Source organism: Choristoneura fumiferana, chromosome 18 (genome assembly GCF_025370935.1).
Source record: "Choristoneura fumiferana chromosome 18, NRCan_CFum_1, whole genome shotgun sequence".
NCBI lineage: Eukaryota > Metazoa > Arthropoda > Insecta > Lepidoptera > Tortricidae > Choristoneura > Choristoneura fumiferana.
The window spans coordinates 18,160,572-18,304,750 of NC_133489.1; the positions used below are offsets into that span (position 1 = coordinate 18,160,572).

Below are 144,179 nucleotides of genomic sequence, written 5' to 3' on the forward strand. Positions count from 1 at the left end.
GTACCTAACTATAATTACAGTTCATTTCATCCTATTAAGTGAAATACTTGTAATTGGAAAGTCAGCGGCAGAAGTGGATAAGCGATCGCAGCGCGTAACGTCACTGGCTGTCTTAATAATTTTTTGTTAAGTAATTGTCAGAAAAAATACTTGTTCAATATTTTCTGATAATTGACCCGACGGACTATATAGTTTTTTTTTTGGTCACGTAACCTAATTGTGAAGCTCCTTCAATGAAACTTGCTTCTTTTCTTACCAGAAAAGCAGATATCTACGCGTACGTTACGGACCTGGAGCTGCAACGCATCAGATTGGCGAACTGGAAGCTGCTGCATGGTGGGAACGCGAAGGCGGCGCAGCTCGTCAGGAAAATGGGAGAGGAGTTTGAAAGGGTTAGAACTTTACATTAAAATAACTTCGTCTTAGTCCACCTCTCTGTTTATCATCAGGTATAATTGTGGTCAATTTCATTACAAAAAAAAATATTAAAAACCTCCAGACATTTTGGTAAAATTTATAACATTTTTTACAGCGCTTACGGAATCTAATGTCAAAATGTTTGTCTATTTTTCTGTCTGTCTGTCATAGTTGTATCTTTTGAACCGATTACGATTCAATAGGAAGATGCTTTAAATTTTCAGTTTGTGTATTAAGTAGATAAAAATAAATAAATACTAAAAAAAATACAGGGGCAACAGGAAAAAAAGGTTTTTTCTTGGGTGCAGAGTGATACAAAAACCTTCGAGTCCTGGTCCGACTCGCTTTTGACAGATTTGCGCCACAGCGGAGCGTGCAAAAATATCTGGCACGTCCTACCAGCCCTGGAAATAGAGTCGCATCAGATATTTATACACGCTTCGTTGTGTCAGATTTGATTTAATGTGCTGGTGACAACGTTAAAACTGACTCTTATATTGTTTTCAGTCTAAACGAGGAGCTAAAGGTATGAGTCTCGAGTTCGCCTTGAGTCTGGCCCATGAGGCGATGAATAACGCGTGGTCGACGGAGGGCGACACGCTCATGACCCTAGGCCAGGCCCGTGCGAGGATGGACGTGGAAACTGTCCTGCCGTCTGCACCTGTGAGGCTGCTGGAAGAGGTATGTATTATATCGAAAGAAGGTTAAAACATAGCGGTTATGCACTGTGGTACGATTATGTGGTTATGTGGATGATTATGTGGATGACTATACTATACAAATACATAGGTACAATGAATAAATAGTAAGTAGGTACAATCAGCTAAAAAGGTAATAAGTAATAAATAACCTATTATCCTATTACCTAATATTATTCGATATGACGACTGGGTGGCTAAGTGGTTAGAGCACCTGACTACGAAGCTTGAGGTCCTGAGTTCGAATCCCGGCCGGGGCAGATATTTGTGTGAATAACACGAATCTTGGATGTTAGTATGTATTTAAGTATGTATTTATCTATATAAGTATGTTTATCGTTGCCTAGTATCCATAGTACAAGCTTTGCTTAGTTTGGGACTATCAAAGTGTCCCTATTATGGCCTTTGCCCAGCAGTGGGACACCTCTACAGGCTTCTAAATAATAATAATATTTATATTATTCGTACAAATGCGAAAGTTTGTAAGTATGTTGGGTATGTGTTTATATATGTTTGTTGCTCACTCACGCTAAAATAGCAGGACGAATTTGCATGAAATCGTCGATATTCCGACGGGATATAGATAAAATCTTGAAATCTTTACCATTGGGCTTAGAGTCAGGAAGTTTTGCACAGTTGCTCTTACTGCAACGTCAATGAAGATCATGATAATGATATGAATATTGGGAAGTCCCATGGGAATTTTGTAAAATCTCGGAATTTCGATTCAAACTATCGGATCAAGTGGTTTACGCATGCGAGACCGCGGGTAAACTTTAGTAAAAAAAAAGAAGATATTTATAGCAATTTTTGAGATTTTGGGAGGAGGTTTGTGAGGTTTGTGGGTGGGCTACGGCACATGCTGAGCTGAGTCCTTTTGGCATCACACTACAGCGCAACGTCTCTAATTTTTCTCTCGTCTTCTATTTATGTTTTTACTGTGTTTTTGTTGTGATGTAGTGTGTTTTTTTTATGTCAATAAATGTTGTGAGTTTGTGAAGAAACGAGTGTAAATTTAAACTGGTTAATAGATACTGGAGACGACCGTGATGGAGTTTGCGCGCCAGCGGACGCATTTGCTCATGCGCGACGTCGAGCGCGTGGTACGCGGGCGGGCCGCCACTGTGTTCTTCCAGAACTTCCGGCCGGCGCCCAAGAAACGGTTAGTACCTAGCATCCAATAAAAATCGTAGAAGTTGGGGACTTGGTGGGTGCAAGCGAGTCTAATGCTGGTATAGCCGTAGTTTGATTGCTATAAGGCTTGTGCTTGAGAAAATTGACAGGAGGAAGAAAGCTGTGACCAAAAAGTTTTCCCCCCTTCCTTAAGTACTTCCTGGGTAAGAATCTTACTAATATTATAAATGTAAAAGCTTGCCAGCGTGTGTGTTTGTTACTCTTTCACGCTAAAATGAATGAAATGAACTTTGGTTTTAGATTGGTTTTGCTTTGCTTTGATTTGGTTGGTTTGGGATTAATGGCGGTGAAATCTCAAACTCTTAAACGTTCAGAGATTATTATTATGACATTTTACACGGGTACTTTTCATGCTACATTAATGAGTGATGTACCTACCTACCTACCATGGTGTTAATTTTTTAGAAAAATGGGACACCGCGTAGAAATATTTGGAAGCTCATCAGGTAATCACAGTCTAAGTATGTCACGTAGCAAACATGTCTAATGTGATTACTGATTAATCATGTTAAACATTGTTAGGCATTCAATGCTGTATCTCTTGTAGCTCCCAAAAGCCGCCCCGGTGGTCGGCTCAGGTGGCGACGGAGATGGCGCGTCAAAACGTGAACGTGCGTCGAGGCGCGGGAATCGCTTTTGGCGACGTCCGCGACATCCCGAACGAGGAGGAGGCTGAACATGAGATGAAGCGCGCTCGTGATCGGCCCCCGACGCCTGTGGTATGGTTTTTTAGATTGAAGTCACCTAAAGGCAACAGCTCATTACAGCCACCCAGCACCGCCTCGCCTCAAGCGGTTAGTATTCTTCATTTGGATTTGTATGGGCATGCGCTCACTACATCAACTTCGTAGCGTCACCGGATCGCCTCACTCGCGAGTTTGCCACGTGCGGACGGCGAGTGGACCACTCCGTGACAGCCCGCTACTCTGCGCAATAGTGAATACCTACTCGTACTAGGAAATTCGTGTACCTACCACGCGAGGTCAACGACGCCGAAAGTCGAGGCGGTGCTGGTCGGGTGCCGGGTGGCTCTAATGAGCTGTAACCTTTAAAGGCCAAATACACTAGGTGCTTTTGTTTACTTGATTTTTAGTTTTTAAAACTATATGAGATGCCTACTTTATAGAAGATGGCGGCGTGCAATCGAGAAAATGCATAATGGACGACTGGAAAGAGACGGCCCATATAGTACCGGACTCTCACCGGCTCAAAAACCGGGCTGCACGTTCCCAACTCCCTGAAGCTTAGGTATTACGAGGAGGAAAGGGTTGGAGGGAGTTTCTTATGAACCCAGTCTTGCTTCAGCCATTTCCTGGGAAGCCGGGAGATGAGCATGCGTTCTCCCGTTAGACTCTGCGGGGTGCTTGGGGCAGTCTTTTTTGTTGATCCTCATTGCTTTCTTGCTTGACCAACTCTGTGGTATGGTTGACATTATAGTGTTCAACGAAAGTTTACAGGCTTACATGATTACAATGGCGGCTGGGCCCTTTTATCGTCGCCAGTATTTAAGGAACGCTTATCTTAAGCTGTACAATTCATCAAACTTTAAGATACGGCAAATTCAAGAGTTGCCAAATACCGTATTCGCTTCATCTTGTCTGCAGCCTTCCAGGACGAAGCTGGCTGAGGTGACGTTTAGTGACCGCTGCGAAGATCTCCCTGATCCTGTGGCCCTTGGAACCTTCCTGCCTGAACGCAGAAAAATGCTAGAGGTTGTTTTTGTTCATATGATTATCTTAAATTACATTAATTGGCATGAACAACATAATATTAACTTACGAACAATGTTAAGTGAATCCTTGTGACTTTGTCGTTAGGATTGACTTTTTGAATAGTAAAATTGAATCGATCCCAAAAAAACTGCGAAAACCTAACTAAAATAACATGCCTGTTGATTAAAAAGTATTTAATGCGCTACCATAGGAATAAATCAGAATACTCAGATGTTTACTTCTGTCGGTGCTTCCAACTGATCTGTTTGAAGTCGGACTCAGCTTAGAACCGACAAGAGTGAACCCAGTCTAGTATGCAAATAATGAAGATAACTTACACCTACTAATTATTGGGCTTAACAAATTCACATACATCAGTAGGAATAGCACACAGACACATTATTTTTAACTATTTATTTCCGTGACAGCGCATTAAGTCTTTTTTAAACCTTTCTTACTAAGTCTCGTACTAATTACTTCTCAGATGATAAACGTAGCAGCGAGGCTGATGTCTCGCTCTGTGAGCGAAAAAGTTCTTAAAGGTCTGGACATCATCGTTGGAACGGTCACCTTGCCGAATATGCGGCATCCCAGTAAGTATAGCCACAGATAATTTAACATTTTACTAGTAAGGTCAAGGTTAAAGATAAGTTTACACTATCTATCTTGGCCCTGTTACGACGTTTATGAACTTTAGTTTAACTAGCTGTTGCCCGCGACGTATTTGTTTATCGCTATCACGCGGGAACTATGCAATTTTATAAATATATAAACTACCCTATATCCTGTCCCGGTACTAAAACTATCTGTACACCGAATTTCATCTAAATCGGTTCAGCGGTTTAGACTTACGTGATTGAGTAACTAACATCCAAACCTCCAAACATCTTCCCAATTTTCACATTTATATAATATTAGCAGGATTGTCGCGAGGCGTAAGCGACAAGGTACTAAAACGTAAAGATTTCTTTCAAAGTCAAAGTCATAATATCTTTATCCAATTTAGGCCATAACAAGCACTTATGAATGTCAAAAAAAAACTACCACCGGTTCGGAAAAACCTCCGTTGAGAAGAATCCGGCAAGAAACTCAACGAGGTATATTTTTGGCTTTGACTTACCTGTCTACAGCATTATAAGTCTGTCACGAAAGCGCTGCTTTGACATTTAATCGTAAGACTAGGTTATTCAGAAATATTCCATTTAGTAAATAGAAAACTTTAGACTCGTTTTAAGTTATTTTATGGTGAACTCTTATGAATCGCAAAAACATCTCATCTACCTGCGTCTATGTTCCCTGATCGCTAAAATCTGTCCGTCTTCCAATCTACCAGGTTGAATAGGCATTTCATTAAGCAAGCGTGCTCCATCTTAGTTCACGTTTTCCCTCATCATCAGGCGTGATTGGGGTCAAACGGAAGCCTACTTATTTCATTATAAAAAATATATATGTAAGCAAGTACATTCCTTACCCTGGTGAAGAGACGTGAAAAGCTGTCGCATCACAAGCGTACTGTGGATTTTAAAGTCTGGTTTTACTAAGTATTAATTAAAAGCCCTTTCATAGTGGAATGGGGTGAAGCAGTGGAGGGCTTGGCGTCCGCGGTAGTGGACAATCGGGTCAATGTGGAGAACGCGGACGTCCGACGCACCAGCGAGTTCCTGGCACACCGCATCCTGCGCTCGCTGCTTCTGGAAATGAAGGAGGAGAAGAGAAAACGGGTGATTACCATTTTACAGTAACATATAGAACATTGACCGCATTTACAAATTGTGGTAAAAATAATTTTGACGTATTGTGGGTCTTTTTTGAGCGTTTATTTTGTTTGAATTACGTGGGCACATTTTTGTTGACATTTCTGTTACAGTTTTCTAGTTATCTATTAGAATTACAGTTCATCTAAAAAAAACATCGAAAATTTCATCAAATTCTTCCGCACATTCATAAAAAAAATTACCGAAAATTGATGCGGTTGAAAACCCTAGTATCGTCGTTGCGTATCTCCAAGTATCATGATCAGGGAGCAAAATTTTGGTCGGTCAACTTGGCTATACAGACATGTTACTAATCGTGACCTTACCTTACGAATAGAGGCTTTTCTAAAGTTTTTTTCCCCAGAAGGTACCTAAGTACTTAAAGCTTTCAATGTAGTAAGGTACGAAAGATATATTTTCTTTGAACCAAAGCATAGGCGTGTTGAACTTCCATCAGAACACCGACAGATACATTAAGCAAACTTATTCACTTATCTAAAAATACTGAGCCGTTTCCCGAACAGAGCTCCCGCCTGCATAAATTACAAAGCCTCGCGAGCTTGCTTTTGTTACCGGAGTTCTAATAAACCCACTGGGTTTACTTAACGGAATACAGATTAATTTTATTAACCCTTTAAAAGGCCCCATTTATTGGAGCATACTACCACAGAATCAAAAGCATACCTCGCCTCTGCCTTACTAAGGGTTAAATTATGGAATGCGCGCGTGCATTAATCGTAGTGCGAAATTATTCACTAAAAAACCATGCATAACCTAAACCATACTTGTTAAACAGTTTACTTGATAAATAACATCCGCCTGGATTCAAAAAGAAATTTAAAAATCACCTTATTTAATGTTCCTTTAGAGACTACCTATACTTAATTATTAGTGACCAGTAGGAGACTTTTGGAGGGAAATTTCGTATTTTGACAATGAACTCGAGGGTCCCGATAGTTCTAAAAGAATATATTGGTTATACTTATTGTTCATTGAATTCCATTGGTTTTCCAGAAGGAAAGCATTGCTTCTTCAGAAGGCGGAGAGGCAAAAAAGGATTTCTACGATCCGAACACAGCAACTGAAAGCGGCAAAGAGTCACCGAATAAGTGATTTTGAAGCCTGTTGGAGCAAGCAAAATCTAATGTTTGTTATAGTGAATCTAATGTTTTATATGTTAAATTGTTAACGTTTTGTATGGTCTTAACTATTCTGAAATGTAACGAGCTTTATTATTTGCAGTTGTTTTAATACGCTTACGACCTATTGCTTACTAATTGTTAGTTCAATCCATTCGAGTTTTTGTTTTATTTTAAGGTATTTACTTTAATTCTTAAAATACATAAATGTTAAAATTTTATGAAATTTTCTTCTCGAAGTGTGAAGAAAAAGGGTGTAAAATGATGCGCGCTGGGAGCGGTGATCTTGTCCGATTGTATGCACAAGGTCACTGGAAGCTATCTCCACCTTGACCGAGTGCTTATTACTAATTTATTAATATAGACCAGCGCTGATTATGTAACATGGTTATGTACATACGAAGAACGAATGACCTCGGCACATAAGATATTATGAGACCCGATAATATGCGATCCAACTAACATTAGAAATTTGCTGAAACTTCACTCGTTATAATGACAATTTTCCAGTTGCCAGCTCTGTAAATGTCCACTTCCCTGAAATTAATATATATAAAAAGGCAAGATACAAAAATGTAACTGGCTATATTATATTATAAATAACCGGCCAAGTGCGAGTCGGGCTCCCACATGAAGGCTTCCGTACCTATACAACATTAGATATTAGCAAAAAAAAAACGAGTTTGCTGGATGGGAGCCCCCTTAAATATTTGTTTTAATTTAATCATTTATTTTCAAAGTGAATGAATATACAAATAAATATTCTGTGAATATTTCAAGCAACTCCCTGTTGCTGTTATTAATATATGTACCTACTCTGTGTTAATATCGAGAAAAAATCACGTTTGTTGTATGGGCCCTTAAATATTTATTTTATTCTGTTTCTTGTATATGTTGTTTTATAACGGCAACAGAAATACATCATCTGTGAAAATTTAAACTATCTAGCTATCACGGTTCATGAGATATAACTTAGCCTAGTGACAGACAGATAGGCGGACATTGGAGTCTTAGTAATAGAGCTCCATTTTTATTACCCGTTGGGCACAAAACTCTAAAAAGGTCTCTAATTAAGGGCACTTCACACACATTTTTCAGCTACATTTCCCAAAAACTACACCCAACCCGCGCGAAGCCGGGGCGCGTCACCGTAGAATAAATGCATTTTTTTGCTTAGATTGATATTTTTAAATTTGTTATACTTTTCAATGGAATGTCCGATTTGAATAATTCAAAAATAAATTGACAGGTATTGAAACTGTCTTGAATATGGAATATTTATTTGGATAAGGATTAATACAAAGGTATGGATAACGCGGTCTGATTTTAGTAAGCATTTCTGTCAACTTATAAATTTAAAAAAGTAGTTATTGTGACATAAATACAATAGTTTGGACATATGGTATCGCAAAGTTTTTTGTAGATACTGACACATTATTTAATATCGTAGAATATTTATTTGTTCTATTATCATGAATAGTTTCCACAGCGCATTCCACGAAAGATGTTTTATGGCAACTTTTTTTACACTTTCGAGTTAAATTATTCAAGTTTTAGTACGGAACCCAAATTTTTTCTGGTAATAAATGTAGCCTATGGCACTTTGGAATAATTTAGCATTCTAATCTAATAGTGAAAGAATTATTAAAATCGCGGTCTTGTAGTTTTTGAGTTAATTCGTAATAAGCATCCTAAAAACCAAAAATCCAAATCTTTCCTCTTATAATTAGTAGGTATAGATGTCGGCGGCCGATCGGAAAATCCGCCAAATCGCGAAATTCCTAGGCATATCATGCATGAAATGGCGACATTTCATGAATTGGCTAAGGGACATCCGCCATATCGTTCAAAACTCACCGTTTAACGATTTGCCTAGTGACGTTTAGGCAGATCATGAAATTCCTAGGCATATCATGGAACGCCGCCATATCGGTTCTGGCACTTTTTATGTTTTTAGGTCAAAATTTTTATTTTTTCGGCATATCACGATGTGCCCGGTATAGAGCTAGGAATATCGACGAATGCGTTGCTCTAATCGATCGGACGTATTGTTTCTCAGGAAAATCGTGATATGCCTGGCCAACTTTTAGGCATACCATGAAATGGCGCCATTTCACGATGTGCCTAGAAATTTCGTGATCTGGCGAATTTTACGATCGGCCGCCGACATAGATAGATACCCAGAAAGCGAGTAAGCCAATACCAAATCCTAGCCTATTGTAGTGCTAGATGAATGGCATAGTGAGTCAAGACCAAAATATGAATACTTGGTGACTACTACAAATGATTCACGAATCACTTCAGGGTACCTACACAGGGTTATCTTGCAAAATTTTGCCGCAAGTACTTTTTGTGTTTACGTACACATAGGGATGGCTGTATCTGAGGGCAGGGCTGAATCTGAATAACCGTAATGGAAGAACACTGCCAGACATATTGGTTTACAAGAACGAAACCACGGTTAAAGGTTAGTATTAGCAGAAAAAAGAAAGGGTTAAATCGCCAACGCAAACACGCTATAACTTTCCGCCATAAACTTCTTTGCCGTCCTAAAAAACCGCTCCCAAAGATGAGATTTGGCGGTACACGTAAGTAAACAAAAAATCTCATCACAATATCGATGCAAAAAGACCAGCCCTTCATTTAGGCTACTCGACCGATGCTTCAAGTTTTCCGGGGAGGCCTTGAGTGTCCCTACGTGATCGGTGTGCGTTATCGAACATAAATGAACTACTTGATATTAACAGCCTTCCAAGGGTCGGAACAGCTTAAGCCGTCCGTTGACCGTTGATGCGTTTGATCTCGCAAAATAAGTTGAGATGTTAAAATAAAAATCGACCAAGTGCGAGTAGAATATGGTAGAATCCACATGGAGAGAGTTCCGTACGATGTTTTTCTTGATTTTCGTCAACTTCGATTGATGGCTCAGTTCTTTGATCATAAGTTGAGATGTTCTTAAAATAAAAATCGACCAAGTGCGAGTACAATATGGTAGTATCCACATGGAGAGAGTTCCGTACGGTGTTTTTCTCGGGTAATAAACTTTTTGGTTACATAATAAAAAAAGTTATAACACATATTTAATACATATATAGGTAGAGTCATTCACGATGACGCGTGCCGTGGTTCTTATTACAACGTCATTAATGGCTAATTTTGACAAAATCACGCGTCTTCGTGGATGGCGCTTGCCGATCCGCGGTCTCTATTCGAGAACTTTTCGGCCCCAACGGTCATCTGTTCTTCGTGCTATATGGCCTGCCCATTACCACTTCAACGAGCTAATTCGCTTGGCTATGTCGGTGACCCTTGTTCTTCTACGTATCTTCTCATTTCTGATTCGATCCCGTATAGAAACCCCAATATTCAACGTAAATATTCAACGTAACCTTATAGTCAACGGAAATAAAAAATAAGACGTTATACTTAGCACGAAGTAACCGAAACTAAATATATTGACGTAAGTAATTAATTACTTCCTATTTAGGTACATATGTCATAATATCAGAGAAATATGTAAAAAGGAATCTTTCACCTGAATTCGGTGCTGTTACTCGTATTCTGATAACTCCTGTAAATATGTATTAATAGGTCCTGTAAATAGATTCATTCAGTCACACTCCGTGAACTTTTTCCAAAACTATTTCAACAACAACAGACGAAGGCACCGCAACGCAACAAACCAGCGAAACTAATCTAACTTTCTGATTCTGACCCTAACTTTAGACAAAAACCTTTTTCACGCAGTAACAAAAAATACCAGCCCAATACAAACTTGTGTATCTGTACGAAAAAGGGAAAAAATCGAAAATCGAATCAAACAAGTCAGTGTCAAATTTTCAGTTAAAATGTGAATACTGAAAAAAAATACAAACACTCGTACCATCATATTTTTCCAACAAAATCCAGCAAAAACATAGTAAAGTTACAATGCAGTTAATACATGACCACCAAGCAATAATGACGTCGGTGAAGGAAGTAAACCACACTATTTTCGCAAAAGACCCATCTTCAGATCAGCTGGATGTGAAGGAGAGACGGTCTTCTAATGCATCGCTGCTCCTTATGAACCCAGTGGCCAGTGGAGACAATATGGCAACTGGGCTGAACTCAACCCATAAACTGAAAGAGGAACTGCCACCTCTGGTACCGTGCTGTGAAGGCAGGGAGCTGCAGGTAATTTGAAAATGAATCCTTATGCGGTCGTGCTAGTGTTTGTTACGGTTCACTCTAAAACAGTTGGATGGATTTGGATTAAATTGACTATTTAGTTAGCGAGACGTTTAACAATACACAGGCTATTTTTTATCCCAGTTGTTCAAACTTTTTAAGCATTAATAACTGCTATTTAGACGTACTTCGCCCTTCTGAATAAATACTTTTCAGTTCAAAAAATAGTCTAAAAATAGCCTTTTGTGAAAAGAGCAGTTATTAAAGCGTCATACAGTCTGCTGTGACAAACATACAGCTTGGAAAATTATACAAATTAAACGGTTCAACTCAAGATTATAAATAAGGAAAGGGCCAACTAGTTCCGATGTATTCGGATCATCTTTATTGTTTGTAATTTTCCAAATAATGTTTCATGGGAGCTTAATTAGGCAATATCAGGTACATCACAACTCTCAAAATCCTTTTTCCTGACAAATCCTGACGTCTGGTAAGCCTAGTCCAAACTGTCCTGCTTGATTGATGGCCTCCGATATGCGGGTGAGGTTTTTGTCCCTCCGCAAAACGTTTATATTGAAAACGGGCACTGATTAAATTCGGACCCCTCTTCATTCAATAAGCTTCCAAATTTTGTAGGGTGACTTGTCGAACATAATAAAGTAAAGGTCATGAGTAAGTAGGTTTTATTTAGATTGACAGTTAATTGGTATGTGTACCTATATAGAAACAAAAATATTAGCGCACTGAATAGAGACAGGTGGCCACACGTGTAAGTAGGTACCTAAATTAACTTGGCTATGTCAATTTCATCCTCCGTCCCGCCCCTATACATGTTATTGGTGCGGTGCGTTATGTTTGCCGATTAGTTGGAGTTCAAAAGCTGCTAAAAATTCTATCTACAGGAAATTTTCAAGTTAAAGTACAACGAAACTTTGGAAAGTCAGTAACAAAAATGTATGACCTGTTACGGTGCTCGAGATGAACTACACACGAGTACTGCCAATGCGTGTAAATCATTTTGAAAGTGAAAACAGCTCATAAGTACACATCTGCTGCTGTCCGCACCAGTGAAACCCACGAGGCACAGGTGACTCATCGGACTGACAAACTGATAAATAAAAGTTTGAAAATTTCAGATAAACGAAGATCTCGTGCGCAGCGGGCTATCTGCTATCTCAGTGAAACACGGCAACGTGATCCAAAGCCTCAGTCTCTCACATGCTTGCGAGAAGCTGCAGGTCGCGCCTGGACTTGTCAAGGTTATTTTTAATTATTACGACCGTTATGGGCAAGCCGTATAGCACGATGAACTGATGGCTGTTGGGGCCAAAGAGTTCTCGAATAGAGACCACGGATCAGCAAGCGCAGCGTAGGACGTCCACCAACGACATGGACGGATGACCTGTTTAAGGCCGCGGGTTCACGGTGGATGCAGGCCACTTCCAACCGAAGCAACTGAAGTGAAGGGATATGGGGGAGTCATAAGTATAGCCAACTGTGGACGTCCTACAGCTAATATAATGATGATGAGGGATGGTATATCCTTACATTTCGAAGATTTTTGTTTTTTTGGCTAAAGCATTGTTGCTTTGTGTTGCCAAGTTTTATGTTTTTTCATGTTAAAAATACCTATAAAACTTGGCAACACAAAGCAACAATGAAATACAAAGAACCTTTCCCGGGCTATTGTTGCTGACTCTTACACGTAGCTTAAATACGGATCTTTTGTACTCCCGTAAAAATAAGGAGCGGTTTTATTTCCGATGCATAAATTATTTGTGATAAGTAAATACCGCGGATCAATTTCGAAATGAAATTCCTAAGAGTTCCCATGATAATTAGACCATAGAAAATTAACGGGCTTCACAAAACTCTAGGCAACTCCCAACGCCGCCGCAAGTTTTTTAAGACTATTTGCTTACCTATTAACTTGCAGCACCGGAATTCGTTCCGTTGCCTCCACCGACCGGACCTGAAGCGTGTGCCGTACTTGCGTCGTCTGACGCCGGACGAGCTGGAGCTGCTGTTCCGGGGCTCTTCTGACGTCCCCTCGTTTGTGGCTTCTAGGAGCGGTAAGTGTCTCCCCAGAGAGCTAAAAAGGCATGGTTCGGCTTGGATCGGCTCGGCCGACGTGTTTTTCGCTCTTATTGCGTAGACACAAGGACCAGTAGGACAGATGGACTGCAATCTAGCTTCAACGGAAAAATGTATGGGCAGTCGGCAGTTGCGGTTACGTTGCAGTTGGGATGCAGTCCGTCTGTACTGGCCCTAAAGCGTTTTTCTAAATCGGCTTTTGCCGATTTCGCGTCGATAAATATGCAAGGAGACCCTAAATGTCTATTTCAGCACTGCCATTCATTCCGTTGCCTCCAGCAGCCGGAGCGGAAAAGAGTGCCTTGTGCTATAACTAAATCCACTGCCTTTCTAGAGTCTTCACCTACCTTATTCACGTAAGCTGACATGACGGCGATATTCGTCTGTCGAGCGAACGAATGCAATATCATGCATAATTCTCACACAGTTAATCCTGCTTAATTTATACTTCAGTTCTTTGACCAGCCTACCGGAATTTATATATTTTTTACAGAAAATCAAGACGAAATCACGAAAATCATGATGCCTCCTGAGGAAAATCTTCGGAACAGAGATCTGCGAACAAAAGAAAACTGTTGTGCAGATGATGGTACATATCTAACTAACCTACACTACTTACTTACCAAAAAAAAAACTGCATCAACTTTAAATTTATATGTAACACCATGTGAAAAAAATTTCGTAACAGGCATTAATTCTTAAAACTAACTGACATCTTAATCTTACCTCCGCCATTCTTTTGAAAAACCAAATAAGTATACTTAATAAGAACACTTAAAAATTACTTATCGTCGTTTTAACTTTAGTCTCAGAACTACCAACAAAATATTTGAGACAACTTGGAAATGGGGCAATTAATCATTCGCTCCTTATTGACCTGTCAGCTATTCATTAACTTTGACCGATGGGCGGCTGGAGATGCGAAAATTGGCCTAATTAGATTTTTCCTTCAAAATATCTGAAGTTTAACCGGCCTCAGCCACAATTTTCGGTTTCGAAAAATTAAGTTAAGTTTTTCTAAAATCGCAATCGAGATGAATCTCAACGTCAAAGACAGATAGGTAGGTACACTCGAACCAACTGAATCGTGTCCCGCTGTGAAACCATTTCGTGGAGAAAATCATAGTGACATGGCATTGCTTGACAATGGAATTTATTAGTACTGTGAGAACGTTCTACGGTTCGACTGTTCCTACATTCGAGGAAACTGAATCACCTATCAGGGTAGAACCTTTGTGCTGTTAACGTCGACATCCCACACATCTGCCAAAGAAATCATAATGAAATCGATGGTACTGGATTCAGTTTCCTAGAACAGTAACAGATAACTAGAATTAAAGCTAAGATTGTCGGATAGTGGAGAAACTCATTCAGTTTTCACTCTGCACTTTTAAATTTTCGCACAATTGTCGTTCCAAATCGATATTCTACACGACTTCTGGGTTCCATCACTATATTAATTCTACTTACTTTTCCCCTTGTCCATTGTTTAGCGAACGCTGCAGGCCTCCACCCGATTCCAGAGACACGTTCCGGTGCAGAAGACGTGCCGATCGGCATGCGGCTCCACGGCGCCAGGGCTCGCCTCTACACCTCCGTGCTGGCTGGGACAAAAGCCGGAGACCATCTCGAGTAAGTTCAGCCTGGAACATGCTGTAGGTTATACAAAGTATCTCAAACTGAACCCGCCAAAGATATTTCACTGAGATATCATTCATGATGACGTCGTCTTTGCCCCATTATACCTTGAACATAGGCTATATCTAAAGCCGCGAGGTCATTTGAGCAACCTCAGACCGAGAAGTCTCGACTTGGCTAAATGAAACTACTCCCTCTCGATGCTTAAAGTTCAAATTAAAACACAAAACAGATAGGTACAGAAGTCAATCACATGTACCTATGTACATACCTACTTCACTTTCATACCTACGAGTAATATGCTCGGCGGTCTCTCTAGGGTTGTCAACAATGTCTTATGCACAAAAAACTATCGTGATAGTGGCACTCGTATCTAGTTGTTTGATTTATTGTTGAGAATGAAACGGGAAGAACGGAATTATTAATTAATAATAACTAAAGTATTTTCATTTTAATGTCATTGTTACCACTACTGGTAGCTTAAAAAACGACAATTCACCGTTTAATGTTGAAACTACCTTCCACTGAACAGTTATAATAACTTTTTTTTGTTGCTCTGGGCTCTGTCGCACTGGGCCCAACCGGTCCGAGATATCGTGTCTGTGAGCAGTGTCATGTATATTTACGTTGCTCGAGCGCACTTTGTATGTAGATTGATTTCTGTACCTATCTGTTTTGTGTCAAAAACGCGACGCCACCAGACGTGGGTGAAGCAGCTAATGTGTTAATAGTCACTATAGTATAGACAGACTATTAAAAAAGAGAATAGATAAGTACAACGTACCTACACAAAAAACTTAGAGGAAGTTTTTAGCTGCTGTGCGCATACATTCCGATTTGAGGCGAAGCGCCCGTCTCCACTGAATGAACGGCTCGGTCTGAGGCGTCTTTTGAGCGCACCAAAAAACAGACAAAATGTGATTCGGCCCGCAGCGAGGAATTCGCCTTGTGAATGGTGCGGCGGGCCTCAGATTTAGGCAGCATCTCCACTTGCGTTGCCTCGGATCGGGACTGGCACTCACCCGAGGTTGCCTCTGCTGGATAATACAAGATTGGAGAAAAGCGCACTCGCTTTAATTTGGCACTTGCACGAATTCGACTCTACATCTCGCCGTAATTTAAGTTTGTTTTATGTCGTTTCAGTGGCGAATCCTTAAACGAAGAATACGACGCCCGAGTACCAGTCGACATAGTACCAGAAGACGAAGTCCAGCTAAACGAAGAACTACAAATCATTCTCCCTCCACGATGCGATGACACCGCAGCAGACTCTTCTACCTCCTCCACTTTAACAGATAACAGTACTAGTTGAAACTGAACTTTACTAATGCATTTACTAGTCCATTGTAAGCTAAGCTACCTTTAAATGATTGCTCATCACAAATTCACGTATCGCAGTCGCATTGGCTTGAAAGCGCGTCAAAAAATAATGAGGCTGATGCAAACTTCTAAGGAAACTCTTGGGAAACTTGTCATGTATATTGGTTGGATGCTCAATGAGATAATAAATACGTATTGAAACTTATATTATTTGTACTTTACTTGTATCAGTATTAACTGAGATTTTAATAGGGAATATTACTGCTATTTTCTGCCGTCAGAGTGCAGCACTAGCACAAAACAGTCAGTTTTTGAGTACCTATGCCATAATATCATATCTGGGTGACCGAGCTCCGCTCGGGCTAAAACTCAGTACCAAGCGTTTTCCCAGAGATAAAACCAAGCTAGATCGATTTTTCACACCCGAAAACCAAATTACATCGAAATCCTTGGAGCCGTTTCCGAGATCCCTGAAATATATATACATATACAAGGTGTTAATTCAATAAGTAACTGAAACCTCCGACACCCCAAAAATATTTTTTCACTTCTCATGCTCGTAAAGTTCGTGTTTATGCTGTATCTAGGCGATATAAAATGACTTTTTATGCTCTAGTGCATAAAATAAAATCTTCGTCTAATACCAACTTAAGACCAAGGTAATCAGGAGTCAACAGCCACAAACAAAAAAGTTTCTATAGTTATATTTTTTAATTTATATAAAACTAAAAATCAATCGAATCAGTCATAATAAATCAGTAAAATTAAAATAATGGAATTATTATAATAATGCATAAAAAATAAAAGTGAATAATTGGTTCCACTGTTGCTATTTCATTGCCTCGCCATCGAAGTGAAAAGCAGAGTGTAAAACTCTAGCATTAAACCCATTTTCCCCTCGACGTGTATATCCACCCTCGCCTATACGTATAAAAATGGCTCTGTTGTTGTACAATCTACTATTTTCATTTTAAGTTAATATATAGCATTTATTTTTGAATACCTTATTATTTTAAAAGATATTCGTGTGTTTTGCTAAGTCAGTAATTCTACTTCATTTCTAACTCTACACTCATGATTTGTATGTGTCAGTTGCGCTTTGAAGTTTTAAAAGAAAAACACACAGTGACAGCAAACCGGCCAGTATTAAATTATTAAAATAGTATGGAACCTGGCTAAAACATTTAATTAGCGCCTGTTGCAGTCGTAACTTTTAGACCGGGCACAATAAAAAAGGGATTTAAAAACAGAAACACAACCTAATTTAAAACATAGTGTAATCGACTCTAGTCTCGATTCTGAGCCAACTACTTTCTGGTTTTCAGTTATTTAATTACCACCTTGTATATCTACAAGAATTACTCGTTTAAACTTTTCGACGCAAACGACTCATATAGGTACTAATACTCTTTGGTCATGATCTGTCATGGCGACAAAATATAAAGAGACCTGACGGTTTGCGCTAGTGTCGCACTATTGAGGACCAGTTTGGGACCAGTTATAATGTAGTGGTTATATTCTCTTTGCTCAGAAGTTTATGAACTCGACTGTACACAATTCGGGTACATGGGCGCGATGTTGTTAACAAGGAGAAAAGATAATATTTTTGTTAGACCGTATTTTGCTAGTTTAATAAAACAAAATTTAAGTGTGAATTTATATTGAATAACTTTCTACAATATTATACAGCAGACTGTAATTCGTACCCACACTTTCGCTTCCCGATAATATAATATAACGCACCAATACTATTAGGTTCAAAATTTAAACTAAATACAATTTATATTTAACTCAATTTATACATCACAAGTGCATTACAATTACTAATTTAATTGCACCTTTTTTAAAGCGAAACTTTTGTGTACATTTTCTGCAAAGACCTTATGAGTTATGAGACTGGTAACCTATTTAAAATTGGACAGTGATTAGAGTGCGGCACGTAACATACCTGAGCTTTAGCTTGTCGCAGTTTGATATTGGAACGTTCTAGACGCGAACGCTTGCCGAACGTTAGCTAAGGGCGGTTACAGACTAACGTTTTTTCTGCACGCATACGGTCGCTTTGGCATGCGTAAGGCATACGTACTTCCACGCGCGCTAGATTAACCTAACGCGCGTTCTCATTCTTGTGTGTTCAACCACATCTGTACGCGGATAAACCCGCTTCCAAAAACGAGCTTATACGCATAAATAAAACGCTAGTCTGAAACCGTCCAATGACACAGGGTTTACGTAATTACTATCACCATAAAACATTATTCGTTGAGTGAGTCCTGACAATCGCGTCTAACATAGGAGCTATATAGGTACTATCAAACTGTTACAGATAATCGCATTAGGTATTATTATGTATACCTACACTGTGATAATTACCAGAATAACAAATAGCCTGCGATTTGAATCACAATAATCATCTAGGAACGTGCAAGATAATTTTATACCAAATTTGGCTGCAGTAATCTAACAAAAGCGAAGATAAATATTGTCATGTCATTATTACTAGTTCAGAGTATTAACCAATAGTACAGGAAACTGGTAAACATAAAATAATCATATCACAAAGGAACAGAAGTAACAGAATAACAGTTTGATTGACATTTTGATTAAATGATTTAAGGTAAGACATGTCAATACCTACAAATATGGAAGAACTTGCATCTTCTAATCGGATGGTCCCGATACACAACTCCGTGGTACATCAAAAGCTGTAAGCTGAAAAACATCCTAGCATACAACTAAACAAGATCTCGTGAAGTATATAATACTCCTAATCCTTTACTTTGAAAGCAAACTGGTTAGGCGAAGATGAACAACACTTTCTTGAGTTCAAACTTGAAAAAAACCTTATTATAATTTATCAAATAATGTTGAAAGTAGTTTTTGGTCAGGTTACTGGTTAAGAAGGTAATATAAAACACATTCATAATTGATAATGTACATTTGTAGGTACCGAAAAAAATAGAAATTATGCAACTATGAAAACTTTTATTCACACTAGTCGTTCCCTAGTCTAGGAAGTGTTTTTCTCCTTGCCCAAATGAATTTGGCTTCAAAGTAACCAGGGATAAAAAAAAACAAAACTGAAGCAGACAGACACAATATGATTATTTACGCCAATTCGGTGGCTTTAAGATATTTGTACCTATTACTTTTGGAGTTTGTTAATGAGAATGCCTCAAATTAGGACAAGAGCTAATCAATCAATGCCAAACATAACTTTTTACCTTGAACTCACACCTTGTTCCCCGTATTATAACTATCTATTACCAGCACTGGAAGGGAATAAATATTTCACACTTCAAAAAGATTTTGGTCACTTTAACTGTCAATTTAGGTTCCGGAAATTAGGTATGACGAGCGAAGCAACGATGAGTGTCCAGTAAAAGTACCACAACTCGCGAGCCGAGCGAGCGAAGCGAACGCGCCACGGCAGCGGCTGCAAAGCGCCAGGACCTATTAATTTAGGTAATATGTAACTTGCCCCCTACCAGTGCTGATTATGTAAATTGGTAACGTACGGGCAACACAAGTTTTCGATGTTCTTGAAAATTTTCGCGTACTTAACCCTATAGTAACAAAAAAAGTTATTTTTCTTTGACACTGACTTTGCAAATATCAAGCTACTTAGAACACAATACGAAGTAGAAAGAAGTGGGTCAGTCGATCACTTTCAGTGTGTAAAAATAAAAACGGGAGATAACCAGACTCTATTTCGTTCACACTTATGAAAGACCAAAGCTATTCGAAGTATATATCGCGTATCGTGGCAATTTAACCAAGACTTACTTAATACTTACGTGACTCGTGTTGCAATCTGTATGATTTAATGCATAATTCTTGATCTATGAATTCTGGACTATTACAGCTTTGCACACAAAATATAGCAACATCAAATCAAAGATAGATTATAAGATACTCTTCGTTATGTACATACATTGTGAAAAACATCAATATGTACACTGATTTACAACATTTTTGTATTTATAGCTTGACTGTTTAGGTTAACATAATGGACGACTATACTTTCGTTATTACTTTAAATATTTTACACATACAAATATGAACGGCTTATGCTACTGCTTTCTTGGAGTCAAAGTCTTCAAAAATTACTTTTGTCTAAAAGTTAATAAAGACAACTATATTATATTACATATAATATATTGTATAGTTGGTAATCTAGAAACAGTCAAGATACAAAAACAAATATCTAGAAAGTTACTGCGCAGGCGTGCATTAGCTCTTACTTGAGAAATATACATATTGCGTTCATCCTCCAACACTCATTTCATTCACTTGATTACTATTAATGCATTAAAAACTTTGAATTTCTACCATACTAACTATCATACAAAATTGGAGGTACACATTAAATTAATATAATAAAAAAAATCTTTACTCTAAGTAATCATCTTTTAAATAACATAAAAAAATAATAAATCAATCGATACAACAAACTTCTAATTTTTTTTAATTAAATAATGGAATAATTGATTTTTTCAATTGCGTGACGAGTCTTGTTCACGAATGTAGCTAACTAACTAGTAATTGAATAGTCCTTGGTGCGGTCTCTCGGACACTGGAGACAGTCTTGCTTTGTTTGCACCTTCACTAAGTGTTATTTCGTTCAGTACATCGACACTGGTTCACATGGAAATACAAGATTCGACGGCACGGGCGCAGCTTACTTAAATTAAATGGCATCGAAATCTTCACCTGAAACGAACAACGATTACAATTAGTAATTAAGCATTTAATTATGGCTGCTTTTCTACCAGAGATGTGCGGGGATGTGTTGCGATTGCGAGGAATGTGTTCTTTTCTTTGGTACATACCAATAGAAACGATTATTTGAGTGGATCAACTATTTCTTGTTACTATTCTGTCCCGTCAGCGAGGGGACAAAAGTAGTACAGTTTACTGTTGTGTTTCGGCGTGGAGAGTAAGACAGCCGGTGAAATTACTGGCACTTGAGGTATTACAGTATCCGAGGCGTCTAGGTTGGCAACGCATCTGCAATAACCCTGGTATTGCAGAAGTTTATCGGTGGTATATCTCTTACCATCAGGAGACCCTATGTTGCTCTTTATTGCCATAAAATCAAATAAAAAAAGGTTTAATAAAAGAAATGTTATAGTTACATTATACTAACATTCTTATTAGATGACCAATTATAGAAGGGGCTTAGAACTACACATAAGTGTGCTTGTTATAGCCTAAATTGAATAAAGATATCCTGAGTTGCCTCGATTTCCTTAGGATCCAATCGTCAGATACTGATTTGGTGCTAATGGGACCTAATTGAAAGCAAAAATTTTCAAAGGTTCATAAATGACCGTAAAAAATACTGACCATAAGAGCGAGCGATTTGTGGGCAAGTTTGAAAGCGAAGCGAGCGCGCAACGAGTTTACTGCGAGCGCACAGCGAGCTGCGTATAACACTCAAGCATCATAAAACCTATTGTACACTCGCGGCGAAAATGTTGCTTGCTTTCAACTCGGCCAAAAATCTACAGTGTGATAACGCTCTAATTTTAAAATTTTCAGACAACAGAGAGGTCCTCAATTATGCTAGTTATCCATAACCTACATAAGTAACAACAAATTAAAATAATTGTGATTTTGTACTTTAAGCAAGTTTCCACATTATAGGACAGTTAAACTTATTAGCTATCATCCTTAGAATGCTGTTACTGCTGCCTCTCACTTATAACGCATTATAACGCACACTTATAACGCATTATATAACGCACACTGCTATGTAAAGGTATCCTCACCGTGGCGTGGCGTGGCGTGGCGTGGCGTGGCGGCGCGCCGGCCCCGCCTACTCCGCAGCTCATAACTTGTGGTTGCTGGTGAGCCAGGTGAGCCCTTCGTAGAGTCCGTCGCCGGAGGTCGCGCACGACGGCTGCACGTACCAGTTGCGGTCGCGGATGCGCGTCAGGCCGAGCTTCTCTTGAATTTCGTGCGGCTTCATCGCTGGAATGGAAAAGAGGCGAAATGAGTAAGCTAAGTTAAGTTTCGGGTCCGTAGCAGACTGTAGTGCTGCTGCATCATAGATTCTAATGTATCGTATTATGCAGCATACGATGTGACACCACCGACGCCGATCGTCTCCTATTGCTGTTTGCAATCGGCTACAGAATTGGAACCACCTGAGGCTACGTTTCACCCATAGATGTGCGTGCGAGGATGGGATGCGAGGTTTGTCATGAACCAATAGAAACGCTTCATTTTCCTATCCTCGCTCCGCTCAACTGTTTCCACTAGAGCTGCGCTGAGCGAGGATGGGTAAATGAAGCGTTTCTATTGGTTCACGATAAACATTCCTCGCACATCTCTGGTGGAAACGCAGCTTCAACGTATAGGGTTAACAATCAACAAAGGTGACTTCTCTACGCTCTCCATTTCTAATAATGTCTATCCGGCTGGCTAACCTCCTCTACAGGTCGCATTACAAACACTCGTGAAATTTGTCGTCGTCGATTCAGTTTTTGGAAAAAAATAAAATGGTAGAGCCATACAGGTTTAACCCCACGTATGTTGGAACTAAAAAAGTACTGAATTCTAGTCTCTTCTGTTTTAATAAGCACATATTCTGCTGATTTAAAAAGAAATACAAAAATATAGCCTTAAATTTGGCACATATCTGTGTCAGGACATATGAGGGGTTAAAACTTAAAAAATAGATTTGTGAGGTTAACAGATCATAGAGCCACTAACATCTAATAATGAAACTGGTCGCTTACCATCTGGCAAGTCCTGCTTGTTGGCGAAAATGAGTATGATAGCGTCGCGCATCTCGCGATCGTTTATGATCCGGTGCAACTCCTGGCGCGCCTCGTCGATGCGGTCCCGGTCCGCGCAGTCGACCACGAATATTAGACCTTGAGTGCCTGTAAATGTATAGACAAACATATTTTACAGTAATACAAGAAGCAGGAATATATTGAAGCTCTTTGGCAGATTGCAGCATGCTCATATCTCTGGACAGCATCAGTTCTGATCAGCCGGTCTGTGCGACCGCTATTTCGGTGTCACCGTTATAATGATTTAGGGAGCGTATCACAGATATCGTCCGGTACATGTTGGAGCAGTAACTTACAAAGTTCTTAAGCTTTAGACTACGCAGAATGAGTATCTGTAGGTACATGCATGTAAGACTACAGGCCCTATACTACGCAGTGCAAAACTCGAACTTCGTATGTTGCCGTCCCGCTGACGCTTATGTCATTTAGTAGATAGGCGAGTGAAAGGGACGGTGCAATACGAACTTCGATTTGCGAGTTTCGTAGTAGCCCCTCAGCACTCGCTTGCCAACTATATTCGGTACGTAAAAGCCCATTATTGGCATAGATTACGTTATTAAAGTCGTTAGGAAGTTGCACCAGAATATCGGTTTCTTTTTTCTGTCTCATATGAATCTTTAAGAAAACGAAGAAAACCGACGAGTTCCAAGCTACTTTAACATTCTAGTGTTAGATTGGGCACTCGCGTTTGACAGCCTCTCTATATTTTACTTCAGCCGCATTATGTAGGGCACGGTAAGAGGTAAGTTCCCTTGACTTACTAATTTTAAGCTCAGTATAACAATCTTCAATATCAAACTATGAACAAACAAGGTTGAGAAAGGTGGCGCCTAGGGACTTTCAACACAAGCAAAACTCTTTAGCACAACACGGCTTAGAACATTGTATTGACCGCTTGTGCCGATTCACTAGTTGTCACGGCATGGAAACGAGTACAAATTAATAAATGATAACAAGTCAAAGTTTTACGACTTACACTGGGAAATACGTAAATTGTAAAGTGGAGTAGGATAGTGGAGTGGAATTATTTAAGAACCTCTCGTCGGAAAACTTTCACAGTTAAGAAAATGAAGGACAGAAGTTTGAGATCTTAGAAGTACTCAGTAAAATTGAAGATTAAGTGGGCGGTTCTTGAAGTTATTAAGTTCCTTTCTCTAAAATTGTTGTATGGCGAGAAGATTCATTTATTATTAGATAGCGTCAAAATATTTAAATATTTAGTAATTCTAACTTAGTTATGTACCTGAGCTAACAATATCTATAGCTAAACATGATAGAGCAGGGGTTCCCAAACTGTGCGCCGCGGCGGTGGTGTCTACCTGCGTGGGGCTCCTGTTACTGGAAACTTAGGCAATCTAGCAAAAATCATCATTGCTTATTTCAACTAGCCTGTGTCTGTAGCTGCAAGGACGCCGTGACAAAGTACTTAGCCTATAATTGCGCCGCAAACTGAAAAAGTTTGGGAAGCCCTGTGACAGAGTATACTTAGTGGCAGTTCGAGTATTTATCCACATATAAAAATAAGGAGTTTAGTGTTCGCCAACAAACTTTTTTGCGGTTTGGCGTCACGCCATAACGGCTGGACGGATTTTGATGAAATTTTGATTGAGAATAACGCAATACTTCTTTTTATGGGATCGGGATGCAAGTACGTAAAATCCCGAAATCTCATCCTCTAAGTTTAGAGTCATAAAAATTATGAACGGGTGTTCTGTATACAACGGTGCAATTTTTGGAAGAATTCCATGGCCATTTATTAATGGAAGTGGAGCAGCGGGTAAATGTAAGTGTAAATAATGAAACGCTCACCTGTGTAGTAATGCCTCCATAACGGTCGTATTTTGTCTTGCCCCCCGACGTCCCAAACGTTGAATTTGACGTTCTTATACGTGACAGTTTCCACGTTGAAACCGACCGTGGGTATCGTTGTGACTGACTGACCTAATTTTAATTTATACAAAATAGCTGAAGGTAATGTTAAGGATAATGTATTACGACATTAAAACAATCAATTAAACGATTAAAATTTTATTCAGTAATAAATTGTTGGCTTCGGCAAAATGTTGCCAGTGCTGCTGGAATCGCAACTAATCGAAACAAATGGAAGGAGAAAGGGGAGGCCTTTGCCCAGAAATGAGACACATCGTATAGGTTATTTAAAAAAGTTGAATGCCGGTTTTGCAAACATATTGAATCAGAGCCAATAACCTTTTGATTTATTTGTATTGCAAAATTGGTTTTTCCTGTTTTTGTTCTGAATTGTATTATTAGTAATACTATGTGATTTATCTCCTCTACGTCTCGCGTGACACATATACAATAATACCTACTTCACTGCATGTTGTGATTTCAAGTCGTCAACATACAAGGAAGGAAGCCATAACATGCGTGACGTAGCGTGGGCGTCAGCCCGGACGAAAGATAATTTTGCCGCCCTCTTATTCAAGTATTTTAATCTCAAATACTATAGTAATATTATAAAACATAAAACAACACGTGAACACCCTACCGTCACACTCAAGCCCATTCCAGAACGAAATAGCAAGCAATACGGCCGCCACGTCCGCTAACTCGACGGGCGCACGTTTGATAAGAACTGAATGCATGGTACAAACGAGTGTAAAACTACTAACATATGCAAGGCTCCAAAAATATGTACCACGTACTCCTTTGCTGACGTATTAAGGCTGTGGTAACATTTTTTGAACTGTATGAATCATATTTTTACACTTGGCTGTACCACGAAACTCGGTTAGCGCGATGTATGGGACGCCTGTAATTAAGCTACAGTCGCTATTTCTAGACGTCGTCATAATAGTTATCAACTCTCGGCGACTTAAAGCATCTGATACTTGGTTTGAACAATGTCAATTGGCATTGGACTCATAAAAAACAATGTTTATTCTTATAAGTTTTTTTTTCTTCATAAAATAGGCGAATTTAAGACACCTATTTGAAGGATTTTGGTTTTAGTTGCGTTTTAAATTTTTTACCCTATTTAGAAGTTACCGGAATTATAGCTACTTAACCATAGTGGCCATGGCGTTAAAAACTACGTTTTTCGTTCCCCATCACAATTATTTCAAAAAACGTAGTGTTTTCTGTCACCTGGCAGTGTTAGAATTAGGCGGTTTAGTTATATAACGTTTATTTACGATGAAAGTCAAACAAAGGTCAAACGTTATTTTGCAAATATACACACGATCAATTAGTATTTTTTTCCAAAAATGTTATAAAATGATTTAATAAACCTATTCCTCGAAATGGTTTTGGAATTAGACCACATTGTAAAAAAGTGATCAATGCCAATTGGCGTCTCAAATATTGAAATTCCCCATCAAACTATCTAAACATTTACATTTCTGAATTGAAATACACTAATATATTACAATGATAGATAAGTAAAATGTTTAAAATCCTTGACTGTACCAAATCCAAACCAAGTATAGGTGCTGTCGAGTTCCATCTCGATTCCATAATTACTTACTAAAATATTTGTTGCATAGACATACATAGCTATCACAAGGTCGCGGGTGAGCAAAGTAATTGTTTATAGTTTATTATTAAAATATAGCTGTAAATTTTATTAAAATTAACTAGATACGTTGGAGGTTCATTTCAAATTTCTCATTTTAAATCCACCTCGCACAAATAAACCACGCAGCGGAAACTTCGAAACTGTGCTGTGCAGTTGGCTCCCCAACGAAGCGTTAAATTATCGTACCGTGCATTTGTGCAGCGACTGCATCGCTAGTAGGTATATTAATTACGCCCGATTGTGTATGGCAATTATTTATCACTGAGCCATTAAACAGGTCACTTAAACGAGCATACATTGGTCCTGTCACATTCCTTCATGGGACATCCATGAGGAATAGTAACAAGTAGGTACATTTCTTTACGATTTCATTTGAAATAGTCTTCGCCAACAAAAAAACCATCTCGGATTTGCGTGTCTCGTAAGAAAAACTGTTTCACAAACAACGCTTAAGTTTTATGGAATCGTTAAAATTACCCGAAGCACGTACGTTATAAGTTATAATTCACCTAGGCTATCTCAAACGTATTTAATACAGAACTCAATATATCAACCTCCTCGAGTGGCCGGCAAAAAGGTGAACCAAGGGCAGACATCCAAATTAAACCTAAAGTATCCGGCACGAAGTAACTTTATATCTATCTGCGCCTTTAACTCCTTTAGTCTCTGCGGTGTTTACGCTGCTAAAATAGCCGAGGAACGTAGAAAAGCCCACCCGTCCACAATTTACGGCATTGTGTTTAATTTTATTGAATCCGCAGCTCAAGATGTAGCGAAATATAAGTGGCTCCGGCTATAAGCCTTTCTCTGCGATTAACGATTCGAGCACCACTTAACTACTTATCTTGAAGTAGCAGTCTTGAATATTGAATTTATCGCTGAGAATAAGTTTTAAGATTGTTTGGCTGTTAACGTGGGTTGGGATTTAATTATTTATTATTAATAATAGTACCTGGCCGACCGAGCTAAGCTCAGGCTAGAACTCGTCAATAAGCGTTTTTCCAAAGATAAGACTAATCTAGATCGATTTGTCATCCCCGAAAACCCCTACACACCAAATTGCATCGAAATCGTTGGAGACGTTTCCGAGATCCCCGAAATATTATAATGCTACTTACTATGTGTTGGGTGTGCAATAAATAGTTATTGTATTGTATTGTATAATATACAAGAATTGTTCGTTTAAAGGTATAAGATAGATAGTCAATTAGTCCATCTCCAGGTGAAATACCTAATAACACACTCCCACATGAAAGATTAGAAATTAAATGAGGGCGCCACTTTCTCCGTAACTGACACATTTTTGACGTTAAATACTTGAGTATAGCAACAGTTTTACAAGGATATGCTTAGTTTCTCTTTCATTCATAACAACATGTTCATGTTCCACTAACACTATACCACAGACTATACCATGATAGTGTTTGCAACTATGTTTCGTTGTTGCAGTGGAGCAGATCATGATAAGTGGTTAACGTTAACAGACAAGTCTGTTTTCATTTCACACACAAATTTGGTCAGACTAAACATGATTTAGTAAAGGATACTAGTCTTTCCAGCAGCATCGAGGCCCAGCATCAATATCCTCATCTCCTTGTTGCCAAAGATTTTTGATAGTAGCTTCCCCATTATGACCGGATCGCCTCAGCCGCACAACTGGAATTAAAAACAAACAAAACGTTATATGAAAATTAAAATATTTTATAGTGGATAAGTAAGACCTTATTATTACTAGTGGAGCTTCGATTTAAAATGTACCATCAGCCTAATATGTGGTCTACCACCCTAAATTTGATAATCGTTTGCATGTCATAAAACAATAATGCCAATAGACGTGTCTCTGTCAACTTGAAAGTTCGACTTTAGCGACGTAATCATTTGATAGGAACTTGTTTAAAAATTGATAGACCACTTATTTGGCTAATGGTACAATGGAACATTGCTGTGTTGACTTTGAGAAAACGATAGCTTTCATCTGGCCATATCCTACAAGAGATTTAGATATAAAAGCGAGCGACCAACAATAATGTTTTTATTTTCCTACAATGTCTTGAAAAACTACCGATAATTAAAGATATTAAAAGCGCTATCTAATCCCAACTTATCTCATTAAAGTTGGTCCCTACAACGCACAGGTTTCTATCGATTTGCCTGCCACTTTCGACAAATTATTTTCTCGATGATCGCAACTTTCTAATTTGCCATCGAAGGCTATTAGAAAAAATACCTTTTGAAGTCCACTGTGGCACAAATAAACTTGTTTATTTCAATTGAAGTGAGTGTTACGGCTTTAATTTTAGGAAGGAAGAAAATATGACGTTAGTTGATAAGGAGAGGACATCGCTGTGAGTGAATGATTTTGAAACTAAGTATAATACAGCATCCTCTTCCTAGGCTTGGCTGTTTATAAGATCATGGTATGTCAACCAAGACATGGCATTTTTGCTGGGATTACTTTTTATTGAAAAAAATTACACAGTAAATAGGTAGTCTTATAGTTATTTCTACAGAGCTATCTCTCCCACGCACCTTCGCACAATTGAAAGAAAAAGGGAACGGATTTCTGTTTGTACGGACTAATTTATCTTATCAGACATTTTAAAATTATCTCCAGTGGTTTCAACATTTTGTTAATGAACGAATGTAACCTTAATCTAACGGTTAATCGTTAATATCATCAACCAAAGCATTGGAACATTCCTAAAGTACATTAGAACAAATGGCGAAAGATAAAAGAAAATTAAACGGTAAATTACAATCAATTTCCAAAAAGCGAAGAATCAATTGGTTCATATCGTATTGGTTCGAAATAAATATCGGATGCACACGAGGCTGAAGTAGAAAATGCTATAGAAGAAAAAAAAGAACAACATTTTCATAACGTGCCAGGACGTAATGAGTTTGCTGCATTATTACCTATTCTCTAAAGGCTGATGGGAAGAAAGCAATTTGTCGAGTTTATGAAGGCTTCAGGTTGTAGACACGCTTATCTTTAATGATAGTCAGTAGGAAAAATACAAGACGTTTGACGGCTCTATTAACACGCAAGAGTCGAGAGAAGATATTTTTGTTATTTTTGTTAAACATTTTATATCAGCGTGGAGTTCAAAAAGCTACAAGTTCAAGGTTTTTATACTATTTTTAACTACAGGGGATAAGTTGTTCCACTGTTTAAATTCCACCTTATCACTTGAGGCCAACCTTAACAAAAATTTGGCAAAATAAGAGTAACACCTAGCTTTGGTCTCCTAAACTAGCCTTCGGGTTATTGATTTTTGGGAGCCGGGTAAATCTTCAAAATACTATTGCTTCATTCGGAACAACTAAGTTTGTGCTACCAACCATGCTTCGATGAATATAGAAAACCTACTGAGGGTTTCTATATTCATCGAAGCATGGTTACTAGAGCAAATAGGTATTTAGTATACACATCTGTTAGCATACTTCAGTAAATTATGAACAACAGACTCTTAACCTTGGCCCAGTAAAACGATACCCGATTTATTGATACAAGCCAATTGACACAGCTGGCTTTGATACAGTAGCAATATCTTTTTCAAATTGATCAAACAGTTTCATATGATACCTTTGGATGTTTTATTAAAGAAATGAGAATTCCTTCTCCGTTAGACAGGTTAATTTTCTTCCTTGAAACAAGATATATTTTTAAATGTATCTATCGTAACATTGTGTGGTAATAATGAAATATCGTTACGTTAGTAGAAATAAACTCATAAGATTATTTCATTTCACAATTCAATAAAAACCAAGGAAAATCCAACCTCAATTTCACTCAACCGGAAAGATAACTGGCTGTTAAATAATCCGACACACCTAGTAATAATTACCAATAAGGAAATCCTCCATTGTCTGAGCATCCCACAGTCACGCCTACCTTGTCAGCCGACGCCCTAGATACTGCACTGCATTATAGTACCTAAGTCAAGTAAGTAAATAGTAAGTCATGAAGACTGTAAAGTGGGGAAACTTACGTATACATTCTGAAGTCAGGGATCTAGATTACTTTTTCAGCGACATGATTAATTTCGTCGTTTAAAAAGGGATTTGGCAACGAATTCCATCTGACCTGATGTCGATTAATGTTTTCGAAAATTTGAATTGAGCTGTCGTCGTAACTCAAACGAGCGGTTAAGTATCTTTTGTGTACATAAATGTAATATATTTTTTATTTATCTTCGGTTTTTTGTAACATTCAAGATTTTCTAAATGAATAGAAGTTCCTTAGAAGCAGTCACCGGATTCTCGTTCTCTGTAATGTTTCTCATTATTTCGTAACTATACATTGATTGGCATAATAGGCAGACAGGACTCTCAAATAGATACAGGTCAATCTAGAACTGTCACTCTAAATCAAACCTAGATCACGTCTCTGCGTCGTGCAGGGTAAGAAGAACTCTGAACTTATGAATGATACTCGTATCGTAGGTACATTTAATTTTTTGAGGCAAGAGTAAACAATAAGAAATTTACTAATTTGAAGAATTGTCATCATCTCAACCTATTTGTCCCTTGACTTCCCCGGGACTCAAACTATCTGTATACCGAATTTCATCTTAATCGGTTCAGCGGTTTTGACGTGATGAGGTAACAAACAAACAGACTTACAAACTTTCGCATTTATAATATTGCTGGGATAAGCGCAAATCGGCGAGGGTAAGGAAAACAGTGCTGGCATAATCACAAACATTTCAGATGGCTATTCGTAAAACCAATCAATGATAACAAGAAACAATCGTCATTCCTTACTAAAATCAATAAACGAAGTTATTTTTGGGCCTCGTTACGCGCCAGCCGTGATACAAGATTACTCACATGAAATTAACTAACTGATGAAAGGCATGAAAGCCACAAGATGTAAATAGGCTTTCAATATATTAACCAGTACAACTTAATTAAACCCAGTAAGATCTAGCATAAACATTTTTCAAGTATGAAATTAATGTATCAGAATATGTAGAGAGAAAATTGTGCATACTATAAAGTAGAGAAAATAACAGACCCTAAAACGGGTCTATTGTCCATAAAAGTAAAAGATCGATGTCAAATATCTGATACATTTGCGGTGATAAAAATAAAGCTTTAACGGCGTGCCACGGAGCTATAAAAGGTATAACGAGAATGTGGGTATGTCAGCTGTGCGAACACGGAACCCTCAATTGGGTCGAGTCGGCCAACCTAACGTCTCACTAGGCGCCACGCTTCGGATAGACATGACACAAAACGGTGGCAATATACATTTAGTAGGTACCTACTATCGAAGAAACGATGTTATTCGATTTAATATTTTTGTTACTAAGCCAAATCGTTTTGTTTGCTGATGCTGAATCAGTTTAGCAAGATAACTAACATATAAAAAAAAACAACCTCTTTTCTATCATAAGACCTAATGGTTGGATCCCCGGTCTTGTATGAAAAATACAAATGTTTGTTCTCGACTCTTAAATGTTTAATTACGTATTTAAGCATGCCTGGTACCAATAGTCCAAGCTTTGCTTAGTTTAGGAACAGGTCAATTGGTGTCAATTGTCCCATGATATTTATTTCCTCGGATAAAATAGAAACAGCCATACGCAAGGTCGTTTGTATCCATTCAGACAATAAGTCAGCATCATCCATATGCTCTGAGTTCCGTTCCATAGCAACCGCTTGCAAAGACGATGAGCTAACGAGAGGAGTGACGCAACCTCATTAAACTCCAGTATGATTCGACATCGAGGAAACTGCCCTCAGACAATTAGCGAACTATAGTTAAGGACTACAAACTGGCGAAGTTAGCTAAACATGGGTTACAAGATTTACTGGAGATAAACTAAGTGTTTGTAATACATATAGTTACCCTAAATAAAACAGGAATTAATTGATTTTAATCGAATACTAACTTCGAACCAAAGAGGTGAAAGGAATGTCTTCTACATTTTACAATTTTATTTCTGTTTGAGTCTCTAACTCATTAGGTTATTGTCTTACAAAAACACAAAGGTGGTATGTGTACGTTTAGCCTTAATACGGTATTTGACAACTCCTAAATTTGCCATGTCTATACTTGAAAGGTTTAGGTAATTAAATGTAAACAAAACAACGTCAATTGCTGTCTTTAATATTGAAATTCCCCCATTAAACTATCTAAACATACATTAAATGTACATTTTACATTTCTGTGTTGAAATACATTAGTCTAGTTTCTGTTACAATGATAGATAAGTAAAATGTTTAAAATCCTTGAATATGCCACACCTGGCAGCTGAAGTTTGTTTACATTTAGTTAATTATCTAAGCTTTTCAAGTATAATATATTATCATGAAAATGTAGATATACAGACACTGTTTAGCGAAGAGAAAACTTAAGTCAGTTGAAAACTGGATTTATTGTTTTTTAAAAAAATCTATAAACCTCTCTTTCTCAAACGATTTTCTCTATGCAGCAAGTATGGCGCTACTTGCGTGTGAAGTCACATGTCACATGCAAGTATGTCGTTCATTGTCTAATTTTGAATTTCAAACCTTTATAGCTTTGTTATTTGTAAAGGTGGCTTAAAAATTAATTCTCTAATCGATAACAGGCATTGTGAAGTTTTAATTTATAAAACATAAAAAAATTACAAATACCGTATAGCCAAATCCATATTAATCTCAGACACCAATAATTAAAATTCTATTACAATACAGTACACCAACCAGCTTGGCAAAACTAAAATTCACGTGCCCCAGAGAAAATTATTATTAAACAGATTCATAAAACAAAGTAAGCATACTCAAGTTTAAGTAAATATGTGTAGGCAATAAACGAATTTACCGCTACTCCCTAACTATCGAAAGGCCACCATCGATTTTTGCCCGTCCGTACTTGTTATCTGCCCAAAGGCGGAATCAGATCCATCCATCATTGCAAGATTTGAGCTCTAGACTAAGAGGGATCCTCCTTCTATTTCCGTGAAGTCACTACTCAGGGCGTCAACCATTTCCATGCCATTTCCTTTATTCAAATTATTAACTAATAGCAACAAAACCAAAATAGCGGAAAAATGTGGCTCATTTATTCACAAAGAAAGGCTTCGATTTAATTACAGAATTTAACAAAATCTCTGCCTTAGTGAATAAATCAAATGACTTTTCCATTATCAGGTTTGTTAGCAAATTTCCTTCGCAGAAGTTCTATAGATGTGCCTTTTCATCGCGTAGGTAGATACCACACCCTCCTGTACCGCCCACGGGTATTGGATCGACGCCAATTACGACAGCGATGTTCCCACAAATTCATTCGACTTGGTTAGACCAGAACAGCATCCAAGCCATTTACTGATTGGAACTTTGTAAGGCTTATCCTATTATACTACAATGACAAGGCAGTAACTTTTAATTACGTAGATTTAGAATTTCTGATAGAACTATATAGGTCATACGTAAAGACCGCTTTTGGTTTAAAAATGCAATTGTTTACAAGCAAACAAAATCTAATATTAGTACCTTTAATAACAGGAACATCAAGATCAATCACGCTAAATTAAAAAACTATGAAGCAATTAACACACCGTCATGCATGACGAACCAGCGCTTAGTCCATGGTGACGAATCGAATGACGAGTAATACTGGAATATCCATTCACATTTAGAGGAAACTAGACTAGTATCAGGAGTAAAGTTTAATCTACAAATAGCAGTTTTATATCCACTTCGCAGAATGAAAACAGCAAAGTTGCGGCGCCACAATGGCTACGGACGCAACGCACAATCCTCGAGAATATTTTCATGCTTTCCCAGGTATGCTTTCACTGTGGCGAAAAAATGCAGTGTTGAGTCAAATGTGTCTTTTTTACTGGCCATGGTGATGATTGTCGTTTCCTCTTCCTGGATACAATAGAAAATCAGAATAGACAGATGATGTCCAAAGTACCTACAAAATAAATGATTTTTAAGTAGATTCTGAGCGTGTTTCAAACATTTAAAAGCTTAATGCAAACAGCAATTTATAGCAATTTCTAAGCCACAGATGAGTGAAATCGAGCCGCAAGCCCAACTAACACCAATCGCGACACTTCGTGCTTGATAGAACGTGTCTTCGACTAATTCCTTAGTAGGTTAGTGAGAGAAAAAAGTTGCATTTGCAGGCCGTGACCGAGGTTCGCGGACGCTAACGGTAATCCGGGCTTGTTAGACGAGATAGCAGGCATGAAGGTATTAAATTTCAACAAGGAATATTAACATCATAAATCAATTTAGAAAATTACGACCCTTTTTGCTTATTAATCGGGGCTATTTTTAATCCACCCTTTGCTCTTTCGGAAGCAAATTATTCATTTTCATAATTCACTAGAGTTGTCCGATACCGGTAGGTATTTGATTTGTTATGGCTGGTAACTAAAAATACCACAACGCGAAATTGGTTCGTCGAAAAAGATGGAAATTTCAAATTCAATATTCATAAAACGAAAACAAAAACTGCAACGCAGATTCAGTTCTACAGTTCACGAGGCGAACATACGCCATCGAACAGGCGAACAATAATTCAGTGAAGCACGAAACGAGGTCTGATAAAACAATAGATTTAGTCAAAGCCGATCCAATTGGATGGCCGTTCAGGTTATCCCATCAATGAGATATTTCATAAAATACTACCTGGTAACTGAGAGATCGCTAATTGCAATGACAGGATGCCTAGCGCGCAGTCCAGACAAATGAAGTCCACAGAACAATTGAACAGATAAAGTAAAGAGCGAAAATGTAAATCTTTATCATTAAAGTGGCATTAATAAGCTGCTAAATCATTACAAGTACATCATAATAAACAGAAGAAAAGTTGTAATTACAATCCTGAATTTCACACACCATACGCATAACAATAAACAATTCGTCCCACTCAACATTGTTACGAGTACTAATAGTAAAGTTCACCTGTAAACAATTCAGTGCGCCACGGAAAACTTTCCCTACCAACAACCAACATGTTGGTTTGATATTGATGGCAAAGCTTGTTCATTAATTAAACTTAACGAACGCAAGATAAGCCCATCAAAATTTAAAGCAGAGCTAACATAAATTAAAATAAGTACTGACAAAACCTAAGTTGATCGTGGTCATGTCATGTCTGTAACGTGTGAATAGGTTTAATATCTAACTACTTAAATTCATCATCATCATCATCATCATGTCAGCCGAAAGACGTCCACTGCTGGACATAGGCCTCCCCCAAGGCTCTCCACTCAGACCGGTCTTGTGCTTTTCGCATCCAACGCGATCTTAGCCAGGTCGTCGCTCCATCTTGTTGGAGGCCTACCGACAGCTCGTCTCCCGGTCCGCGGACGCCATTCGAGAACCTTTTGACCCCATCGGCCATCAGTCCTGCGAGCAATGTGCCCCGCCCATTGCCACTTCAGTTTCGCAATTCTTCGGACTATGTCGGTAACCTTAGTTCTACTGCGGATATCACTACTTAAATTTAAAGCATGCAATGCAACGGAAACAAGACACGCGCCTTCAATTCGTTACAGGATGTTCATTAGCATCCAGGCAACGTGTTGTATTATTAAAATATGCAGGATAATTCAATATCTAATTATAATAACCGCAAATGCCGCACCAAACTTCGCAACATAACCCAAGTTACATTGTTTGTGTAGTGATTATTAATTATATGATTGTTTTTTTCTACAGCCTACACATAAAGAAGATACCTCAAGTTTTATTCATTATACCTATGGATTTCTTACGGCAATGCAGAAATTGCAGAATACGTCTGTAAAGTTGTCTAACTAGTATGTCAGGGTAACTGAGGAAGCGACAATATTTTATGACACATGCAGTCTCATAACTACAGAGATTACGAGCCAGACTAGACGAGTATCATAGCTAAGTTTACACTCAATGACGTTGGTATGGCAGCTAGCGTAGCAATAAGCTTTTCCGACCATATCAGATTTATGGACAGATTTATAATAATTATAATTTCAGTGAAACAGAGAAATGTGTAAAATCATCCACATAAGTCCGAACTTCCAACTTACTTCAAAGCAGAAATTCAACTATAGGTATATTGGCCGGTGACTTCCATCCTCACAAGGGCGAGGAGCGTATTAGTGTGTACGCAGTATAATCCCTCATGGCACCCTTCAACAAATCAGATATGGTTTACGCTACGTAAGCACTAGGGCCATCATTGGTCGACTTGTCTTTTATGGTTTCCTCGTCCCCTCAAATGTCATCTCCGCTAGCGCGAAGAGATTTATTAAAGCTGAGGAAATGCGTTCTAGGAGTTGTAGATACAAAAACTGTGTAATAATTTATCAAGATAACCGCCATGTAAATAAAAATTAAATAACGTATGTCAACGCAATCGTCCTTTCTAAGCTATATATTCTTTGACAATGTGCATTCATTTCTATGTTTACAATATTAACAATACCTACTAATAAAAGGAGAATAAACCTCTTTATAGACTTTCTTTAGTTCGAATGGTAATTTATACATTGTTTAAAGGAAAATGAAAATTGTCATTTTTAAAACATTGCCGTAATTGACCATTACATTAATTAATAGTGTCGGTGTAATTAAAATAATTTACGCAAATATTAGTTGTGTACCTAACTAAATGTCTGTTGAAAATGACTTGAGTAGGTAATTTTATATCTCGTTTCGGATTTTTAACTCGAGCATTGCATCTAGAGGTCAGTAACCTTGAACCTTAATTTATATTCGACTCCAAATTATTTACCGTATTCTCATAAAGCGTTTCAAGCAAACGGAAGATATAAACTTAACTTCCATGCACTACTGCAGCTCAATGATAAGATTCACGAAGTCTCAGGTTACGTAACTGTTAAAAGGCAAAAAATTAACGAAGTCTAGCTTGCCGCTTTTTATACGACTAGACGCAAACGGCCAATCTTCAATGCTTTTTCTATTGCGGTTTATACAGTAGATTACATAGACATGTACATTATCCACTTTTTATCTTTTTGTATTGTAATAAGATGAAAAAAATTATATCTAAGTCTCTTTGCAGTCAACGAAACGAAATACAAAATTAAAAACAGGATAACAATAACAAATTGTAAATCTTGATAAAAATAAAGAGACCCGACCCGAGGAGAATCAAGTTTCAAAGAAATTATTTTAAAATTAATTCACGGTTCACTACAAACGAAAATAGAACGTCTTGCATTTCAAGACGATGGTTAAAACAATAAAATATAAGAACAGAATTGTCTTGCAACAGTGGACCCACAAGGGAACCGTAAACATTTCAAGACAATATCGTTCGGATGTGTTAACAACGATATACGTAGGAATGAATTGCATGCATGTCCCTATCGGGAGGGTTCCACCACTGCACGATTAGGGCAAACATTTCTGGAAACGTAATCCAAGTTTTTGCTCCAATAACTTAGGGGGAAGGCGATATCGGTTGTTTATGCGTCCTGACAGGCAAGTAGGGTGGCGCGTGGATTGCATAGATTTAATACGTGTAGTCATAACTTGTACTTATTGTTTTTATGAGGAACGTGATCTTATGTACACGCAAGTCTTCAAATCTGATTGGATAATTCTAATTCGGGTGTTTTACTCTCACTCTAACAGGATGTTAAAAAATCTCCAGTTCCTACAATACCATATCACCATAATGTTGGTTTATTAATTAGGCACCTAAATCATTTATTTTAGTACGGTATAGTATTCTGAAACTGAACAATTTTAAGTTCTTGGATCATTTCACTGCAGTTGCATACCAATTTTGTGTATTGGTGCTAGAGTTCAGAAAGTGCACCGCACGCCCACTCACAGCACTTCGCCGTAATGGGAAGCCCAGATGTACGCCGGTTATGTAATCAGATTAAAGGAATTTGTGTCACGATGCTTGTAGATGTTTTCATTGTAAGCCTTGAATCGTTTGGATTAGAAGCAGGCTGTCTGGTTATAATTGATGTAACTTGGTAGTTCGACATCAAAAGCAAGTTTATTAATCTGCAAAGTGATGTTTAACGCTTTTGGTTGCGTCAACGTCGTACTCTTTTACTGGCGACCTCTTTTAGGGTCGTAAAATGGGCCTAAATCCATTTATTGGGACATGGGTACACAGACTTCGTATTTGATTAGATTAGCGTATCACTTCGTTTTATTTGGTTTTGACAACTCTTTTAAATTAATTAACAAAAGTAACATAACAAGAAGCAAACATCACATCAAATTGTATATTTAGGTATTGTAAAAACATAGCAAGGTCGAGTGGACCAGCCAGTGGGGAATAATTAATCATTTTGGCTTATTTTATGAATGTCATTGGTATTCACACACAACCCGACACGCAAGCCTTATCTAAACATTCGTATTCGCATATAATAATAAAATATCCGCTTCAGATAACCCCTTCCTCATTATTAAAAAGTACCTACATCATTTTTAAAGAAGCATTCCTGTGAGTTAATAATGTAAAATTGTATTTTACGATAATTTATTAATTCAGACGTTACTTTCGGTAGGTCCATGTCAAACAACTATAGCCATTGAAGGTAGGTTAGTAGTGTAGTTGACAGAGATCCAAACAAAGACTTGCAGTCCTAATAAGGTCCCCTGTTAAACACATGTGAGACAAACTGGGATCTATAAATCGATAAGATAGAAATGATAGTCCAAGCTAAGTAGATAAATATCGGCCTATCTATACCCTAAAAATTCGAAGTGGCTTTAGTGTACTGTTCATATATGTATGGATTTAGTGCAATCTTCTGGCAAGGCAAGCATTACATTTTTATTGGTAACGAAAAGTTAATGGAGACCAGAACCAGTGCGTTAAGTACATCACTCTCCCCAGAGAGCAATAAAAAGGAATTTCGATTACTTCGGTTTACCAATTTATTGATTACACACTTTAAAATAACTTTCATTTTGATGACATGTTAGTTACACACAATATGGAAAATATCTATACATATAGGTACAATTCAGCGCGTTTTGATCGACTAATAATATAATATTGACATGCAAAAATACAGTTTTCTAATACTAACAGTCTCTAAGTTAAACTGCTAACCATATAATTAGGTAGATATATAAATTGTATGCTGTTACTACACAACTTCAGATACTGCACTACATGGTAATATCACAGTGAGTAAGAGATATACCTAATATAAAATTCAACTTAGCGACAAGAAAGAACCGATGACTAAGCAAGCGCAAAGGTCAAGAAGGCAACCATGAACGGTAGTCACATAGTATGAAAAAAATCGAGTCAGGTAAATTTCACATACAATTGAGGCAAGTAAGTTTTAAATATTAGATAACAATATGTATCATTTCCAATACATATACACTCGTAGAAGCTATTTCGAATGTTAATAAAGCCCAACCAAGGGTGCTCTGCTCGTTGACCTTCTTTTCTTTTGATGTTAAAAATATTTTCCGTATTATAAAAGGGTTCTCGCAAAGGTATTAAAATTCTGTAATAACGTTGTACCGTTTTTAAGTCACGGTACATTGGCTGCTGGGAACATTTTGATCCACGCAGATCCCATCCCCGATATTCTGATTCCATCTGTTTTGAATAAAAAGATCAAATTCCTTATTATAAAATTGAAGCCCTCCCTTGAATAATGTTTGAAAGATCGCTAAAGCTTTCAGTTTCCAATTTAACAATTCAAAGATCGAAATGTATATCAGTCAGCTTCCGCGTGGGTGGCGTATTAAATTCGTCTTGATAACTAAAATCTGCAAATTGTACGTACCTTAAACCACAAAAACCATTCACCTATGGTTCTGAGCGAAATTTATTACGAGTAGCCGCAAAGCAAACCGTGTCAGCCGACCGGAAAAAATCATTCCAATAGCAGCCCTCGGACTGAGATCTGAATTCTTAACAATATCCAGGGAGTCGCTCTGATTACTAAGGAAGTTTAAATTCAATCTTCATCTAATTACTGTTTTCTCTTGCCTTAATCATGGTTTTTATCTTCGTGGCAATTAGCGATGTCTGTATTAACCTTGCTCCAGTTTCCAGCCTATGCTGAACATCATTGTTTTACTGAGTAAATTCAGTATATTCACCTCATAAAACCTGTTTCTCAACCAATAGCAGTTTCGAAATAAGTGTTGCCAGGTAAGCATTAAAGATGAGTCGTTAGATAAATTAACTGTGTTGCGGAAAAAAAAATTGAAGGAATCATTGTCATTTCATTGTTCATTTCATTGTCAGTTGTGTAGTAGTCGGTGTGGCTGGCTAACTTTCATTTAGCGCAGTGTGAAAACGTTCTTTGATTGTTGAATTCTGTGAACTAGGTGGAACTGTTCTCAAACTAGAGTCATTGTTATGTAAATAAATTTCAAGTGCTGTAAATAGAATTTTATAAACAAAAATAGTCGCAAAATTTAACGCGTGAGGTCAATAAACTTTAATGTTAGCCGTCCCCAGAAGCTCATTCAGCTGATGTAAACACCACTTGTGCAAGCTCGTACGAGCTAGGGTTGACGATTTCTGGAGCTAAAAATAAATGCCCTGATAATTGTAGCGTATTTGCCCAGCGGCTGTAACATCTAAGGGGCGTCCAAAAATCACGTGACGTTTTCTGACCACTTTCTCCACCCCACCGTGTATAATTTTTCGCTACCAGATATTTTGATTTTTTTAGCTTTAGCATTCAAACCGTGTCAGAGATGGGGTTCAATTTCTGTATTTCTCATTCTGCTCAACTTACCAGATTCAGTTTTATACGGAATCGTTTATGACCAAATTATTAATTTCAAACATTTGTTTTTTTCCAAATCCGATCTTTGTCATATTCTGAATTTTTCGCTTTATTGAATTTCCATAATATTATTTTGTACATATGCGTATATTCCATAATACCTATTTTGTATACAAATGAAGTAATGGCGGTACACCATCACGATCAAAACACTTATAATGACAAAGACACATGACATGATTATATACTAAAGAAAAAAAATCCAATAAACACAAGTGATTTATTGCAATTTTAAATTTTCTAGAGATCACGTGTTTAATGCCGCCGTGCCTTGAAGGCAATTCGTTCTATCTATTTTAATTAATAAAGTTATTCAAGCGAAATAGCAAGGAACTGGTGAATTAAAAATGATGTAGGTATTTAATTCTACAACCCTACTGATTCACGACGAAAGCTTGTCAACAGAATCCGATCTCTAGAGACCAAATGGCGCGCAGGCTGGCGCCAGTGCGTTTGCATTTGCCTCTTCATGATACACAATATGTATGAGCATTGGAAGCTAATAAAACATTCTCTTATTCATTCTCAGCTGAAAGAAAATGCAAATATTTCGTATGCTACGCTACGGAACTGAACCCTCTAGGGAGGTAGGACTGTGGAGGTAATGTACCTAAAGGAAAATCGATTGATAATTCATACTACGCGTACGCATCAATTGTGTGATTATTTTGGTACTTAGGTGTTTTTGATCCCATGTCATTTAATAACCTTCAGACACTAATGAAATGAGATACATTTTTTTTCTTTACATCTGATTCTACTGTTCAGCAATTTATGTTTTCGTCGGATGTTAACATTATTTTTGCCTTAACCGGAATACCAGAATACCTGGCAGTCACATTTTTATTCTAACTTATTTAATGTTCATAGTAATAAGATGGACGCTTACAGAGTATTTCTGGAGTTTAAATTATGGCTAGGAAGTTATTTATTTTTATTTTAAAACTGATAAACTGGTGGCAATAATCTAGTCTCTCATTTATCGTCCAATCCAGCTCAAGAAACGTAATTTATTTCAGTAACGAAACTTAGCAATTGCTTTCATAGAAATGTTAATAGGTGCTAAATCTAGTACAAATGTGAACACACCCCCCGAAGAACAACCTACCACAGCATAATTAAGTAAAGGCCTTGTATTCATTACAATACATAATATTTGCACTAACGTTGTTAACCTTGAAGTACATTGTAACACTTAAGTAGTTTTTAGAAGAGGTACAGATTATATTTTATTTTATTCGATATTCTTAGTACTAAAGAGCGAGGAACGATAGCTTTTAGGGTTCCGTAGCCAACTCCTAGTTGATACCCCTATAGTTTGGCCATGTCTCTCCGTCTGTCTGTCTTGTCTGTCTGTGGCTAAGCTCAGAGACCGTTAGTACTAGAAAGCTGTAATTTGGCATGAATATACATATCAGTCACGACGACAGTGGTAAAATATTAAAATTATAAAAAAAATGTTTTGGGGTACCTCCCATAGACTATAGTGTGGGCTATCGTTGGATAGGTCTTTTAAAACCATTGGGGGATTGCCGACAGAAGATTTTTCGATTCAGTCATCTGTTTGCGAAATATTCAACCTTAAATATTAAACCTAATATTATGCTTACCTATTGTGAAGTATTGAAGTTTCTATGGCTAAGACTAGTTTGAGTTAGGAGTGAAGGTCTGTAACCGAATGGGGGCATGGCTCAGTGCCTTAGTCGATGTACATTATTCGGGTGATAGGTCGACCTCGCGTAACAACTTGCTACTTCATTAACTCAGAATGACCTGTGAGAATAGCATCTGATCTCGTCAGCCCTCATTCAATTGGCCTTTTTTCTCTTACAACAGAGACGTGGTGTCAGTCAACGAAGATACAAGTGCAATTTAAGGGTATTCAATTTCAGCGTGTTACTGAACGAGTAAGCTAAATCTTCCGCCTCATCTGCACTTACCATCGGGTAGGTCATAGAGGTCAATCACAGGCAAGTTTTAAAAAACTGGCCAAGTGCGAGTCAGACTCGCACACTGAGGATTCTGTACAAAGTTGGTATCTACGAAGATCCAGTGTTAGGAGAACCCTGCTTCTAATCAAAATGGACGCAACGTGGGATCACCGTATGTTTTGGTTGCGTTGACTTAGACAAGTTGATTTTTTCAGCGCTCCAAGGGGTATAGGTAGTGCCACGAGAGTTGAAGTGAATGATTACATACACATTTAAAAAAAGAACTGACTGCATAAAAGGAGGATTAATGAAATGAATGACTAAATGTCAAAATCCGGCTGTCAAAATCTGCTGTTTTATGGTATAGGGGGCCAACGAGCAAACGGATTCATGGACACCTGCAACACCAGAAGAGGCAAAAGTGCGTTGCCGGCCTTCATGTGTGCATGACTTCAACTCTGGTGGCACTATGTATAGCAGACTTGTATATTCGTGTCAGCTTGATACCTCCACATGTTACCGAGAAAAAGGGTCTTAAGACGGAGGGACACATAGACCGACAACAAAATGGACCGTAAAAAAAAAGAAGCAAACAAGAAAACTCATTTATTGATAGATAGTTTCGAATCGCATTGACGGTGAATGAATTTACTAGTGTGATCCTCAAAGATAAATCAACGTTTTACCCCCACCGTCTATTCTGATCGTATCATACTCTCTTCACTTGAACTTGTTGTTTTCCAAGGGCTCTCCTACCAGTATTCTCTTAGAAGTGCTCTTCGTTATCTTTGTATAGTAAAAAAATACTTTGGCAATTCAATATCATGATTCCCGCCTCCAAGCCTCCAACGTTCTACTTGGTAGCTCCGAAATTCAAGACAATTGTAATCGGAACGTAATTTAGGCTCAGAGTTTGAAGAAATATAATGGCTATTGATAGTAGAAGTAGTTATCGTGGTCGTGATCATGATAGTTAGAGCACTTCCATAAATTATCAACTTTCAATACCTTTAACTTACATTTTATATTCAGATTTATATCGTTTGATTCCTTTTAAAACATCCTTTTTGTTGACGGTTTCATGTCAATCGTATCCCAAGAAAAAAAAACTGTAAAAAGTGCCAAGTCGCGACAGCGACAATTTGCCTATAAAAAGTGATATAATCTCATAAACAGCCAAGCCTAGGACGTGGATGTAAGAAAACGAGTAATTTTAGCTGAAATTTGGCCTTTGTGGACTTTATAGTCATCATCGTTACTATTACTTACTTACTATCTATTATCTTAAGTTTGAATTAGCAGTAATAAGGGCAAAGTCACATAGAAGCCCGTAAAAACCAGGTTTTAGCTAAAATTACTTGAAAGAAAATACGCCGAAATGGTTCGAACGAACTTGGCACGGCAATTTGCCTTGCGCTCGTCTTGGCTGCAATTTATTGCTCACATCATTGATTACTTATGAAGAGAAATATATTCAATAGTAGACTGTAAATGTAACTAAATGTCGATAAGTACGTGAGTTACCAAAACAAATAGTAACAATAGTTTGAATATTGATCGAAACAAAAGACGATAAACGTATTACACTTACATGTATCAATGATATTTGATATTAATATACTTAATTTTATTGCAATATTTGCGAGTAAATACCAAAAACATTTTTATGTGAAGGTGACATTGTAATAATTAATTAATTAATGGAGCTCAGCGCTCAAACGTACATTATCAGAAACCCGCACGCATGACATCAAATAATTTATTTACTAGGCAAAATCCTATTATCTGGAAAATCAGAATTTGCCAGGCCACGCAAATCTTGGAATGCTTCCATGAGAGCTGATCAATATAAATTCTAGGACATCTCTAATAGCCTGCGTTTCTAGATCCTGTTTCGCAGAATCGAGTCGTACTTGGCCATTTTTTCCGGCACGTTAAGTTGATGGATGACGCACACTAATGACTCCTGTAATAAATGTCGTTCAACTGAGCGGATTGCTGAAGAACAAAAGGCACTTTTATAATTAACGCCACATAGCGACGTATAAAAGCATGACGTAACTTGGAACATAAAATACCAAATATTCCTTGCAAAAGTTAAGTTTACGATTCTTACAGAAGTAAAATATTTATAAATTATACACATAAACGAACAGTTATCGTCCCACTAGTCCTAGAGAGTAACAAAAAAGTCACAAATCTAGAATGCATCATAAAATCACCAAAAAAGAAACTTTAAATCATACCACAAATCACAAACGGTAATCAGAACACATTTCTAATCATGAAACCAAAAGGAAACTAATCAAAGTGATATCATATTAGAATGTTCTCATAACACGCAGAGGTAACTTGAGGTGTTATGCAAAACAACAGTTACCTAGGGACAAGATGTGAATATAAATAGATAGATATTGTACCTACTTCTGTTAGGACAATTGCTTTCCATATCCGGGAAGGGACGGCGGTGCCCTTTTGTTGGCCATACTTAAACAAGGTTTGAGAATTTTGAGATGGATTAAATTGATAATACGGCACTGCATCCAAGGGATACTTTACAAGATAACTTCAGACTTTATAATTCAGAAGGAAAAACCACTAACGCTATAATGATATTGGAAGCATTCAAGTGGAGACGCAAACGTGAAAGCGTGATTATAAAATAAATGTTACTCTGGTTTAATAGCCAAGATTAGAATCTAGAATATTACCAGCAACAATTGGCACGCCAACATTAAATAAATCCCAAGCAAACTCGTTACAAGTTGAACAGCTGTCTCTGAATGTACACGACGAATACTAATTGGTTTACCTCACGATTCAAGTACCGACGCCTACAAATAGCATAAGTTGTTCTAAGTATTCAAGCATTTCAAATATCTTCCAGTATGCTGTTGCAGCTATCTTAGTTTTATTCGTCAGAAGCGTTTGAAGCTGTAAACTGCAATGAGTGCGAGCTAGAGATATTTGGCGCACTACTAACGAACGAGGTTTCGAGCAATATAGTCACAACATCTATAAACATAACACGTAGAACTATACCTAGTGCCATCCACGAAGACGCGTGATTTTGTCAAAATTAGCCATTAATGACATTGTAATAAGAATCACGGCACGCGTCATCGTGAATGACTCTACCTATAATCATATGTATAAAGGAGCTGCCACACCGCTGCTTAAAAAACGGTGACGGTACGGAATCGCAGTGACGCATCGTATGCGCACCGTTTTTATCGCATGCCCTCCACACCGCTTCTTAAAATACGCAGACGGTGCGGAATCGCAGTGACATGCCGTAAACGTTAGTACTTTACCGCATACTCTCTACCAAAAATCGTGACGTTTACGGCACGTCACTGCGATTCCGCACCGTCTGCGTATTTTAAGCAGCGATGTGGCCGCGCCTTTATAGAGTAAGACCTAAAACGTACAACTCGTGCTTTCATTTGAATTTCAAGAACGCTGCCGTCATGCCGGCAGATGAAGTTTCAAAGCTAACTGAAGAAGTATCGTTCGTTTAAAACATTCCAGTCCTCGCACGCACCGCTCGAAGTCAGGGCATTTAAGAATTCATGCAAGCGAGCAGGTTCGATACACGCCCCATTAAACCCTGAGGCAAACTGGGAAAACCGGTTCCATATTGACAGCTAAATATTTTGGTAAATAAACTGGCGTGTCGCCGGGCGTTTTACTGCGAAATGTGGGTGGCTAAATACAGCTTCCATATCATGAGCTTTATGAAGACGTGTTACTATGTACAAGCAAATAAACATATTGCTCGTTACGTATGACCCAATTTTATACAAGATGTCTTGTTTACTTTTGTAGATTACTTATCTCATGCTCTGTCGTTATTTCGGCAAACTGCCATTGAAATCGAGCAAGGTCTCAATGAGGTCAGTGAGAGTGACGCATAAAGTCGAGATCATCGCCACATTTTCATTTACAATGTCAAAGTCATGATCGTTTAGTGTTGCTAAGCGGTCAATAAAACTTGCCGCGAAATCACAGCGGGGCAAAACACCATCTAAATTGATTAAGTGGCCCTTGATAAGTCCATAAATTGATGCGCCGTCAAAATCTGCTAGACAGCTGGTTGTTTCACCGTGGAAATATTAAAAACAATACTTACATTAAAAAGACGCCGCCGATACACCGGAATCATTCCACAGTGTTAAACCGTTGCAGTAGTCCTATCACAGTACCGCTTGGTTGCTTATCTCACGTTACACACCCGTATCCTGAAACAATAGAAACAGTGCTCATAATTTTGTAACAAAGTTGAAAAACGCATCTTAATATTTTCCCGAGAACATCATATCACATCACGCAATGGAGTTGACCGAGCGAGTACTTACTGTAGGCACAGTTGAACTAGGTATCAAACTGTTTGGAAATTATTTTAAAGTATCTTATATAAAAATAATCGATTTAGTTTACATTGCATCTCAAAACTTATTTGCAGTATAAGAACTGCGTTACGAGACTTGCCTCTTTTTAAGTAATAGCTCCGGTGGTCAAATGTTGTCTTGATCATCAGTTCCACTTCATCAAATGATGATTTTCAAGAGCTTATGCACAAGTTACTATACTACTAAAGATATCCAAACTACTATAGGTGTCCCTTCCCTACAATATTTGAAGAGTTCCCTCGATTTCCCTAGGATCTAATTGAAGGCATTCCGACAACCGAAAAAAAATTTTTTCATATTCGTTCATAGATGACCGAGTTCTGAGGTAACAAAAAAAAATACAACTGAATTGATAACCTCCATTTTACCCGACTGCGACGATGGAGGGTTATGATGTATTTGCCTCGTATGTATGTATGTCTATTCCTATGTCCTCTCGTAACTATTCAACGGATGAACCAATTTTGATAAGTGATACGTCATTGGATTTGTCTTGATGACGCGAGTGACACTACTGGGTCCATTAAATTCTTGAAAAATCAAAATGGCGGATTTTTGGCGCCAAATTGTGAGCTTTCAAAAAAGTTTTTTTATTCAAACCTATCAAGTAGGGTATCAAATGAAAGCTAATAATTAGCCCATTCTAAATATATTTTAATCTACCATTATCACAAAAATATCAAAAAAGTGTAAAATAAATTTAAAAAATAAAAAAACGATAATTTATTGTTTTCGAAGTCGGTTAAAAATACTAGGCTGTTAGCTACAACTTCGTCTGCGTCCTGCTCCCATCGGGTCCAAAAGTATCCTCACTTTCAAGCTGGAACCAAACAAACATTTTACCAAATGTAATGGGAAGTGTTGATTTCGAATAAAACATTTTTACGATAAGCATAACGGTAAACCCAAAATAACTAAGTGCAAGTGCATAAAGCGCATTTAATCTTATGCCGAAAATGTTGAAACAGTTTCAAACTGCCTGAATTAATGATTTCGACATCTTAAAAGCGATGAAACAATCTTAAGATTTAACGATGAAATTGCATTAAGCTTATTTTATAAAATGCATTAGCAGCATGAAAATTATTTTACAACGTGTTGAAAAACCTAACTTAAAGCTCAGCTCATATAAAACACACGGGTGTTAGTTTAGAAATAAGGAAGTGCACAAATTGTGCACGCATTGAACAAATATAATTAAATTAAATATTTTTTCATAATACATACTTAAGTATAATAAGTTTCGTTAAGGTTAAGTGCATAAAGCCGTGTATACATATTTTTGTAACTTTGGCCGTGTCCATATCATTGCACTAGACTGTACCGGGATTCTTTACGAAACTTATTATACTTAAGTGAATAATCCAAGCTGTAAATCTCCGATGAATAATAACAATGAACGATCATTATTCTGACAACAACTTACCGTCAAAACCAAGCGTGTTTTCACAAAACTAATTAAATAAAATAGATTAACAGTTCAACCAGTCATGCTCTAATAGACGATAAAACGTCAAGAGCCGCTGATAACTTGGAACTGTTTCGAAGTTCGTTTAAAAATATCATCTAAGAAAGACTTGTGGAAATCGAAATGGTCATGTCTAACACAAACTAGGTTATATCGTTGAAGTGGAACGTTACTAAATATATCTAACCTTTAGAAACAATACTGAGAGACAAAGCTTATCTGAGGCAATAAGGTCAAGATACAAACTATACTGCTTTCGTGTTATTTGAAGAAACTTTGGCTGCTGCTAATAGTGCTTAAGTACCCAGAGTTGTACTAGCAACCCAATGGGCCCGCTTTTCTAACTGCTTATAGTATCTGTATAAATAAAAATGAATCTTAAAATGTGTTGCTAAGCGCAAAACTCGGGAACGGCTGGACCGATTTCGCTAATTATTTTTTAGTTGTGTTCGTTATTGTCAGGAGAAGGTTTTTATGGAAGAAAATTTAGAAAAATTCCAACGGGCGCGAAGCCGCGGGCAACAGCTAGTATTAGTATAATATCGTCAATGGTTAACTATCATTTGACAAACAAAAACAAAAATAGTAATTTAACAAATAACGTTTCGCAAACTATTCATTTTACAATCACTTCATATCACAAACTGATCATTTGATAGACATACTTTTAACAAACTTGTCACTATACAAACACATCATAATGATTAATCATCATTTAAAAAGTATCCATTACCCACACAACTAATTTTTCAAACTAGTTATTTTACAAAACATCAATTTATAAATGATTAATTAACAAAACATTTACATAACATGTTTAAATTGGTACTTTGGTTCTCGTGGCTTGTTCTCGTTTCGCATTTCTTAAGGTCGTAGTTCTAACCTAACCAGTAACCAACTACATCTAGTTTTTCTATGGGTCGCAGTTCTAACCTAACCTACTGTACTGGCAGAAGTTAATTTTACTTAGGGTCTCAGTTCTAACCCACCTACTTGTATTTCTTGACCAAGTTAACCTGAGCCAGACGCACCTCTAACTATTCTTAATAAAGTGTTTGCCAAATAATGCATTTTATTAAACGTTTTTTTTGTTAAACGCTGATTTGACAAACGTGGTTTTGCCAAATGACGAAAATAATAAATGAATAGTTTGCCAAGTAATGATTTGTTATATGATGGTTTGTCAAATAAAGAGATTGTGAAATGAATGATCAATTCGTGAAATGTATTTTTACAAAACATTTAATTTGTGAAACAAAAGTTTGCGAAACGTTGTTTGTTAAATGAATATTTAATTTTGTTAAAACGTTTGTCGCCAAATGATTGGATACCATCGTAAATACGTTGAAAACAACAAAGATTTCAAAAAGTAGGAATGAGTAAGTTAATAAAGTACCCTCTTCGTTATGAAGTCGAATATTTCTAAGCCGAAAATTTGGAATAAAAGAATAACAAGGAAACTTTAGGATTGATACGGGCACGGGAGCGGTAAATATACTTATACTCTACTTATAAGGGAATTTGTAAGCTGAAAATTGTTTATCATGCGGAAAAAATGAAGAAGAAGGAAGGGAAATATTTTTAAACGTATTTTACTAGCAGATAATTACGTTAAATTTACATACATACGTATCCTATACAAGGTGTTATTAATTAAATAACTGAAAACCAGAAAGTAGTTCGCTCAGAATCGAGAGTAGAATCGATTACACTATGTTTTAAATTAGGTTGTGTTTTTGTTTCTAAATCCCTTTTTTATTGTGCCCAGTCTAAAAGTTGCGACTGCATCAGGCGCCAATTAGATACCTATTTTAGCGAGGTTGCATACTATTTCGACAATTTAATACTGGCGGCCGGTTTGCTATCAATATGTGATTTTCTTGTAAAAACGTCAAAGCGCAACTGACAAATACAAATCATGAGTGTAGACATAGAAATGAAGTAGAATTACTGACTTAGCAAAAACACTAATATCTTTTAAAATAATGAAGGTATTCAAAAATAAATGCAATCATTTAACGAAAAGATTTTTTTTTGGGTGTCCGAGGTTTTCAGTTAAGTATTTAATTAACACCTTGTTTAAACAATACAAACGGATGCCGTCAGCATTAAAATGGAATAAAATACTGAAAACCATGTCGATAGCTCAAACCTTGTTTTGAGTTTTGAGGCAGACTTTGCCGGTACTTAAACGCTAAGCGACGGCGATAGCAAAAATTGCTTACAATCTAAAACCGATTCCCAGTTTTACTCGAATCAGCGAACAGCAAAATTGAATTCCTAGCTTTATATCTTGCTCTCACTTTTCGCGGTAATGAAATTGTGGTGATATTATTGGATCATTGTTACTGTACAAAATCTGAGACAATACAATAAGATATCATTGTTCAGATTCCCGTGTTACTATTTTTGTGTAAAAAAATGTCCTAGGACCTTTTTATTCAAATCTGGACATAAATCACTCCCGTGATAGCTAATGTCAGTAACATTGCTACTTTACAATATGTTAATATGAACCCCCTAAACGTGTCATGAATATGAAATTGTTTTACGCTGATCGACGATGGTGATTGGACAGGTTAACAAAGACTATAAATAAAATATAGACTGACATCAACTCAAATAACTTTTTCATTTATTATTAGATGATCATTGAAAGTAATAACATTGTCTTCGTGAGTTACAAGCAAAGTCGAAGAAATGGATCAAAATTTCACTGGCAAGTTTGCGAAGTTACAAAATTAAAAGTTACTAAAAAATAACATTATCGTAATCATTGAACAGATAACAATTAGGAATATTGCCAGATATAGATTGAGCAGATCAGATAGTCAAAATTAAAGACACGTGGGCAATAATATATTCATCCGTATTTTTAGACGAATTATAAACGCCATTTATTTAAACGTTAGTTATAGTAATGAAAAGTTATTGGTGCGAGATATGGCATTCCTATATTAAATCTCAATGACAAATGCTCATCTCATGAGGCTGGACTCGAGCAGTCTTTTTTACGATGATTTTCTCGCATCGACATTTCAATTCAACTTTCTAATTACATCTCACTTCTGATTTTCGCTAATCTATGATGCACACCATAATCTATTTGCGCAGGAGCACACGGGGCTTCCGTTGACATCGTACCGTACCTACAGTAGGGTCCCTAGAATCGCCGCCGGTTGACAAGTACAAGTACTTCAAACTAATAATAGTTTGACAGGTAGTAGCAGAATAATCAAGGCGTGTCTAAAACTTTCTAAAATCCTGGCTGAGTTGTATTTGGTGCTTGCTTTGCAACTTGAAGTAAGCCCGGTAGTAGAAGGCTTATCTTAATTGCCAGTAGCCCGTCTGCAACATTTCCGTCTAACTGGCAAGAGTGGCAAGTCTGAGTCAAGAATAATTCCCGTGAAGTGAAAGAGGAAAGCGTAATGTCAGTTGTCGTATCCAACCACTAAATACATACCTTTGAAAAGAGAGTATCATGAATTAAACGCTTGAAAAGTTTTAAACAAGTAAAAGTACGATCCGTGTTAAATTGACCGGAACGCTGAAATTTAGGTAGGTAAGTGAAAAAACTTTTGGTAACTAGATATCCCTATCCCTTGTTTTATCAATCTCACCATTCTTTTTTTCTATTTTTTTTCTTAAGTGCATATGTGTGATTATGCCAGCCTTATTGGAAGACTCGATAGCCACATTCATCAAACACTTCTCCTGCGATGTCAAGATTCTCTGGCTGCAAAGAACTACTTGATGAACCTGCACATCCGTACTGCATCTTCCGATACCGGACAACTCAAAATAATAATTCACTGTTCCAATCGAACAGGTCCAAATCACTCTAATATCTCTCACGGCTATCCTTAGTCAATAAAAATATTTTGATTTTGTATTATTGCCACAACTTTAATTAATTCTAAGATACCAATTTATTGTTTTGAAAACTCTCTCTGTCTTAAAAATGCTGCGCCCTTCCGGGTTTCATAATGTTAGTGCTATATTGTACTTTTGACATGTGAATTGCATTTAATAAATAAATAAATAAACTCCACCAAAAAATGTCCTCAATCCTATTACAATCCGTGCATATTGGTAATTGAACAACTTTTATCATATTTATTCAATGGAACATGACCTGACCGCACTCGATCACCATTCTTTACTTCGAAAATGGTAACTGACAGACAACGTAACAGACATTAAATTTGTTCAACCTATTAGACTATGATCATTGTTCATTTGTAGCCAACGCAGCTCCCATTTCCTGAAGTTAACGAACTCAAGTAGGTATATGTTTTGATCGAACGAGTCATGCCATTTTTCAGTGATCGGAGCCAATTGACGTATACTACTTAGTGGCCACTGGCCAGGCGAATTGCGATGAATAAGGAAGGTTGTTCTCGAATTTAGACAATGGATAAAAAAATTGAACCGCCGAAAAACTGAAAAGCAAAAAATAATACCTTTTTTGTTTGACCTTAACCTAGGTACCAGTTTGAAGTCGGTGCCTCAGCGCGAGCCAGGAGGAGTTGACCTATAGTCGTCTACCTGATGGGCTTCTATCACTCCTCCTGGGTCGTGCTGAGGCACCGACTTCAAACTGGTACCTAGATTAAGGTCAAACAAAAAAGGTATTATTTTTTGCTTTTCAGTTTTTCGCTGGTTCAATTTTTTTGTTAAAAAGTTTTTATTTTATACTTTTTTCCCACCCTTGGGGTGCTTTTTCCCAAATGTATATAATACCAACTTCAAGGTATACCCTATCTAATAAAAAAAGAATTATGAAAATCAGACTACTCTGTAAAAAGTTATGCCTGGTCATACAGTACAATCAGCTACTGAACAATCAATCATCCCCTGTTTTCCTGCCCTTAGGGTAGGAATATTTTTTCCAAATTTAAATGGGACCTCTCTCGGGGTATACGCTTTCCAATAAAAAATGAAACATCAAAATCGGACTACTCTGTAAAAAGTTATGCGTGGTCATACATTAAAAAAATAAATGAAAAATATTGGCGTCAACTTGAGAACCTCCTCCGTTTTTTTCGTCGGTTAAAAATAGCCGGTTTGCTCTCTCAAAAACCAATATTGTCTGCATCAGCACCCGCATAGTACGACGAAATATCGACCAAACAGAAGATCGCCAACTAGGTCGAGTGTTGACGAGAATGGAAATTTAGTAACTGACACGAATTGTGAGCAGCATTCCATGATGAACAACGTATTGGGCTTGTTACTTGGGCTGTCGCGTGACGGCCGACACATGTAACAGTTGCGGCCCCATTTTGTTCCATTCCGCCCATGACAAATCGAATACGCGCAATACTAAATCTCCAACGTCCTTGGTCTTGGTCAACTGAGAACATCTTTTGTTTATTAAGCGTGTACTTAAGAGGCTAGGCCATATTCTTTGATATCTCGCGTTGCACTGACACGGGGCGACCATCTCGACTTATCTCGATCTCGACCCAATGGAATGTAGAAAAATATATGGATGGAGTCACTTATAAATTACCGCGAATTTTCACAGCTATTTTTGGAGGGAAGCGGCAATCTTCTCGTAGGTACCATCAGCCAAATATGTGGTCTACCAACTGCCACCCTAAAGTTGATAATCGTTTGCATGTCGCAAAACAAAAATGCCAGACGTGTCTGTCAACTTGAAAGTTCGACTTTAGCGACATATTAATTTGATAGGAACTTGTTTAAAAATTGTTAGACCACTTTTTTGGCTAATGGTACAGTCACCAGCATTAATATCTGCCACAGCGGAGCGTGCAAAAATATCTGACACGTCCTACTGGGCCTAGAAATAAGAGGTTGTGTCAGATATTGGTGCTGGTGACTGTACATACACGCAACTGTCACTTGTGCAGAAAACCCCTCCACAGTAACGGTCGGTGCTACACTTCTAAGAAAGAAAGAAAGAAAATACGTTTAGAAATAATTAAATGCATGATTTAACCAGTGGTACGGTACCAGATATCGTTGACTCCTAGATAGTATTCCAATATACAGTTGCTGTGACTAAAATTTCAACATTTACTATGATCAGGTAAAGGGTCAAGCAAAAAGCGAACTTTTCTAACATGCTGATATGGCAGGTACAGTCGAATTTGTAAGAACACCTGTAGAAGTAGAAAGTTCTGAGCAAAAATTCAAACGAAAATATCTAAACTCGCTTCTACGCCGTTAACAATAGTCTTTTTCACATATTTATTGATGAAATTTTTGCTCAGAAGTATATAATCCTACTAATATTATAAATGTGAAAGTTTGTGAGTGAGTGAGTATGTTTGTTACTTTTTCACGCTTAAACGGCTGGACGGATTTGGATGAAATTTGGCGGAAAGTAAGTTTATAACCTGGATACTTTTAATCCCGATATTCCCACGGGATAGGGATAAAATCTTGAAATAACAACCGCTAGGCTTAGAGTCATGAAATTTGGTATGTAGGTAGTTGGACGTCTGGAATAAAACATATGTGACTTTTTGAGCCGATATTCCCACGGGATACCTAGGGATAAAATCTTGAAATAACAACCGCTGGGCTTTGAGTAGGGCTTCCATCCCGGGAATCGAGACTCGGTTTTCCGAGAGTCTCGAACTATTTTCGGTCCCGAGACTCTGCAGTTCCAGTCTCGGTGATTTTCGAGACTTCGAGACTTATTTTATTCAGTCCAGCAAGACCGGACTTTTGATTGTTTACAGTCAATTATAATGCATATACGATAAGTAAAATCAAATGAACTTTCAAAAGTACCTCAAAAAATCCACTATACGTTAAATACTTGAATTAACTAGGTAAACTGTGGTTATACTGTGATGATTATGTTGTTCACTACATGTTAATATTTATTAACGACGATGCATGGAAGAAATTGTAGAAAAATTTATGTACCCCAAGCGGATTCATTGCATTGCAGTCACTTACTAAGCCATAAAAACAGATAGAAGATTATGCGATCTGAACTCTTAGTAAAGAGGAGATAAGGAACAATTGTTGTTACACTCATAAGGCCATACTGCTTGGAAAATGTCATGGTTTTGGACATATGCTAAATTTTCTAACTTTTTGAAAAATTTTACTTAAGTTTTTCAGAAACATGTTCATATGATATGTATCGAAAAGTGTAATTAAACGAAATTGCATTTTTGGACATGCATTCTTTTGAATTAGAATGGTAGTGTTCTGATAATTTAATAAAGAACATAAACTTCATTAAAAAAAATTTTTTTTTTCGTAATATTTGAAGTCACCCGCTCTTCTCCCACTAAGTACTTCTTTATCTGCAACTACGACGACTATGACTTCACTTCAGATTCGGACCACCAAAAAGGATTTGTCGTTAAGTCTCGAAAGTCTCGAAATTTCGAGACTCCCGGGACTGAAGACAAAGTCTCGTCTCAGTCCCGAGACTCAAAAATATTTCCGAGACTGGACGCCCTAGCTTTGAGCCATGAAATTTAGTATGTAGGTAGCTGGACCTCTGGAATAACACATAGGCTACTTTTTATTCCGATATTCCCACGGGATAGGGATAAAATCTCGAAATAACAACCACTGGGCTTAGAGTCATGAAATTTGGTACGTAGGTAACTGGACATCTGGAATAACACTTAAATGACTTTTTGACCCGATATTCCTACGGGATAACTAGGGATAAAATCTCCAAATAATAACCACTGGGTTTAGAGCCATGAAATTTGGTATGTAGGTAGCTGGACCTCTGGAATAACACATAGGCTACTATTTATTCCGATATTCCCACGGGATAGGGATAAAATCTCGAAATAATAACCGCTGGGCTTAGAGTCATGAAATTTGGTATGTAGGTAACTGGACATCTGGAATAACACTTAAGTGACTTTTTGACCGGATATTCCCACGGGATAACTAGGGATAAAATCTCGAAATAACAACCACTGGGCTTAGAGCCATGAAATTTGGTATGTAGGTAGCTGGACCTCTGGAATAACACATAGGCTACTTTTTATTCCGATATTCCCACGGGATAGGGATAAAATCTCGAAATAACATCCGCTGGGCTTAGAGGCATGAAATTTGGTATGTAGGTAGCCGGACGTCTGGAATAACACATACGCTACTTTTTATCCCGATATTTCCACGGGATAGTTTTGTAACTAAGGTACCCCATACATCCGTGTATTATTGTTATTGTTATTTTGTATTTTTTTCTTTAATTGTATACTTACTGTAGTTTTTAAGTATTTTATTTGTACTTATTTTATTTTGAAAAAATGACTTTCTGCCAAGCTCCTTGCGGCGCATCGTTCTTGGCAATGATGGTCTTTCCGAAAGTGCTGGTATTTAAAAAAATGACGTGTAAAAGTGCCCATTGCGGCCTATTTACTGAATAAATGATATGAATTTGAATTTGGATAGGGAAATTTTTTGAAATTTTAGCACTGGGTTTAGAGTCTTTAATTTTGTACAGTTATTCGCAACACAACCTCTATGAAGAACACGATATAAATTTTGGAAATTTCCAGGGGAATTTTGTAAAATCCCGAAAATTTCAATTGCAACTACCAGACCGAATAGTTTACGCGTGCGAAGCCGCGGGTAAAAGCTAGTAGTATATATAGTATTGAATGTGGTAAGTACAACTTTAGTTTTTGAAGCTCAGTTAATGCTGGATTGCTGGACAATATAATGCATTAACTCATTTGTTGAAATTAGTCTGACTGACTACCTATTTCTCTAAAGACTAGGTTAGGCCCTTGTATGCAGTGGACAAAGAGCAGTGAAAGTATCGGAGAGAGGCTGTTGCTCAGCAGTGGGCCAGTATAGGCTTACAATAATAATATTATTACGTCAGAGCAGAGGCAGCGGCAGATAGAGATTTGTGGAGAGGTTTGAGGGGATGTGCCAGGCTAATACATTTTTAAAGGAAGATTTATCATTTTTTTACATGTCACTTGATTTTGGGGGTCATAGAAAGACCCCTTCCCGCCGATTGTGTAGCTTCAGTCTAAATCTAATGTTGCTTAATGAGAATGTTGATAAGGCATCATTAACCTCAGAATATGTTATTTCATGTTGTCATATCAGAGATAATGTTGGAGGTTTATTTACATGAGTTGATAAGAATCAGGTGTCCAGATATGAAAACACTTATTAACACCACATAAAGAACAGATTTTGACCAGCCGAGCCCCTATACTTAGCAATGTTACAATTCTAGATAAATGTCACTTTTTTTTGTCATCATCATCATATCAGCCCTTGGACGTCCACTGTTGGACATATGCCTCCCCCATAGACCTCCAGTTGCCTCGGTTGGAAGCGGCTTGCATCCACTGTGAACCCGCGAACTCCGCGCGTGAGTGAACTTTTTTTTGTATGCATAAGAAATTAAACTACATAATTATGTGAATTAGAAGCACTAGTAATTTTTGTGGTACAGAAGCCAAGTTTAAATTTAAATCTTAAAGGAGTAGGTAGGAATAACTATAATATTTGTAAATTCCTATAAATCAGCAATTCTTTTTGTGGCAATTAAATCCTGTTAGAAAGCTTATTTCAAAATACCACGCCCAGGGCTTATCACGCTAACACACACGAGTAATATAATATTTACCTCGACGTTTCGGCAACATTACAGTGGCCGTAGTCACGAGTAGACCCTGAAATGTTGCCGAAACGTCGAGGTAAATATTACTCGTGTGTGTTAGCGTGATAAGTCCTGTGCGTTGTATTTTGACTATGAGTGAAAATCACGAAAGTTTAAAACGTTAAACTGAATATTTGTTGGAGCCCTAAAATCCAAAAACTACAAACTTATTGGGAATTATTTATCTGCACCTTGATTGACGTGATTTTTGGCATAGAGATAGTTAATGGGCCAGAGAGTGACATAGGCTACTTTTTATCCCGGAAAAATGCAGTTCCCGAGGAAACAGCGCGCGATAACGTAATAGGGATGTTGACACCATTAAAAAATAATTCGAAGACACAACTCCAGTAAAAAAACGCTTTATTTTAGCCCTGAAAACCAGATTAATTTTCGATTTAATGCAAAATTAAATTTTTTGTTGCTTTAAAACAAATAAATAGTAAGTTGATTGAATTGAGTTGGCGAACAAGTGACGTCATAAGTTGCTATTTCCTTTCAAACTCTATGGGAGAATTGTGTTTTGACAGCTTATAAAAAGTACGTCAGTTGATTGGTGGAGTCAACATCCCTATTCCACGTGCACGAAGTCGCGGGCAAAAGCTAGTATTTATCATAATTATGGTCAATATTTTTGTCGACCTCTGCTGCAACTTCGTAGACTCCAGGGGCTTCAACAAGCACATTTAGAGAATGGCTGCAATACATTGTGGATTTTTTTTCTTCTTTTTGTTGAGGCTTTGAAGTTTGAACACTCCAGGTGATCATGTCAGCCTCATGGGTGCTCGCTCATTTTCCCTACGCAAGGGACATATTAATTTATTTAATTAATTTAATTTATTTTCTGTAATTTGACATTTTAGAACTATGACATCCAATTTATTTTATTGTTTTGATAAAATTCAATCGCAATTAATTAAACTACTAACATTATCATTATAAGACTGTAACTAACACGAAGTATATGGGACTAGAGCCTGAAATAAACGTTAAATTATTATTATTATTAAAAAATTGGTAAATGCAAATGGCTTTGTCAGATGTTGGCTCTGATAGCCAACAATGGACCTGGTCATTGTGCATGGGGCCCAAACCCCCAAGAACCCTTCTCCTCAAGTCTGAGTTCCGAGCACATTCCAACAACAAATGGGAAGCTATACATTGTGGATGTATTTCTTTTTTTGATTATTATTGTATTCTTTTTTTGCTTACTAATAAAGCTTGAAACGCACTGACAGCGGTGGCGGAGCAGCGCGGAGGCAGTACCAGTTCTATAATTCGAGCTAATATGAAAGGGACCCTTTCAATACCGCACATTCAATAAGCGTGGCACAGGTATTCTATGTGGACTTTTATTCATCAATTTTGATTGTTCATTATCCAGAAGTACAGACAAGGTCAAAGACATCTCGCACTTTAGCACCTTGTTGCTGTCACTTCATGTTTGGGTCTTTGTATAAAATTGTACAGCATAAGTACAGTAGTGATGTGACTCGATTCGGATTTTGTGACTCAAGTAATTTTGGTAAAACTCAAGTTGTTCTAGAGTTTTCGAGTCACTCAAGTAAACTACTTACACTCCTTACAACACGAGTAAGAATTTATCACTTGAGCCGAGTTTAAATTAAGAATTTTTAAATACCTTTATTAAATTAGTAATATTTGGTAATATGAAATAAAATACTACATATTATTTACCTTATTTATGTTATTAATCAACAAAGAAAAACAAAATGAAAATGACTTCTTACAACTAATTGAGCGCGTCGAGTTGACACAGTACTAACTCGATGGAAAACGTACTTGAGTAATTTTTTTTTCACTCAAATATGAGCTTGAGTAAAAAACAGCTAGAGTTGCATCACTAGCATAGTGACCAGGTATTGTAAAGATATCTTTGACCTCGCCTACCAAGAGGCCAACCAGGCAGTAGCCAACTAGATCAGAACAAAAATCTACTGTTTACTAATTAGATTTTCTGATCTACCAATAACATAATTATTGTTTTTCTGCCATTGATTCTGCCGTATTTGATTGTGTCACAATCAACTATAATAATAGAGATAATTGACAAGTAGATTATGATCACTTGGCCACTCCTGCTCTAGTTTATTGAACATACCAAACAGTAAGGATATGTACATGCAAATTAAAATAAATAACGAAAATAAAAGAAGATTTCAATCAATGTGAAGTCAAAAATATGGTGGAGCTCAAAAAGTTACTGACTGAAAAAATCTGTTGTGACAAGGAAATTATTCTTAGTATAGGAAATTAAATTTCTCAGATATAAAAAAAATTGTCCATACTATTGTTATTATAGGTGTTAAAGTATAAGTCCATCTTTCTGATCTCCACCCAAATTACTATTTCCTTCTACCATTTTAGTGTGAATTTACTTTTAATAAGCCATGATGGCCTAGTGGTTTGACCTGCCTCTCAAGCAGAGGATTGTGAATTCAAACCCCGGCTTGACCTTGAAGTTTTTCAAAATTCATGTGCGGAATTACACTTTAAATTTACCACAAGCTTTACAGAGAAGGAAAACATCATGAGGAAACCTGCACAAACCTGCGAAACAATTCAATGGTGCATGTGAAGTTCCCAATCCACACTGGGCCTGCGTGGGAACCACAGCCCAAGCCCTCTCATTCTGAGAGGAGGCCTGTACCCAGCAGTAGGACGCATATAGGCTAGGATGGAAGTTTGGAGTTGGTTTACTTTTAGTTTTTTTGTTAATTTCCATTATGTTTTGTATTAAACTACATACTTACAATAACCTATATTGGTACTGTAATATGATAAATCCTACAAGCTTCAAGAACTAGAATGCGGGTATAAATGTATGAAAGAAGTGTAGATTTTATTTGAGGAGTTTGAAAAGCAAGTCGTACCTATATCAAAAAAGCAGCAAAAGGAAGCTGTATTTCAAGTTCGGTAATCATTTCGTTACCCAAGATTCTACTTCAACTATTATTTGCATAACAACCGGCAGATGCAATTTTGCTTCACTTAGCATGCACAATAGCAGTTTATTAGCAAATTACTAGTGATTTACTTATTATCTTGGCGGCGTAGTCACGTAAACGCCGAAGGTAACACTAACAGAAATTACAACGTTATAAAAAATGAGAATGACTGAAATTATTGTATCGTGACGTGAATCACCACCGAAGCGGCAACATCATTCGAAAACTTGCAAGTTTAAGCGTAGAGCCACAAAGTTATCAAAAGTCAGATTACCTAAATGTTATAAGCGTAAATCATCAAAAATGATACAAATCACTCCAATAATAATTGATTTATAAGGTAAACGTTGCGCTATTTAGAAAAAGGCGGAGTCGTCAGTCGGTAGCTTGGGCGATGGCGGTCAAATAACGGCCGATGACAGCCACTCCACGCAATGTATGGCGGCTGCTCTTTCTTATAAGTTTTGCATCAAAAAATACTTAAAATCTACAAACAAATAGCGGAAATTGAAGAGAAACTTACCTCATAACAGCGGTAGTAGGCAATAATTTTCCACGAGCAAAAAGCACCATTCACTCACAACACAAAACACTCCACATTCACGCACGAATCCGCACGATTGACAATTTGACAATTTGACAACCTTGTTTGGAATAGAATAGAACACTAGCGCCACGTGTCGTGAAATTCGATGGAAATTCGTTATGCGCAATGCCCTGAAGTTACTATGAGCAATGATGACAACATCAAACAAAAGTTACTGAAAACCATAGACAATGGTCTCAAATGTTACCAATACAATAAATTTTAAATGAATTAGCTGCGTTCACGTGAAAATTTCAAAATTTCCGCTCCATAATCACATGAAAACAAGAAAAAAGTCCAGACTGACTCATCCAGGGCCAACTCAAACTTATGGCTAGAAAAAAGATAAAAAACACGAAATCAGGAAATAGATTTTTGGGAATCCACGAATTCACTTTCTAGTTTTATTATTTAAGTGAACAAAGAATTTATAACAGATTTTTGGAAATTCGCTTGCTAATGGGGGTTAAATAATATGAAACTTACTTATTATAAAAGCAGGAATGAATATAAAACCGGTTGAAAATTACAAAATATAAACATGCGGGTATATTTGGAATATTTTTTTTCAGACACATTTTACTTTTTTGCGTAGTTAATTTACTTAAAGGAGTTCTAATGCCTTAGTATAGATATAAATGAAGCACATTTAAAACAGTAATTCTTGTTTATTTATTTATTTATTTCAGGTATCTTGGTGGAAACGTCTCTAGATTTTTATTTTAGTATGTATTCAGTTAACAGCCGAATCGTAGGCTCAAACCCGGGCTCGCACCTATGACTTTTTCGAGATTCATGTGCAAAATTACACTTGAAATTCACCACGAGCTTAGCGGTGAAGAAAAACATCGTGAGGAAATTGAGGCAATTCGATGGGATGTGTGTGAAGTTGCCAATCCGCACTGGCCCCCGTGGGAACTATGGCCCAAGCCCTCTCATTCTGAAAGGAGGCTTGTGCTCAACAGTGGGACGTATATAAGCTGGGGCGATGAAGTGTTCAGTTTACATTTCACTTTTAATTTTATTTCACTAAGCATCTTTTCTGAAAAAAAAAGATCTAACAAAAACAGGCTTCACGGGAAGGTCGCTTTCTTAAGTATATGAAAATTCTTAGTTTGACCTGTATATTTGTAAGGGTTTGTCCGCAATTATCTCGCGTTTGGGTAAACCGATTTTGATGCGGTTTTCAGAAAAGTATTTGTTTCATTTTACAAGAAGCTTGGTAATCACAAACATCGTTTCACAAACTATTAATTTCACAACCACTTCATATCACAAACTGCGTATATCAAAAATGATCATTTGATAAATATACTTTTAACAGACTTGTCACTTTACAAACACATCATATGATAAATCATCATTTAAAAAAGTCCATTACCCAAACATCTCATTTTTCAAACTAGTAATTTCACAAAACATCAATTAGTAAATGATTATTTGACAAACAAGTTACATAACATTTAAATCGTTAGGATTAAGTTCTCGTGGCTCGTTTTTGTTTCGCATTTCTTAAAGTCGGTACTGACAGTAGTTATTTTTTCCATGGGTCGCAGTTCTAACCTAACCTAACCTACTGTACTGGCAGCAGTTCGTTTTTCTTTGAGTCGCAGTTCTAACCTACTCGTAACCTAACCAACTTTACTGGAAGGAGTTCGTTTTTTTAGGGTCTCAGTTCTAACTTAACCTATTTCTTAACCAAGTTAACCTGAGCTACAGGCACATCTAAAATTATCCTTGTGTTTATCAAATGATACATTTTATGAAACGTTTTTTTTTGCCAAACGTTGATTTGACAAACGTGGTTTTGCCAAATGACGAAAATAATAAATGAATAGTTTGCCAAATAATCATTTGTTATATCAGGCATCCGTCACTCGTCGACTTGAGATTAATCTAAGCAGTGAGGGCTGCCGCGCGCCTGCAAGCACACGCGTGATGCGACACTTGCTTTGAATGTTTCGATCCTTACCTATTTGTGTTATTTCTTGCGAGATCAGTACAGATCTATTGAATAATTATGATTGGTTTTTTGGAGTCTTTTTGTATTTATATTTCAACTCCAAATTTGTTACTTGTACGGGTATCTATTGAATAATGTTTTTCCATCGTGTTTTGTCGAATAAGTTCGTATTTTTCTTGCTTTCTCAATTAGCTTCAGTAAACTTCAGTAAGCGAGTTGTGACAAAATACGATGGAAAAACATTATTCACTACCTCTGTAGGAACACTGCACTGCACCGTTTGTAACAACAGCGAATCGTAATACTAATAACTGTTGCGTGGACGAATGTCGAAATAAACAAAAGAAAAAACTATACTCCATTTATTTTAAAATTTGAAACTTAACGATAAAATTTGAACGTTTTTAAATGAAACAATGAAACTACTTAAAATTGTGGTAACTTCTATGCTAAAAATATAAAGAATACCGCTTATAAATGTACATGTAAGTATTTTTAGTCAATTTGTGTTCGAAATACCGAGAAACGTGTGTTACAATTTGACCGTTAATTCAAATCTTAAATTAAACGGAGTATAGTAGTTATCTTTATTTACATTACCAAAAGACGTTTTTTGAAGTCGCTTAATAAATACCATTTCTAAACGTTTAGTCGGATTATTTTATTATAATTTTCTGACAAAGTGATAACCCTTACACTCGAGTTGTCGAGGTAGGTATAGTTTGTTTTAGTTAAAATGACGAAAAGTACTTAAAACCAACTAATTCCAACATCTATTCTTTAATTGTTAGTAGTAGTAGTGTTGCAAGTAGGGTTGCGCAGTTACGCAGGTGTGTCGGTAGGCCAAAGTATACTGTGAACAAACAATCTTGATAGTTTTGATGTTGTTTGTCGGTATTACACTGCACGACGTGCGTTTCTAAATAATAGCATAGTAGAAATAAGCAACCTGAGATATGTATGCATAGGAAAAATTCGTGTCTAGATTCCTGTCCAGCAGTGGTGTAGGGGTTATAGCACGCAGCACGGATTGCTGAGGATCCGGGTTTGATTCCCAGTGCTGGTCTCTTTTACTGGTTTTTCTGTGCATCCATGTCCCAGTTTGGAGAACAAATTTGAGCAAATTTGGAGTTGAAATAAAAAATACAAAAAGACTCCAAAAAACCAATCATAATATCATTTTTTTGTTTATTACCGTAATCTGATAAGTACCTACCTACCTATTTACATTTTTTGGTCCAGTTTTCTGTCAAAGACCCAAATCATCGCCAATACCACGAAACGCAGAATACAAGTACATGGGCCATAATAAATAGCAAGCACACCATGTCAATGAATATAATTAGTAGTCTCTTTCAGCAACAGGCAGGTCAACAAAATTGAAAGGTGTATTGAAAATGCTTGGAAGAGCTCTACTGGTCCAAGAAGGAGCACACGAAGGATGACTTTCCTTTAACACTAAAGCGCATAAGCTTGTCGACATTTATCTATTGCCAGGGCCAGAAACCAAAACCCAAACCCAGAGAACCAGAAATCCAAACTCAAAATTTGCCAACGAGCTATCTGAACTATGGAGCGCAGAATACTTATTAGGGGTAAAAAGGATTGATCGTATCCGGAACACCACATTGCGCTCCAAAACTCGAACAGTTAATGTCATAGAGTAACTTATATATATATTAATGTTGAAAAACGACCGCCAATCTTAAATTGGGAGTGGGCCGGACATGCCTGCCGTCTGCACTGCACCCACAAAGATAGGCGCACAAAGTCATATGGTCGATGGATACCATAATGACGGGCACCGACGGCAAGACAGGCCGAGGCGGAGATGGTGAGATGACTGGAACTGACCGAGTGGCCAATTATAGATCTGGATAGGGAGATGTGGAGGTCAAAAAGAGGCTAAATAAATACAATAACAGACTTGGCAATAATTGTGAATGCATCCATCGCTAGTTTTGTCTATGGTGTGTGTAAAAAAATACTCTCTGCAAGTGTCAACCAGGCTGTCAAGTCAATTTCAATGTCACAAATTCTCAAACCAAAATTTGAAAATTTCGATTGCAAAAATGTTGACCAGGCATTGTATAAAAATTACAAATTTATCATCAAGATCTCTTTTATTTAGAAAGTCTTTGATTCATGAAAAGCGGTTCTTCGTACCAAGACTTTGTCAATGCAATACGAATTATCCTAGGTTATGTTTTGTTTACTATTGCTTAAATCTTTCTCTTCAGTCTAGCTATATATCTTACTGACTTCTATTAATTTGTAGGTTCTTAGCTACTTCAAATTTGGCGCAAGTTAACCACACAGCGAATGAATTACACGTGTCTTCTGGGCCCTTGAAAAAAGTCAATACTAAATTATCTTCTGTAACATCAGAAGAACTGTTAGAGAAATTAGTTGCAAATTTATCCTCAGACATTCATCAGAAGAATAGAGTGTATAAGAATGACTTTATGAGAGTACTATCTAAAGTTAAAGAGTTAAATTTCTCAACAAAGAAGCAAGGGTTGTTGTTGATCCAATGTTGCACTGAGTTGTTGCCTGATGAAACACCAGCTTCTAGGATGAGCTTGGTGGAAGAAGTATGGAGTACAATTAAGTAAGATGCTCTTAGAAATTAATTTGTATTTTATCTGAAAGTAGACAGAACTAATCAATATTCCATTAAACTGGTAATGGGCATAATAATCAAAAGTCAAAAACAGAGTGTCAATAATTAAATGTCAATAAAATAAATCCTTACTAATATTATAAATGCGAAATAAAAAGTAATATCTGTTTGTCTGACACCACTTTACACTTAAACCAGGTTGCAGGTGGTTAGGACCTTGTGCAAGGTCCGCCCGGATTGCTACCACCATCTTGTTCGCTAATCCTGCCATGAAGCAGAAGTGCTTGCACTGTTGTTTCGGCGTGGAGAGTAAGACAGCCGGTGACTTAGGCCTCTAGGTCGGCAATGCATCTGCAATCCCTCTGGTGTTTCAGGTGTCTATGGGGTGGTGATCTCTTACCATCAGGAGACCCACTTGCTCGTTTGCCATCCAGTCAAATAAAAAAATGCTTAAAAGATAACAATAAATGAATTCTTGGCAGACAAACCCATGGGCTAGAGCTTGTACCTACTTTATAAATTATGTTAAATGTTATAATTTTGTATTACTTGCTACCACATTTTTCCAGAAGATTTAGTAGTAATATGTGGTTCAATCCAACTGAAAAAAAACAAGCTACCATCATTTTGAAAACATTAAATAAAAATTTATTATAAACTTTTCAGGCCTCATACAAAGTTCACAGTAGATCATTTTAATGAGCTTCTGCGAGTATACATAGCAAACAACAGGAGTCTGAATGTTGATTCATTTATTCAACAAATGGCACCACTGAAACCAAATATAACCACCTATGAATTAATATTGAGAGCTCTTGGAGAGGTATGACAATTTATTTTTATTTTTGCTATATGAAGATTTTGATGGACCTTAAGAAGAATAAATAATTTCTTTGTTACTTGAATGCTTCATTAAAATATTACCTTGTTCTCTGAAAAAAACCATCTTACACAACCAGAGCGAGAAGTGGCTAAATATTTCCTACTTTGAAGAGATTTTGGTATGTGATTGGTCATTGTTAATTATTTAAATTGGGCAGAGCGAGCGAAGCGAGTGTACCTTGACAGCGGCTGGCAAAGGGCCAGAATCTAATTAAGTTAATTTGGTCCCTATCTGTGCTGGTTACGTATGAGGATTCGGGGATTAAGTGAAAATATTCTTATAATTTCAGGTAGGTGATTTGAATCAGGCTACAGAAGTAATATCCAACATGAAAGCTCACAATTTCCCAGCAACTGAAAGCATTTTCAACTCTCTCATAATCTGTCAAGGGAAAGCAGGGTAAGCATTGGAAAAAAGAAACAATTTAGAAAAATGGTTCTCACTAGTGCTTAGGATAAATTCACACCGAGGCGTACCTACTAATTCTTGTTAACTTTATTCTTCGAAAATACAAACTGAGACATGGATGCACAGAAAAACCAGAAAAAGAGACCAACACTGGGAATCGAACCCAGGTCCTCAGCAATCCGTGCTGCATGCTATAAACCCCTACACCACCACTGGACAGGGGTCTAGACACAAATTTCTCCTATGCACACATATTTCAGGTTGCTTTTTTAGCTATGCAAGCAGCACTAGCAACATCTATGTTTCGCTCTGATCGAGAGACGTCACATTCTTTCAGAACTAACCGCTCACCAAGACAAGAGATGTCGCTACTAAGCAATCAAATTATGATTGATTTTTTGGAGTCTTTTTAAATTTTTTATTTCAACTCCAAATTTGTTACTTTTGAGAGCGAAACATAGATGTCGCTAGTGCTGCTGCTTAAGTAGCGTAGTAGAAAACAGCAATCTGAGATATGTGTGCATAGGAGAAATTTGTGTCTAGACTCCTGTCCAGCGGTGGTGTAGGGGTTATAGCATGCAGCACGGATGGCTGAGGACCTGGATTTGATTCCGTGTTGCTCTTTTTCTGGTTTTTCTGTGCATCCATGTCTCAGTTTGTATTTTCGAAATGGTTTTCACGGGATTCCCGTAAAAGTAACAAATTTGGAGTTGAAATAAAAAATACAAAACACCTCCAAAAACCAATCATAACTTTATTCTTGCCAGACAGGCTATATCTTTGATGTGGCGTCTTAGTGTAAATTTACCCTTATAATCTTGTACTAACAGTGGTCAGATTCCTTAAAGATTAAAGGAAAAAGAAATTGATATATATGGATTCTTGTCATATCACTTACTATTGCTAACTTTTTTATTTGTCCGCACAGAAAGCTTCAAAACATCCAAGAAGTGTTAACAATGATGAAGACTTTGAAATTCGAGAGTACCATAAACACTTACACAGCCATAGCAAAAGGGTTAGCGTGGAACAAGAAGGAAGATCTACTTCTCCAAGAAATTGAGAAAGCACGGCAAAGCGGGCTGGAGTTTCAGGAAACACATATCATGCAGATTGTGAAGACGCTTGCGGCAATTGGAAAATATGATGCTATACCTAAAGTACAAAACGTTTAAATTATTTTATTGTTTAAACGTGAAAGTTTATAAGATTATATGTTTGTATGCGTGTGAGTGTGTGTGCTTGCGCATATGTTTACGTCATTTGTACTCCTTCACCCTAAAACTGCTAGACAGATTTGTATGAAATTAAGTATGTAGATCACATATGAAATAACACATAAGCTAGAAACACTCTGACGGCGGAGGCGGAGCGGGGCGGCGCGGCGCGGAGGCGGTACCGGTTGTAATATTCGAGCTAACATGAAAGAGGGCACACAGAATACCGAGCGGGAAATAAGCGTGGCGTGGCGTGGTATTCCGTGTAGCCTCTTTCACGTTAGCTCAACTGTTACAACCGGTACCGCCTCTGCGCCGCGCCGCAAAGCTCCACCTCCGCCGTCACTGTGTGTTTCTAGCTTTAGGGCTACTTTTTAAACCAATATCGAATTTATAGGATTAAATAAGGGAAATCTATTAAAACTAAATCTGTGTATCTAATAAAGACACTAAAAAATTTTTTGATTCTCAGGTCCTTCGCTATCTACCCAAAGAAACGATGAACTCTCCTTCAATATCTCCATACATGCAGAGTGTGTGCACCCTGCTTGTGTTCCAAAACCATCCTATACCAGCTTTAGAGATTTACAAAAGTCTGCCGCTGCCTTCCTTTGGACCTAAGGATGATCAAGGATTGCATGGACGAAGCTTGGTCAGAGATTGTGTTAAAGCTTCTATTGTGAGTATGAATTAACTTTTAATTGATTCAGGCATTACTTTGCAGAAGTCTAGATCAATGAACTATTAGTACTATTTTTATAACGTTTTAAACTCGTGATTTTCACTCATAGTCAAAATACCCCAAACGGGACTTATCACGCTCCAAGCGGTATTGCGGCTCTGTTTGTGGTATTTTGACTGCTACTATTTTTACCATCTCTGCGTGTTTTTGTGCCGTTTTTTTCGTCATTACCGTTCAGCAAGTATCATTAAAAAATTATGAAAACAAAAGACAACACCGATGCTTAACTTATACTTCGTTTTTTTTAGCATTAGAAAAAGGGTAAACAATCTTGACGAGTCTTTTTATTGTAATACGTTTTTAAATAAAACAGTAGGTAACTATTACCTAAATGATCATTATGTCCTTGCTAAATGTTACTATTTGCTGTGACTTATTTTTTCAAATTTGTTTTTCAATAAAAAGACACGCCAAGATCGCTTACCTTCTTTCTAATGCTAATAAAACGAAGTATAGCATAGTCAAAACTCTTGCAGCTATAGGTAGTCCTTCCGTTGTGCTAATTAACGTGGGATGGTAATGACGTTTAACCGAGCTGCCAAAATATTTCAATAACTTCAACTTTTTGCTTAATGGCAACCGGTCGCTTTAGGTTAGCAACCATTACTGCCAATGACACCTGACAGCAGCATATACATGTGTCTGACCGGTTGGTAAAGGTTTTTCTAAACGGGGGTTGTATTTTAGTAGCGAGTTTGTTGCGTACCTGGAATAGACATACACAAAACATAGAGACAGCACAAAACGTAGAGACAGTACAAAACGCTTAGACATTACAAAACAGATCAAAGGTAGCGACTCACTCATATTAAATATATTGACCCGGATAACTCACGTCTAATCAGCCCGAAACATGTCGAGCTAAACTCGATTTAAGACGTCAGTTATCCGGGTCAATATATTTAATATTTAAGAACCTTAAAAAGTTAATGACACCTTTTTCTTTCCAGCCATCTAGCATAATAGGCCACGTGACCCAAGAACTGATGTCGACCGGCCGTAACCCTATCGCGCTGCATAACGCAGCAGAAGCGGCCCTCCAACTGGGCAAAGTGCCCCTAGCACTGGACTTATTTGGGCGTATGAAGCTACTAGGAATGCCCCTAAGACCCCACTACTTTTGGCCGATTTTGATACACACCTCTAAGACTTACGGGGAGAAAGGTATTTGCTGTGTTCTGGGTCAGTCCATTGTAGTAAGAATGAAATAAGAATCTAGTATGAAGGAATTTATCTCCTACCTTCAAAGTCGATAAAGCACCAGAGACTCACGGATTTATGAGTATCCATGGGCGGCGGAGTTCTTTTTTCAGGGTTCCGTAGTCAACTAGGAACCCTTATAGTTTCGCCATTTCTCTCCGTCTGTCTGTCACCTGTAGCCATAGCCAGTAGTTAAAAACTTTACTTTTTAACTTTTTTTTTTAGGTATAATGAACACCCTATCGACGATGGTCCAGCTAGAAGTAAAGCCTGATTACGACACAATAATGCAGTACACACTGCCACACGTCAGTTTCACGTCGGCTCAGAACCTAATGAAGAAGTTCCAGGACGCCGGCGTCTCGGTGACGACCGTGCTCACGCCCATGATGGAAACCTTGCTGCAGACCGGCCAAGTTAGAGCTGCTAGTGAGATATGTAAGTTTTTTATGCCCGATTGTTCTTTCCTGTTGTCCAATAGACAACAGTGACAGAGTTTATTAAAGGAAACATATAATACTCGACTGTTACATAATATATTTATAGGTCGACTCACAAGAGCTGGCACGAATTAATTGAATGAGTGAATGGTAATGAGTGTGTGCATCATAAAATCATTTAATACAAATTGAGTTAATCTTATATTAATATATGAAAATGGATCCCTGTTTCTCTTGGTCACGGCATCACGCGTGAACGGCTAGATCGATTTCGCTAATTCTTTTTTGTTGTGTTTGCTATTGTCAGGAGAAGGTTCTCATAAAATAAGATTTAGAAAATAACAAAAAAATAAAACTACACCGGGGGCGAAGCCGCGGGCACCAGCTAGTAAGTGATAATTGTTTTATAGAATTATTATGTGATTGTTTACAAAATATTAGGATGCTAATGTAATAAGTATAAGAACAGCTTGGGATTCTAGTCATTCGTGCCAGATCTTGTGAATCAACCTATATATCATTTTTACCAAACATTTCTCTCCTTGCACAAACCTGCGAAGCAATTCAACGGTGTGTGTGAAGTTCCCAATCCGCACTGGGCCCGCGTGGGAACTACTGCCCAAGCCCTCTCATTCTGAGAGAAGGCCTGTGCCCAGCAGTGGGACGTATATAGGCTGGGATGATGGGATGATGATTTCTCTCCTTACAGGTGAACTGTTCAAAGGCAAAGTCGATGTAGACAAAATTCTAAGGCCCCTCCTGAAAGGGTACTTGACCAGTTCAGACGTCAAGTCCACCATTCACATACTAGAGGACGCCACTGAAAAAGCAATTGACAAGAGCAAAGACTGGGCAGGAAGGTTTCTATGTATACTTATGAAACATAATAAGGACGATTTCAATGATGTTTTTAATATTGTAAAGGTTAGTCAGTTCCTTCATATTTTTTTTACAATAATTTATTGAATCAGGCGTTACTTTGCGGAGGTCCATATCAATGAACTAAAAGAATTTCTTTGCTCACCCGCGACCTTATGATAGCTAAATTTATCCAAGATATGCGTGTTCATGCAGTTCCTCCACCTCCACACTGTAAGAACACACACAAATCACACATACCCATCTATCACCACCACCACACTACACTGACTCGTGACGCGCGTGAACTCGCATATTTGTATAAACTTAGCTATTAAGGCGTTGGCAGGCCTTCTATTAGATGGACTGACGACATCGTGAGAGTTGGGTGGGTCAATCAACTTTTTAGTGTTGTTATTCTGTCTCGTAACTCAGGAGACAACTCGTCAGTGATACACTTTGTTAGAAAAACTTTTCTTTTTTTGAAATTTTGGAAAAAAATATGTTTTTTCCTACTCAGAATCAAGAGCAAAATCGATTCTGATAGTTTAAAAAAATGTCCCCAAAAAATGACAGTTTTACGGCGTTTTTTTTTTCATACACATATGGGCGTGACAAAACTGCCTTATAAAATTTTGTATGAAAAAATTGGGACATTTTTTTAAAGGATCGAAATCGATTGTACTCTTGATTCTGAGTAGGAAAAAACCATATTTTTTCCAAAATTTAAAAAATTAAGAAAGGGTACACTTTTTTTGAAAACTCCAAATTACGAGATGAGCCAGTGAATTTGTACCCCGTAAAATCGTTGAATACATTTAATAGGTAACGCAGGAGACGTTACCAAAGTAACAAAAAGTTGATTGACCCGGGTGCAACCGGTGTATCCAAGTGGCGAGTTGTCGTTCATTGTGGCGTTGCAAGGGGGAGGCCTTTGTTCAGCAGCGGCCGTCTTCCGGCTGATTATGCTGATGATAATGACGACGATGATAATGATGATGATGATGATGAAGATGATACTTCGTTACAGGAACTGGCCAATACTCCCGTAAGAATATCAACTGCTGCTGCCGACTTCTGCATAGCGAATCTGCCAGATTCCTACGGCGAAAACACAGCGCTTGTGTTCCGTGAAGCTATCATAGCAATAACTGACGACCGTTTGGTGGACGAGGGTGAAATATTCGCTCAACATATACCACATCCTGTAAGTTTTATCAAATACTAGCCGTTGCCCGCGACTCCGTCCGCGTAGAATTCGGTTATTGCTATCCCGCGGACTCGAACTATCTGCTCAAATATTAGTTAGTGGCGAGTTCCGGTGGATCCAAGTGGCGAGTTGTCGTTCATTGTGGCGGTCTAAGGGGGAGGCCTTTGTTCAGCAGTGGACGTCTTCCGGCTGATGATGATGATGATGATGATGATGATGATGATGATGATGATGGTCTTTAAATTATTTTTGTATCTTTCATTCAGAGGGGGTATAATTCTTGTAAACTCGCTTGGCATCTTTTTAAGGTTCCGTACCGTAAAAATAAAACACGGAACCATTATAGGAACACTCGTGTATTTGTCTGCCTGCTTGTCCGTCTGTCAGTGATGAATTGAAATTTGGTAAACATGTGTAAATCAGTGACCCAAAGAAGAAAGTGTATCGTAAATAAGTAAATTTTAAATTTTAAAATTAAAAAAATGAACCAAACAATACCGTGTGTAATATCAAATGAATTATATCTTGTGAATCGCAAAAATATGTTTTTTTATTGTTTTAAGATAAATAGTTTAGAAGTTCTTTAAAAAAAATAATAGGCGAAAATTGCAATTCATTTGATACACTAGTTCCATGTTAATTAAATGACATAATCCAATGTTAACTTTTTCTACCATCCAGAAACAAATGAACGAAGAATCACTCAAAGCACATCTTAACGAATTAGAAGCTAAAGGTATGAACACACGAGGCGTGTTAAGGCGATTACTGCAGCAGTACTGCAAGGACAGTAACTTGGCAGCGGCGAGAGAAATTGTACAAAAATGCGAGAAGGAGGGGGTAAGTTTTTGTATTATGTGAGTATGTAATTTAGTTAAACAAGCAAAGTGGATAAACATTTGAGATTGGGTACCTGTCCTATTATTCAATGACGTATAGTGAGACTCTAAGGGGCTGTTTCACCATCCATTGATTAGGTTAAATGTGATGCCGTCTATTTGTTTTGTTCGAATGGACGCAGACGGCATCACATTTAACCGTCAGTTAACACTAATCAATGGACGGTGAAACAGCCCTAAGTCTACATACATATGGGTCAATCAACTTTTCCTTGTTTGTTATTCTGTCCCGTTGTCCAAGAGACAACATAGACAGAGTTTAAAAAAAAAACTTATAATATATATGCTGCTGTGCTTAGCATATAGTCCATATAATAATGAGCTTGTAATACAACTATCGAATAACGGCTAAACTGATAGTATCTTTTCCAACCTCGACATTGGCGGAATCATCGATAGTATCAATGGAGCTATACTTTCAAGAATTGAATTATAACTACGACAAAAATGTACACTCGATGAATTTTAACAACAACAGTTGTCCAGGGGACGTAATCATGGCAACGAGGTATATGAAAAAATTGATCGACCCATATTTGAGTTTGCACGGGTGTTCTACATACAACTGACAAAACGTTTCGGTTTACGCAAAGCCGCGGTTAGACACTAGTTTTATAGCATGTTAAATTTCCTTTTCAGGTCTTTCTATCAGCTGGTATGAAAGCCGCCATATTTGACTTGCACGTGAAGTCAGGCGAGCTTGATCTAGCCGAGATGTCATTGGCGGATCTTAACAAATCCTCACCCAACTTCACGCTGGATGAATTCAAGATTGTCGACTTTGCTACGCTCATGGTGTATAGGAAGAAGATCGAAAAAGCTTTCGATTTGATCAACGAGCAGTCAAAGAAAAGGTGAAAAGTATTTATTTTGGGGTCGGTCGTTTTTGGCTGCATGGAACCAAAATCAAAACGTTAATTCTCCAAGTAGGCCGCAAAGGGATCTTTTACGTGTCACTTTTTTATACTACCAGCGCTTTCGAAAAGACCAGCATTGCCAAGAATAATACGCCGCCAGAAACTTAGCAGAAATGGATCGAACAACTTTGTCTTGTATCTCGTTGGCATGGTTACGTCCCCTGGACAACTCTTTAAAACCACGAGTTTCTATGTTTTCTGTGGTTAAAATTCATCGAGTATACATATTTGTCATAGTTACATAGCTCATTATTATATAGACTATCTCCTAAGTATATTAGTCGCATATATCAGAGCCGTTTTTTTAAGAAACTGTCACTGTTGTCTCTTGGACAACGGTACAGAATAACAACCAAGAAAAAGTTGATTGACCCAAATTCAGTTTTCAAAACAAAATATATATCAAACTCAAATCAAATAAAAATCTAATACCTATTTTATTTTATTTTATATGTAATTTAATTACAATTATCATTAAGATGTTCTTGCATTGGGCTAGCCTCCCTGTGCTATTATCTAACTATGGCTAGTTTGCCATCTTGCTTAAATCTAAAAAGAGTAAAATTGCAATAATCAAATTACGACTCCGCTACATCTAAAACCAACTTTAAAATTATTGATTTATTCTCACACGCCATGGTCACTATACATGACCAACATTCAACTCGAAATTAATCCTTATGCAATGGAATTAAAAATAAAGTTGATTTGTCGCTGGTTTTTCTGTGGCGTACAGAGCACGTCACTTCGTTTGTTTTGTGGCGAAGCAGAGCTTAAATATATCATACATCATTTTAAATATTCAATTGTTTTCTTCAGCCGAATTGTGGGTGGTCGCAATATATCAATGAATTGCTGGCGACTTCTCGACGCGACGGCGGCGAACGGCACTCACGCGCAGACTCGGCGCATGTTCGAAATGCTGACTACACTGCGCTACTGCCGACCGACTAACTCGCTGCTCGGCCCGCTGGTGCGAGCTCACCTTAAGCAGTAAGTAGTCACGTAGGTGGTGTACAGTCGAGTTCATAAACTTGTGAACTCAATTTTATCAAAAATATCTGAACACGCTTCTACGCCGTTAACAATAGAGTCGTGTTCAGATATTTTTGATACAATTTTTGCTCACAAGTTTATAAACTCGACTGTACAATATTTTTTCGTCTGCAGAGACAATCTCCATGAGGCGGTGAATGAATTCTGCAACCTAGCTCAAAAGTACAACAAAACCCCGCTAAAACACGAACTTCTGTGCCAAATACTGAAAAGCATGAGCGACGGGCAGACCGAAGAAAATTTCATTGTCAATGAGAAGTCCAACGGACGGCTGAACAAACTTGCGCACACTGTGCTAAGTGTTGATAAGAGGATACACGGTCCAGGAGATGTTCAGGTAAGCGTAAAGAGAAATTATATTCCTAGTGGTTCCTTCGTCCTTAACTTAAATGATATAGCGAGCGATTCATTGACCGGAAAATACTTGTTATAATTCGGAACACGGTTTTTCAGAAAGTAACAATCTTATTTTGTTTTTGTTTTTATGAAATTACCGTGTATCCGTACAGTCACCTGCACTGTCTGCCACGGCGGAGCGTTACAAAAATATCCGACAAGTCTAGCGGCCCTAAAATAGAGTCATATCGTCACTACTTTGAAAAAATCTCGTATCTTATGAAATCTCGTCAGCAAAATTGACCCCTAAAATAATGCTCATAAAGTTCACTTGAAAAAATATCGATTCCGAGGTACAGTCAAGGGCAAAGATATCGACACGGCCAAAGTTGCAAAAATATGTATACACGGCCTTAATGTTAAGAGCATAAAGTCGTGTATACATATTTTTGTAACTTTGGCCGTGTCGATATCTTTGCCCTTGACTGTACGAGCTTTTTTAAAAGTAGTGACGATTATCAGATATTTTTATGCACACTTTTTTTTTGGCAAATATTTGTATTGGTACCTACGACATTTTTTTGTAGTTTTTTAATGTAACTTCACCAACGCATTTTAACATTTCAGCTGACCCTTATATCAGCCTTAGCCGAAGTTGGTTACAAGAAGACCCTACGTAAACTATTTCTGGACCCAACCGTAAGGTTCCATCCTGATGCACTCATGCGTCGATGCGAAAGATTCGCCGATGAAAAGAAAATTGCTGCCTTAGAGACCGTAGCAGAATGCGGAAAAGACTTGAGGCGTTTTGATGTGGAAGAGATATTTGACCTGATATTGAGTGTATACCGTAAGTAAAGTGCCTTGGCAGAGTTGATAAATATAAGGGCGGTTTCAGACTAGCGTTTATTCTGCGCGTATACGGTTGTTTTTGACATACCCGCTTACTCGTGCGCTAGATTAAGCCGAACACGAGTGTAAGCGCGTATTCCTACGTTTTCAACGCTCAAAGAAAACAAAACTATCGCAACAATAAACAGGGCAAGTTAAATAGAAGCTTCTAGGAGAATATGCGCTGGCGCATGGTAGTTTTTAGGGTTCCGTACCAAAAGGGTAAAAACGGAAACCCTATTACTAAGAGTTCGTTGTCCGCCCGTCCGTCCGTCTGTCACCAGGCTGTATCTCATGAACTGTGATAGCTAGACAGTTGAATTTTTCACAGATTATGTATAACTATGGCCGCTATAATAACAAATACTAAAAACAGAATAAAATATTTATCAAGGGCGGCTCCCATACAACAAACGTGATTTTTTTGCCGTTTTTTGCTCGATATTAATAACGGAAACAGGTAGACGCTTGAAATATTCATAGAATATTTAGTCGTATAATTACTTTAAAAATAATTAAATTAAAATAAAATAAATATTTAAGGGCAGCTCCAATACAAAAAACGTGTTTTTTTGCTTATGTCTAATATTGTATAGATAATGGTACGGAACCCTTCGTACGCGAGTCCGACTCGCACTTGGCCGGTTTTACGAATAGCTGATTAAAAATTATGATCACACCCACGCCCGCCTGCTCGCCTTACGGGCTAATAATAATTAAGCGTGCTAAGGTGGTCGTTTGTGTTCCAACCCATTTTTGTTTTTTCATGTCTTCAGAACGCGACGATGACTGCCAGTCAGCTTTGAAACTCTGGGAGAAAATGCAAGAGACAGACGTCGTGCCTTCTCAAAAGTTCATCCGAAACCTCTGCACACTTCTGAAGGCAAATAACCGCCCTCTACCTTCCCAACTCGAAGTACTACTCGATAAACAAGCTAAGGTTTCCCAGTAAGTTTATGATTGTGTTAATTGGAGTTCCGTACACGTGTCTCGTATTGTACATTAGTTAAATTATTGTTATTAAAATTGTAGTGTTTAATTCAAGCTGTGATATACTGTGTTGAATAAAATGATCAAATGTTATGGTTGTTTTTATTTGTACTGTCAAGTTACACAACTATTTAACAGTTCCAGTAACCAGTTTCTTATACACTTATTAAATCTAAAGCATCAGCAGAAAAGTGGTCTAATTTTTTGATCAACTTCCTTGGTGATTTATTTGTTTAAGTGCTTAATACGATCTAGTAGAATTCAAATCCTCAATTATCTTCTTATTGAGAGTTGCTAGTTCTTCCATAGCCTGTTTTTTCAAAGGCTCGTAATCTGCTTTCAACGTGATGGATGCTATATCTTCTTCAAGAACAGTTTTTCGGCTTTCCAGTTGAGACAGTTGATCTTCCAAACTGTTTAGTTTTGCGTACATTTCGTTGCCGTCTAAACTATCCTGTAGGATAAAAAATATATGCGTGGACTTAGAGCTGAAGTAATAAGTATTTGCACTTCAAATAAAATATGAATAAATGATAATTGCACCATCTATTACGGACTAAATCGTTTTAATGAGATGAACATTATGATATAAAAATCGATGTTTGAGTATCCTGCATTGCAAAAGGTTAAAACCCACTGTACGGTCAAGAACTAATTGGACTAATTCATCATCACAAAACGCTATCGCTAGCCAAGCCGTACGTGAACTGGAAGTGCAGCAAAGTCGATAAATAGACTTACGAACGTCTAGGTATTAATCGGCTTTGATTGGTTGCACTTCAAGTTTTTTTTATGACAATTTAAAACAATTTGACATCATCTATCGTGTATTAACTTGAAGCCTATGAAAAAAACTTAGTCAAATTGATTTCCATCCTACCTGCAACTTCTTTAGTTTGCTGGCGGCCTCCACAACAGCGCTCTCGGTAGGTGCTAACTTTTCTTTCAACACTTTAATTTCAGTCTCAAGAGCTTTCTTTTGTTCTTCACCATCGTCCCTCAGTTTTTCAATGTCCGAAAGTATTACCAGTTCTTCGTTCATGGCTTGGGTTTTTTCTGGTAATGTTTGGAGTTCTGTAGCGAGGCGTTCACGAGTTGATTCAACCTAAAAATATATGAATCCACTTAAACTCTATAATATCATACAACAAATCAAGACAGAAAGTAATTGATGTCAGAACTTTTTCTTAAATGGTACTAGCTAACCTTACATATATTATGGTCCAGGTAGGTATAAAACTTTAGAGGAAACCCCTTTTCATTTCAGATACGTACAAGCAGCATATTAATTCATTTCGGAATACCCTTTATACGTTATTTAACAAGAATGTATTTTACCTTTTTCAAATTCGTCTGGAATCTTTCATAGTCCTTCATCAAAATTTCAATTGACTTCTTTCCTTCATCATACGCTGAAGTATAACCTTCCTTTTGTTTTAAAGAATCAATTTCACTTAAATCTAAATCAATGTTAGAGCTGCTATGCTCCAAAGCGAATACTATGTCCTTTTCTAGCTGTTCGATTCTATCCTGTTCCTTTTTAAGATTCTCTTCATAAGTCGATAAGAAAGCGTCCATTGTTTCCTCTCGTTTTTTCAGCTCTCTATATTTTTGATGTCGCTCCGAATTTCCTTCTTCCAAATCCTGCAATGATAGTGCCAGCTTAAGTTATTCGTAAACTTAGATCAACTTTACATCCTGATCATTCGCAATATTATTTATTTATTGTAAGTAAGACATTGACATAAATTAGACCAATTATCCACTTGCCTGTTCAGCTTCTTCTATCATCTCTTGAACTTTACGTATTTGATCTTTAAGTGTCGCAGCCTTACTATCTAGTGATGAAATAGCAGCATTGTCTTCTCTCACCTAAAAAAAAAACTTACGTCAATGCAAAATTGACAGTCAGGTATTTTTCACTTACACTTCACTCTTTATTACAAATACCTGCAGTAATAACTTCTCTCTTTCCTCCTGCGGCTCCAGGCGATTGTTCATTTCATTCTTTAAATTATCTCGCTTTTCTTCTGCAGTTGCTAATCGACGATGTAACTCCAACAGATGAAGTTTTATCTAAAAGGTTTTAAAATTAGTGCTACTACCAAACAGCATGTTGTGGTATTGAATGTTTTACTCGTTTCACCAAATCGTTTAAAAGTGGGTCATACGTTTGATTCAGTTACAGTTACTTCTAATATTTCTACCTGAGATCCCGATATCTCTTTGCTAAATTGATCTTTCTCTTTGCTCAAGTGATCAATTTGTGCTCTGGATTGTTCCACCTCTTCCCTGAGAGCCGTAGCTGTAGTCTCTAGCTCGTTATATTGATCTCTTTGTTCAGGCGTCATTTCCACCAATAAATTTGATATCGTGGATTGTTCCTGTAATAAAAAAAATCTTATTGGGGATGTTTGGTGAAGATGAACAGAAGGAACAGAAGCTATCACTGAACTGAATCCTCTCGGATTTACTGAATTTAAATTACCTTCTCCATTTGTTCCCTTAGCTGTTTTAACTGGTTCTCCTTTCTCTGCTTCTCTAAGAAGACTTGCTCGACCTCTTCTTGGAGCTTCTTGTTGCTCAAATCCAATTCCCTGGTCTGTTCCTCCACGGACTGCTTCGTAGCTTCGCCATTGACGATGCGAATGGCTGTATTATAATCTGATAGGCGTCCTTGGAGATCTGGAAAAATCTACTTATTAACAAAAACAAGTGTCTTGCAATACTCTTCATATTTTTTTTAACAATTATTTTTTCTTTGTAGGTACTTTCCATCTACTGTCATCAGGCATAAATTCTTATGCTTCATATTGAATGAAATATTGATAACCGTTCTTTGTACCTTTAGTGATTTTTGTACCTACATATAATTATAACTCGTACCTGTTAACTCTTGAGCTAATTCTTTCACTCGCTTCTCGTAATGTTTCTTAGCAGAGCGTTCTCGCTCTCCAGCCTCTGCTTGTTCGTTAAGTCTCGCTATTTCTGCTTTCATTTCCCTGACCTTGACCTGTGTAATGAATTTAAATGGTAGGTTTGTATTCGCAGAAGCTGTTAGAAGCCGTGGCTAGCGGTTTCATCTATGGCCTCTCAAGCAGAGGCTCTCACGTCACCTCTAAGTATTTCGAAATTTATATGCGAAATTACTTCTATAATTTGGACCATGAGTTTTTCGGTTTAGAAACACTTTGGTTAGGCAACACGTGATCTAGGCGTCTTAGTATGCAACACCTTGCAGTTAATGTAAATGCGCGGCCATTGCCTTTGAGCATAGTTGTCATACATCACTAAATAAGGTTACTTAGAAAAACGTGTATGGGAATTGAATTGTTACGACCCATGTCACTAGTAGGCGTAGTATTTATAGTGAGAGTAAGGGCCTGTTTCGGCACTTATTGACTAACTTTAAGTGTCAGATAAAAGGAATGCCATCTTTGTTTATTAAGACAAAACAAACAGGGACGGCATCACTGATATCCGTCACTTAAAGTTAGTAGACAAGTGGTGAAGCAGGCCCTTAATTACTTAAATCATTATCATCGTCATCATCATATCAGCTGTAGGAGGTCTACTGTTGAATATAGGCCTCCAGTTGCTTCGCTTGGAAGCAGCCTGCATCCACCGTGAACCCGCGGCTTTAACCCACCCATCCCCCATCATACGCTGCACTTAGCTACCGATCCGCGTCTCAATTTTATTTCAACCAAACCAGGCCCTATAGGTACTACGAAGTGCAAAATTCGAACTTCGTATCGTGACGTCCCGCTGACGTTAATATTATTTATACGAGAGTGAGAGGGACGGTATGATACGAACTTCCCCCCCCCCCCCTACCCACCTGCATCAGTTCCTCCCAATACCGCTTGTCTTGTAGCTGCCGCGTGCGGAACCCTCTCGCAGTGCCCGTTCGTAAGCCTGATATACCTTGCTGCGTTATCGGCCTGTCAATCTGATGATACAATTTATTAGGTATCATCTTAAAATAGTGCTAGAACATATACATCACAATGTAACACTCTTTTCATGACACAACTTTCATGTGAGTTCCATTCCAATCCAGAAGGTCTGATCTCGGTAGGGTAGAAGTACCGGTTTTGGGCACCTTAAGACCGTTTTTGGCCAGTTGACATGTGAAGTAATATATAAAAAGTTATAGTATTAAAACAATATTTTTAGTGAGTTTTCAAAAGTTTATACTGAAACGAATAAAGTTTGTATTGTTTTATTACTATAAATTTATTTCAAACGTATATTTGAACTTACAATAAATGGCCAGAAACGTTACAATGGCCACAAACGGTAGTTCTGCCCTATTTATTATAATTAACGCGCTTCAACTTTGTCATATTTGTTTGATTGACAAAAGTAACTGACGGACTATAAATAGAACATATTTTCCGATAACGACCAGATTTAACCCCTGTTTCACCATCCATTGTTTTTTATTTGACGGATAAATGTGATGCTCTGTTTGGTTTGTCCGAATAATCGCATTTATCCGTCAAATAAAATTAATCAATGGATGGTGAAACAGCCACTAATCTCATAGATAATTAATTTATTTATTTTATTGTCAAATCATGTACAGTCGAACAAATTTAATCATGACCCAGGGTGGAACCTTCGTGCTACTGATGTCATGTTGATCTCATAGGTAGTTTTGTCTAGGAAATCATAATAAAATTGATTGTTAAATAAATAAATGTCACGGGACAATTCACACCAATTGACCTAGTCCCAAAGTAAGCTTAGCAAAGCTTGTGTTATGGGTACTAAGCAACGGATAAATATAATTATATAGATAGATACATACTTAAATACATAGTAAACACCCAAGACCCGAGAACAAACATTCGTATTTTTCATACAAATATCTGCCCCGACACGGGAATCGAACCCGGGACCTCAAGCTTCGTAGTCAGGTTCTCTAACCACTAGGCCATCTGGTCGTCAAAAAAGTGTAAATCATGATTCAATTTGTTCGACTGTACATTTTATATATAAAAGTCAGTTTTAAATCAAGTTGCCTCTTGGAATTATTATGTTTAATGGTCTCAACAACTCTATTAAGTATTTTTTTGATAATGGACAGAATCATCGCACACGGCGCAGTCATACCTACCTATACCTTTCCTACACCTATCAATCACCAGCATTATTATTACGTGACAAATACTGAATCATGCCGAATGTACAGTTTACAATGAGTCTGACGTACAAAGGCGAACTTGTACCACAAAGCGATCTCTTCGAGTTAACCGTTAAAGTTTGAACGTTTGACAGGACAACAGAAACAAGAGGAATGCCTTGCCATGGAAAAGCCAGTCATTGCTGTCGGCTGACGGCTGGCCGTCGGTGGCGCAGGACCAAATCCGGCCGTCGAGAGTCGCGACGCCGTGCCGCCGCGGTATGCAGAAGCTGGCCGCATGCTGCCGCTTCTGTCAACAACCGTTTAGTTTTTAAAAGCCGAACTCAGAACGTATCAGATCGAAATACGGTATTTGACAACTCCTGATTTTGCCATATCTTAATATTATTATGAAAATATAGATACCTATACAGATAGTGTTTAGCGAAGAGAAAATTTAAATCGGTTGAAAATTGCATTTATAATGATTTTTTGAAAAATCTATATACCTGTCTCTTTTTCAAACGCTTTTCTCTATGCAGCAAGTATGGCGGTACTGGCGTGTGACGTCACATGCCAGTATGTCTTTCTCTGTCTAATCTTGAATTTCAAACCTTTATAACTTTGTTATTTGTAAAGGTAGCTTAAAATTGTTTTTCTATATGATAACAGGCATTGTGTAGTTTTAATTTATAAAACATATACAAAATAGTCAAATACCGTATTGTGGGGAGAGAGCAAAGGTGGGAATATGCGGTATACTTAATGAAGCTTTTTTTTTTTGCACTATTTTATTTGCCCTGGTTTTCACTCAACCAACGGTACGTTAGGGCATTTGGGTCAATTCCACGGTACAAAACGTTAAGAAACGGCAAGAAACGTTCTTTATGAAAAATAACACACAAACATCACGCCTGTATTCCCAAATGGGGTAGGCAGAGCACACAAAACGTTAGCGCTTTGGAGCCACTTTTAGCAATTTTAGGTTTTATGTTTAACGAAAACGGTACAATAGTGACAGGTACAATTAGAAATAAGGAAAGCTTTGTAGAATTTAAAACGTCTTAAAGTTATTAATTAAGAAAGCTTACTATACTGTGAACGATTTTTTAGGAGATAAAATTTAGTGATTTTATACAATAAAATATTATAGACATTAATGATAAGTAGATACAATAGTGGTAATTAGGTAAAATTTTCATTGATTTAATTATTGTCATGTTTCGTGTGTAATTCGATTAATTATAGTTATTATTATTATTATTATTATTTAATGTTACATACTGTTTCTTGCGATTAGTAGGATTTTAATTTAATAATGTATAAGAATTATTGTAATTAATTTAGATCCTACATAGTCGTTAAGATAAATTGTATGTCGTATTGACATGTTACAGAGAAACGTAGATAACACACAATAAATACTTTGACTTTGACTTTGAGGTTGCTAGCCTGTCGCCTACGGTATACCTTAACCTATATCCTCAGTCGCCTCTCACGACATCCACGGAAGAAATGGAGAGGTGTAATTCTAACCCAACACCACACGGGTGAAAAATAAGTTTTTGTAAAAAAAATATTAAATTACCGAAAATATAGTTTATGTAAAAAAACTTAATTGTTAAAATCAGCTAAACATGGTTGGCTATACTTTTTGTTAAATATGCTTGCACAGTCATTGAAACTACATTATCGCTATCTGCTAAACTTCGCGGAGCTCCTGTACCGCGTTGTTTAGGCGCTTTGCGCTTGGCCATAACTTTAACCTAACCAATTAACCCATGTTTCAAACGTTCTGTTTGACCTAACCTACAAGAACAAAAATCTGGACCACGATATCTCTGCAATTAATGATTTTAGAGAAACGTTTATTTGAACATTTTTTTAAATAAATTTAACTAAATATTTTCACCCCATAACTCAGACATATTTCCCACAGCTTTTTCATCCAGTAATTGAACACTGCCCCTTATCCAAACACCACTGAGTACCTACCTCGAAACAGCCGACCCGCTGTTGCTATACTCTCTAAAACCACGTCGGGATACTGGCCTAGTTTCGCGTCTGCCACCAACAGCGCTGTCCACTCCACTGCTATCGGAATAATCCATACTGACCAATCTAAAATAGTTCCCACTATTTTACAATGAAACTAGATGAAACGCCGTCACGCGCAATGACTGTGTTGTTTACACGTTGCTATGGTTACGGGTTCGAACGCATTCGCGCGTGACTTCAGAGTAAAAATGTTAGGGCGACTATGCACCGCGAATGTCACCACGCGATATTATTCGCGCGAATTATATTCCGTGCTTTACATTAGATTTCTTTTCGGATTTTTTTACCGCCAGTGCGAATGCTTGTATCAGATTCAATATGTTACAGAATTGCGGGAAAAAAACCGCACGGAATAAATTTGTAGTGCGGACAGGGCCTTAAAGGGGTCTTTTTTTAGGGTTCCGTAGCTAAAATGGCAAAAACGGAACCCTTAGGGCGTTTTCAGGTTATCCGGTCCGATATCGGTATTCGACGCCGATACCGATATCGGGGCAAGTAACTGTACCTGTCTTTTATATAATAAGTAATATGTAGCAACCATGCCGACAATATAGTAAAAAAAAAATTTTTAGGTCTATGGGAATAGACGTAAAGTGCCCTCACTTGGGGGGTGACTTTTTTTCTCGTCTATACCTATAGTGTGGGGTACCGTTGAGAATTATTAATACTTTAAGAGTAAATAGCAGCCTAAAGTAGGTATAAAATATCTAAACTTGGAAGATTCCCCACAAAATACTAAATCCCATGAAAAATATTACTTGATTTCTTCGTAACAGCTACGGTACCATATCCTGGGCGTATCTGACGCTCTTGGCCGGTTTTTGGTCTTAGGATGACTGTCACTAGAATTTATGTTCGTAGTTAAGGCCCTGTCCGCACTGCGAATTTTTTCCGCGCGGTTTTTTCTTGCAATTCTGTAACATATTATTGAATCTTATACGAGTACGCATTTCTATGTAAAGTATGAAATTGTATGTAACGCACGGAATATAATCCGCGCGAATAAATATCGCGCGGTGAAAATCCGCAGTGCGTAGTCGCCCTAAGACCTTATGGCAGTGCGGACATAGAACCTCCTCCTTTTTCCAAGTCGGGTAACTAACGATGCTAACGAACGTATTGATGATCGAAGCTAACGAAAGAATAAAGCACGGCGGTGAACCTTGTTTTCCTTTTCGACACATGCTAGATCGAAGGATGAGCAAAACGCATTTCCTAGTCGAGTTATGTTTGAGATAATTGCTCAAAAGGAACTTAATAAATTAGGCAAGTAAAATAGCAAATTATACATATTGTGTGGATACTTATAAATGACTATCAGTCAGAATATGCATATAAAATGTCGATAAAAACTTACGTGTAATAAATTGGTAAAATAGCAAATTATATGGTATTGGATACTTATGGATTACTATCAGTCAGAATATGCTTATAAAATGTAGCTAATGTATGTACATTCGTGATTTTATTATTTAAGTTGACGATAAAATTTATAAAGCCACATTTCATTCTATAGTACATAATTAAAAAATTCGATTACCGATAATTTTATTACAGCTGAATTACTGGAATAATTGACAATGCCGCGTGTATTTTACGTCCCGCACGTGTAACTGTAAACTGATATTTCGTGTATTAAAAAAATATATATTTCGAGTAAGATGTAAGTATGTAGTTAACAATTGTTATAGAAAGCTGGAAACCCAAACGATCAGAATGGCTCTAACATTGACTCTTGCTCGGTCTTGAAACAATTATAGACGCTAATAATTTTTAGAGAGAAACACAATTTGTAACTCACTACAATGAGGAAAATATTTTAACGAGGCGAAAATTCTTCTATAAAAACTAAAACTAGATTAAAAATATACGGCTGTGCGATGGGTACGAGTACTGAAACTACTTGAGAGAGCACGATACATAAGAACTTTTCCTATAAAAAAAGATAAACAAACCATTATAACTAACTCTGCACCTACAAAGATTATAGAGTCATGCATGATATCACATGATATGTAAAAAATCCATCAGTAACTTAACTTGAACAGTATTGCTAACTTCAAACGTAATGCCTTGATCACACGTACCGAACAAACGGGCGAGACAGTGCTCTCGGCCGAGTACTCGGTGTGTATAAACATAGCGCCGAGTGTTCGGCCGATACGTCCTAGGTACGTAGGTCTCCTATCAGAATAAGAGGACTTGGGCCGTAGTTCGCACGCGGGTCTAGTGCGGAATGGGAACTTCACACACACAATTGAACTGCTTCGCAGGATTGAGCGGCATTCCTTACGATGTTTTCCTTCACCGTAAAACTTGTGGTAAATTGCAAATGTCGCACATGAATTTCAAAAAACTCAGAGGTGCGAGCCCAGGCTTGAACCCACGATTCTCTGTTTAAGAGGCCATAGGTCAAACCACTAGGCCACACTAACAAATTTTGGATTAATACAGTGCCTAGGGTTTTTTGGTTACAATTATCACCACTGGAAGTTCGAATTAGACGAAGATCAAAGTATTACGAATGTTACTGAGGAATGGTAAAGGTCACAGCTTATTAGACCCACCCGGCACCCGATCAGAACCGCCTCGCTGCCGACCCATTTTATCTAGTTATTCTTCATTGAGAATCCCATCATTGAGGTATCCCATAGGTCTATGCAACGCATCTGCAATACCCCTGGTGTTGCAGATGTTTTACGGTGGTGATCTCTTACCATCAGGAGACCCACTTGCTCGTTTTCCATCCAGTTATTCTCAATTTATAACATTGAATATTTAAAATTTTGATAAATTAATTATTCATCATCATCATCATCAGCCGGAAGACATCCACTGCTGGACAAAGGCCTCCCCCTTAGAACGCCACAATGAACGACAACTCGCCACTTGCATCCACCGGTTTCCCGCTACTCTCACGATGTCGTCAGTCCACCTGGTGGGAGGCCTGCCAACGCTTCATCTTCCGGTTCGTGGTCGCCACTCGAGGACTTTTCTCCCCCAACGGTTATCGGTTAAATTAATTATTGCCAATAAGCAATAAAGTCTACTGAAATATTTTCCAATGTAAGTACCAGAAAAAAACAATAACCATGAGCTCAAAACTGATGCCGTACCCTAGTAACCCCAAAAAGACCTATCCTACGATACCCCACACTACAGAGTTGGATGAGAAAAAACAAATCACCCCCACTTTACGTCTATGGGAGGTAAGTACCCTAAAAAAAATATTTTTGAATTTTTTATTGTATTATTTTGTTGGCATAGTTTACATAATATATATCCGTGCAAAATTACAGCTTTCGAGCATTGATAGTCCCTGAGCAAAGCCGCGGACGGACAGACAGACAGACAGACATGGCGAAACTATAAGGGTTCCGTTTTTGCCATTTTGGCTACGGAACCCTAAAAATGGTATTCACTGTAATTTAATGTTGATCGATATGACACTTGCAATGATGGCTTATAAGATGATGTCGAAAAGTCGATATAGTTGTTATTGACTCAGGTTAACTGTACTGTAACAGGAATCATTGGAAAAACACTCTACCATAGTTACAAAGGTTAAGGTGTTCAAACGAACACTTCAACTTTATTACGCTTTATTATAATGTATAAATTGCAAAGTGATAAAAAATGGTTAATATGTATATAGAAATAATGGTATGTTCTGTAGGTTATGTATGGTATGTTAAAACAAATAGGTATATAAAAAGAGTCAAAGAAACGGCTACAGCATTCCGAAGAATAGGAGCACCTGTCTACTTGTATCAGATAATAATATGTATGTTATTAGTGCACTTATCATCTTAAGCTTAGATTTTTCTCACTGTTTTATCTTTGATAAACGACGCGACGTGTCAGGGTTGCAAAAATACGTAAATAAAAATGAGAAGTCAAGTGCTTCGGAAGAATGGATTGAACAACCTGTTGATCACTTCAATACAGATATTGAAACTTGGAAGATGAGATATTTCAAAAGACTTACTTTTTGGAAGCCCAACGGACCTATTTACCTGTACATCAACGGTGAATCGCCAGCAGCTTCTGATTGGATAGAAATAGATTCTCTCCTTACGTGTCAGTTAGCGAATGAAACAAATGGAGCCCTCTTTGCATCAGAACATCGTTACTATGGAGAAAGTATGCCAGTTGTCATGAAAGACACATCATCGATGAAGTATCTAAGCTCTAAACAAGCATTGGCTGACTTGGCTGCATTAATCAAAACTATAAAGTCTGCTCCCGAATTTAAATCCTCAAAGGTAGTTGTGATTGGCGGATCATATGCGGGGAATCTCGCTGCTTGGATGAGAGTTCTTTACCCTGACCTCGTAGACGCTGCAGTGTCCAGCAGTGGACCTGTTTTGGCAAAAAAAGACTTTTATGAATTTTTTGAAACTGTTAGTGATGTCTATGAAAAATATGGATCCTCTGATTGTGTCAACACATTAAACAAAATGTTTAATCATTGCGCTGAACTACTAAAAACCTCGAGTGGAATTGAAAGGCTTAAAAAAGAATTGGGTATTTGCGATGAGTCAGATATGAGCATTGTAGAAAATCAAGCTCAGTATTTTTTCGAAGTTATCGGTTATTATGCAGCCCAGTCTCAATACGGCAATCCTGACTGTATAAAACGTGATTGTCAGTCCCTCCAAGCGAACGATTGGGCACGATCAATGCAAAAAAGCGTAAAATTCCTTAAAGAATTATCTTCCCAACACAGTACTTCTGTAGTGAAAAATCTATTCCAACTAAACAAGTGGGCTCGACCTAAACTAAGTTTCAAAGATAGTGGCTGTCATCATGTTGACTTTAGAGAAGTAGTTGAGAACATGAAAGTAAATAAAAATAATGATTGCTTATATTCTTGGACTTACCAAACATGTACTGAATTTGGTTATTATCAAACCACTAACTCTAATAAGCAAGCTTTTAGTCACCTCGTACCGCTTGATTATTACATAAAACTATGTAAAGGAGTATTTGGCGAGGATTTCAACGAAAAGCGAGTTGACGATGGAGTAGCACAGACCAATGCACTTTATGGTGGAATTACGCCCAACGTAACTAATGTGGTGTTTACTCATGGAGACATGGATCCTTGGCATAGACTAGGAGTTCTTGAAGATCTTTCTGAAACTGCAGTGGTAAGAATAACAAACGGAACATCTCATTGTGCTGCTTTGCTTAGTCCGGATGCTTCTGATCCAGATGCACTCACAAAAGATAGAGAATATGTGAAGAAAATAATAAAAAAATGGATAAATAGTGCTTAAGCGGATTCGTTTTTTGCTTTTTTTTTACAAGACCTTAGGTTTTGTAATTTCTTTGATTATTTTCCATCCAGTTTATGGGTCGTCTTTTTATTATTGAGTGATTCAAATTGCTCTTAATTTGTGTTTTAGTGATTTCCGAATATTTTTGTTTACTTTTATCGTGAGGCCATACATATATCTTGTCACATAATTATAATATGTCAATGAAAAATAGGTAGGTAGGTACCTCATTAAAATCAGGTATAATGATAATATGTAACTACTTCTAAAAAAGCGCGTAACTCAAAATCGATCATTTTTAGGATTCCGGAGCCAAAATGGCAAAAACGGAATTTATTGCTTCTGAAAAGTTATGTTTTGTACTTTACGCCATTTGAGACACAAGGTATCGATATTATGCATGCATTTGTGTATGTTAGTCTGTAAGGTATTTACTGAATGGGCCAAGCTGGCCGAAATAAATGAATTTATTATCATTATAATTAAATTGCATCCTTCTTTTATTTTTTTTAAATAAACAAAACTACGTTATTATTTAAAGAAAATCTAACATCAGGTATACCTACCTACCATAGTTCCAAAGATTAGCATGTAGGTAGGTAACAAACAAAGTCTTCAGCGTTATTATACTATGAATTTGTGTACGTATTGTGAAATAATAAAAAAGTAATTATTGAAAATGGTATGTTCTGTAGATTGTGAATGGTATGTTAAAAAAACATTATGTTATGGAGGTCGACGATAGGGTTGTAGCATTCTGAAGAATAGGAGCACCTGTTTACTTAATAAATAATAATAAATATCACGGGACAATTCACACCAATTGACCTAGTCCCAAAGTAAGCTTAGCAAAGCTTGTGTTATGGGTACTAAGCAACGGATAAATATAATTATATAGACATAGATACATACTTAAATACATATTAAACACCCAAGACCCGAGAACAAACATTCGTATTTTTCATACAAATATCTGCCCCGACACGGGAATCGAACCCGGGACCTCAAGCTTCGTAGTCAGGTACTTGTATCAGGCATGTATTTTATTAGTTCCCTTATCGTTCTCCGCTTAGGCTTTTCATACTGCTTTATTAGTCAAGACCACGACGTTTCTGAATTAGAAAATGATGTAAGTGAGAATGATCGCTGCTTGGATGAGACTTCTTTACCCTGACCTCGTAGATGCTGCATTGTCAAGCAGTGCACCCGTTTTGGCAAAAAAAGACTTTTACGAATATCTTGAGACGGTTAGAGATACTTATGAAAAATATGGGTCCACTGATTGTGTAAACAAAATTTGTATTTTTTTTAAACGCATCGTTGAATTTTTAAAAAATTCGAGTGGAATTGATACATTAAAAAAGGAACTTAATATTTGTAACGAAAGTGATATGAATGTCGTAGATAATCCACTATTACTAATACTAATACTAAATTATTCGCAAATAATGCTGCAAGTCTTACCCCTGATTTGATAAAATCACAATGTCATTCTCTTCAAAAAGAAAATTGGGAGCGGTCAATGCAAAACAGTGTTGAAATTTTCCATAAACAATTGACTTCCCAATATCTTAGGAGTACAAGTACTGCAGTACTAACAACATTTAAGCTGAAAAATTGGAAAGAAATTACACTGAATCCTCATCAGCCTTGTTTCTTGTATATACAGCATATATAGAGTATATGAAGGCACATAAAAAATTATGGTTCTCTACTTGGGTTTACCAGGAGTCTACTGAATTTGGTTATTTTGCGACTACGACGTCTGATAAGCAACCTTTTACTCACAATTTACCACTTGATTTTTGGGTAAAACAATGCCAAGCCGTATTTGGTGAGGTTTTTAACGAGAAACGAGTCGACGATGGAGTAACACAGACCAACGCAATGTATGGTGGAATTACGCCTAACGTAACAAATGTGGTGTTCACTCATTGACATGGACCGCGGCATATAAAAATAGTTTGTACTGCAGTGATGAGAATTACAAATGGAACTTCTCACTGTGCACTGTTGGATAGTTCAGACCCTTCAGATTCAGACGCACTCACAAAAGATAGAGAATATGTGAAGGAAATGATTAAAAAATGGATAAAATAAGCTTAACGTCCATTCTAAATCCAATAAAGTCGCTAAGTTCAGTTCAGTTAAACCTTAGCATGGTTTTGCTCGGTGCATTATTGTAAAATGTTAATTTTTTTTCTATTTAGTAAATAAATGAAAAAAAAGTAAGCGTTTTCATATTTCGCATTTAATTTGACAAGACTTATTTATTCCTTTGTCATTTATTTAATTGTTTATGTCCAGTATTGATATTGTCATTATTTTATGGTGATTTTACTGATAATCATTAAGTATATATAATTGACATCTATGTACCTTACGATATAATAGTCATTTATTACTGACCAATTAAGTGCAGATTTATTTTAAAACTAAGAATGTAACATTAAACCAAAATAATTCTTGTTAAAGTTAAGTAGGTGAGTACATACTTAACCTAAATAACCCAAGTTCACTGCGACATAACAGTCAAGTCCCTATGTCTACTTATTCATTTATTATACTATGACCCAGCAACGTGTCTTTCAATATTATTTGTCATCGTTATTTGTACTTATCGAAAAATGAGACTATGCCCACTAGCACGTGTCGTAACCAACCGTCGCCGGTCAACCGACACCATTAAGTAAGTAGGTTCTGATGGATAATATTGCAGCTGACATGCAAAATAGCAATTTAGGAAGATTTTGGCAGCCGGCTAAACAAGATTTTAAGACCAAATAACAGTTTTCCTTCACACATCGACGGACAGACTGACGATCATGGCATTGCGGAGTCGTTTAGCAAACTTTTTACCCATGAAAAACCCACGACTGCCCACCGGGCCTCCGTGTAGATGGAGGACCGTTCGATTTCGATTGCGTGTGACGGTAACGGAGATCGCGCAAGTGGTTAATGGCATGACGCGTGGAAAGTCTCCCTTAAAGTATGGTGCATAAACCCAGCTTCATACATTTTGACAAGTCGATTATTTAATTCCTCTGGAAGAAATTGCAGGCACGTCAAACACCTCCACCTGTTATCAAAGTACTGAATTTGTAGTAATTCCAAATACGGCTTTCAGTGACACTGTCTTCATCTTTAACGTCTGGCCAGTTAAATTTAAGTGATTTTCCTTGCACTTTTTTCAAGTTAATTTTATGCATACGCTTACACGGATTTCGTAATTTTTCTAACATAAGAGTACCACCTTTTAGAGTGTATTTGGTACTGAACCTTAGTCGCCAGTAATTTTTAGCAAATTTAGTGGTTAACACCATCGACTTCCATTGAGGATTCTTGAGTTAGGCTGATTTACGTCCGGATTGTTACTTTCTTTGAATCTTGATGTCCTCGATGTTTACCGGTGTTGAATCTTTCACATTCATAGTATCTGGCTCTTCTGCTCTCGCTTGAATAAATTTCATAAAATCATTGCTGTTCAAAAGGATTGAAGACGCTGGTTGGTTTCTTAAAAAACTGTGAATTTTGACAATCTAATTTTACATTTTGTATCATAACTGCAGGAGATTGTGGTCACTCTTATTTGGATCATGCCCTGCCGTGATGGGAATTGATGCGTGGCGAGCTAGGTTCCGTCTCACGCTGTAGCGCGAGCGCCATGTAGCGCCGGGCTTGGCTGTGTCAATGCGCAAACTATCAACATGCATTCCTATCATTTGCATGTGATACAGCATAATGCAAAGTGCCAAAATGATAATGGCTCAATGGTACATCGTCTTGGCAAGTAAATCAACAGGCTACGAAGTGCTACTCTTCCTGGCACTGATAAACTCCAAACAACCTGAAATAAAATAATATAATTAAAGATAATATAACTAACTACTCGTAACGTACAAATTGGAACTTAATAAAGAAGGACAATATTTAGATTTAAAATACCTGATGTACTTTTTACAAAATTATCTACAGTTCTCTAAACAACAGCCCCAATTCCGTCTGGTGCTCCTTTTCCATGTCCTGCTTCTTGATAATTCATAAAACATCTATTCTACATCCGTATTAAATACTAACTATATACTACTTTATATTAACTTTACTAAAAAACATTTAATGTTTCGCAATTTGTTCATTACCATCCAACGGCTTTCATTACCATCCCCTACAAATGTGGAAGGAATGGACGGTAATGCAAAGGAAAGGAATGAAAAATAGATACTATTTCATTAATTATTCTTAAATCAGATGTCCTTGAAATTTTAAATTAAAACTGTAAATAAATCCGCCCAAAAGGGATACTTTCTTAACGTATAAAAAAATCAAAAACCATTACTTACTTGTGAAATGTCCGGAAGGTAATTATAAACACACTGTACCAAACGTCTTCCTTGTCGCGGAGATCGCAAATATTTTTTTTAAATTTCACGTACGTCCACCCCGTTCGATGCGTGCCGGTCGACTGATTATTGCGTCATACAATGGAACAATATTAAAGTTACCAGAGACGAATTTAGAAGGTGTAATTTGTTGTAACGTATTGTTGGAAGTGAATGAATTTTTTTGTTTGACAAAAATATAGTTACAAAATTTTACTATAAAACTGTGTTCAAAAAAAATAAAAATTATACCAATACGTAAGGAGTATTTAAGGATTCTACTGACATAAACAAGTTGGGCTTTCTTGTGATGAGATTGTAAAAAAAAAATATTCCAACTATGAACTTGTGTTGGAACATTGGAGGTGAATGAATTATTTGCAAGTTTTCGTGTCATAATAAATTTAAATAATGTAATAATAGTATATTAGTTCAATGCACTTTATTAAGGTTCTAAATACATATCGTTTTGCATTAGCCGAATTTACGCTGACTTTATTTTTTTTATCGAAAAGTACAAGAACATGTGATTGGCACGAAATGACGGAACGACCCAATTACGCCTAACGTTAACAAATGTGGTGTTCACTCATGGAGACATGGACCTTTGCATATTATACTAGGAGTACTTAAGGATGTGTCTTACACTGCAGTGGTGAGAATTACAAATGGAACTTCTCACTGTGCACTGTTGGATAGTTCAGACCCTTCAGATTCAGACGCACTCACAAAAGATAGAGAATATGGGAGCCGTGGTGGCCTAGTGGTTTGACCTATCGCCTCTCAAGCAGAGGGTCGTGGGTTCAAACCCGGCTCGCACCTCTGAGTTTTTTCAAAATTCATGTGCGGAATTACATTTGAAATTTACCACGAGCTTTGCGGGTGAAGGAAAACATCGTGAGGAAACCTGCACACAAACCTGCGAAGCGATTCAATGGTGCGTGCGAAGTTCCCAATCCGCACTGGGCCCGCGTGGGAACTATGGCCCAAGCCCTCTTGATCTGAGAGGAGGCCTGTGCCCAGCAGTGGGACGTATATAGGCTGATGATGATGATGATGATGATGGTTTTGCTCGGTGCATTATTGTAAAATGTTAATTTTTTTTTCTATTTAGTAAATAAATGAAAAAAAAGTAAGCGTTTTCATATTTCGCTTTTAATTTGACAAGACTTATTTATTCCTTTGTCATTTATTTAATTGTTTATGTCCAGTATTGATATTGTCATTATTTTATGGTGATTTTACTGATAATCATTAAGTATATAATACATTGACATCTATGTACCTTACGATATAATAAAACTTTTATTCACTGACCAATTAGAGTGCAGATTTATTTTAAAACTAAGAATGTAACATTAAACCAAAATAATTCTTGTTTCAGTTAGGTAGGTGAGTACATACTTCCGCAACCGCCCTAAGCAACCGGCTAGCTGGTCATGTTGCCCTATGACATAGGTCCCTCTGTCACTTACCTCTGCGTATCGCACTATGACCATTATAGCAACGTGTCAGGTAAAAATATATTATTTGTCATCGTTATTTGTACTTATCGAAAAATGAGACTATGCCCACTAGCACGTGTCGTAACCAACCGTCGCCGGTCAACCGACACCATTAAGTAAGTAGGTTCTGATGGATAATATTGCAGCTGACATGCAAAATAGCAATTTAGGAAAATTTTGGCAGCGGCTAAACAAGATTTTAAGACCAAATAACAGTTTTCCTTCACACATCGACGGACAGACTGACGATCATGGCATTGCGGAGTCGTTTAGCAAACTTTTTACCCATGAAAAACCCACGACTGCCCACTGGGCCTCCGTGTAGATGGAGGACCGTTCGATTTCGATTGCGGTGACGGTAACGGAGATCGCGCAAGTGGTTAATGGCATGACGCGTGGAAAGTCTCCCAGGTTGGATGGTGCATATGCTGGCCCAGCTGTTCACGGCAACGATTTTGACAGAGTCGATCATCAACTCCTCTGGAAGAAATTGCAGGCACGTCAAACACCTCCACCTGTTATCAGAGTACTGAATAAGTGGTACATCCAGGAGACCAACCAGGTGAGATGGAAAGGGGCACTATCCACAGCTACACATCTGAACTGTGGAGTAAGACAGGGCGGCTGCATGTCGCCGGCACTGTTCAACGTGTACATGGACGGACTGACAGAGGCGCTAACACGGACCGGAGTAGGTTGCTCCATCAACGGGATCATGGCGAACCACCTGTCTTATGCGGATGATATTATTATGGTCTTGCTTGCTCCTTCAGTCGCAGCGATGCGGTAATTGCTGGCCGTATGCGAGAGGTACGCTGGTGAACACAATATGGTTTACAACCCTGACAAGTCTGAGTTCATGAGAGTGGAGACCGCGGATCGGCAAGCGCAGCGTAGGACGTCCACCAACGAGATGGATGGATGACTTGGTTAAAGTCGCGGGTTCACGGCGGATGCAAACCGCTTCCAACCGAGGCAACTGGAGGTCTATGGGGGAGCCCTATGTCCTACAGTGGACGAACTATGGCTAAAATGATAATAGGTACTAATATAATTTAAAAGAATTTCATTTATAACTCATAAAATAACAGTGGCATGTTAAAACACATATATAAACACGACGACTAGAAATCAAGAGCACTTGCTCACTGGTATCAAATAATATACGTGATGTATTTTGCTAGCGCACTTATAGTCATCAGTTTTGGATTTTCATATTGTTTTGTGTTTTTTGAACACCATGGCGTACCGGAATGGAAAAATGATTTAACTAACAAAAATAATGACTTAAGTGACACTTCGGAAGAATGGATTGAACAGCCGCTTGATCACTTTAATACAAATAATGAAACCTGGAAGATGAGATATTTCAAGAGGCTTACTTTTTGGAAGCCCAACGGACCCATTTACCTGTTCATCGGCGGTGACTTTGAGATGTTTTCTGGGCTCATAGAAAGGTATTGCCTCTTTCCGTGTCAGTTAGCGAATGAAACAAATGGAGCCCTATTTGCATCAGAACATCGTTACTATGGAGAAAGTATGCCCGTTGACATAAAAGACACCTCGTCGATGAAGTATTTGAGCTCGAAACAAGCGTTGGCTGACTTGGCTGCGTTAATTAAAACTATTAAGTCTGCTCCCGAATTTAAATCGTCAAAGGTAGTTGTGATTGGCGGATCATATGCGGGGAATCTCGCTGCTTGGATGAGACTTCTTTACCCAGACCTCGTAGACGCTGCAGTGTCGAGCAGTGCGCCTCTTTTGGCAAAAAAAGATTTTAACGAATATCTTGAGGCGGTTAGTGATGCGTTTGAAAAATATGGGTCCGCTGATTGTGTAAAGAAAATAAATGTTTTTTATAAACGCATCACGGAATTACTAAAAAGTCCGAGTGGAATTGAAAAACTCAAAAAAGAATTCGGAATTTGTAATTTTAGTGATATGAATGTCATAGAGAATCAACAATTGTTTTTTGATACCTTAACTTTTTTTACATTCGGAAGTGTTGCTACACATTTAACCGCTGATGATATAAAATATACATGTCGTTACTTTCTTACAGAAAATTGGGAGCGATCGGTGCAAAAAAGTGTTGAAATTTTTCATAAGCAATTGACTTCCCAATATCGTAGCACTACAAATACTGCAGTAAAATCGATGTTTAAACTCAAAAAATGGACAGAAATTACATCAAAAAGTTGGTGTTTTGTGTTTAACTTTACAAAGGAAATGGATTTATTGAGGAAAATGAGAAGGCATGGATTTGTTGTTTTTATTTACCAGAGGTGTAATGAATTTGGTAATTTTGAAACCACAAATTCTGATAAACAACCTTTTGGTCATAATGTACCACTTGACTTTTTCATTAAACAATGTCAAGCCATATTTGGTGAGGATTTCAACGAGAAACGAGTTGACGATGGAGTAGCACAGACCAATATAATGTATGGTGGAATTACGCCCAACGTAACAAATGTGGTGTTCACTCATGGAGACATGGACCCTTGGCGTAGACTAGGAGTACTTAAAGATCTGTCTGACACTGCAGTGGTGAGAATAACAAATGGAACTTCTAACAGTGCACTGTTGAATTTGGACTCTTCCAATCCAGCACTCTTAAAAGATAGAGAGTATGTGAAGCAAATGATTAAAAAATGGATAGAAAAAGCTTAAAACATGTTAAAGATATGTACTTTTTATATGTCCTCTTTTCGTTCACTTTTTAATGCATCACCGTTTGTTATGCTGAGTTTTAAAGCTTTTTCTTAAATACCCATTTGTAACCACAACGCACTAAGAATGGACATAGTTGACACTTATCGTCTTCATCTTGAAGAAGACCTCATGACAATGTTCTGCAGATATGTGAATAGACGGGCACCGCTGTTTTGCAATATTTTTATTACCACAATGTGACCTGAATGGATCAGACTGTTATTCCGTTTAATTACTTCACATGTATTCTATACGAAACGACAACATTTTCAATCCTACTTATTTGTTGATTTTTCAATGCAATATAAAGCAAGTTAATTTCTTTATTTATAGCAATGTGGCAAAGGCCTATACCTATGTATATTCATATTTTGTCTGGTTTAGTGTAAAAATAAAGCTAACTGCATCTTTTCATTGTATTACTTCCGGCATTTAATACCCATTACTGAATAGCTTAACACGGCAATATTATTGAATTTGTAATCATGATTTAGAAATACTGTGAAATCGATACCTCCTACGTATACTGGTACAAGTGACAAATTTCTGATTTTTAGTTTTTTGCAATTTTGTGATTAATATTTCCTTATTTACCTACCAAAAAAATTTGGACGGATATTCCTATTAGTTTTGGAAATAAAGTGACGTATATGAATGCATCTAACACCGTTTTGCTAATCGGTACAACGTATACTGAGGCAACCGACATGCACCACTATACGCGGCACCGATATTGTCGTGGGGCCGGGGAAGTCGAGTGTAACTGGCAGTTGCCTCAGTGTACGCGCTAGCCGTCGCTGCGTGCGGACCGTTTAAACTGTTCTACGAGCACATAATTTGATAGTATATAAAAAAAAAACATGTTTTGGTTTGGCAAGACCACAATAGCCGTATTTCTCATAGACAGTCATGGAAACTAAATCCAATGTGAAACCTTTTCGTGATCTATTTCGCTATGATTCTTTGGCAAATGTATGGGATGTCAACATAACATTGGTAGTACAACGGTTCCACCCCAGTACCAGTACGTGATTCAGTTTCCTCGGCTATACCTACATGTACGCGTGCTAGAAATATAACATTGCAGTATTACATTGCATTTTGGTAGTTGAGCATCCCCAAAAAGAAGGCGAAGGCATGCATGCTTTAATTAAAATGAGAACAGTAAATTTCAATATACCTACAGGTTGATAAAAAAAATCCTGTACTATACTGTAACCCATATTAGGGCTACTGATTACTAATACGATATAAGTGGGAAAACATCGAAATTAGAAAGTCTTCTTGCGACTCCACTTCCATACAAAACTTTTTTTTTTCGAATCAGTATTTTTCTACTTGGATCATATTAGTAATTAGTAGCCCTAATGTGGTTTAAAGTATAGTACAGGGTTTTAATAACACCCTATACACATTTTTTTTATACACACCTAAGAAATGGTACCTGGCTATGTATATGGCGAAAACGGGTAAACCGTATGAAGTTATAGAAGTTTCCCAAGACTCAGAAACAGACACAAAATTAAATCTATTGTCAAGAAGACATTAATATATAAGGCGTATTATTAAAATTAATGATTATATCATGGATAGGGAAATTTGGAAATAATTCCGATCCGCATTGGCGAGTGCTTACTCCAAATAGCGAATTGAGAACTGTTTTAAATATGTAGTTGTGTTAAATACTTGTGATGTATAGATATCACTAAAATATGATTGTAAATCTGTTTACAAAATATACCTAGGTTTATTGCCAGACTCTTCTCAACAGAGATTTTTACGAACCGGTGGTAAATTTTTTGACATTCATAAGTGCTTGTTACAATCTAAATTGAATAAAGATATTTTGACTTTGACTCAATATTTCATGTCAAAGCTTGTCTTAAGCAAAGTGCCAATCAGACTCGCGCACGAAGGGTTCCATACCATCTATACAACTTCATTAGGATTAGCAAAAAAATGGCAAAAAAAAACATTTGTTGTATGGGGGCCCCCTTAAATATTTATTCTGATCTATTTTTTGTTATATATATATTATATCGACTACAGTTATACATAATCTGTGAAAATTTCAACTGTCTAACTATCATGGTTCATGAGATACAGCCTGGTGACAGACGGACGGACAGCGAAGTAGTATAAAGTAGTAGGGTTTCCGTTTATACCCTTTGGGTACGGAACCCTGAAGAGGCACAAAAGCTAAACCGTTATGTGGATACAAATGGGTGCGATGCGATATATGTATCACATGAGGAACCTTTCACAATAAAATACGAGTACACATTTGAACAGGAATACGAATACATTGAATGTGCTTCCATTAATTTAAAGCACTTAATACAATTACTTTTCTTAATAAAACCATTTATATTTCAAGTGAGGTTTTTTATAAAGGTATATTTCTGTATTTTGTATAGCACGTTTAAAACATTACTAGCGGTATATTGGTACAAGTGGCATGCTAATGTTAGCGTATATTGATGCAAGTGATAAAAACGTTTATAAATCAATAGATGAAGGTAAAAGAGCATCTGTTTTATTGTTCATTGCAAGCCATATAAGTATTTCATCTAAAAATTCATATACAATATAAAAATATCGTTAGATCAGTAATCTACGCATTACGCCGTATACTGGAGCAAGTGGTAATTAGCTCAGTATACCGCACAACTACAAGATGTAAAATACGTATAGTAGTGTATCTGCAATTTTCTCAAAAACTATAAGAAATTTCAAAATTCCATGAATACAGGTAGAAAGCAAATATTTCTTTGAAATGCAATTTTGAAAAGTTTATGAAAAATAAAGTAACTCATCTTTTTGAAAGCTTCCTGGCATTTAATACCCTTGTACTGAATAGCTTAACACGGCAATATTATTGAATTTGTAATCATGATTTAGAAATACTGTGAAATAAGCACTGATAATACATCAGTGGAAATAAGTGAGAAAATGGTTTTCGCATGCTGAGAACGCAAGTCTCAGAAACTCCTAGAAATCAATGTTTTATTTGTAAGACAGCTAATATTGTACCAGACTTAAATTATAACTACCATGTACTGTATATACGCAAGTGTTTATTTCATTCTAACATGGATTTTTTAAGCGTTTAAATAATCCCAAAAAATCATATTGCTTTAAAATACTACTTGTTGCCCGCGACTCCGTCCGCGTCTAGAAGTAAGAAAAATAGTTTACGTCCTGTTCTCAGACCTGCTGAATATACAAAAAAAAAACATAAAAATCGGTGAAGCCGTTTCGGCGGAGTTTGGTCATAAACATTGTGAGACGAGAATTTTATAATAATATATTAGAAAGAAAGATGTAGATATAACGGTCTGCTGAAATAAAAAAATCAAAGATAACGTTTGAAATGACAATGACACTTCAATTTTCCCGGCAAAAATAAAAAATAAAAAATGCACTAACTGTAGCCCATTCAATCGCCTACATCGATGCTCTATTATGTACATTAAATTGTTATTTGACCGAAAACACGTCGACAATATTTATATACTTACACATTGAATATTCATAGTCCTCTGAATTTATTCAGTAACTAGTAAATGAACCATAGAAATTCAGATTCTTAATTTCAGGTCGTGTGTTATGAGGCCTTTGGCATGGATGCATGAGCCTGACACATCATATCCTTAAAAAAAATAGTTTTTCATTGAAACAAAAGACGTTCGTCTAACGGAGTACTTTAAAGCCTATTTTAAGGAACACGACTTTGAGAAGTAACTATTTAAACGACCTGGCAAAGGAGCTAATTCATTGCACTTTTGGTTTATTCAATAATATGTTTGGTTTCTTCGGCGTAGAATTGATGATATTTAAGAGTTTTAATGAGTCAATCGTTCAGCAGCGGTTTATCCCTTAGTCTCTATCGATAAAATCTTTCCCATATCGAAAATACAAACTGAGACATGGATGCACAGAAAAACCAAAAAAAGAGACCAGCGCTGGGAATCGAACCCAGGTCCTCAGAAATCCGTGCTGCGTGCTATAACCCCTACACCACCGCTGGACAGGAATCTAGACACGAATTTCTCCTATGCACACATATCTCAGGTTACTTTTTTCCACTACGCTACTTAAGCAGCAGCACTAGCGACATCTAGTCATCACCTCCAAAAAGACTCCGAAAAACCAATCATAATTTGATTGCCTAGTAGCGACGTCTCTTGTCTGGGTGAGCGGTTGGTTCCAAAAGAATGTGACGTCTCTCGATGAGAGCGAAACTGCTGAGGATCTGTGTTCGATTCCCAGCGCTGGTCTCTTTTTCTGGTTTTTCTGTGCATCCATGTCTCAGTTTGTATTTTCGCTATGGTTTCACGGGATACCCGTAAAAGTAACGAATTTGGAGTTGAAATAAAAAATACAAAAAGACTAAGATTGGTTTTTTGGAATCTTTTTGTATTTTTTATTTCAATTCCAAATTTTTACTTTGGTCTTATTTTTCTGTTTTTTCTGTGCATCTATATTTCAGTTTGTATTTTCAATACAAAAAGACTCCAAAAACCAATCATAAAATCTTTCCCGATTACGGACTTGCAACTCCGGCAAATTTTAATCACCATTTGTGACGGATAAATGTTTGCAGTAAGGGTAAAAAAAGATGAGAACTGCACACGCAACGGACCTGTCAAATATAACTTGACCCGCGTTGCATACTAATAAATTTTTCGTAAATATTTTGGTAAAATAAAGAAATTGACTAACCGATGAAAACTAATATTGATTGTTACACTTTTTAACTGTTGTTTCCGTATCATTTAAACAGGATATGTTGCCGTAAATTAAATCCTATCAAAAACATTCTGTAAAAAACTAGCCAAATCTCGATGGAGCTGCTTATTTATCTCTAAAAAGTAATAAAATCTAGACAAAATCGTGCCAAGTCTAAGGTTCCTTACTGTGATTTCTTTATTATTATAGTTAATGTTGTGTGACTTGGCCGTTGACTTGTACCTACTCACGTATAAAGAATGTTGAGTCTTAAATCTTATCCAGTAAATGTTGAGACTCAATACGCGGACAATATAAACATTCTTTATACGTTAGTGGGTACAAGTCAACGGCAAATCGCACTAAGGAACCTTAGACTTGGCACGACTTTGCCTAGATTTCATTACTTTTTAGAGATAAACAAGCAGCTCCATCGAGACTTGGCTAGTTTTTTACTGAATGTTTTTGGTAGGATTTCACTTCTTTTTGTAGAAACGTGGGCTTATTACTTATTATCAAATGAAGCGGCCCACCAAGTTGAATATTTTTTGTGAAGGCGGTATGTCGATCTCTAATAGTTTGGTTGAACTCTTGTGTTTTCTAATCAGGGTCACCATGTACTCCAATGTATCTTCGATTATCCTAGTTTTTATAGTTTTCCCTTTATGTGGCCATTAAACCCTAACTCTGTACCAAATTTCAGCTCTCTGAGTTTATGGGAAGTACTAGTTCTATTTTGATGATCAAGAGTGAGTTCCAGAGATTCTCAAATAGGGGCCTGAAAATGTGGCGAAATGGTTCCAGTGAAGGATGGTACGGCGGTGTTTGCTTCGCGCTCGACTTGGCGGGAGCACTACCGTGCCCCCAGATCTGTTTTAAATGTTAGCTGTCTCTTTGGTTCCAGTTTATGGCCCAAGCTGACAAACCACAGACTGACTAGTTGACAGGGTCGAGTCGCCTTATATTTCGTCTCTAAAGAGATAAGTGATCGTAGCTTACATATATGAGTATATTATTATTTATTGGGCTTGGCACCGACTTCAAATTGCTGACTTAGAAACATACTTTAGTTTTTAGGGTTCCGTACCCAAAGGTGCCAACAGAACCCTATTACTGAGACTCCGCTGTCTGTCTGTCCGTCCGTCTGTCACAGGGCTCTATCTCTTAAGCCGTAATAGCTAGGCACTTGAAATTTTCACAGATTAACAGTGGCCGCTACAACAACAAATACTAAAAATAAAATAAAGTTAAAAATTAAAGGGGGTCGTCATACAAGAAACGTGTTTCATTCAGCGGTTTTTGGTTGCTAGGCTGCCAAGATGACGGCTGTCAGTTGCTAGGGGCAACGCGATGACCCTATGTTGTTTTTAATGTTTTACTACTTATTAATTTGCAATTTTGTTAGTGCTATTTTATAAAACCTTCGATAATATAATAATTGTCTCTAAGACCGTGGTTTATTTTTTTTGTGCAGAATTAAGACTAAATAAAAATTTATGATCCACAAACCTCAGACACATACAACACACACTTCACAAAAGCAGACTTCAATAAAGTACTCACAGCCGCTGTGTTTAATGTTTTTTACACTAAGAAATGTCCGTAATAATTCATACTAAGTAACACTATTTATTTACAAGATCAAAATTTAAAATCAGGTTAAGATTTATTCACTAATTCATAATAAGTACGCGCCGTCGGCCGAATTACCGCGTTCAGCCACTTTTTTTTGGGCGACAGCCAAAGAGGATGAGAATTTAAAATTGTTCTTTATTCCAAATACTTGCACCTAGTGCTTACATTTTGGTGATATGTTTTATTAACTTGTAATGTAATGTAACTAGTTATGTTTGTTCGGGTGGAATTAATATTTCAACTTAAATTTGAAGTGGTTATTATCTTCAACCAATTGAGCTCAAATTTTGCATGCATGTATAAATCCGATGACATGCAATATTAATTACTGTGACGTAGAGCTGATCTGATGATGAAGTTAGATGTTGGCCATAGGAACTCTGTAATAAAACGACACGACCGCATCGATTTTGGTCTCATTTAATGAGGGCTATCGTTTTTTGTCTCACTAGATGGCGCACTGTTGCGCGAGGTTTTTAAGTATGGCTTTCAAAGTCTGTTATTACGGGCGTGAAAACAAAGTTTAGATTAAAATCATATTTAATACACCTTAAAACCGTACCATAAAAATATCGAGCATGCAACAGTGTTGCATAGTCCCCGTTTTGTTCGGAAAAAAGGGAGGACAAAGGTTTCCGAAAGACAAAACTGTCTCAAAACACGGACATTCATTGCCCCGGATCGCATATTTGCTATAATTAATTTCAGATATTGCAAAATATTCACAAAATTATTCTAATTTTAAATCAACCCGCGTAGCTCACCCAAAAACTATGAGATTTGACATTTCGGAGACCTCACGCTACACTAGCGCCGCTAGTGGTGAATTCATACGCGATAGCCCTCATTCGACTTGACGACTACCTACTTTGGTAACCAGGGGCAAAAAGTACCACCAGCAAAAAAGCTATTTTTTTTTTTACAAAAAATTATTACGGAACTATTTGTTTTTAAAACATTGTACGGAGGCGCGAAACCCTTCATGCGCGAGTCGCTCGCACTCGCACTTGACCGATTTTTCTTATTACTTTTAAATATGTAAAAAAATGATATTTTACATACTTACTTATTTTAATCGTTTAAAAATAAGTAAACATAAGTACTAATTGAATTTAATAGAATTTCATTTATAACTCATAAAATAACAGTGGTATGTTAAAAAACCATATATAAACGCGACGACTAAATGGCCGTTACTCATAGAAAATCAAGAGCACTGCCTCAGTGCTCACTGTATCAAATATGTATTTTATTAGTGCACTTATCGTCATAAATTTTGGCTTCTCACATTGTTTTGTGTTTTTTCGACACCGTGGCGTACCTGAATGGAATGATTTAACTTATAAAAATAATGACGTGAGTGACACTTCGGAAGAATGGATAGAACAGCCACTTGATCACTTTAATACAAATAATGAAACCTGGAAGATGAGATATTTCAAGAGACTTACTTTTTGGAAGCCCAACGGACCTATTTACCTGTACATTGGCGGTGACTTTGAGGTGTATTCTGAACTCTTAGAAATAAATTCCTTCTTAACGTGTCAGTTAGCAAACGAAACAAATGGAGCCCTATTTGCATCAGAACATCGTTACTATGGAGAAAGTATGCCCGTTGACATAAAAGACACCTCGTCGATGAAGTATTTGAGCTCGAAACAAGCGTTGGCTGACTTGGCTGCGTTAATTACAACTATAAAGTCTGCTCCCGAATTTAAATCGTCAAAGGTAGTTGTGATTGGCGGATCATATGCGGGGAATCTCGCTGCTTGGATGAGACTTCTTTACCCAGACCTCGTAGATGCTGCAGTGTCGAGCAGTGCGCCCGTTTTGGCAAAAAAAGATTATTACGAATATCTTGAGGTGGTTAGTGATATGTTTGAAAAATATGGGTCCGCTGATTGCGTTAACAAAATAAATGATTTTTTTAAACACATTACGGAATTACTTAAAACTTCGGATGGAATCGAAGAACTAAAAAAAGAATTCGGAATTTGTAATGACACCGATATGAATATCTTAGAGAATCAACAATCGTTTATTGATTATTTAATTACTTGGGATTTCCCATATTCTACCCCTGATGATATAAAATATATATGTCGTTACCTTCTTACAGAAAATTGGGAGCGATCAATGCAAAAAAAATAAAATTTTCCATAAACAATTGACTTCCCAATATCGTAGCACTACAAGTACTGCAGTAAAAACGCTTTTTAAACTAAAAAAAAGGTCAGAAATTACACCGGGCGATTGGCCGATGTGTTCTGACTTTGACTTTAAGCGTGCTATGGATTTCATGAGGAAAAATAGAAAGGAGTGGATGGTTGTTTCAACTTATCAGTCATGTACTGAGTATGGTGATACTTATACCACGAATTCTGATAAACAACCTTTTGGTCACAATTTACCACTTGATTATTTCATAAAACAATGTCAAGCCATATTTGGTGAGGATTTCAACGAGAAACGAATCGACGATGGAGTAGCACAGACCAATGCAATGTTTGGTGGAATAACGCCCAACGTAACAAATGTGGTGTTTACTCATGGAGACATGGACCCTTGGAATAGACTAGGAGTACTTAAAGATCTGTCTGACACTGCAGTGGTGAGAATAACAAATGGAACTACTGACTGTGCACTGTTGTATAACGACTCTCCAGCATTCTTCAAAGATAGAGAGTATGTGAAGCAAATGATTAAAAAATGGATAGAAAAAGCTTAACGCATGTTAAAGATGTGTACTTTTTATCTGTCATTTTTTCGTTCGTTCATTTCGTTCGTTCTTTTTATGTTGAGTTTTAAAGATTTTTCTTAAATATTTGTAACCACAGCGCACTAAGTATTGAGATAGTTGACAATTATCGCCTTTTTCTTGAAGCAGACCTCACGACAATGTCCTGTAGATATGTTTAGACGGGCGCCGCTGTTTTGCGATATTGTTATTACCACAATGTGACCAGAATGGAAGAGACTGTTATTCCGTTTAATTACGACACATGTATTCTATATGAAACGACATTTTCAATCCTACTTATTTGATGATTTTTCAATGCAACTTGCTTTATAAGTTAATTTAAGATTTGTTTTTTTGGAATCTTTTTGTATTTGTTATTTCAATTCCAAATTTTTTGTTACTTTTACGTTCATCCCGTAAAACCTATATCGAAAATACAAACTGAAATATACATGCACAGAAAAACCTTCTCCTTCTTTATTTACTGTAATGTGGCAAGGGCCTATAATGTATATTCATATTTTGTCTGGTTTAGTGTAAAAATAAAGCTAATTTCATCTTTTCATTGTATCAATTCCGGCATTTAATACCCGCGGTAGAGGACGACCACCAAAAAGATGGACAGATGATATCCGGCAACAAGCTGGCGTAAACTGGACGCGAGTGGCAATGGATAGGCAAGACTGGAAAAGTGGAGAGGAGGCCTATGTCCGAAGACGGGCGCTATAAGGGCTGTTATAGATAGATAGATAGACTGACTGAATAGCTTAACACGGCAATATTATTTATTTTGTAATCATGATTTAGAAATACTGTGAAATAAGTGAGCAAATGGTTTTCGCATGCTGAGAACGCAAGTCATCCAACACATTTTTTTGAAAAATTTAGTTAATTATACTTAAAGTCATTTAAAGGCATACTTCACGATGTAGATGTAGATGTAGAACAGACACTTTTTTGTTCGTAGAGACAGAATTATATTGAGTTTCTTCATCACAGACACCCCGTTGGAACGACAGCGCTCGTTTCAATATTGCGTCTCAAATGGTATTAAATACGTGTTACTTTTGTTTTGAAAGTGACTTAAAACTGAATGAGTCGTAGGAATGAGTAGGCATAGATTCTTATAGAGTCCTTTTAGTGGTTTCTTGGTAGAAATGAGAGCGTTAAGAAGTATGTTAGGTGTGAAATTGAATGGCAGAATTAGAAATAATTCGATAATGGAACGCTGTGGTGTAAATGAAGGTACTATAGTCACACGGGTTGAGAAAGGGATGCTTGGATGGTTTTGGCATGTTGAGAGAAAGAATGAAAACAGATTGACTAAGCAAATTTATAAGACGAGCGTGAATGGGAACATTGGGAGAGGAAGGCTTAGACGAACGTACCACGATCAAATCGGGGACGTTCTGCAGAAAGGTCGGGTCAGGAGTACTCTAAACCGACGGTGCATGCATGAAAAGATTGATGAAGATAGAAGAAGCGAGAGTTGTATGCCAGAATCGTAGCAAGTGGAAGGGTGTAGTCTCTGCCTACCCCGTTGGAAAAGAGGCGTGATTTTATGTATGTATGTATATAAACTGATTCTTTATGAGTTATCACGACATTATGAAATTATTTTCACTTTCAAACCGACTTAATCTGAAATGATGGAGGCTATACATACAAAGTGACTCTTTTTATTCATCTATATATATATTTTTAAATGTTTCGAAATAAACAATCACAATTCCGTGACGGTGATGAATCAAGGAAATGTAAATAAAACACACAAATGAATTATTTTTAAAATACATCTATTACGATAAAAAATTCACCTGTTCAAACATTAGGAAAACTAAATTACAATCAAATTTTTGCGAATTGTCCAAACCACTGAACCGATTTAGACGAATTTCGATGTTCAGATAGTTTGAGTCCAGGCTGGCTTTTATCCCAGAAAACTGCACAGATTCCGCGGGATATCGATAAACGAATTCAACGCAGACGGAGTCGCGGGCAACAGGCAGGATCTATAAGGGAATATTTTAGAACTGTTGGTTGGCTCTATTGTAAATTTAATAAATGCAAGCGATATTTTGTATTACAAGATTTTTTTTGACTTGAGTTCACGAAGCGGCGGAGGTATATCTAAACCTTCCCCTAAACGCGGCCGACCTATGAGCCTCCTCATTATTGACAATACAACCGCACGAGAGGGCCTAGCGCCACAGAGCCTTTTCTGCCCGACCAAGTTAATTTCTTAAAGAGGTATCTTAGAGTTTTAGTGACGGAAGTTTTAGTATTGACAATGTAAAATAAAAGACAGGCCAACATAAGCTCCTGTCTACCCGAAATTCGGAGCCAGTTTGCATTGTTAATAAATCGGGTAACATGGAAGCGCGGAGGTATCTTAAAGCAGTTTCGTTCTCAGCATGCGTTTTGTTTAAACATTTTCAAGTATAAGATGCTACTTAATCTACATCCCGTCAGAATTTGGCACTTTTACTTTGAAGGTTACACGACATTGTGGCGGTTTAGCGGGCGAGGGCGAGGACTCCCGAACCCACATTGCACGTGCCACCCTGGCCGGGCGCCTCTAAAATCTTCGGGGCGCAGCGCCCCAATGCCAGCTTGGGGCGCAGAGAGGGAGAGGGAGCCTATCGCGGTAAAATGCTGGCGATCCCGTGGCGTCCGCATAAGGGCCGAAAGGGTAAGGTCGTGTGTTTTTTTTTTGGTATGCTCCCTACAGAAACGAACCGCTGCCAGAAAAGTAGGTTAGGTTAGGTTAGTACTAGTTGTCGCGGTTGGAACACGCAAGTGCGCCCGTGGCATCTGCTGAAAGCAAAGACGACCATCGACAGGTTTTAGTGGGTATGCCTCTCTTCTTCCTTCCACTCAGGAAGGGGGAGGAGAGGAGAGTCCCACATAACCACTCGCATCGTCCCCACGATGCGGGGGTATGCGTAAGGCATTTCCTGTCGTTAAAAAGAAAAAGGTTAGTACTATTACTAGCTAATTTTTTCGTAATGGCTACGGAGCCCTATTTCGGGCGTGTCCGACACGCTCTTGGCCGGTTTTCGTTCTAGTTGCACAGAAAAGTGGATACTATGTTAGGGCACCGAACTGTACGTGCATTCAACTACAAACCTATCGATATGGGCAAAGTTACAAAAATATGTATCCATCCCAGCCTATATATATACGTCCCACTGCTGTGCACAGGCCTCCTTTCAGAACAAGAGGGCGTGGGCCATAGTTCCCACGCGGGCCCAGTGCGGATTGGGAAATTCACACGCACCATTGAATTGCTTCGCAGGTTTGTGCAGGGTTCCTCACGATGTTTTCCTTCACCGCAAAGCTCGTGGTAAGTATCAAATGTAATTCCACACATGAATTTCGTAAAACTCATAGGTGCGAGCCGGGGTTTGAACCCACGACTCTCTGCTTCAGAGGCGATGGGTTAAACCACCAGGCCACCACGGCTTAAAAAATACACAAAAATACAAACATATGGGTCACTAAATATTATTTTGCCAATAAAGTCGTGTACAAATCCATGTTTTTGTAACTTTGGCAGTAGCAATATTTTTGTAGTCGACTGTACCTACGTAGGGAGGCTGTACCTACCTATGGATACTGATTGAAAGTATTAAGTATTTGTTTGCGAAATCGCAAACCGGTCCCAGCTCAGCATAGTGTTGGCCGCGTAGACCAACGCTGGTCGTCCGCTGTGACCGCTTGGCGAATAATAACAATTTCAACAAGCATAGCAATTTCAGGAAAGAATGCTAATAAGCCATTTTGATAAGTGGAACTTTTATAGCTAGGTAGTAAAACAAAAAAAAATGTAAATCATATTGATAACGTAGGACAGGTGTAAATTGTGTTTAATATAGCCTTTACCCGTGGCTTTGCGCACGTGAACAGTTACCTATTGCAATTGAATTATTTTACTAATTGTTATGGGGGAAAGCTTTTGTCCAACAGTGAACGTTCTAGGGCTGATACGATAACGATGAGGACTAAATTGTTATGAAAATTGAATTATTTTACTAATTGTTATGGGGGAAGACTTCGTCCAACAGTGAACGTTCTAGGGCTGATACGATAACGATGAGGACTAAATTGTTATGAAAATTGAATTATTTTACTAATTGTTATGGGGGAAGACTTCGTCCAACAGTGAACGTTCTAGGGCTGATACGATAACGATGAGGACAAAATTGTTATGAAAATTGAATTATTTTACTAATTTTTATGGGGGAAGCCTTTGTCCAACAGTGAACGTTCTAGGGCTGATACGATAACGATGAGGACTAAATTGTTATGAAAATTGAATTATTTTACTAATTGTTATGGGGGAAGACTTCGTCCAACAGTGAACGTTCTAGGGCTGATACGATAACGATGAGGACAAAATTGTTATGAAAATTGAATTATTTTACTATTTGTTATGGGGGAAGCCTTTGTCCAACAGTGAACGTTCTAGGGCTGATACGATAACGATGAGGACAAAATTGTTATGAAAATTGAATTATTTTACTAATTGTTATGGGGGAAGCCTTTGTCCAACAGTGAACGTTCTAGAGCTGATACGATAACGATGAGGACTAAATTGTTATGAAAATTTAATTATTTTACTAATTGTTATGGGGGAAGCCTTTGTCCAACAGTGAACGTTCTAGGGCTGATATGATAACGATGAAGACTAAATTGTTACGAATATTCCCAAATCGGACCGCATCCTTTAAAAATATACCATGAAAATTGCAATGCCAACAAAACGAGCTGTAACAAAAACGTGCAAAGTCTCGTTTGAGATGATTTTCCAATAAATATTAGGTAGCGAAGTCTCATAAACAGCCAAGCTCCTAGGCTTGGCCACGGAATAGTCTTGGCTTAGACTCAACGTTCAACCTTAGCTAAACTCTTATTAAATTTTTAAGAGGAATTTTTAGGAGAAGGAGGAGGATTTTTTTTAGAGGGGAGGGGAGGAGGAGGAGGTTTATCTACGAACTATAACAGTTTTTTTATGGGTGATGGTACTAAATTTACCTGCTCATTAAGAATAGTCCCCATACATTTGTACCTAATTATCTCCTTACATACTAGCACATCGAGACGCAACCCCTTGCCGCAATAATGTAACACTTCATATGAATCTGAGAATGATTTGATTCTAACAATGTTTGGAAAAATTTGATCTGTCAGGATGCTTATTCTTATATGCCGAAACATATATGCTCTTTAAAATTAGCATTAAAACTGCGTCCTGTCTGACCTACATTATACTTTATTGCAGTCATTACAAGTAAGCTCGTATACGTCCGATCCAGTTCCTTTATCCACCTTATCTTTGTGGTTACAAAGCATAGAGTAGATACAAAGAGGAACTGCATGAACACGCATATTTTGCATAAACTTAACTTTGATAAGGTCGCGGGTGAGCTAAGAAATTATTTTAGTTCATTGATATGGACCTCCGCAAAGTAACGCCTGATGCAGTAAATTAACTAATTAGCCTTAGATGAATGATTGGTCTCGCGCGCTCGCTCGACTAGATACTAAGTACGCCTGTCAAATGCGGCAACAAATAGTACGCCGAATTCGGCGTACCCGAGCCCGAGGCGAGTCAGTCGCGTTGCAAACTGTGCGTAAGGTGCATGTACCGATTTTTTTGTTAAATTTTGGTCAAAAACCGAAGTAAATTGCCAGTTTTCGCAGTGAAACTGTTTAAAAATAATACTAAGAAATAAGAAGGACACTGGGATCACATACCATCAGTAAATATCGTATAATTTCGAAATTACAAAATAAAATAACATGAACCCTAAACGCCACATAGAAATGTTGCCTTGTACACAAGAATCAAATTCCCCGTGGTTGAGATTTTAATAAATTGAATTTTATTGTTATCATCATTAAATGATGATAAATTTTAATAACTTATTTTATTTAAGTATCTAACGTAATTATTATATATACATAACCTAGTTCTATATTATTTAATGTTTATCTTTGTGATATATACACTGAAGGTGTATAAATTGTTAATTGTTACCCGACACTATTTAATTAAGGGGTGAATGTGTCTTAAAATTAAAAATGTTTTTCGTCTTCCCATTCAAAAAGCCCAATCAGCTGATTTACTTGGGTACTAACGGAAACGAAAAAAATTTTTTTTTTCGTATTGCTACCCATTTTCCTGAAATTTTAACTTTTTACCCGACTGCCCGAAGGAGGGTTATATTTTTCAAGCGTATGTATGTATGTATGTATATTTTGTGAGTTTAGTACCTTTGTATGTAAAAATAGAGTTTTTTGGAAATTTATTGCTGAAACATGGGTGAAACAATCAAAAGTGGTGTGCCACTGATTATTTTAACCATGATCCGTCATTCTTTACAGAAGCGTAGTGACCGCCGTGATTGCAATTAGATGCCCCTTCATTGTTACATCAAATTCGTTTTAGAATTCCGCATAGACGAGAGCGCCCCTGTAGGAAAAAAGATTTATTTTCGATAATACGAAGTAGAACCTGTTTTGTTCGTAATATATTTGTAAAGCGTGCTTGTAAATTATTAAATGACAGCGATAGATTCAAGGACATCGATATAGTCAATTGCACCTTACGCACCCTAAAGAGTGCTTTTAAATAAGCTTAATAGATTATCGAGTCTTATAATTTCAATATGTAAAAACCAATTTAGCTTGGAATATAACTGATATATAGTCAATCAGTTCGATTTCTGGGCCGCCGCGAAACCTGGTCATTGAAACATACAGGTCATTCATTAAATGAATTAAATTTACCTGCTATGGTAGGGTTCCGCGGTTGCCTGGTGATCGGACTGTCCTGGTTATAGTAATCGCGATATGATCGTAATTTGATAACTTCATCTTTTTAACTACATCTGTTCTAAATTTATCTAGCCACGTTTATCTTTTGTTAATTAAAGAAACTATAGGTCTGGTTTATAACCCATAATGTAATTTGCTTGTATTTATCTGTGTGACTGTTTGTTTCTTAACAAATAAAAAAAGCAAATTCAAACAAAAAAAAGCAGAGAGAAAATCCTTGTTTAACCAGAACTTTTACACTTTTTCTCGAAAATATTCGTATTAACCTTTTTATTTTCAACATATTGTTTTAAATAATTACTTATTTTCCAATTGGCATGCGATAGATAGCGAAGCATAAATTTGGCACGATTCCTATGCTTAATTGTCACTTTTGTACGACAGAGAAGGCTTTGTACTTGTACTATTACTTATTCTATGGTGATACCTGGTAATACCATCTGCATTTTATTTTAAATTTGCCGCGGATTTGCAGGTTCATCTTTCATTAGCCAGACTAACACTTTAGTGTTACGTAACACTTAGTGCTACGGCCTGAGTAATCCAATCAAATATCGGGAGTCGATGCAAAATTTTAACTGTCATTTCTGCCTTCAAATTTAATTATTTGTCTACTAAGTCAGTAAATCGGCGAATAATTTTAAGCGCCTAATTAATAAAACTTTTCAAGCGACCGTATATTGTGTAATCCAAACTACGTTTTAATGAATCAGCATGACGATTATTATAGCAACTAAATTTGTAATATGTTTACAAAATTAAATGTTAAGCTTCTAAGTAGTGTCGCTATTGTATCTATTAAACAATTCTAACAGACTCTTATTTAATATTATCGCCTCTATTTTTACAAGGCTTCTATTTTATGCTTTGAGGTCTAAAAGGCAAAGGACGAACCTATCATTTTCATACAAACATCGAGGATAATGATCGAAAAGTATAAAACACATGGCTAAAATTCAACAGCAAAGATCATTTGTGAAGTAATATTATCTGGGCAGAAGGCTAAGGCGGGAGCGAAGCGGAGCGTCCTTCTGAACCTAACCTATCCGAGATGCTCTGAACCGTGATGCTTCCAACCGAGGTAACTGGAGGTCTATGGGGAAGGCCTATGTCCTACAGTGGACGTCCTATGGCTGATATGATGATAGGTACTAATATAATTTAAAAGAATTTCATTTATAACTCATAAAACAACAGTGGCATGTTAAAAAAGATATATAAACGCGACGACTAGAAATCAAGAGCACTTGCTCACTTGTATCACAGCTTGTATCAAATAATAATGTATTTTGTTAGTGCACTTATCGTCATCAATTTTGGATTTTCATATTGTTTTGCGTTTTTTGAACACCATGGCGTACCGGAATGGAAAAATGATTTAACTAATAAAAATAATGAATTAAGTGACATTTCGGAAGAATGGATTGAACAGCCGCTTGATCACTTTAATACAAATAATGAGACCTGGAAGATGAGATATTTCAAGAGACTTACTTTTTGGAAGCCCAACGGACCCATTTACCTGTTGATCGGCGGTGACTATGAGATTTATTATGGGGTCCTAGAAAGATATTGCGTCTTTCCGTGTCAGTTAGCGAATGAAACAAATGGAGCCCTATTTGCATCAGAACATCGTTACTATGGAGAAAGTATGCCCGTTGACATAAAAGACACCTCGTCGATGAAGTATTTGAGCTCGAAACAAGCGTTGGCTGACTTGGCTGCGTTAATTAAAACAATTAAGTCTGCTCCCGAATTTAAATCGTCAAAGGTAGTTGTGATTGGCGGATCATATGCGGGGAATCTCGCTGCTTGGATGAGACTTCTTTACCCTGACCTCGTAGATGCTGCAGTGTCGAGCAGTGCGCCTGTTTTGGCAAAAAAAGATTTTAACGAATATCTTGAGGCGGTTAGTGATGCGTTTGAAAAATATGGGTCCGCTGATTGTGTAAAGAAAATAAATGTTTTTTATAAACGCATCACGGAATTACTAAAAACTCCGAGTGGAATTGAAAAACTCAAAAAAGAATTCGGAATTTGTAATTTTAGTGATATGAATGTCATAGAGAATCAACAATTGTTTTTTGATACCTTTACTTTTTTTACATTCGGGAGTGTTGCTACACATTTAACCGCTGATGATATAAAATATACATGTCGTTACTTTCTCACAGAAAATTGGGAGGGATCAGTGCAAAAAAGTGTTGAAATTTTGCATAAGCAATTGACCTCCCAATATCGTAGCACTACAAGTACTGCAGTAGAATCGATATTTAAACTCAAAATAAGAACCGAAATGACACCTGAAGGTTGGTGTTTTGTGTTTAACTTTACAAACGAAATGGATACGTATAGGGAAATGAGAACGTCGGGATTTGTTGTTTTTCGTTACCAGTTGTGTAATGAATTTGGTAAATTTAAAACCACTAATTCTGATAAACAACCTTTTGGTCACAATGTACCACTTGACTTTTTCATAAAGCAATGTCAAGCCATATATGGTGAGGATTTCAACGAGAAACGAGTCGACGATGGAGTAGCACAGACCAATACAATGTATGGTGGAATTACGCCTAACGTAACAAATGTGGTGTTCACTCATGGAGACATGGACCCTTGGCGTAGACTAGGAGTACTTAAAGATCTGTCTGACACTGCAGTGGTGAGAATAACAAATGGAACTTCTAGTTGTGGACTGTTATGGACTACTATGGATCCAGCACTCTTAAAACATAGAGAATATGTGAAGCAAATCATTAAAAAATGGATAGAAAAAGCTTAACGCATATTAAAGATGTGTACTTTTTATCTGTCTTTTTTTTCGTTCACTTTTTAATGCGTCACCGTTTTTTATGCTGCGTTCAAAAGCTTTTTCTTAAATATTTGCAACCACACTGCTCTAAATATTGAGATGGTTGACACTTATCGTCTTTTTCTTGAAGCAGATTTACATATATTTATAGGAGAGGTACCGCTGTTGCGATATTATATTATTAAACCACGATGTGACCAAAATGGAATAGACTGTATAATTAAACGGCAACATTTTCCATCATACTTGTTTGTTGATCTTTCAATGTATTATTAAAGCAAGTTAATTTCTTTATTTACTGCAATGTGGCAACGGCTGATACATATATCTACGTAGGTATATTAATATTCTGTCTGGTTGAGGGTAATAATAAAGCTAACTGCATCTTTTAATTGTATTACTTCCAGCATTTAATACCTATTACTAAATTGCTTAACACGACAATATTATAAATTTCTAATCAACATTTAGAAATACTGTGAAATAAGTAGTTTTGTTTAATCATTTGCAAGTATAACACGCTACTAAGACCTAGTTTTGACTTACAAGAAAAATCGTGCAAGTTGCATTATATTGCGGTGCTAGATTGACCACTTCATGCTTGTTGGATTAACGGTGTTTCAATGAATCGATGATTTAGGTCAAGTCCGCATCATATTAAGTATTTGGACAGAAAAGCAATTTACCAGATTCGCGTGTCGCGAATCGAAAGCTTTCATTTCGATAGAAACGCAATAAAGCCTATTGTAATTCGACACACGGAAACTGCTCTAAAAATTTACACCCCTATATTGCGAATTCAAGGCTCAATCATAATGAAGAAATGTATAAACCTAAACTGGAGTAGGTTTTTTTGTCTAGGTAAATAGGTGAGGTTAGTTTAGTAGAGGGTTAGTACGGCATAAGAGCCAAAGCGTAAACCTGTACAGAAAGAGAAGCTCTACGGTGTGCCGTCACCATTGTTGCGTTATACCTATGCTCTTTAAGTAAAATATTCATCATCCCAGCCAAAATACGTCCCAGTGATTGGCACAGGCCACCTTTCAGAAAATGAGAGAGCTTGTGCCGTAGTTCCCACGCGACCCCAGTGTGGATTATGAACTTCACACACACCATTGAATTTCTTCGCAGGTTTGTGCAGGTTTCCTCACGATGTTTTCCTTGACCGTAAAGCTCGTGGTAAATTTCAAATATAATTTCGCACATGTATTTCAAATAACTCAGAGGTGCGAGCCGGGGTTTGAACCCACGATCCTCTGAGACGCCACAGGCCAAACCATTAGGCCATCGCGACTTTGTTTTAAAAAGCAAAATATTAAAATTAAATAAAAAACATAATAATTATGTACGTGTAGAGTACCTATCAAAAAAAAAATACAAACATTGGAACCTAGCACCTCCTCCTTTTTTGAAGTCTGTTAATTAGCTGTAAACGTATCTGCTCTCAAGATGATCAAGATGAGTTCAAGCCAAATATTAACATGATCACACGATTTACTACGAGCCGTTACCCGCGTAAAACGCTGTTGCTGGTATGTTATCGTAATTTTAATGTTTTTCGGGCAGGACGACGTCTGCCGGTTCCGCTAGCATAATATGTCATCATCATCCCAGCCTATATACGTCCCACTGCTGGGCACAGGCCTCCTCTCAGAACAAGAGGGCTTGGGCCATAGTTCCCACGCGGGCCCAGTGCGGATTAGGAACTTCGCACGCACCATTGAATCGCTTCGCAGGTTTGTGCAGGTTTCCTCACGATGTTTTCCTTCACCGCAAAGCTCGTGGTAAATTTCAAATGTAATTCCGCACATGAATTTCGAAAAACTCAGAGGTGCGAACCGGGGTTCGAACCCACGACCCTCTGCTTGAGAGGCGATAGGTCAAACCACTAGGCCACCACGGCCTGAGAGGCGATAGGTCAAACACAGCATAATATGTACTGAATACATACTCGTATTTATGATAGCGATTACAGGCAAGAATGCCAATAAGCCATTTTGATAAATGTAACTTTTATCGCTAGGCAGTAAAACGAAAGCGAATACTCCTGTAAATTATATTGATAACCAAACAATGTACCAATAGGACACGTGTAAATTGTAATATTTAAAATTATCACGGTCACTTAACACCTAAAATTGCTAAAAGTAGCTCCGAAGCGGTAACGTTTCGTGTGTTCTGCCTATCCCATTTGGGAATACAGGCGTGATATTTGTGTGTATCGCGATCACGACTAATTTTATGAATTAAATTCGGGTTTTGTTCCGCGTACCTTGATCTTACTGAAGCTCGATATTTCGGCACAGTTTCATGCGCCATGCTCACGAGAAGACTGGAGAATCGCGGGTATGCTGGTATAACCGTCAGTCACAAAATTAAATAGGACGTAAGCGATCTACCCTCTTCCTAACAAGTTGCACTCTACAACTGGAACTCGAACTCACTTTAAAGTCACGGCAAAATGGACTCAAGCAGGCAAGTCTGCAGATCGGCGGAGCTCTCCAAAGAACACATCAAGACACTGAACAGTCCAATCAGGGAGGTGCTTGCAGTCCAGTCGCAGTCATAGACCCAGTCCCAACACTCACACAATAGTAATAAAGATAAGTATCATAGATTAAAAAAAGCCGAATATATTCAATAGTAATAAAAATAACTCCCATAGTAAAAAATATAACAGCAAACATTACATGTGTCTGAAATGTAAAACCGAGCACGGGCCAAAAAATTGTCCGGCTTATGGTAAAACTTGTGGCAAAAACCAAAAGCTCAACCACTTTAGTGTTGGCTGCACTTACAATAAGAAGGTGCATACTGTTAATAATAATGAGAGTGATTCAGACAAAATATTCATGATTTATGGCTAGTCTGCTCCATAGATCTCAGTAAAAATAAATGGACAGAGCTATTAAGAGTAAATAATAAAAGAGTGTCTTTTAAGGGTGACACAGGTGCGCAGATCAATGCGATCTCACAGCATGATCTCAATAAACTTGTCGATGATGAAAATAATATTAAAATGTCTGAGACAAAAACAATAATAGAGGTTTTCGGTGGTAGGCACTTAATGCCAATAGGAAAAGTAAAATTAAAAGTCTATACTAAGAATGATGAGGACAGGTTTTGAGTCTGAGTTCCTAGTAATAAAGGAGAAAGCTAAACCAATTTTAGGACTCAAGACATTAATACAATTAAAACTTTTGAAAAACTATAATATTAATATAGTCAAAACTGATACCTCAAATGACATGGAATTAATGATTAATAACAATGCTCAACTTTTTCAGGGTGTGGGTGAATTTAAAAACCCATTGGAGCTACGCGTTCAGCCAGGAGTGGAACCAGTAGTGAGACCCCCTCGTCGAGTGCCTAACGCGCTGATGACTCGCCTTGCGGAGAAGCTGAAGTCTCTGGAGGATCAACAAGTAATTGCTAAGGTCGAACACCCAAAAACTTTTGTGAGTAATCTTGTCATTATCGAAAAGAAAGATGATTCATTAAGAATTTGTCTAGATCCCAAAGATTTAAATAAAGTGTTAATTTCTAATTAACACCATTTAATACCGACATTAGATGGGATAGTAGGTAAGTACCTAAATTAAGTAATAAAATATATTTTTCAGTACTAGATCTGTCTGATGGATTTTATAATATTAAATTAACAGAAACGCTTAGTGACTTGTGTACTTTTAATAGCCCTTATGGCTGCTATAATTTTTTAAGATGTCCTTTTGGAATTTCTGTAGCCCCCGAAGTGTTCCAAAGATACAGCGAAACAGCTTTTGGTGACATTCCCGGTGTGGTAGTTTATTGTGATGACCTTTTAATATGTGAAAATTCTCAGCAGGAACATGACGAAGTATTATATCAAGTATTTAAACGTGCCAAAGAATTTATGTTCTTGTTTTGTCAGATTTAATAAAAGTAAATTTCAATATGGATTAACCGAAGTGAAATATTTTGGTCACATTGTTTCTGGACAGTGCATGCAAATTGACCCGGAAAGGGTTGATGCCATTAACAGTATTAAAAGTCCAACTAATAAGAAGGAATTACAGATATTCCTCGGTATGGTCAATTCTCTCCACCTTTTATTAAAAAAGGATGTAACTTGGTTGTGGACCTCAGTACATGAAACAGTATTTAATAATATTAAGAAAATAGTTACAGAGGCACCCGTTTTACAAAATTTTAATACTAAATTACCTATTGTACTACAATGTGACGCTTCAAAAGATGGACTTGGCTGTTGCTTATTACAAAATGGCAAACCAGTCTGTTATGCTTCGAGAAGGCTGACTCCTTCTGAGCAAAGATTTTCTCAAATTGAAAAAGAATTATTAAGTGTTGTCTGGGCAACTAAAAAATTTCACTATTTTATTTATGAAAACAAGTGTCAAATTTTAAATGATCACAAACCATTAGAGTTTATTAAAGAAATACATACATGATATACCGTCACCCAGACTACAAAGACTTAAATTATATTAAAGTATGACATAGCTTCACCTTTTTCAGATATAAATATTCACCAGGTAGTCCCTTTAACCTACAGGTGACTATGCACGCTTAAAAGACACTCAACTGACTTAAACGGAAGTGAAGTTGACTGTGAACTGGTTTATCCCCACCACCACCACCGACTAGGGGATGGGGTGAGTCGCCATTCTAAGCTCATTCCTTTTTCGTGCACGGTGACGACAGCACGCGTCCCCAATAAGTTTGCAGTTTTTTCTAGCACCTTATAATTAAAATTTTAATAAATCTGAAGTTATAATGCCAAAACGAAGTGCGGAAGAAAAGATCGAGCGTTACGAACGCAAAATTAAAAAATTACGTAAACGCGATATCGGACGACATCGCCGTATACGCACTATATCAGATTCTTCGAATAATGAGGGTAAGCATATTTTATTTTCATATTATAACGACTCGCCGACTCACGAGCCTAAGATTATGTTTCGTTAGCACATGTAGTTTTTACATACGTTATCAGCTTTCATCAGAACAGGCCGTGAGCCTTGTTTGTTGAAATAATAACCTTCATCAGGACAGGCCGAGAGCCTAGTTCGTTGAAACAAAATTCTTCATCAGAATAGGCCGGGAGCCTCGTTCGTTGAAGTAATTCACTTTTCTAAGCCTATAAATATTCATTTTAGGTGCCGAAGATGTCGACCAACCTGGCCCGAACCTTATCGCTAACGCGAACGATGGCGGGAACGCTTCAGGGCAGAGTCCTGCACCATCGATCACAGGGCCTGAGCCAATGCCAGAGCCCGACCCTACGCCGGAACCTGAGCCCGCACTGGAGCCGGTCGAGCCACCGGTCTTAGAGGCAGTTTTGACGGAACAAAATCCGAACGGTGAAACTGCGGAACCAGAATTGGACCCGGAATTATTAGATGCCCTCGGTGAGTCCACTAGTGATACTCCAGAGTTTGGAGAAAAAATTCACGAGAGTTTAGCTAAATTGTGGCTTCCTCTACTCGTCAAAGGCCTGCCTAAAGATAAGAAAGAAACAATGTTGAAGGAGTATTTAATCCCCGACAACTGTAGGCTCCTGCAAGCGCCTAAACTAAACGCAGAGATTTCAGCGGCAGTTATAGACTCTGTGAGAAACAGAGATAAGATCCTGGTAGCTCACCAACAGCAACTCGGGTCGGGGATAACGGCAATTAACAGAGCGCTTAATATTCTCCTAAATGGGGAGGACAAGAAAAGCGCCATCCAACATCTTAGCAATGCCTGCCGTATACTCTCAGATTTGCACACCATAAATACGAATAGCCGCATAAAGCTCATTACACCAAACCTGGATAAGAACTTCCTTCACGTAGTTCAAGATTCCGTAAGAGACGAAACTCTGTTCGGAAACAAACTTTCAGAAAAGATCAAGGCAGCCAAAGCTATCGAACGACAGGGTCTGCAAATCAAAAAGCCCAATCCGAAACCGTCCAGCTCTCAGTCCACCAGCAACCGCTCTTCGAATTCGGGAAACTGGTCCGGCCCACCCCGGTACCCTTCAAACCGAGGCAACCGTGGCGGGAAGAAAATGACACCACAGAGCCGCCGTCCATATCAGAGCTTGACGCACCAGCAGCCAGCGCCGAAGCCGGCAGCAGCAAACAAGCCTCGTGCCCCGGCGCCGTAGGGACTCAGGTACATGCAGGCAGAATTAAGAACTTTTTTAATTGTTGGACGAAAATTTGCTCCAACTCGGTAATCTTAGATTGGATACAAAATGGTCTTTACATACCTTTTTGCAAGGACGTTCGTCAAACAAACGTCCCTTGCAATACCTTTTCAGAATTAGAGCACCAGGAAATGTCAACTGCGATTCAAAAACTCGTTGACTTAGGTGCCGTAAAAGAATGCCTTCCAAGCAGAGACCAGTTTGTCTCCAAAATATTCCTTGCCCCTAAGACAAACGGCAGCAAACGCTTCATATTAAATTTGAAACCGTTAAATAAATATGTTTCAAAGTTTCATTTCAAGATGGAAGATTACCGTACAGCGGCAAAGTTAATACCTCAAAATGGATACTTAGCCACAATTGATTTAAAAGAAGCCTACCTACTAATTCCAATTCATACTGAACACAGAAAATATTTAAGATTTCAATTTAAGAGAAACACTCAGACCACGACCTATGAGTTCACGTCAATGCCTTATGGCCTGTCCGTGGCCCCTAGGGTGTTCACTAAGATTATGAGAGAAGTCATATCTCATTTGAGAAGGGCGGGCTTTAATTCGGTAGTCTACCTAGATGATATCCTCTGCATTGGCAACAGTTATGAGGATTGCAAATCTAACGTAGATGAAACTTTGAAACTATTACAGTGTCTAGGGTTTGTCATAAATTTTGAGAAAAGTTCGCTCCAGCCTAAGCAAATTTGTAAATTCTTAGGGTTCCTCTTTGACACTAAGAATCTAACTGTTTCCCTCCCGGATAATAAACGCAACACTATTGCGCAATTGGTTCAGAAGTTTACTGGTCTACCCACATGTACTATTCGAGAATTTGCTCAATTGATCGGTAATCTAATTGCAGCGTGCCCGGCTGTCCAATACGGTTGGTTGTACACCAAGTTATTGGAACGCCAAAAATATCTCGCGTTACTAGAAAACCAGAATTATGAGAGTAAGATTAACTTACATAGTATTATCCTCGAGGATCTTACTTGGTGGGTCAATAACATTAAAACAACATCGCATCCAATGCGAAACGCCAATTATAAAATTGAAATCTACACAGACGCTTCACGAACCGGCTGGGGCGCAGTTCGCGAAGATGAACGCGCTCACGGGGGGTGGTCAGTTAGTGAACGTAATCACCATATAAATTATCTGGAACTATTAGCAATCTTTCTCGGACTCAAGAGTTTAGCATCTAAAGAAACCAATTGCGCGATACTATTGCGGGTAGATAACACTACAGCCATTAGCTATATAAACCGTATGGGCGGAATACAATTCCCCCACTTAAACGAGATTGCTAGACAAATTTGGCAATGGTGCGAGAAGCGAAATATTTGGATTTACGCGTCATACGTCAATACTAAAGAAAACCGGGCTGACGCTGAATCTAGGATTATAAATCCGGACACCGAATGGGAACTCTCCGCTACCAGCTTTCAATTCATTGTGTCACAGTTCGGGCAACCAAACATAGACTTATTCGCTTCTCGTACCAATGCCAAGTGTACGAAATTTGTTTCTTGGCGACCGGATCCAGATGCAATGGCTGTAGATGCTTTTACTATTAGCTGGGCTGGATGTTATTTTTACGCATTCCCCCCGTTTTCCATAATACTAAATTGTTTAAGAAAAATAATGGATGACAAGGCACACGGAATACTCGTTTTCCCTTACTGGCCTTCTCAGCCGTGGTTCCCCCTACTACAAGGGTTATTAGCGTCCGACATCTTGTTCTTGCGCCCTAATAAGAATCTTTTACGATCACATTCCAGAGAACACCATCCTCTTCATGCGAGCCTTACCCTGGGTGTCGCGAGGCTCTCCGGCAAGCTTTCTCCCAAAGATGCCCACCAGAGGCCCTTGACCTCATGCTAGCATCGCTCTCCGATGGCACGGTAAAACAGTACAATGTCACATATAAAGCATGGTGGCGGTTTTGTGACAGCAGAAATATTAATCCTTTTCAACCATCCGTATCCCCATTTTTATCTTTTTTAACGGACCAGTTCAGTGGCGGCTGCTCGTACGGAAGTCTCAATTCTCATAGATCTGCGCTGTCATTACTTCTCGGAAACAAAATCGGTTCAGACGAACGAGTAAGTAGATTGCTAAAAGGAGCTTACAAACTAAAGCCAACAGTTCCCAAGTATACACAGACCTGGGACCCTCAACGCGTTTTAAATCACGTTGCAGAATGGCATCCCAACACATCTTTGAATCTGGACAAAATTACAAAGAAATTAGCAATTTTATTAGCACTTTGTACAGCCCATAGAGTACAAACCTTATCATTAATTAAATTAGAAAATATATCATTTTCTCAAAATAACGCTAAGATCATAATTACAGATATAATAAAGACTTCCGCCCCAGGCCGTGAGCAACCTGTACTCCTAATACCATTTTTCTTAGAAAATGTCAATATTTGCCCAGCTACCGCTTTAAAAGATTATATTTCTGTCACAAAAAGTAAAAGAATAGAAAACAAAGGTAAACTATTTCTCACTCACAAACCACCACACAGACCAGCCACGACACAATCAATCAGTCGATGGATAAAACAAGTGCTATCGGAGAGTGGAGTAGATGTATCAACGTTCGGCGCACACAGCACTCGCCACGCCTCCACCTCGGCCGCGGGCCGTGCGGGCCTCAGCGTTGATGCCATCCGTAAGGCTGCCGGATGGACTCCTTCATCAAATACATTTGTTCGATTCTATAATAGAACCCTTGTCGATGAGGGGAACTTTGCAAGAGCCGCTGGCTTTACATCCAATCATTAATTTAAGATTTTTCTTTTCTTTCTTTTTTTTTGGTACTCGTAAGAGTGATAATATAAAAAGTGCCGGATTGTGAAAATTTTTTTTCATGATGAGTAATCTGTATCAATCAGTGACCGGATATATATTATTTTATTACATAGAAAAAAAAAAAAAAAAAACTTTCAGCTCTAAAATTCTACCTGGTGAATATTTATATCTGAAAAATGAAGCGATGAAATATAATATATGATCAAACGAACTTCTCAAGCGAAGTTCGATCATTATTATATGAGTCGCTTCATTTGAAGATATATCCATTACCCACCCTCCCATAGCAGTGGCCTGCTAGCCCTAATATGGAAAGTTTTTTGTTTTCTACACTCTAAAAATAATGAGCTTAGAATGGCGACTCACCCCATCCCATTTCTGAGTAAACCAGTTAGTGAATTGAGTTTGATATCTTGAGAAATGAATATCTGGAAATGAATATAATTATAATCGAACATCAAACGAATTTTCATTATCGAAAAGAAAAGCGAATTTGTCTTCCCGTTAATTTCTAATTAACACCATTTAATACCGACATTAGATGGGATAGTAGGTAAGTACCTAAATTAAGTAATAAAATATATTTTTCAGTACTAGATCTGTCTGATGGATTTTATAATATTAAATTAACAGAAACGCTTAGTGACTTGTGTACTTTTAATAGCCCTTATGGCTGCTATAATTTTTTAAGATGTCCTTTGGAATTTCTGTAGCCCCCGAAGTGTTCCAAAGATACAGCGAAACAGCTTTTGGTGACATTCCCGGTGTGGTAGTTTATTGTGATGACCTTTTAATATGTGAAATTCTCAGCAGGAACATGACGAAGTATTATATCAAGTATTTAAACGTGCCAAAGAATTTATGTTCTTGTTTTGTCAGATTTAATAAAAGTAAATTTCAATATGGATTAACCGAAGTGAAATATTTTGGTCACATTGTTTCTGGACAGTGCATGCAAATTGACCCGGAAAGGGTTGATGCCATTAACAGTATTAAAAGTCCAACTAATAAGAAGGAATTACAGATATTCCTCGGTATGGTCAATTCTCTCCACCTTTTATTAAAAAAGGATGTAACTTGGTTGTGGACCTCAGTACATGAAACAGTATTTAATAATATTAAGAAAATAGTTACAGAGGCACCCGTTTTACAAAATTTTAATACTAAATTACCTATTGTACTACAATGTGACGCTTCAAAAGATGGACTTGGCTGTTGCTTATTACAAAATGGCAAACCAGTCTGTTATGCTTCGAGAAGGCTGACTCCTTCTGAGCAAAGATTTTCTCAAATTGAAAAAGAATTATTAAGTGTTGTCTGGGCAACTAAAAAATTTCACTATTTTATTTATGAAAACAAGTGTCAAATTTTAAATGATCACAAACCATTAGAGTTTATTAAAGAAATACATACATGATATACCGTCACCCAGACTACAAAGACTTAAATTAAAACTATTAAAGTATGACATAGAGTTCACCTATTTAAAAGGAAAATTAATGTATATAGCTGAATTTCTGTCTCGCTCTTTCATGAATGTTAGTGATACTGATGACACATATATGTATGAAGTTATTCACTGTGTAGGTCGTGCTCGCTACTTACAGTGTACAGAGGAGCAGAAAAGTGAATTAATATTAAATACATCACAGGATGATGGGTTAGTAAAACTCATAGGCTTTACTATTAATGGCTGGCCTGACAATAATAAAGATGTTCCTGATGACTTACGGTTTTATTACAAATTGAGAGGTGATATCACAAATGATGAAGGTTTAGTATTTTTAAAATCTAGATTAATGATACCTAAGTCATTAAGATCATCCACCATGCACAAACTACATGAGGGTCATTTAGGCACAACAAAAATGAAGCAATTAGCTAGGAATATGTATTACTGGCCTAAAATGGATAACCATTTGGAAGAATTCATAAAAAAGTGTTTTGTATGTCAAACTTACCAAAATAATAATATTAAAGAGCCGCTATTATTACAGTCATGAGGTACCAGAGTTACCCTTTTCAAAACCGGGCATAGACATCATGGAATTTAAAAATAAAATTACCTGGTAATTGTAGATTATTTTTCTAAATGGATAGATATGAAATTAATGCCTAATAAAAGTGCAACTTCAGTAATTAATTGTAGAGGTATTTATATAGGTAGGTAGCTATTAGGTATAGGTAGGTAGGTATAGGTATTTATGTTTTATTTATATTATATTTTTCAAACTTTGGAATACCAAGTGAAGTAGTTTCTGACCATGTACCTTTTGATTCTAAAGAATACAAGAAATTTGCTTCAGATTTCGGTTTTAAATTTACTTTTTCAACCCCAAGGTATGCTCAATCTAATGGGATGTCTGAACGAGCCGTCCAGATTTGTAAGAAAATATTAACTAAATGCTGTGAAGATAAGACTGATTTTAGATTAGCGTTGTTACAGTATAGATCCTCACCTGTGTCTGGCACAAATTTTTCACCAGCTCAACTTTTAATGAATCGAAATTCAAAAACTAAATTATTAGTGTCTCACCAGTATTTAAAACCTAAAATTAATTTAAATGTTCAGCCAGAGTTTATTAAAACTACAAACTGCAATGCCAAAAATTATAATAGAACAAGTAGTACACCTGTAAAGGTAGGGTTTGGTGAGACTTCTAAAGTTGCAAGTGTAACTACAACTGTAACCCAATCTCCGCATACATGAATAAATCATTTCATTTAATTTCATAAACAAACAAGGCAGCTAAAGTAAAGCTTCTAAAAATATCGCCGAAATGTAAGCACTTGTGCAAGTATTTCAAATAAAAATCTCATCCTCTTTGGTTCTGGCTGTTTGTTTCTGAAGCCATTGCCCGCAACTTGCCGCGCGCGGGGTTAAAAATAAATATCTGTCAGCGCAGTTCATTCGCGGGAAATTCGGCGGACTTCGTATGTTACATAATTAAATAATAAGAAGTTTTTTTTGATGGATTTCGCGCTGTCGTCGTTCATCCACCATTACGTCTCATATTTAATTTTCCAGATTTTTTTTACCGTACAACGGCAAAACCTACTATACACTGGCAAAATGGTCCTCCAATAGAGAGCGCCATATTTTTCTAAAAAAACAACTCGAATTCAAATTTAAATTCAAATTTCAAATTAAAATCAAATTCAACCCATTCAGTAAATAAAATAGGCCGCAATGGGCACTTTTACACGTCATTTTTTTTAACTAACTTGGCAGAAAGTCATTTTTTCAAGATAAAATAATTAAAATAAAATACTTAAAAACTACAGTATACAATTAAATAAAAAAAAATACAAAAAAAATAGTAATAATACTACAGGGATGTATGGGGTCCCTTAGTTAAGTAACAATAAATAATAAAAAGCTCGACTAGTGTGAATAAATTTTAAACTGTACATATTTATACCTTGTAAATAGTGTTAAATACTTAGTATGATTTGTTTAGTGTAAAAATATTAGGTAAACATAGTGAGGTTAGTACGGTGTGGATTTGGCGAGCGCTTTATCAAAGTTGGCTTCATTGAGGTTTGTGGTTCATAAATGGCTTTATTAATTTTGCACAAAAACGAATAAACCACACAATCAGACAGTCACTATATTATACTATAGAAGCTTTTATAAAACATCATTAAAATCGCAAACTTAAAGGTAAATATTCAAACGACATAGCTACCCGTTGCTAGTCGACTCGGTCGCCTTAATAACGCCTAGCAACCAAAAAACGCTGAAAAAACACGTTTCTTGTATGACGACCCCCTTTAATTTCTAACTTTATTTTATTTTTAGTATTTGTTGTGATAGCGGCCACAGTAATACATAATCTGTGAAAAGTTCAAGTGTCTAACTTTTATGGCTTAAGAGATAGAGCCCTGTGACAGACGGACAGACAGACAGACAGACAGACAGCGGAGTCTCAGTAATAGGGCCCCGTTGGCACCTGGCCACATAGTGTCGCTGCTTAAGTGACTAAATAATAAACAAACAAGCTGAGATATGTGGTGCATATTAGAAATTCGTGTCTGTACTCCTGTCCAGTGGGGGTGTAGCGGTATTAGTACGCAGCGTTGGTCTCTTTTTCTGGTTTTTCTGTGTATCTGTGTTTTAGTTTGTATTTTCGATATAAATTTTAAAGGGACATTTTTTTCTGGGACAAGCTTTAATCAGATCTTACTTACTTACATCATCATCATCATGTCAGCCGAAAGACGTCCACTGCTGGACATAGGCCTCCCCCAAGGCTCTCCACTCAGACCGGTCTTGTGCTTTTCGCATCCACCGCGATCCCGCGATCTTAACCACATACATCTTTCTTACATATTTTATTATTATTTATTGGACTAGGCACGTACTTCAAACTAATCATAAGGCCTCTTAGAAACATACTTTACTTTTTTTTTGTTACTTTGAAATATGTTAAAAAATTATAAATACAATTTTTCACTTATCATGCTCGTAAAGTTAGAGTTTATGCTGAATCTAGGCGACATAAAATGACCTTTTATGCTCTAGTGCATAAAGTACAATTTTCGTCTAAGACCAAGGCAATCAGGTGTAAACAGCCACAAACAAAGAAGTTTCTACATATTATATTTTTCAATAATTTTAATTATTATAAAACTAAAAATCAATAGAATCAATCAAAATACATCAATAACGCTAAAAATTCATAATTATATTAGTAATGCGTGAACAATAAAAGGTACATACTTAGTAGGTGACTATGAGAAAGTAATTTATTTATATCCACTACCACAGGGCAGACACGCCATACAAAATACGCGTTCTTGAATCTACATAGGCGCGACGATTTCTGTACACGCGTCAATGTGTGCGTAAGCTGCACAGGGCTGACTATCGCAAAACCCTAGTACTATAGGGTATGTAGGTATGGCTTAAATGTGTAAATAAATGTAATCGTTAATCATATATTTTTATTAAAACCTACTTAAAATGTGTCTGTCTATGTATTTAAGCATTATTATTTTAAATTACAATAAATATATGACTACAAACTTGAACTAATTATTCGGTACCTAATTAGTTATTTCATGTCGTATTAATCGCGATACTTTTAGAAAGCATTATTATTAAGAAAAGGAAGTAGGCAGGGTAGGAACCTCAATTTCTCGCGCGCCAGCTGACAAGTTGGCGCTTGCTCGCGGACTCACGGCCACCGAGCCGAGCAATGAACTGCCGGCGCGCGGATTTCACGGAAAATTATGTGACTTTGTACGAGCGACAAATTATTAGAATATGACTGATTTTCGGGTTTTTAGGAAATAGTTTTATATTCCCTAAGCAATTTTTTTTACGTGGTGTGTTGGCAGACAAATCTTTCGTAGTCTGTGTTGAACAATCTGAAACACTCGGAATTGAAGTTTGTGAAGCATCTTCTATTGTTCATATGCGCTGAGAAATACTATTTTTCAGTTTGAGTATATTTTGCTCGATCTAGACGAATATCTTGTGGCAAATTTTGAGTCGGAACTGCATCACGTTTAATTTTTTTTGCTAGACGATCTGTATTTTTAAAGTGTAAATCACAAATGTAGTAACTGACGTTTAGATTTTCCACAGTTTCATTGTTTAAATCTGAACGACCTTTACACCTGAAAAAATTTAATCCGTAGGTACCTACTTGAAGAGCCTAATCGCGTATTATAATAGCGTAATAAGAAAATAGCGTAGTAAGAAAAGAGCTATTTTAAAATAGTAAAATACTCTCTAACTGATCAAAATAATTATTACGACCGCGCGGACGAAAACAAAGTTACAGCGTTCGGAAGATCATGTGTGGCGACTCGCGACTGCACGACTGTATAGCGGCATAGAAAGAGATAGCTGCGGAAAGTACTTAGGTATCGTTTGTCTAAATTAAGTGTTTAAAAACAAGTGAATGAGTGTATACCTAGTTTATTTTGTAAAGACAATTTGTTATATAATTAGTATAGTGATTGTAGATAAGATATTGATCTATTGATAGGAAAGAATTAATAAATCATTTTTACAAATACCTACCGACTAATATAAGACGTCTATTTATACATTATAGATACAAACTTTTAAACCTAGGTATTGGTTTTTTCTAATTGCATGTTGCTAATTAAAGTTGGTTAGGTACCTTACCTACCTTTTTACGTCCTTCGGAAATCGAAATAAACTTCTTATCTTTGGCTGTTGACAAACACCCATACAATGAACAATATATCACCATTTCGCAAAGTTATTGCTCCCGAACTTAGTGCCGTGCGACGTTGCGGCCGACATACATCGCGTTGCGCGCCCGACTGCTTTCCTACGGTTTTCCTGCAATCTGCGCTTGAAGGGTGGGGTAACTCGATCCGGTGCGGGGCGGAGCGTGTCCATTCTGTACGTCAGTACTATTATATATTCTGTGGCAGAGTGTAAAACTCGAGCATTAAAACCATTTTCCCCTCGACGTGTCTATCTACCCTCGCCGTACCGGCTCGGGTGGTTATATGAACGTCTTGGGTAAAATGGCTCGTTTTATGCTCTTTTTGTACAATCTACTATTTAATCGTTTAAAAATAAGTAAGGATACTAATAAAATGTAATAGAATTTCATTTATAACTCATAAAATAACAGTGGTATGTTAAAAAGCATATTATTTAAACGCGACGACTAGACGTTACTCATAGAAAAGCAAGAGCACTCGCTCACTTGTATCAAATATGTATTTTATAAAATTGATTAGTGCACTAATCGTCATCAATTTTGGCTTTTCATGTTGTTTTGTGTTTTTTCAACACCGTGGCGTACTGGAATGGAAAAATTATTTAACTAATAAAAATAATGACGTGAGTGACACTTCGGAAGAATGGATTGAACAGCCGCTTGATCACTTTAATACAAATAATGAAACCTGGAAGATGAGATATTACAAGAGACTTACTTTTTGGAAGCCCAACGGACCCATTTACCTGTTGATTGGCGGTCACTTTGAGATGTTTTCTGAGCTCATAGAAAGGTATTGCCTCTTTACGTGTCAGTTAGCGAATGAAACAAATGGAGCTCTTTTTTTATCAGAACATCGTTACTATGGAGAAAGTATGCCCGTTGATATAATAGACACCTCGTCAATGAAGTATTTGAGCTCGAAACAAGCGTTGGCTGACTTGGCTGCGTTAATTAAAACTATTAAGTCTGCTGCCGAATTTAAATCGTCAAAGGTAGTTGTGATTGGCGGATCATATGCGGGGAATCTCGCTGCTTGGATGAGACTTCTTTACCCTGACCTCGTAGACGCTGCAGTGTCGAGCAGTGCGCCTGTTTTGGCAAAAAAAGATTTTTACGAATATCTTGAGGCGGTTAGTGATACGTATGAAAAATATGGGTCCGCTGATTGTGTTAACAAAATTAATGATTTTTTTAAACGCATCACGGAATTGTTGAAGACTCCAAGTGGAATTGAAAAACTAAAAAAAGAATTCGGAATTTGTCATCACTGCGATATGAGAGTCATAGTGAATCAACAATCGTTTCTCGAAAGCATAATTTCTTTTATGTTCGGAAATGTTGCTGCACATCATACCCCTGATGATATAAAAAATAAATGTCGCTACCTTCTTACAGAAAAATGGAAGCAATCAATGCAAAAAAGTGTTGAAATTTTCCATGAACAATTGACTTCCCAATATAGTAGCGCTACAAGTAGTGCAGCTGAAACAATATTTAAACCCAAAAAATGGACACAAATTACACCGGGCATTTGGATGTGTTATAACTATAGCTTTAAAGATATAATGCATTACATGAGGGCACATAGAAAGAAGTGGTATACTGTTTGGGCTTACCAGGCATGTACTGAATTTGGTTATTTTGACACCACGAATTCTGATAAACAGCCTTATGCTCACAATGTACCACTTGATTATTACATAAAACAATGTCAAGCCATATTTGGCGAGGATTTCAACGAGAAACGAGTCGACGATGGAGTAGCAGAGACCAATGCAATGTATGGTGGAATTACGCCTAAAGTAACAAATGTGGTGTTCACTCATGGAGACATGGATCCTTGGCGTAGACTAGGAGTACTTAAAGATCTGTCTGACACTGCAGTGGTGAGAATAACAAATGGAACTTCTAACAGTGCACTGTTGTATTTGGACTCTTCCAATCCAGCACTCTTAAAAGATAGAGAGTATGTGAAGCAAATGATTAAAAAATGGATAGAAAAATCTTAACACATGTTAAAGATATGTACTTTTTATATGTCCTCTTTTCGTTCACTTTTTAATGCATCACCGTTTGTTATGCTGAGTTTTAAAGCTTTTTCTTAAATACCCATTTGTAACCACAACGCACTAAGAATTGACATAGTTGACATTTTTCTAAACACACATATTGCAAAATAAATAATATTTCTAAACGTTTAGTTGGATTGTTTTATATTCATTTTCTGAAAAAGTGATAACCCTTCCCTTACACTCGGGTTGGCGGCGTAGGTATGTTTGGAACAAAAGGCAGCACAACAAATAACTGCTCTTGTGCTCTTGGCTTGGTGCGATTTAGATTGAACGCGGTACATACCTAATTCTGTAGGTTATTAAAACGGCGGCTTTCTTCAAGATCAAAGGAGTGCAACTTCTGTACGAAGTAATACTGTTATTTATTTTGTGCTCATATGTTCGATTCTATTAGTAATGTACAGCTATTTATAGACATTGATGAGACGCTTGCCAAGATGCCAAGCAATATGCGTTGATGTTACAGTAAATTATTGTGATACTGTAAAAGGTAGAATATTGTCATTTTTAAGTAACCATGTACTACAGCTCTCCCAAAAGGTCCCTTCACCCCCAGGGTGATAAAAAAAACTGAAACGCATGTAAGTAAAGTTTAAATTTTTTGTCTAAATTAAATGCATTTTAATAAAGAAATAAATTTATCTGATGTATGCATATAGCTCGTTTAATTCTATTTAAGTAAACCACTTCGTATTATTTTTATGTATTGTATATTGTTTATTATTTTTACGGTTCCGTAAAAAACAAAATGAAAAAACGGAACCCTTGTCGTATCACTTTGTTGTTCGTCTGTCTGTCTGTTTGTCCGTCTGTCTTTCAAGACCCTTTTTATAAGGAACACGTGGAAGTATCAAGCTGAAATTAATATCAAATAGTCAGGTCTACTGTACCTTGGAGCTGTGAGAAAATCAAACTTCTAAGCCAACACAATCAAAAGATACAGCCGTTTATGCTGCAAATTTTCGACACTTGCAAGGGAATCAAAACCTACAGGGTACTTACTTCCCGTGAACTCAGAATCTTGAAATTTGGTACAAAGCAACTTCTTGTAGTCCGTGGGGTGGCCGGACAAGAATAGCTCCCCCCCATCTCATTCCGTTGGGTGTCGTAGAAGGCAACTAAGGGAAAAATCCAGAAGACGGGCAGCAGCGTCTTCTGCGTAAACCATCAGCAAACACTGCGATCCCCAAGCCGCCTGCCAAGCGTGGGGATTATGGCAACCCCCCCCCCCCAAATAAAAAATGATAGGTACAAATAAGCCGCGGCCCCTAGTCCCCGGCAGCTCCTTTATCCCTGGCCTTGGTAGCGGGCCAGGTAACGGAGGAGCAAGGGGTGCGAAGAATCTCCGGGTGACTCCTCGCTACCATCCCCACCGGACATTGGCCCTGGCCACGCACAACATTCGCACGCTGAGGACAGATGAGAAACTCATTGAGCTGGAGGAAGAATTGAGTAGTTTGCGTTGGGACATCATGGGATTATCGGAAGTCCGACGAAAGGGGCAGGATACGATAATCCTGGAGTCTGGCAACATGCTCTTCTTCCGGGAAGGAGACCGAAAGTCTCAGGGTGGTGTCGGGTTTCTCGTCCGCAAGTCCCTAATTAATAACGTGGTAAAAGTCGATAGTGTGTCGAGCAGGGTAGCATACCTGATACTCAGAATCACCGATAGGTCATCGTATTGTCAGAGGCACACTGAATATTAATGTGAAGCTAGAACGGTCACGTCTTGTGAAGTCCACGCTCCGTCCTTGTCCTGCCCAAATCCAGAACCCCGAAAGCTTTCAACTCTTATTGCATAATCGCTTCCAGTGCCTAGCCGAATGCAAAACAGCGGACGAGATCAACAACGGGCTGGTAGAAACTGTTCAGGCCGTGGGGTCCCAGTTCTTCAAGGCTCCGCGCCGGAAAAGACCTCAGAAGCTCTCCAATGAAACCATTAAATTAATGGAACTTCGGAACGAGATGAGGCTGCAATCTTCAACTGACATGTCGGAATATGGCAGACTTAATAGGCGAATCTCAAAATCCATGCGACACGATGTGCGTGCCTTTAATACTGCACGTATTAAGGAAGCAATTGAGCGGAACCAGGGCTCTAAAGTGTTTGCAAAGAATTCGTCTATTGGGAAAAGCCAAATGACTAAGTTGAAGATCGACGATGGCAGTATCATCTCATCGAAACCGGAGTTGTTGAGAGAGCTTGAAAGGTTTTACGAACAGTTATATGCCTCGACACAGAAGCCCGTTGTAGGTGCAGCTCAAGATACCAGAGCTAAACTAACCCGTCATTACACTGAAGACATCCCAGATATCAGCCTGTACGAGATTAGAGTGGCTCTCAAACAACTTAAAAACAACAAGGCTCCGGGGATGACGGAATCACGACAGAACTTCTGAGAGCGGGTGGTAAACCGGTACTTGTAGTCCTCCAGAGGTTATTTAATTCCGTCATACTCGAGGGTACCACGCCGGAAGCATGGCACAGGAGTGTGGTGGTGCTCTTCTTCAAAAAAGGCGACAATACCTTATTGAAGAACTATAGACCCATCTCACTCCTTAGTCATGTATACAAGTTGTTTTCGAGGGTCATTACGAATCGTCTCGAGCGAAGATTTGATGATTTCCAGCCTCCCGAACAAGCTGGATTCCGTAAAGGCGCACCATAGAGCACATTCACACGCTCCGCCAGATTATACAGAAGACCGAGGAGTATAATCGGCCACTATGTTTAGCGTTTGTGGACTATGAAAAAGCCTTCGATTCAATCGAGACCTGGGCTGTACTGCAGTCCCTTCAGCGATGCCATATTGACTATAGATACATCGAGGTGTTAAAGAGTTTGTACAGCAGCGCCACTATGTCGATCCGGTTGCAGGACGAGAGTACACAACCAATCCAACTGCAGCGAGGTGTGAGACAGGGAGACGTTATTTCTCCGAAACTGTTCACAAATGCGTTGGAGGACGTTTTCAAGCTCTTGGACTGGAACAGGTTCGGCATCAATATCAACGGCGAGTACATCACCCATCTTCGTTTTGCCGATGATATAGTCATAATGGCGGAGTCGCTGGAGGAGCTCAATACTATGCTCAGTGACCTCAGTATCGTCTCCCAACAGGTGGGTCTTAAGATGAACATGGACAAGACTAAAATCATGTCAAATGTCCATGTCACACCCGTGCCGGTTATCGTTGGGAGCGATGTACTCGAAGTTGTTGACCACTATGTTTACCTTGGACAAGTTGTCCAGTTGGGTAGGTCCAACTTCGACAAAGAGGTCGCCCGAAGAATCCAACTCGGATGGGCAGCGTTCGGGAAACTTCGTGATGTCTTCTCGTCCAATATTCCGCAGTGCCTGAAGACTAGAGTCTTCGACCAGTGTGTGTTGCCAGTGATGACTTATGGCGCTGAGACGTGGTCCTTAACTGTTGGCCTCTTAGAGAGGCTCAAAGTCACGCAACGAGCTATGGAGAGAGCTATGCTTGGAGTTTCTTTGCGCGATAGAATCCGGAATACGGAAATTCGTCGAAGAACTAAAGTCACTGACATAGCTGGAAAAATATGCAAATTGAAGTGGCAATGGGCAGGCCACATCGCTCGAAGAACAGATAACCGTTGGGGGAGAAAAGTCCTCGAGTGGCGACCACGAACCGGAAGACGAAGCGTTGGCAGGCCTCCCACCAGGTGGACTGACGACATCGTGAGAGTGGCGGGAAACCGGTGGATGCAAGTGGCAAGTTGTCGTTCATTGTGGCGTTTTAAGGGGGAGGTCTTTGTCCAGCAGTGGACGTCTTCGGGCTGATGATGAACTTCTTATAGCACAGATAAAAGAAAAATTGCGAAAAGCATACATTTTTAGTTACATCATATAATATTATATATTATATTATTATATGATGAATATTATATATATATAAAATGACAATATCCTACCTTTTACAGTATCACAATAATTTACTGTAACATCAACGCATATTGCTTGGCAAGCGTCTCATCAATGTCTATAAATAGCTGTACATTACTAATATAATCGAACATATGAGCACAAAATAAATAACAGTATTACTTCGTACAGAAGTTGCACTCCTTTGATCTTGAAGCTTTTTTTATAATTTGTACGAAACCCTCCGTGCGTGAGTCTGACTCGCACTTGGCCGGTTTTTTAACACTACAACATTCGGTGGAATTTCTTCGACAACGTCTGTCTATCTGCCTGCCTGCCTGTCTGTCTGTCTGTCTCTGTCTGTCTGCCTGCCTGCCTGCCTGGCCGAAGTGCCCGAAGACCGCCCGCCCGCCCGATGCCCGCCCGAAAGACCATGACTAGTTTTGTCGTAGTTCATGTCTTTTTAAATGAGCGATAAAACATTTTAACTATCAATCAACCAATTATATTTAAATTGAGATCGAATGAATAGTAAGTATGTAAATTTCCAGATAGACTGTTGCCTGGTAAGGTGTCAACGATTGTTAGCGACCGTAGTCTGGATTTCTCCATCCATTCACTCAATATAAGAATGACATCTAAAACAGATAGTATGTATTTATAACATGACAGACATTTTATAATTGCTACATGGTCGAAAACCCACAAAGATTTTATAAAATATAAAAAATATTTTATAAAATATACCTAAACTTGGAAGATTCCGCATAAAATACGCAATCCTTAGAAAAATATTACTTAATTTATTCGTTATGGCTACGGAACCCTATTTTGGGCTTGTCCGACAAGCTCTTGGCCAGTTTTTTTTGTTTTCCTTCGGCCCGTTGCCGTGGCCCGTGGTCGCCAGATGTTGTACACCAGGACGTGGTTTGTTACCGATAGAACAAAAGCGTTTCACGGACTTATGGAATTTTAGAAAGCTTAGTTTTTTTATGATAGTTCCCTACTACTTTGTACTTTTGGTCGTTGGGTTATTTAGCTATTTTTTTTTAATAATATTTTTATGAGCAGTAAGCTAAATGCTCGGGAGATTGGAGTATATTATATAACATAATTATGTTACGATATTTTGATGGCAAGCAGAGGGTCGTAAGTTCAAACCCCGGCTCGCACCTCTGAATTTTTCGAAATTCATGTGCGGAATTACATTTGAAATTCACCACGAGCTTTGCGGTGAAGGAAAACATCGTGAGGAAACCTGGACAAACCTGCGAAGCGATTCAATGGTGCGCGCGAAGTTCCCAATCCGTACTGGGCCCGCGTGGGAACTATGGCCCAAGCCCTCTTGTTCTGAGAGGAGGCCTGTGCCCAGCAGTGGGACGTATATAGGCTGGGATGATGATGATTTTGATGGGATTGTAAACGACTTCTTCTAGTGTTTTTGCCGTCGTACGTTACCTGTTTACGCGATTTCAAAGTAAATTATAACTTAACTTAATTTAGTTTCGATCGGCTTATCTAGTGCTAGGTAGGCGCACATGCAGCTATTTGGGGCTTAAATTGATTCGACTGAGGACGCTTATGTTGCTCCTATGAGCTGATGGGCGAATATTTCGAGTTTAGGGGACCTAAGTAGGCAATGTCGCAGTATTTTAGTACGCCCCTAATCCTCATAAGTACAGCCGCTAATCTGACGGTCCTACGTCTATCTGTTATCTCTAAAAGCTAGGTATTAGCACGATTAGGAACGAGCTCATGGCGGGATCCGGCTGTTCCTTTCTCTTCTTGGTTTCGGGCTCATGCGGGAGCTCCGATAGGCGCTCTCAGAATCTGAGGAGGCCTCTCGCACTGATCCAGGATCGAAGGACCAGATGTAAATGATGGATGCAGGCGCTGGATTTATTGAGGGCGAAAGTAAAAGAAATGAGTCGAGATAGTGATGTGCTTAGGGTGCAGGTACATGTGCGCGTCAGTTGGCTGTTAGAGGGCAACTGAATCAAGGCAGCAAGGTGACACACACACATACATGTTCCCGCGCACACACGTTTATTTTACGTACAAACAGAGGCAAACAAACAGGTAAGTACCTTCATTTTTTCTCAACTATTATATATATAAACTACCCTAATTTAATTTCGAGGTTTTTTTTTTGTTTTCAGGTGCAGCGCTGCGCGTCGTCTACAATGGGTAACAGTGGATCATTCGGTAGAGGTATAATGCATGCCCGTGAGTGGTTTCGACGTTATTGCTCTTACCAAACTAGTCATCGTCTCAGTATCGAAAAGAGAGGTAATGTTGCAGTATATCGGACACCTAGTAAGTACAAAAGTATATTTTTAGGTTCTATATAGGTAAATAAAATTACAGTACCAGTCAAAAGTGTAAGTTCACTCTGTGATTTCGGTTGAATGAAGTTTTTCACTCATTTATTTACTTATGAAATTATTTAATAGAGTTTTAGCGTGAGTGCGCTGAATTCCCTCTTTAAATTAAATTTATAGTATTAAAAATAGGTAAATCAATAATAAATTAAATGACAACGAAATATTTCCAAAATGGCAAAAATTTCCCGCTCTTTTAATAAAGTACGCAACCTATTTGCATGAAAGCAGAAGGGCTAATACGAATTCAAAGCTGCTCTTATTTTTTTTCTGTAAAAGCGTTCCGTATACTTTTTTTTTCAATTTATTTCTCATAGGTATTACATACACTTACTTACTGTACATATCCACTCGCCAAACTGATATTACAGTTTGTTGGCGACTGTTTACCTCTTACGAGCTGGGATAAATATTTTGTCAAATGGAATTCAATTGGAACCAAAATATTTATGTTTATGTAATAGAAAAAATATTAGAAATCCTAATAAACTATATTTAAAAGGTTAATAACATTTATAATAAATTATACGTTTATTGTCCAACCTTTTTAATGATTCAAAGATGAGGCTTTTATGGGATTTGGATTTGTATTTGTATCTAGTGGACAGTTTTTTGTTCCGAATTCAAAACCTCTCTACATACCAGAGATTTTTGATCATTTTCCGGCATTCTTAACCTTCTGGTGACTTTTTAAAGATGTAATGGCGACTAGATGTATCATATTCAAGTAAGGTAGTATTTAAACGCACATAAAAAAAGAGTCCTTTTTTATAAAAAAAAAACGAATTCACATCAAAATTACTGATTGCACAGCAAAATACTCCACTCAAAATATTACGTAGGTAATAGACTGCAACTTATATTCGTGGCGTACCCGCTATTTATCTTAAAGTTAATCATTTGTATTATTACACAGCTAATAATGTCTAACGCACATCATACCTTGTAATTTTTTTTTTAAATATAGCTTCCTTTTTCATATAACATACAGCAGTTTACCTATATGAAACAGCATTTTATTTCACATATCATCTTATTATTTATTAAGTACAACATAATGAGATCTGCAATAAAATATAAAAATCCCCTTGTTCAAATCCCCTTGTTCAGTCGTCGCCATCAGATATTTCGAAGCGGCCGAGGTGATCAAAAATATCGAAACATGAACTGATTTAATATCTTAATAATAGAAGAGATATTATTGCACATCAAATATATATTTAATAATTACCTATCAATTTATTTTCAGCATATACAGGGTGGATTTCGACGAGGGACCTTTGCGGAGATATTGCATCGTTTAAGTGATACACAGTCGATTTATAATGTTTAGAAACTTAAACAAAAAATAAAAAAAAAATATACAAAATTCACTCATTTTTAACTGTGGTGATAACCCTATATTGCATCTGCACATAACGGCAAGATGGCTAGATTAAGGAATCGCCGTCGGAAAAACTCGGGATATTACGTTTATTTCCGAGAGTTGTTGTCATCGTACCTACTGATGTAAAAATGACACAAAAGTCAAATAAATCAAATAAAATGCAAAATTACGAATATCAGTTACTTTATTACAATTTTTACATACGGTGTTCAAATGTTCCAACGTGTCTAATAATACACGCTGCAGCCCGTGCCCGAGTATGTATTTTGTAAGGGTGAATGCGGGCACGTGTTTAAGAACTTTTAGTACTGCGGTATGAATTATTTCGAAATGTCGACCAGCTGATCTCGAACTTTTTTTTGGATTCCGCTCAAAATACCGCAGTATTCTTTCTTCAAGTTTAGCCGCAAGACCGGGTCCTCCACGTTGATCGTTCTGAGCTGTTCTTGGTACAACGGGCTGATTGTTGGCGACACGATCACAAGCACGTAAAATTGTTCTACGACCTGTTGGGTGTGGTGGTGGAT

At 37.5% G+C, this 144,179-nt stretch overlaps 12 protein-coding genes across 14 annotated transcripts in view; 10 read left to right on the forward strand and 2 right to left on the reverse strand.

Moving 5' to 3' along the window:
- The window catches only part of LOC141437886 (uncharacterized), a 42,161-nt gene extending 35,149 nt beyond the window's left edge, over positions 1–7,012 (forward strand). The window contains exons 6-13 of the mRNA XM_074101443.1: positions 260–392; positions 925–1,098; positions 2,147–2,277; positions 2,857–3,028; positions 3,914–4,021; positions 4,506–4,614; positions 5,588–5,742; positions 6,790–7,012. Of these exons, the coding sequence (XP_073957544.1) occupies positions 260–392; positions 925–1,098; positions 2,147–2,277; positions 2,857–3,028; positions 3,914–4,021; positions 4,506–4,614; positions 5,588–5,742; positions 6,790–6,888 (1,081 nt within the window). The 3' untranslated portion in view covers positions 6,889–7,012. The remainder of the gene's footprint in view (positions 1–259; positions 393–924; positions 1,099–2,146; positions 2,278–2,856; positions 3,029–3,913; positions 4,022–4,505; positions 4,615–5,587; positions 5,743–6,789) is intronic.
- Positions 7,013–10,726: 3,714 nt separating this feature from the next.
- LOC141437990 (uncharacterized) lies at positions 10,727–16,341 on the forward strand. Its single transcript, XM_074101600.1, has 6 exons — positions 10,727–11,090; positions 12,221–12,343; positions 13,021–13,156; positions 13,672–13,767; positions 14,672–14,810; positions 15,960–16,341. Exons 1-6 carry the CDS (start codon positions 10,845–10,847, stop codon positions 16,126–16,128), a joined length of 909 nt encoding a protein of 302 aa, XP_073957701.1. The 5' UTR covers positions 10,727–10,844; the 3' UTR covers positions 16,129–16,341.
- A 1,438-nt stretch (positions 16,342–17,779) lies between these two features.
- On the reverse strand, positions 17,780–62,356 carry Arf6 (ADP-ribosylation factor 6). The gene is made up of 7 exons (XM_074100973.1): positions 62,177–62,356; positions 47,297–47,405; positions 28,028–28,136; positions 24,752–24,907; positions 22,883–23,029; positions 21,911–22,112; positions 17,780–20,849 (listed from the first exon to the last, which is right to left on the reverse strand). Exons 3-6 carry the CDS (start codon positions 28,107–28,109, stop codon positions 21,970–21,972), a joined length of 528 nt encoding a protein of 175 aa, XP_073957074.1. The 5' UTR covers positions 28,110–28,136; positions 47,297–47,405; positions 62,177–62,356; the 3' UTR covers positions 17,780–20,849; positions 21,911–21,969.
- Positions 62,357–66,207: 3,851 nt separating this feature from the next.
- Positions 66,208–78,965, forward strand: Lrpprc2 (Leucine-rich pentatricopeptide repeat containing 2). Its single transcript, XM_074102233.1, has 16 exons — positions 66,208–66,402; positions 66,481–66,813; positions 67,492–67,648; positions 67,998–68,107; positions 69,045–69,276; positions 69,806–70,012; positions 71,026–71,239; positions 71,501–71,713; positions 72,425–72,639; positions 73,604–73,780; positions 74,465–74,623; positions 75,322–75,536; positions 76,419–76,592; positions 76,770–76,992; positions 77,619–77,841; positions 78,659–78,965. The coding sequence occupies exons 1-16, from the start codon at positions 66,275–66,277 to the stop codon at positions 78,832–78,834; spliced, it is 3,156 nt and encodes a 1,051-aa protein (XP_073958334.1). The 5' UTR covers positions 66,208–66,274; the 3' UTR covers positions 78,835–78,965.
- On the reverse strand, positions 78,963–106,364 carry LOC141438376 (intraflagellar transport protein 74 homolog). Of its 3 annotated transcripts, none has more exons than XM_074102236.1 (11): positions 106,237–106,364; positions 84,187–84,313; positions 82,714–82,824; positions 81,759–81,885; positions 81,361–81,557; positions 81,080–81,256; positions 80,823–80,948; positions 80,643–80,744; positions 80,211–80,516; positions 79,753–79,977; positions 78,963–79,326 (listed from the first exon to the last, which is right to left on the reverse strand). In XM_074102236.1, the coding sequence occupies exons 2-11, from the start codon at positions 84,301–84,303 to the stop codon at positions 79,114–79,116; spliced, it is 1,701 nt and encodes a 566-aa protein (XP_073958337.1). In that variant the 5' UTR covers positions 84,304–84,313; positions 106,237–106,364; the 3' UTR covers positions 78,963–79,113. The 3 variants fall into 3 exon arrangements, with proteins under 3 accessions (XP_073958337.1, XP_073958336.1, XP_073958335.1); XM_074102235.1 differs by having other exon boundaries at positions 106,183–106,364; XM_074102234.1 differs by lacking the exon at positions 106,237–106,364 and adding an exon at positions 85,999–86,178.
- LOC141438396 (putative serine protease K12H4.7) lies at positions 92,483–93,281 on the forward strand. The gene is made up of 2 exons (XM_074102257.1): positions 92,483–92,743; positions 93,033–93,281. The coding sequence occupies exons 1-2, from the start codon at positions 92,483–92,485 to the stop codon at positions 93,279–93,281; spliced, it is 510 nt and encodes a 169-aa protein (XP_073958358.1).
- LOC141438377 (putative serine protease K12H4.7) lies at positions 98,382–100,350 on the forward strand. Its single transcript, XM_074102237.1, has one exon. It carries the CDS (start codon positions 98,398–98,400, stop codon positions 99,898–99,900), a length of 1,503 nt encoding a protein of 500 aa, XP_073958338.1. The 5' UTR covers positions 98,382–98,397; the 3' UTR covers positions 99,901–100,350.
- A 1,158-nt stretch (positions 106,365–107,522) lies between the features above and the next one.
- LOC141438378 (putative serine protease K12H4.7) lies at positions 107,523–109,566 on the forward strand. The gene is given in 2 exon segments (XM_074102238.1): positions 107,523–108,457; positions 108,459–109,566. Coding segments are annotated over 2 exon segments (1,299 nt in total). The 5' UTR covers positions 107,523–107,736; the 3' UTR covers positions 109,037–109,566.
- A 7,585-nt stretch (positions 109,567–117,151) lies between these two features.
- On the forward strand, positions 117,152–119,089 carry LOC141438379 (putative serine protease K12H4.7). Its single transcript, XM_074102239.1, has one exon. The coding sequence runs from the start codon at positions 117,174–117,176 to the stop codon at positions 118,671–118,673; it is 1,500 nt and encodes a 499-aa protein (XP_073958340.1). The 5' UTR covers positions 117,152–117,173; the 3' UTR covers positions 118,674–119,089.
- A 4,282-nt stretch (positions 119,090–123,371) lies between these two features.
- On the forward strand, positions 123,372–126,738 carry LOC141438381 (uncharacterized). The gene is made up of 3 exons (XM_074102240.1): positions 123,372–123,603; positions 123,863–124,862; positions 126,674–126,738. The coding sequence occupies exons 1-2, from the start codon at positions 123,480–123,482 to the stop codon at positions 124,852–124,854; spliced, it is 1,116 nt and encodes a 371-aa protein (XP_073958341.1). The 5' UTR covers positions 123,372–123,479; the 3' UTR covers positions 124,855–124,862; positions 126,674–126,738.
- Positions 126,739–134,370: 7,632 nt separating this feature from the next.
- LOC141438006 (putative serine protease K12H4.7) lies at positions 134,371–136,126 on the forward strand. Its single transcript, XM_074101625.1, has one exon. The coding sequence runs from the start codon at positions 134,421–134,423 to the stop codon at positions 135,933–135,935; it is 1,515 nt and encodes a 504-aa protein (XP_073957726.1). The 5' UTR covers positions 134,371–134,420; the 3' UTR covers positions 135,936–136,126.
- A 1,113-nt stretch (positions 136,127–137,239) lies between these two features.
- On the forward strand, positions 137,240–138,667 carry LOC141437578 (uncharacterized). Its single transcript, XM_074101011.1, has 3 exons — positions 137,240–137,611; positions 137,811–138,041; positions 138,629–138,667. Exons 1-3 carry the CDS (start codon positions 137,240–137,242, stop codon positions 138,665–138,667), a joined length of 642 nt encoding a protein of 213 aa, XP_073957112.1.
- The last annotated feature ends 5,512 nt before the right edge of the window (positions 138,668–144,179 follow it).

Coding starts and splice junctions, on each gene's coding strand:
- LOC141438396 (XM_074102257.1), top strand. CDS start 92,483: ATGATCGCTGCTTGGATGAGACTTCTTTACCCTGACCTCGTAGATGCT. Junction 92,744..93,032: donor ACGAAAGTGATATGAATGTC/GTAGATAATCCA, acceptor GAGTATATGAAG/GCACATAAAAAATTATGGTT.
- Lrpprc2 (XM_074102233.1), top strand. CDS start 66,275: ATGTTGACCAGGCATTGTATAAAAATTACAAATTTATCATCAAGATCT. Junction 71,714..72,424: donor TAGAGCTGCTAGTGAGATAT/GTAAGTTTTTTA, acceptor CTCTCCTTACAG/GTGAACTGTTCAAAGGCAAA. Junction 74,624..75,321: donor AAAAATGCGAGAAGGAGGGG/GTAAGTTTTTGT, acceptor TTTCCTTTTCAG/GTCTTTCTATCAGCTGGTAT.
- LOC141437578 (XM_074101011.1), top strand. CDS start 137,240: ATGATAGGTACAAATAAGCCGCGGCCCCTAGTCCCCGGCAGCTCCTTT. Junction 137,612..137,810: donor AGTCCCTAATTAATAACGTG/GTAAAAGTCGAT, acceptor AATCGCTTCCAG/TGCCTAGCCGAATGCAAAAC. Junction 138,042..138,628: donor CAAAATCCATGCGACACGAT/GTGCGTGCCTTT, acceptor GATGATTTCCAG/CCTCCCGAACAAGCTGGATT.
- LOC141438381 (XM_074102240.1), top strand. CDS start 123,480: ATGCCAAAACGAAGTGCGGAAGAAAAGATCGAGCGTTACGAACGCAAA. Junction 123,604..123,862: donor AGATTCTTCGAATAATGAGG/GTAAGCATATTT, acceptor TATTCATTTTAG/GTGCCGAAGATGTCGACCAA.
- LOC141438006 (XM_074101625.1), top strand. CDS start 134,421: ATGTATTTTATAAAATTGATTAGTGCACTAATCGTCATCAATTTTGGC.
- LOC141438377 (XM_074102237.1), top strand. CDS start 98,398: ATGTATTTTGCTAGCGCACTTATAGTCATCAGTTTTGGATTTTCATAT.
- Arf6 (XM_074100973.1), bottom strand. CDS start 28,109: ATGGGGAAGCTACTATCAAAAATCTTTGGCAACAAGGAGATGAGGATA. Junction 24,908..28,027: donor CGATGCTGCTGGAAAGACTA/GTATCCTTTACT, acceptor CATTACCTTCAG/CTATTTTGTATAAATTAAAA. Junction 23,030..24,751: donor ATGGAGGCATTACTACACAG/GTGAGCGTTTCA, acceptor ATACATTTACAG/GCACTCAAGGTCTAATATTC.
- LOC141438379 (XM_074102239.1), top strand. CDS start 117,174: ATGTATTTTGTTAGTGCACTTATCGTCATCAATTTTGGATTTTCATAT.
- LOC141437990 (XM_074101600.1), top strand. CDS start 10,845: ATGCAGTTAATACATGACCACCAAGCAATAATGACGTCGGTGAAGGAA. Junction 12,344..13,020: donor TCGCGCCTGGACTTGTCAAG/GTTATTTTTAAT, acceptor ATTAACTTGCAG/CACCGGAATTCGTTCCGTTG. Junction 14,811..15,959: donor AAAGCCGGAGACCATCTCGA/GTAAGTTCAGCC, acceptor ATGTCGTTTCAG/TGGCGAATCCTTAAACGAAG.
- LOC141438376 (XM_074102234.1), bottom strand. CDS start 86,114: ATGGATTATTCCGATAGCAGTGGAGTGGACAGCGCTGTTGGTGGCAGA. Junction 81,257..81,360: donor TAAGGGAACAAATGGAGAAG/GTAATTTAAATT, acceptor TTTTTATTACAG/GAACAATCCACGATATCAAA. Junction 79,327..79,752: donor GCAAACTAAAGAAGTTGCAG/GTAGGATGGAAA, acceptor TTTATCCTACAG/GATAGTTTAGACGGCAACGA.